Genomic DNA, 144,179 nt, shown 5'->3' with positions numbered 1-144,179 from the left:
CATCGTTATACCGTAGCATCTGTAATTGCTGTTCGTAGCCCCTATTCGAATCCCTGACCGCGTCTCTGGGGCTCGAGGCGGTCACGATTATTTTGTTGGCCGTGCTTGACTGCCACTACCTCCGTAATTACTTAGTGTCTGCGTGTGCCACTCTCGGGGCTGACTCTATTGTTGCTGCCGCTGAAAATTATTGTTTCAAAACTGGCTAGTTGACGGTTGCTGGTTATTAGATTGGGCTGGATTGTACCACCGATCGCCTCCGTTAAATTTGTTTCTGGCCGGTTGGAAGCCACTACCATTTCTACTGTTGTACTTCCAACTATTGTTTGGATTACCGTTTGGTACATTGCTTGGATTTTCTTTATTCATTAGGTTGGTTCTTTGTGCATTACCACCATTCCCACGGCCACTTAGTGAGTGATAAATACTAGTGTTAGTACTATTATACTCGTTATTTGATCATGACTTTGAGTACAGCTCTCCGTGAATCATATCGATTGAATCTAACACACATAAAAATTCCTCCAAATTTTCTTCTGACACATCAACTAGCTGATTTCTGACACTGACGGGTAATCTAGCTTTTAATATTCTCAACACATCCTGTTGTGATGACGGATCGTCCCAGTGGCGACATTTGTTGACATATTTTTCGAAATAGTTTAGTAACGTCGCTTGCTTGAATGAGAATTTTCAGGGTAAAATACTTCTTGGCGCAACCTTTGCTGAACTCCACGTGACCAGTATTTTGCCAAGAACGCTTGTTCAAATACATCATAAGTCCTACAATATTCGCATGCGTCGGTTGCCCATAGTGCACCTTCTCCTCGAATATAACATGATACATAGCTTATCTTCCGTGCATCAATCCAGTTCCTTGCCAGAGCTCCAGGGGCGCCGACTTATAAAAAATATAGGGGGCCCATACTAGGGGTCTTGAATGTCTGCATCCATTTGCCATTTGAGTTTTCTGTCGTAATCTTTTTTTTTCTGATCCTGGGAAAAATTTCTAAATTTTAGATGAAAAATAGTGAGTTACAAAGTTTTTTTAAACATTGAGTCAAATGATCAACATTAGAAGCCCGAAAACTGGAGTCTCGATAACTTGACACTTGGCTTTGAAATAAGAAACAAAACATAACACTCACGGTATTTTCGTAAAAAGCTAATTTAATTTACAGTAATAATCATGCTTATATATAACAGAGCAGTGAATATATAGCTCTGAAAAGACTGAAATTATATTCAAATAAATCCTAAACTATCATTAAAGGAATAAAACATAAAATACGAGGTGCGGCTAGAAAAAAACCGGACTGATGCTGGAAAAAACATTTATTTACAATTATTTACAATTTCATGTTATCTCCTTCAATGTACTCTCCTCCTCGGTCTCTACACCGCTCCATACGAATTTTCCACTGTTCATAGCAATGCTGCAGATCATTTTCGGTAAGTCCATACATTACTTCCGTCGCTTTTTCTTTTACTGCTTCAACAGTCTCAAATCTAGTTCCTTTCAAAACTGACTTGACTTTAGGGAAAAGAAAAAAGTCACAGGGGGCCAAATCAGGTGAGTAGGGTGGATGATCTAAGATGGGAATGTTGTGTTTTGCCAAAAACGTCTTCTTTGACAACGCACTGTGAGCTGGGGCATTGTCTTGGTGAAGGATCCATGACTTTTTTCTCCACAAATCGTTCCGTTTTCTCCGTACTCGCTCACGTAGGGTAACCAGGACGCTAATGTAGCAATGCTGATTCACTGTTTGTCCCTCTGGTACCCAATCAATGTGCACAATCCCTTTGATGTCAAAAACAACAATCATCACTGCCTTGAATTTCGATTTTGACATTCGTGCTTTTTTTGTCGTGGAGAACCAGGAGTTTTCCAATGCATCGATTGGTGTTTGGTTTCGGGATCGTAAGTAAAAAACCACGATTCATCGCAAGTAATAACATTTTGTAAGAAGGTGGGATCACTTTCAATGTTTTCCAGGATGTCAGAACAAATCATTCTTCGGCGTTCCTTCTGTTCAATTGTGAGACACTTTGGAACCATTTTTGAACACACTTTGTTCATGTTGAAACTTTCATGAAGAATCTGCCTAACACTTTCCTTGTCAACTCCAGTTAACTCAGACACTGCTCTGATTGTTAAACGGCGATCTTGTCGAACAAGTTTACCGATTTTTTCAATGTTTGCATCAGTTTTTGCTGACAATGGTCTGCCAGTGCGAGTGTCATCACTGGTGTCTTCGCGGCCATCTTTAAATCGTTTAAACCACTCAAACACTTGTGTTAGCGATAAACAATCATCGCCGTACACTTGTTGTAACATTACAAACGTTTCACTTGCAGATTTTCCTAATTTGAAACAAAATTTGATGTTAACACGCTGTTCTTTCTGTACACTCAACATTTTCCGACGCACAGACAAAACGTCAACTACTTAAAATACACGCCACGGGCAGACTGAGTGCAGGAGGCAGATGAAACTCGAGCAGTAGGCGGAGCGAGAGTCACGTGACAGGCCACGCGACTTTCAGCCTTATTGCATTCGTTTTATTGTTTCACCAGTACTAGTCCGGTTTTTTTCTAGCCACACCTCGTATTGCTGTCGCACAGCACTTTGATTAATAAGTGAAATAGCTGATTTAAGCTTACTTTGAATAAAGCTCAGGGTTCATTAAATAAAAACAGTATCTCAAAGTTAATGCTTTAATACAGTTAATACAGTATGCCTAATAGTTTCAGTCAAAAAGTATGTAAATAGCGGATTTTAATTGGGTCTTACACCCTAAAAATATTTAAATACTTGAAAATAACTAATACAGTTCTATAGTAATATAGTAATACAGTACTAAACTAGTACTAACATTTCGAAACTGAAAATTTAACATTATGTAAGATTTTTAATATTTCTCTAAATGCCATTATTAGGGCTAGATTGTCTTTAGAAAGGTGCAGATGTCGACCGTCTGATTGGATACTGGATATGAAGTCGTTGACGACTGGTCGGATATACAATTCATCCAAAACATCTCGGTGGGCATGAAGAACAGCCAAGTTGTTCAATCGCTTCTGTCCCATTGTTGATCGAAGATATGACTTTAGACGTCTAAGGGCGCTAAATGACCGTTCTGCTGTTGCTGTCGTGATTGGAACTAGTTGGAGAAGCTTAATCCACTTCACTACTTCACATAACATTTCTCCAACTGCAGGCTCCTGTGTAATGTACTTTCATACATCACACATGTTTTTTAAGACCAATTGTTTTTTATTAGCGATATCGGCTAACATATTCAAGTGTAAGCGCAGTCTCTCAATGTCTGGCTCATTTTTGAAAAACTCAGTTGCTTTTTCCAGATTTTTTTCAGCTCTGTTTACTAAAAGCATGCAGTCTTCTTCAACTACAATGACCTGTGTGAGTCCAGTTGAAGCAAACCGCTCAGTAATGCAAGAAGGATCATCAGCTTGTAAAGGTTTATCTTTTAAACACAATTCCCAAAAGTGTTCAAAACTATCATGCTTTCCATTCAATATACAAATTAAGCCTCATATATTTTTTTTCCAGATCAGCAACACCTAAATGAGGGCATTGAATTTTTTCACTGACATCCTCTACTGGGTTCATTGCCTGGCAATAAAGACATAAAAAGAAATACATCTTGAATTGTACATTTTAACATTGACTCAAGGTAGCCTGTAAATTTGTAATCTTCCTCTAAAAATGTTTAAATGTGTGTCAGTTCCTAAGGGACTAAACTGCTGAGGTCATCGGTCCTTAGACTTACACACTACTTAAACTACCTTATGCTAAGAACAGCACACACACCCATGCCCGAGGGTGGACTCGAACCTCCGGTGGGAGGGGCCACGCAGTCCGTGCCGGCCGCTGTGACCGAGCGGTTCTAGGAGCTTCAATCCGGAACCGCGCTGTTGCTACGGTCGCAGGTTCGAACCCTGCCTCGGGCATGGATGTGTGTGATATCCTTAGGTTTAAATAGTTCTAAGTCTAGGCGACTGATGACCTCAGATGTTAAGTCCCTTAGTGATTAGGGCACCATCATAGCACTGTCCTCTTAAGTTGTCCATTGACAAATCAAGACAAACAAAAAAGAGTTTGTGATTGTGTTGAGGGTCCCGTATAAGCCAGTTAAGTCTTCGTTAATGTTTAAGGAATGATCAACAGTATGAATACAAAATGACACTTGTTCGTGAATCGAAGAGTCACTTGTTTCGTCAACCATAATTGGAAAAATGTTCAGTCTTCTTGATTGAAGCCAATATATTTCTCAACACAGACTTTCCTAGCAGATAAATGATCTCGTTTTGAATATCGTGGAACGTCCACTTATACCCCGAATGCCCTAACCAATCTTTAAACTCAGGTATGTCATTCTTTCAGAGTTCCAACAGTTGAAATAAATTTGAGTTTATATCTTCGTGCCCTCTAATTGCTAGTCCTTGCCGGCACAGAAACTGCACAGTAGTAAAAATTGTCTCAAGAGCTAAACGGCCTTTGGCTCTGAGCACTATGGGACTTAACATATATGGTCATCAGTCCCCTAGAACTTAGAACTACTTAAACCTAAGTAACCTAAGGACATCACACAACACCCAGTCATCACGAGGCAGAGAAAATCCCTGACCCTGCCGGGAATGGAACCCGGGAACCCGGGCGCGGGAAGCGAGAACGCTACCGCACGACCACGAGCTGCGGACTAAACGGCCTTTCTTTATATCAGTATCTAACTGTTCATTCAATTGGGAGGCCACACTTCCGTTAGTGATAGTATTTAGTTTCAGAACAACTTCTTTATGTGTAAACGGATTTTCATGAAGACGGAATTTTTCCAAAGCCTTTTGCAGTTAGAAAACCCTACGGATGCAAATGCATCTTCTTGATTTGAAGAAAATTGTAACCGATTTTTAGCATCTACCTCTTTGCAGGTTTTGCAAAAAAACTTTTTTGGTAGATGCTTCATATTCTAGCCATGTATATTTGATCAACCAAGACTTCTGAAATGATCTTCCCTTACCGGATTGCCCAGGTTTCAGCTGTGAACGGTTCTCGCCTGAAGACGACGAAGCAATTGACGACACAATAATTGTTGGAGGTTGACTTGCAGTTCAACTTCCAAGCGCGCCTTTTTGGTAAGAAATTTATCCATTGCAAACTTAATTCACAATTCACTAAAAGACTAAAGTAAACAAATAAAATATAATCATATAAAATAGTCCACTAGACACTAAATTCGGAACACTAAACACGTCTGCAGCACGCATTGAACGAGATTATCCACACAATGACTGCGAAAGCAGGGTGGGCTTTATATAGCCGCGGCGTCGTAATGCCTCGAAGCGTCAAGGCGACGTGAGGCGGGGGGTTCCAGGCGCTTCTGCTCCAGTCCTTTTGATGTTGCTGCGGCCGCAGCGCTGGCCCACCGGAGCCAGACTTTATCCGACCGTTCACTCACCGGAACAAATTTTAAGTGTGCCTGCAGTACCGTAAAACCGTCATGATTGAAACCACTGGTTTTCAGTTAACCTGTTTACTACTGTATTATTTGTTTTGACTCCCGCAAGACTGCTACTGTCGCAGGTTCGAATCCTGCCTCTGGCGTGGATGTGTGTGATGTACTTAGGTTTAAGTAGTTCTCTAAGTTCTAGGGGACTGATGACCTCAGAAGTTGAGTCCCATAGTGCTCAGAGCCATTTGAACAATTTTTTTGTTTTAACTCATTACTGAATGTATTTTAAAAGGTAACTATCGTCAAATAAGGATTTTGTGACTTTACAAAGCATAATATAACTAATAATTTTCTTAAATTAATGGGGAGGGGGTTCCGTCCTCTTATATGGAATGAAATATCTGAAATTGCCGATACTTGAGCATTTTCTCTTCGATACTACGTGTAGAATACATGTACTGGCACGTAGCGGCTTCTTGTGGACTATATGGGGCACTAGTGTGTGGCGAATACACATTTGGATTTCTGTAACTTGTGGTCGAGGAGCTTGGTGTACCTCGCTACCAGCGTTGACCGCCCCTCGAAACTTTTCTAGCTTTCCTTTCGCCATCTTAATAGATACCCCGACTTACTCTTTCCATTTCACAAAATCGGAGCCTAGCTGAGTCTTAACTACTACTAATCCTTTCTTAAAGAAATTTTCCTCTGGCAGTTCATGCGGCGATAAGGATGAGACAGCAGATTTTACACCACTGTTCCTTCGCCTTTGCCCAGTTGTCGAGCTCCTCCGAAAAGTAACTCTTATGTACCTCAAAATTTCCTTTGGTTTTAGCTTCCTGCCCTGAGGAAACATCTTGCACTGTTTTTATGAGGCCAGCAACAGTTCTTCTACCTGATTCTGTCGATTCATAATTTCATTTACATTATCCACTTTTTCTTCAATCTCTATTGGAAATTTGCCTTGAGCCAGTTGCTTCTTGTAACTTATTCGACATGGTCTCTTCCTTACTCTTGCATTTCGTTTTGATTTTGCACGATCAGCGGGATTAAGTAGTCCGCACCCAATGTTGTAGCAGCAGTAAATTACTATGACTACGAAGTCTTTCGCGATGGTAACCTTGCATAAGAAGTTTTCGGTTTATTAGTCGCATCAAATTTGGATAAAATCCCGAGCTTTCGATGACTACCTCTGCCATCTTCGTCGGGGGTAAAACTGATAGTCATGGACCTTTTTTTCTTTCTTTATTTTTATTTCATTCCCCAGCCCCATATGGACAGGGGAGGGCTGTCAGCGGCACAATCCGCCGCTCATCAGCCGAGTGACATGACAGCTAACACAAGAAGAAAATGTTATATATAAGGTGACAAAAAAGGGGGACATAAAACAGAGTAAGGGGAGATAATGGAGGTAAAAATTCACTGACGTGGAGACGTTCATAGGGGGGTGGGGACAATTAAAAAGTCGACATAAAGTTAAAAAACACAGTTGGCGATTCATAGAACACAAAAGAGACACTGAAGTCACACACACAGGTTAAAAGTTGGCCACAATACTAAAGACACTCCAGAACAATACAGTTTAAACCCACTTGGAGCACACACGATGAAGAATAAAACTGCTAGGCGGGACCTGCCGAGGTAGAGGCCTGAGAGGATTGAAAAGGAGGGGAGAGCAGGGTGCAACAAGGGAGGGGGCGGGATGAAAAGAGTACGTCAGTGGATGCACCAAGAGGTGGGAGACAGGTGGGGCAGGAGATGAAGAGGGAAGACAAGGCAGGAGGGAGTGCAGAGACACTGAAGGGGAGCACAGGAGAGGGAGGGGGTATAGGAGGGGAAAGCCGCTCAGGAGAAGGGAGGGGGAGGAGAGGGAGCCCTTAGTAGGAGGCAGGAGGAAGGTGGGGTTAGGGTTGGTAGGAAGGGTAGATTTCAGGGTGAAGCTCATCATCCGAAGGGGTAAATGTTGGAAGTTGCGTTGGGAAAGGAGGCAGAGGGTGTGGAGATGGAGAGAAGGTGGGACACAACGGTAAAGGCGTGGCAATGTGCTGGGGGTGGAGAGGAAGGGAGACACCAGGGGGTGAGGAGGATCAAGGCAGCGAACACTATATAGGATGCAGATGTGTTCAAGGAAAAGGAAAAGGTGGGGAAAGGGGATGAGGTCTTAGAGGAAGCGTGTGGGGGACGGAAGGCAGATGCGGAAGGCAAGGCAGAGTGCATGGCGTTCGAGGATTTATAGAACCTGGGAGGGGCGGAAATAGAAGCAATGCTGGCATAACAAAGGATGGGGCAGATCAAGGATTTGTAGGTGTGAAGGATGGTGGAAGGATGCAGATCCCATATCCGGCCGGACAGGAGTTTCAGGAGGCGGAGTCTGTTGTGAGCTTTGTGTTGGATGGGAAGGAGATGGGGAGTCCAGGTGAATTGGCGGTCGAGGGTGCGGCCAAGGTATTTGAGGGTGATCATGGACCGGTGAGGCTTCCACTTTCATAAGCAGCGGACAGCTTCTAAAAAAAAATGGTTTAAATGGCTCTGAGCACTATAGGACTTAACATCTTAGGTCATCAGTCCCCTAGAACGTAGAACTACTTAAACCTAACTAACCTAAGGACATCACACACATCCATGCCCGAGGCAGGATTCGAACCTGTGTCCATAGCAGTCCAATGGTTCCGGACTGAAGCGCCTAGAACCGCACGGCCACCGCAGCTGGTGGACAGCTTCTTATTGGCTGGATGACGTCATGGTGGAAAAGGCGTGTACAGAGGTGGCGGACTCTATGTCCACAGATTTTGTTTGCGTGCTTTATGCAGCGTTGCTTGCAGCGCCATCCATCGCAACAGGTGGAGAACTGCAAGGAATGTAAGAAGTCTCCCTCTGCGCTCTTTCTTTATCAACTGTGCGCTTCCATGCATTACTGAGTGCATATCCGGAGTCTCTGTTGAAATCATTTTCACATAGTCTAATTTCAACTGCTTCCATGATGACAGAGCCACAATAATTTGAAGCGTGAGCAAGTATTCTTGTTTCATCGAATAAAATCTTATGTTTATTTAACAAACTGTGCTCAGCCAACGCTGATTTTCCTAGATACATGTATTTCAGGTGACACTGATGTTCCACAAAGCGATCGGCAACAGTTCTTATAGACTGGCCCAAAAAATTTTTGCCACACTCGCAAGGAATGCTGTAAATTCCTGGTCCACTCAGGCTGAGATTATCTTTCACGGGTCTTCCCGGGTGGCCGGAAGACTGGTCTGATTGCCTGCTAACTCAGGAGTCTACCGATCTTGCTGGTCGTTGCACCACAGAATGGTAGCCGCGTGATGTGTTGGTCATCTTGATCTTTTCGAACAGCATTCTTCCCAGGTTTCTTCACCAGAGTAGATCTGATATCGCGATCAGAATATCAATTTTTTCTGAATACCGTCGTCAGATGGTTAATCTCGGAGCCGAGATGATCCTTGTCCGAAACAGTCCTTGCTCTGTGTACCAAGGTATTCAGCTTAGCTCTCTTCTGAGCTGCGTGGTGAATGCTTATAAAAGCAGGAGCCTCGCTGGTCCACGACATCTTCGCCGGAACTCGTTTCGAGTGCCACCCTTCGAGGACTGCATTCACAATTGTCAGAGCGTTAGGTGTTTCAGCAGCAGCTGACGCAGCAGCAGCAGCAGCCGCAGTCCCGGCGACTGCAGCAGCGTCGGCAGCTTCCAGCATCGCCAGCTGGTCTCTAGCGACGTCAGCCGGTCGCAGCGACACCCACCAGACACCACAGCAGCCCAGCAGCCCTGCGACAGCAGCGAATGCAGTCAGCCCATCGCCGCCCCTGAAAGCGGCCCTCCCCCACCCGCTGCAGTCACCCTTCTGTCAGCGGCATTGAAGTGGGGCCTCGGCCCCAGTGGGAGTCTTTGTCTCCATCTCTGTCTTCAGCTTTGTCTCTGTCTTCATCTATGTCTTCATCTTCATGTGTGCTCCATCGCTGTCTTCATCCCTTGTTTGTCCTGTGTCTCCTGTCCTGTTTTTCCCCTCACCCTCATCACCTTTACCATGACTACCCCCCCCCCCCACACCACCACCACCACTGCAACCACCATGACCATCGTCTACACTTTCCCCCCCGCCACCACTACCATGATTACGTGGAGCGCCCAGTCGCCCCCCCCATCTATCCCCCTGCTTCTAACCCTTTCCACTTCTGCGCCCTTTTTTCACCCAGTCCCCTGCTCCTTTCCCCCAAGCCACCTCCTCCGATCCCTTCCCTCCAGTCCCCCACTCCGTTTCGACTGCTTCTGCGGAGCCTGCCAGGGTGGTAGCCACACCATCATGATCACCGTCACTATCACCAGCACCGACACCAGCCCCAAATGCTGGAACCTGCCTCCTCCCACCATCTCCTGGTTGCTCCCATACCCCACGCTTCTTCCCACCCTTTCGCTGCTGTGAAGTGCCCCAGTGGCACCCCTGCCTCCTCACTGTATCAGATGGTTGTCGCCACCATCCTGACCCTTGCCTCGACCCTCCCCCGAAATATGTCCATGACTATTCCTGTGCCAACTGGAATGCCTACCGGGATACCCTCATTACCCAGATCAATAGCCACCCCCTCGCCTACCACCATCCTGATGAAATTACCCATGCTGCTTCCTTTCTCCAGCAGACCTTGTCTGAGGCCATGGAGGAGGCCGTGGAGGCCCACATCCCTACTGTCGCCATCCACCCGCACCTCCCCACTTTACCCCCCATAGGCCACCCTCCTCCTTTGTAAATCTCACCATCTATAGCGTGCCTTTCTTAACACATCGGACCAGGACACACTATGACACGATCGGCAACTCCAACAACACATCCGAATCTTGCTTGCGACCAAGAAAAGCCAAGACTGGCGACAGACGTGCCTATTAACTCGTCTAAGTACTGGTCAGCATTCCGCTGCCTTACCGTATCCAACCCCCCCCCCCCCATACTACCCTCTCCTTTATGATGACCACCCCTTTCCTGTTACCCTTAGTAAGGCCAACTATTTTGCTTCTTACCTCTTTGATATCCCTGATGATCCCCAGTTCAATTACTCCCTTTTCCTTGATGTCCACGATCGAACTGACGCCTCTGCCCCTCCCCTCGCTCCTTGGTTCCAGTGCTTGGACAACATAGCACACACGGAACTCAACAGCCCGATCACCACTCAAGATATCATCGCTACACTACACACTAAAGGCAACACCGCTCCCAGTCACGACCGTGTTCCTTACTGTCACCTCCATGAAGCTCCTGCCTCCTTCCTCACCACCCTGGTCAGGGTATGTAATGTGGTTTTGTCTGTCGACTTCTACCCTGACCTGTGGAAAACCTCCCAGATTCTGATGTTCCTCAAACCAGACAAGCCACCTTCTGCAGTCACCTCCTACCATCCCATCAGCCTTACATCAGTCTTCGGCTAGCTCCTGGAATCCATCCTCAGCCAATGCATCCACCAACATCTCCACCAGCACTACCTCCTTCCCTCTACCCATTGTGGCTTTCGGCCATCCTTCTCTGCTGATGACCCTCTCCTTCACCTCACTGACCTTCTCTCCAAACAACTCAACTCCTGTCACTCTGCCATCTTCCTCTGCCTCGACATTGAAGGTGCCTACGACCATGTATGGCATTCTGGTCTCCTCTTCAAGCTCCATACCTTCGTCCTTCCTATTAACTACGTCTGTCTGATCACGTGTTTCCTTTCCCACCATTCTTCCTATGTCACCATAAACAACACAAATTCCTACACCTTCTACCCCTCTGCCAGTGTGCCCCAAGGTTCCATCCTCTCCCCTTTTCTCTACCTTCTTTACACAACGGACATGCCTCCGCCTTCACCCCCTTACACCTTCTCCAGTACGCTGATGAGCTGCCTTCCTGGCCCTCGCCCCCACCCTGCAACACTTCCAGCACTTTCTGCAATCCCATATTGACCAGTTCACCACTTGGTGTAACCAGTGGCTGCTCGGGGTCAATCCTTCCAAGACCCAGGTGATCATTGTAGGCAACACCACCCCTTCCTTCCATCTACTCGATTTCTATCTTACTATCACCCTTGCCCCCACCCTCAAGTATCTTAGGGTCACCCTTGACCGTGGCCTCTCCTGGACCACCCATCTCTGGACGATCCATCCAAGGCACGCTCCCGACTCCGCTTCCTCAAGCTCCTTTCTGGCCACACATGGGGTCTGGACCCCCCCCCCCCCCCAGCATCCTCCGCACCTACAAATCCCTCATCTGCCCTATCCTCTGCTATGCCCATCCCACCTGGATCTCCACCCCTCCTTTCTTCTACAAAGCCCTTCAAATCCTGGAATGCCATGCACTTCGCCTCACCTATCGCATATGCCTCCCTCCTCCCACATGGATCCAGTATGAGTTAATTCCTTTCCCGCACCTCCTCCTTTTCCTTTCCTTTACACCTCCCGCAAACTTGATCCCCCTCACCTGCTTGTCTCTCCCATCCTTTCCCACCCCTGTCCACTGCCGCACCTGTACTCCTGAATCCCACCCACTCTCCATCTTGCCACCCTCCATACCCTTGCGGAAGGTGGCTTCCACCAACTCCCCCTCCCTGATGATGACCTCATCCCCTCCATCTACACCTCCTACCAACCTTGATCCTCCCCTTACTCCTCCTGTGTTTTCATCAAGGGCACCCTCTTTCCCTTCTCTCCCTCCTACTTCCTCCCTCCCTCCCCTCTACCCTCACTGGGCTTCCCTTAGTCTCTCCGTTCCCTTCTTCTCTCCCACTGGCATCCACCCCCTCTCCCTCCTACACTCACCTCTTCCCTCTGGCAGGCCCCCGGCTTTTTTGTGTGAACAGTGCGTCTTCGTGCGCCACAGATCGTTGCTGCAGTGCTCGTGCTCATCGTCCCGTCAGTGCATCAGTGTCTCTCCGTCTGAGCTCCTCCGTTCACGTGTGGCATTCTGTATTCTCCGTTGTGTGCACGTCTTTTTTTTTTATCCGAGCAGTGCATCAATGAACGACATAGGTTATTTTACTATGTTTGTCTGCGGTTTTTGTCCTCCATGTATGTTTGTTTTTCTGTACTCCTGTTGTACTGTATGTCTTTTCGATGGCCGAAGAGCGGCATAAATAGGCCGCTGCCGGCATATCTTGTTTGTAAGATATAAAAATGACAATAAAGAAAAAAAACGGCCTACGACAGTCAATTTTACTCCCGACGAAGACGACGGAGGTAGTCATCGAAAGCTCGGGATTTTATCCACATTTGACGCGGCAAGTAAACCGAGAAATTTGTAAGTAAATTATTATCACTGAATAATGTCTAGTTACTTGAATGCAAACTTTTGGGCGAGGTAAGTCGCTTCCCCAATATTTTTACACAATTATCTCCCATTCTTCCGTTTATACAGTTAACTACCTCACCTGGAATAATACGTCTGTGGCCGTGCAGAATTCCGGCGATCGTCGACTCTGAAAATTCTTAAAATAATTAGAGGCACAATCGTACTCCGTGAGGAAGCCGTCTTGCGTGCTATGACGTACTCTCTCCGCAGCGTGGGAATCAGTGCCCAAGCTGTGTATCAGTTTCAATAAAGTCCAGAATTTAATCTCCTAAAATAGAGCATAAACGACTGTAGTGTAGGCTCTACTGATTTTGTTGATACTAAGTTCCCTAAGGGTTACGACACACCAAATAACGTTCCGATCCACAACCAGCAGAGAACATAAAATAACAAAAGAACTGAACGTATCTTTTCTATTCATGGAATTATAATTTCCATAAACGATTTTCCTAGGTACGTTTCAGCATATATGTATGAGATGAAATGCTATCATAATTAATGAAATTCCATTCCGTATTCAAGATGGCAGCTTACAACAACGCCACTAACTCAGTTCCACTGCGATCCTACTCTCCGCAATTCTCAATCAGAAGAAGTTAGTCCACTGTACACGTGATACTCCAATTATATCCACAGAGTCCTTATATCGCGAGTCAGAGATAATCTGTCTCTCGCAGTCCTAGTTAGTCTTTCAGTCATACGAATCATTTGCTCCGTTCTCCGTTAACGTTAATGATATATGGGTAAATCATAGTACGGAAATTAACAGACGTGCTCTTTGTGCTTGAGTTCACTAAACGTGTGGAACACGGGGATCGTGTTGAGCTATCATCGCAATAGCGGCTGTTGTGTCGCAGCATTCTTCGTTCGACATTTTATATTGTTTGTACGGTTTGGAGATTATCAGTCTTTTCGCTGTTGTGTAGGTATTTGCAGAAAACCAACAGTATATGAGGCAACAAACCGAATGGATTATAATTACATTGTGATAATGTAACGAGCCGATGGAGACCATACGTTCCTCGGAACAAAATAATCAGAAAAATCTCTTAACATCCTCCGAAATTTTGTCGATGGAATTCGGGTCCATACTATATAGCCTTGCCACAGCGAAAGTCGAAATCTTTGATCGCCGTGCACTTCGGCTGGGCTTCCCTATACGTCTTCACTCTCCCACTCTTATCCTCCAACAGCTTGTTAAAAATGCAGGCAGGTAGCAAAGCACGGTTAGAATCTAACCTAAAATCATTTTTCTTGGGAAGTCCTTCTATTCCAAGGATGTATTTTATTATTAAATTATACAATGAAGCGCAAAAGAAACTGGTACAGGCATGTGTATTCAAATACAGAGATGTAAACAAGCATAACACGTCGCTGCGGTCGGCAACGCCTATATAAGACAACAAGTGTCTGGTAGAGTTGTTATATCGGTTACTGCTGCTACAATAGCAGGTTATCAAGGTTCAGATGAGTTTGAACGTGGTGTTAAGCCGGCACATGAGCGATGGGACACGTATCTCCGAGGTAGCGATGAAGTGGGGATCTTCCCGTACGACCATTTCACAACTGTACCGTTAATATCAGCAGTCCGGTAAAACATCAAATCTACGACATCGCTGCGGCCGGGAAAAGATCCTGCAAGAACGGGACCAACGACGACTGAAGAGAATAGTTCAACGTAACAGAAGTGCAACCCATCCGCAAATTGCTGCAGATTTCAGTGATGGGCCTTCAACAAGTGTCAGCGTGCGAACCATTGAATGAAACATCATCGATATGGGCTTTCTGAGCCGAAGACCCACTCGTGTACCCTTGATGACTGCACGACACAAAGTTTCGCGCGTCGCCTGGGCTCTTCAACACCGACACTGGACTGTTCATGAGTGGAAACATGTTGCCTTGACGGACGAGTCTCGTTCTAATTGTATGGAGCTTATGGACGTATACGGGTATGGAGGCAATCTCATGAATACATGGACCCTGCATGTCAGCAGGGGACTGTTTAAGACGGTGGAGGCCCTTTAATGGTGTGGGACGTTTACAGTTCGGTTAATATGGGACTCCTGATATGTCTAGATACGACTCTGACAGGTGACACGTATGTAAGCATTCTGTCTGATCACCTGCACCCATTCATGTCCTTTGTACATTCCGACGGCAATTCCAGCAGGACAATGCGACACCTCAACCGTCCAGAATAGCTACAGAGTGACTCTTCTGAATTTAAACAATTTCGCTGTCCACAAAACTCCCCAGACAAGAATATTAGGGAGCATATTCGAGATACCTTGCAGCGTGCTGTTCAGAAGAGATCTCCACCCCCTCGTAGTCTAACTAACCTATTCTATCTTTCGTTTTACGCTCATTCTTGAGTCCGTATTTGCTTGCATAATTTTGTTTTAGTATAAGTTCCGCCTCGAGCAAACACACTTTTTTTCTTGCTTTTACCCGGATACAATTCACTGAAGCTACAGCTTCATCAGTTTCTTTTTTTTTTTGTTTCTATTAAATAACAGGAAATTGCTGTTACTATTTGTACATATGGAAATTTTATTTTTAAAAACGTATTTACCAATTTGATAACATGCAGTTTGCTTATAAATGCCTTCTTATCACATTCTGTAGTTTTTGTGGTTTTCAATTTTTATCGTTGCAGCTGTTTTTCTTTCACAGTTCGTCAGTTGCAACCAAAGAGAACGTAGAAAATTATTTACGTTGAAAATCTGCTACTGGAAATGTTGTGGTTAGGTTTCCTCTCGGTCTGAAGTCTTTCAAATGGTTCAAATGGCTCTGAGCACTATGCGACTTTACTTCTGAGGTCATCAGTCGCCTAGAACTTAGAACTAATTAAACCTAACTAACCTAAGGACATCACACACATCCATGCCCGAGGCAGGATTCGAACCTGCGACCGGAGCGGTCGCTCGGCTCCAGACTGTAGCGCCTAGAACCGCACGGCCACTCCGGCCGGCCTGAAGTCTTTGAACACCTTCGCAATTTCTTATACACAACTCTAACTGGACGAATAAAAGCCCCACTGGCTCCTCTTCCACATCCAATCCCAGGTTATTACCAAGCCTATGCCAACTTATCACCCACTCGTCTACCTTTACATCTTCTGTTCCTTATCGCAAGGAACCTTCAGCAGGCTCCTTATTCCTTACCCATAGTGCAGTGCTGACATCTACCCATGCACCAGCCATAACGCTAGTCCTCATGCCCTACCCAAAGATGAATGGTCCAAAGTCTCAATCCAGCCTCTGTACACCTTTCTCGATGACACTTCTCAGTCCCCACCTACTACCTTCGAGACATTGCAGTCCTTAAGCATCACTTCAAGCTTCTGCCCTTTGCTCACAATCCAGCATTTATCTTGCAGGTGATCTCCACGGACTTGCCAGAAGCAACATTTGTAACACCAAGAATCAGCTACCCACACGGTCGCCGTGTTTTTATAGAAATATCTTGAAACGGATGATCCTTTATTGCTTTTGAACCTTTCCCTTCATTATTCTTACACTATGGTTGATGCGCTTGACTATTGTTATTATTAGTCTAAAGACCAGTAATACGGCTGACGTAACCAGCTCCTTCACTCCCGGTTGGTGGAATAAAATGAATAGAAAAGCTCACTCGAGGGTATTCTCTGTCGTTCTGACTGCTTTGCTCCAACTAAAATACAACACAAAATGTGAAGCACTACCTTCCATTTGCCTTACTGCCTGCTATTTGCAAATTGTACACTGTTCAACATATATATTTGAAACTCTGGTTGTAGTTCGTTAATCATATAGTGAAAGATTGAGTGAAGTCAGAGCCTCATGGTTTTCTACGTTAAGAGCTACGTTCCAGTATTTGTATCAGGTTGTATTTCGTCCAACTCGGTAGTTTTAGAACTTTTATCGGATAATTTTTTAAGTTGTAGATTTAAAAAACCTTGAGAGTCAAGATCGCAAACAAACTTTTATCGATTACTGGTTTTGGCTTATCTTCAAGCCAAGTCTTTTTTTCCTTCATCCATAGCTTTAACACAACAGATTACTTATCTCCAAATTTGACCTTGTCAAATAATGCGATACGTTTCCTCGTAGATGAGCGCGTAATCTCTCGGAATGTTCGCTAAGGAATTAATACGTCATAGATACTCACTTCCTTGTGGCACGTTCGATATCACCTCCGTATCAGATGGTTATTTTCCATTCTAGAGATAAAATCTAAATGCACTCCGTTGTATATATTTCTTCAACCTAATGTACCTTTTTTCCGTTTCTTTATTTTTGTGTTTCATAATGATTTCTATTCTTCAATAATAATGCAACAACATTGGCGACGGCTCTGGTTTTTAAGCACCGCACTATAAACTTCCACTTGCCTATCTCACAACGCGACTGTAGTATAAACACTTCTGCAAGTAGTACTGAAAGCAAGTTCCTGAAATTAACTTGCTCCAACTGCTTCAAGAAGTAAACCTGAATAAGTTCCTGTTCTAATGTAAACACCAATGCATACGCTTGCAGAAGTTATTTGCGAATGGACACAAGCCTTTCAGTATCTACAGTTAATACTACGCTTCTAGGGGCGGCTTAACGTTGGCAGCGGTCGGAGGCAATTGACCATCTTTCAATTAGTGCCAATTTGTTCCGCTTCCGGCAGCACCAGCAAAATCGTGGACAAATAGTACTCTCGGTGACGCTATGGGGTTACAACTGTTATTTTCTTGTGTGTAATGGCGGAAGAAAATTGCAGAGTTAAGACACTGGATTCATGAATGTTTCACGGAGTTCATAGAGCTGTACCAAAGTTTTCGTTGCATCTGGCAAGTAAAATCTGAGGATTACAGCAACCGAGACAAGAAAAACTATGCATACACTACTCTGGATCGGGAAGCAACAAAAGAATTGATTACCAGGAAGATCAACTCATTTCGAACAGTTTACCGCAAGGAGTGTGCGAAAGTAAAGGCATCTGTGAGATCTAGAGCTGGAACGAAAGAAATTTATAAATCTTCTTTGTGGAACTTCGATTTACTTTCCTTCTTGGACGTCGCAGACCAACACCTCAGAAGGTCACGTTCAAACATAGAAGATTAGGGAAAGGAGGTAAGTAATAAAAATAATTTTTAATTTTCGTCACCTGTGGAAAATAAGGCAGTCTGATTTTTTATAAGTACTATTACAAGCATTATGTCCACTCTCTCCTGTATCTTCCACAAAAGAAAATAATGTTCAGAGTAGTTAGTAACACAACACAGACAAAATTAATCTCTGTAGCGTTTTTTTCTAATTAGAGTCTAGATGTTTAAAGCATAATGTGTACTTTTTACGATGCGACATGTAAACACCCGTTTGAAGAGTACCGTTTCATGTACATTTTAAACTACACGATGTTTTTTTTCTTGCCAGGGTACTGATCCTTCATTGTTGAAGTATATTTTAAAATTGTCCCTATCAGACCGTGTCTTTCAACTTGTGTAGATCATGCATACTTTCGGGGTTACATTTCGCTCCTAATATTCTGCATGGAGTATCTCAGGTAATAAATAATTTTGAGAACGTAGTCTTCTTAAAAATTATGGAATACACAGCAAGACATCACTACGATTTCAGTATTAGTTACTTTCAAATTAATGTCGGTATGCAAAATTCGAAAACGAAATGCCATTATTCCAAATGTGTTTTCAACGACACGTCGGGCTCTTGACAAACGAGAATTAAAATCTCGGGTGTCACAGTTGAAGCTGCTTCTAGGATATAGTTTAAGAAAAATCAGACCGCGCTCCAAAGGTTTCATCACCGACAAACACGTAGGGAAGTACTTGATTACTATTTGAAACTCTCTCTACTTTCGGAATCATAAAACTTTGTGTTTGCAATGAGCCCTCCATCCGAAATCCGGCCATTTGTCCCAACATCACAGAAGATAAATTCGCAATTAGTGTTCGCAATTACCATAAGTACAATGCTGTACGTGTTTTTGTAATCAGAATAATACGATCCACTATGCCTTGGTGGTACGTGATGGTACGCATTTCTCCTCCTTATACGAGGCATCACAACAACGTTTCACGAGGCAACGCCGGTCAACTGCTGTTTGTGTATGAAAAATCGGTTGGAAACCTTCCTCACATGTCAGCACGTTGTAGTTGTCCCACCCGCGCCAACCTTGTGTGAATGCTCTGAAAAGCTAATCATTTGCATATCACAGCATCTTCTTCCTGTCGGTTAAATTTCGCGTCTGCAGCACGTCATCTTCGTGATGTGGCAATTTTAATGATTACTATTTTCTGCTTACCTAGGCACCATCTTCAGAACATAACAGAGGGCGTGCTGACAATTTAGTACGTGTAAACTCTGAAGTCGTTTCAAATAAAACTAACATTATTAACATCCTACCTTCTTGACCTTCAGTACTACGTATTTGCCGTCCTCCACCACTTTGGAGGGAGGGAGGGAGGGGGGGGGGGCGCTCCGAATTGTAGCGTTTAACCCGGTGGCTTATAACGTAAGTAACGTAATTATGTCGGTGCGTGAGAAACAGCGTAGTGTAACCGCGTCTCAAATTCAAAGAGTTCGTCCACACATACAGCATCCTCCCCTCAGCATGACAATGCAAGATCATACGAGCGCTGCAACATCTGCATTAAGCAGACGTCTCTAGTTCACTGTCTTCGATAACCCTCTGATTTTATTTTTATTTTTATTTTTGAGTCATCGGTCTGCAGATCGCCACGAATTCCTCACCTGTGCCAATCTCTTCATCTCAAAGTATCACTTGCAACATGCATGGACGTATTCCAGTCACTGTGTTCCACTACAGTGTTTACCCTGCACAACTCCCTCTCGTACCATGGAATTATTCCCTAATATCTTAACAGACATCCTGTCCTCCTGTCCCTTCTTCTTATCAGTGTTTTCCATATATTCCTTTCCTCTCCGAATCTGCGCAGAACCCCGTCATTCCGTACCTTATTAGTCCACCTAATTTTCAACGTCCTTTTCTAGGACCACATCTCAAATACTACTATCAATGCTGTTCTCCAAACGTACATTCTCAGAAATTTCTTCCTCAAATTAAAGCCTATGTTTGATACTAGTAGACTTCTCTTGTCCAGGAAAGCTCTTTTTGTCAGTGCTTGTCTGCATTTGCTGTTCAAATGGCTCTAAGCACTTGGGCCTTAACATCTGAGGTCATCAGTCCCCTAGACTTAGAATAACTTAAACCTAACTAACCTAAGGACATCACACACATCCATCCCCGAGGCAGGATTTGAACCTGCGGCCGTAGCAGCAGCGCGGCTCCGGACTGAAGCGCCTAGAACCGCTCGGCCATACTAGCCGGCGCATTTGATGTCCTCTTTCCTCTGTCTGTCATCGGTTATTTTGCTGCCTAGGTGTGTTCGACCATCAATCCTGATAATACGTTTCTCGCTGTTCCCATTTATGCTACTTCTCAATACTTTCATCTTTCCTCATTAACTCTCAGTCCGTATCCTGTACTCATCAGACCGTTCGTTACATTCAACAGATCATGTAATTCTTCTTCACTTTTACTGAGGATAGCAATGTCATCAACGAATTGTATCATTGATATCCCCTCACCCTGAATTTCAATTCCACTTCTGAACATTTCTTTTATTTCCATTATTGCTTCCTCGATGTACGGATTGAACTGTGGGGGCGACTGACTAGATCCCTGTCTTACACCACATTTTTAATACGAGCACTTCATTCTAGCTCTTCCACTCATTATTCCGTTTATTTCTACTACATGTTGTATGTTACCCACCTATTCCCACAGCTTACCCCTATTTTCCTCAGAATATCCAACATTTTGCAGTAATTGACACTGTCGAACACTTTTCCAGGTCGATAAATCCGATGTATGTGTCCTGACTTTTCTGTAGTCTCGCTTCCATTATCAACAGCAACGTCAGAACTGCCTCTCTGGAGCCTATACCTTCCCTAAGGTCAAACTGACCGTCGTCTAAGACATACTATACTTTCTTTTCCATTCTTCTGTATATACTTCTAGTCATCAACTTGGATGTGTGAGCTGTTAAGCCGATTGTGCGGTAATTCTCGCAGTTGACAGCTCTTGCAGTCTTCAGAATTGTGTGGATTATATTTCTCCGAAAGTCAGATGGTGCGTCGCCAGACTTATACAACGTGAATAGCCATTTTGTTGTCACCTTCCCCCATGACTTTAGAAATTCCGATGGGTTGTTATCTATCCTCACTCCCCTATACGATCTTAAGTCTTCCGAAGCTCTTCTAAGTTTTGATTTTAATACTTGATCCCCTATCCCTTCTATAGTGGCTCCTGTTTCCTCTTCTATCACATCACCACATAAGTCTTCGCCCTCACCGAGGCCTTCAGTGTACTCTTTCCACCTACCGGCTTTCACCTCTACGTTTCCACCCGTGCTTTAAATTTCACCGAAGGCTGTTTTGACTTTTATATAAGCTGTGTCAGGCCTTCCGACAACTATTTCGTGTTCGATTATTCCACATTTTCCACGCAGCCATTTCGTCTTAGCTTCCCTGCACTTCCCTTTTATTTCATTCCTCGGCGTCTTATGTTTCTGTATTCCCGAATTTCCGTAACATTTTTGTTTCCTTTTTCATGGATCATCTGTTACCTATTGTTTCTTCGCAGTTACATTCTTTGTACCCATGTTTTTCTTTCTAAGTGATTGACCTTTCTAGAGATATCCATTCCTTTTCAACTGTACTATCTACTGAGCTATTCCTTATTGCAAAATCTACAGCCTTAGATAACTTCAAGCGCATCTCTTCGTTTCTTAGCATTTCAGTATTGCAGTTCAGTATTGATTCATCCTAACTAATTTCTTAAATTTCAGCTTACTAACTTGTGATCTGAGTCTACATCTGTTCCTCGGTAGGCCTTACAATCGATCAGCTGATTTCCGAATCTTTGTCTGACCATAATGTAATCTAACTGAAACCTTCACATACCTCCCGGCATTTTCAAAGTACACCTTGTCCTCTTGTGATTCTTGAAGAGTATTTGTGACTGGTTTGATGCGGCCCGCCACGAATTCTTGTCCTGTGCTAACCTCTTCATCTCAGAGTAGCACTTGCAACCCACGTCCTCAATTATTTGCTTGACGTATTCCAATCTCTGTCTTCCTCTACAGTTTTTGCCCTCTACAGCTCCCTCTAGTACCGTGGAAGGCATTCCCTCATGTCTTAGCAGATGTCCTATCATCCTGTCCCTTCTCCTTATCAGTGTTTTCCACACATTCCTTTCCTCTCCGATTCTGCGTAGAACTTCCTCATTCCTTACCTTACCAGTCCACCTAAATTTCAACATTCGTCTATAGCACCACATCTCAAATGCTTCGATTCTCTTCGGTTCAGGTTTTCCCACAGTCCATGTTTCACTACCATACAATGCTGTACTCCAGACGTACATCCTCAGAAATTTCTTCCTCAAATTAAGGCCGGTATTTGATATTAGTAGATTTCTCTTGGCCAGAAATGCCTTTTTTGCCATAGCGAGTCTGCTTTTGATGTCCTCCTTGCTCCGTCCGTCATTGGTTATTTTACTGCCTAGGTAGCAGAATTCTTTAACTTCATCCTGATGTTAAGTTTCTCGCTGTTCTCATTTCTTCTACTTTTCATTACCTTCGTCTTTCTCCGATTTACTCTCAAACCATACTGTGTACTCATTAGACTGTTCATTCTGTTCAGCAGATCATTTAATTCTTCTTCGATTTCACTCAGGATAGCAATGTCATCAGCGAATAGTATCACTGATATCCTTTCACCTTGTATTTTAATTCCACTCCTAAACCTTTCTTTTATTTCCATATTTGCTTCCTCGATGTACAGATTGAAGAGTAGGGGCGAAAGGCTAAGGACTTGTCTTACACCCTTCTTAATACGAGCACTTCGTTCTTGATCGTCCACTCTTATTATTCCCTCTTGGTTATGTATATATTGTATATGACCCGTCTCTCCCTATAGCTTACCCCTACTCTTTTCAGAATCTCGAACAGCTTGCACCATTTTATATTGTCGAACGCTTTTTCCAGGTCGACAAATCCTATGAAAGTGTCTTGATTTTTCTTTAGCCTTGCTTCCATTATTAGCCGTAACGTCAGAATTGCCTCTCTCGTCCCTTTACTTTTCCTAAAGCCAAACTGATCGTCACCTAGCGCATTCTCAATTTTCTTTTCCATTCTTCTGTATATTATTCTAGTAAGCAGCTTCGATGTATGAGCTGTTCAGCTGATTGTGCGATAATTCTCGCACTTGTCAGCTATTGCCGTCTTCGGAATTGTGTGGATAATGCTTTTCCGAAAGTCAGATGGTATATCGCCAGACTCATATATTCTACACACCAACGTGAATAGTCGTTTTGTTGCCACTTCCCCCAATGATTTTAGAAACTCTGATGGAATGTTATCTATCCCTTCTGCCTTATTTGACCGTAAGTCCTCCAAAGCTCTTTTAAATTCCGATTCTAATACTGGATCCCCTATCTCTTCTAAATCGACTCCTGTTTCTTCTTCTATCACATCAGACTAATCTTCACCCTCATAGAGGCTTTCAATGTATTTTTTCCACCTATCTGCTCTCTCCTCTGCATTTAACAGTGGAATTCCCGTTGCACTCTTAATGTTACCACCGTTGATTTTAATGTCACCAAAGGTTGTTTTGACCTTCCTGTATGCTGAGTCTGTCCTTCCGACAGTCATATCTTTTTCGATGTCTTCACATTTTTCCTGCAGCCATTCCGTCTTAGCTTCCCTGCACTTCCTATTTATTTCATTCCTCAGCGACTCGTATTTCTGTATTCCTGATTTTCCCGCAACATGTTTGTACTTCCACCTTTCATCAGTCAACTGAAGTATTTCTTATGTTACCCATGGTTTCTTCGCAGCTACCTTCTTTGTACCTATGTTTTCCTTCCCAACTTCTGTGATGGCCCTTTTTAGAGATGTTCATTCCTCTTCAACTGTACTGCCTACTGCGCTATTCCTTATTGCTGTATCTATAGCGTTAGAGAACTTCAAACGTATCTCGCCATTCCTTAGTACTTCCGTATCCCACTTCTTTGCGTATTGATTCTTCCTGACTAATGTCTTGAACTTCAGCCTACTCTTCATCACTACTATATTGTGATCTGAGTCTATATCTGCTCCTGGGTACGCCTTACAATCCAGTATCTGATTTCGGAATCTCTGTCTGACCATGATGTAATCCAATTGAAATCTTCCCGTATCTCCCGGCCTTTTCCAAGTATACCTCCTCCTCTTGCAATTCTTGAACAGGGTATTCACTATTACTAGCTGAAACTTGTTACAGAACTCAATTAGTCTTTCTCCTCTTTCATTCCTTGTCCCAAGCCCATATTCTCCTGTAACCTTTTCTTCTACTCCTTCCCCTACAACTGCATTCCAGTCGCCCATAACTATTAGATTTTCGTCCCCCTTTACATATGTATACCTGAACTATCGTTGTCGGTGTTGGTCTGCTGTCGATTCTGATTAGAACAACCCGGTCTCTGAACTGTTTACAGTAACACATCCTCTGCCGTACCTTCCTATTCATAACGAATCCTACACCTGTTGTACCAATTTCTGCTGCTGTTGATATTACCCGATACTCATCTGACCAGAAATCCTTGTCTTCCTTCCACTTCACTTCACTGACCCTACTATGTCTAGATTGAGCCTTTGCATTTCCCTTTTCAGATTTTCTAGTTTCCCTACCACGTTCAAGCTTCTGACATTCCACGCCCCGACTCGTAGAACGTTATCCTTTCGTTGATTATTCAATCTTTTTCTCATGGTAACCTCCCCCTTGGCAGTCCCCTCCCGGAGATCCGAATGGAGGACTATTCCGGAATCTTTTGCCAATGGAGAGATCATCACGACACTTCTTCAAATACAGGCCACATATCCTGTGGGCACACGTTACGTGTCTTTAATGCAGTGGTTTCCATTGCCTTCTGCATCCTCATGTCGTTGATGATTGCTGATATTCCGCCTTTAGGGGCAATTTCCCACCCCTAGGACAAGAGAGTGCCCTGAACCTCTATCCGCTCCTCCGCCCTCTTTGACAAGGCCGTTGGCAGAATGAGGCTGACTTCTTATGCCGGAAGTCTTCGGCTGCCAATACTGACTATTTATCAAAATTTAGGCAGTGGCGGTGATCGAACCCGGGACCTAAGACATTTTGATTATGTATCAAAGATGCTACCCCTAGACCACGGGTACTCCTTGCTATTACTAGCGGGAATTTATTACAGAATTACTGTTTCTCCACTCACATTCCTAGTACCAAGCCTATATTCTCCCGTAACTCTTTCTTCTGCTCCTTTCTTTACCATCGCATTCCAGTCCTCCCATGATTATTAAATTTTCATCTTCCTTTACGTACTGCATTACCTGTTCTGTATCATATACTTCCTCCGTCTCTTCAGCTTCCTGCGTCGGTATGTATAGCTGAACTATCGTTATCGCTGTTGGTTTGCTGTCGATTCTGATGAGAACAACCCTACCACAGAGCTGTTCATAGCCACTCACTGTCTGTCCTACCTTCCTGTTTATAATTAATCCTACTCCCGTTGTACCATTTTCTGGTGCTGTTGATATTACCCTATACTCACCTGACCAGAAGTCTTTGTCTTCTTTCCATTTCACTTCATTGATCTCCACTATATGTAGATTTAGCATTAGCATTTCCCTCTTCAGATTTTCTAGCTTCCCTACCATGTTCAAGCTTCTGACATTCCACTTTCCGACTCGTAGAACGTTATCCTTCCATTGATTATTCAATCTTTTTCTCATGGTAACCTCCCGCTTGGCAGTCGTGGAGATCTGAATGGTGGACTATTCCGGAATCTTTTGCCAATGGAGAGATTATCATGACACTTCTTCAATCACAGGCTGTCCTGTGGATATCCGTTACGTGTCTTTAATGCATGGAATGAAATGCCCCGACTCGTAGAACGTTATCCTTTCGTTGGTTACTCATTCTTTTTCTCTTGGTCGCTCCCTAGGAAATCCCCTCCCGGAAATCCGAATAGGGGACTATTCCGGAATCTTTTGCCAATGGAGAGATTGTCATGACACGTTTTCAATTACAGGCCACATGTCCTGTGGATACACGTTACGTGTCTCTAATTCAGTGGTTTCCGCTGCCTTCCGTATCTTCATGCCGTTGATAACTGCTGATTCATCCGTTTTTACGGGCAGTTTCCGATCCCAAAGACAAGAGAGTACCGCGAATCTCTGTCTGCCCCTGTCCTTTTCACCAAGCCGCTTAGCATAATGAGGGTGACAACTTATAACGGAAATCTTCGATCACCAATGCTTTTTATCATTCAGAATTTAGTCTGAGTTCCGTACCCGGATCCGATGACGTTTTGATTACGAATCACGACGCCAGCTTCTGTAAAGTTTGGAAGGTGGGAGACGAGGTACTGGCAGAAGTAAAGCTGTGAGTACCGGGCGTGAGTCGTGCTTCGGTAGATCACTTGGTAGAGCACTTGCCCGCGAAAGGCAAAGGTCCCGAGTTCGAGTCTCGGTCGGGCACACAGTTTTAATCTGCCAGGAAGTTTCATATCAGCGCACACTCCGCTGCAGAGTGAAAATCTCATTCTGGAAGCAGAGACTACTGTTTGCTCAGTGGGCGTAGGATAGGGAAGAAACTCTCAGCAACGTTTGGTTTTCAGACGAGGCGCATTTTCATTTAGACGGTGTGGTTAACAAACAAAATGTACGCTTTTGGGCCACTAAAACCCACAAGTGCTTCATGAACGACAACATTATGTTCCGAGGATCACAGTGTTGGCAGCAATTTCCAGTAACGGGCTTATTGGGCCCTTTTTCTTTGAAGAAACTGTGAACAGCGAGCTTTATTTGAGCATGCTTCGCAATAGCTTCATTCCGCAGCTTCTTGCTACTGCCTTGACCTTCAACACGCAGTGATTCATGCAAGATAGAGCAAGGCCACATACTGCAAACACTGTGTTGGAGTTTTTACACGAGCATTTCGACATGTGGATCATTTCACTCAGGTTTCCAGGCCACTTCAATGACGAACAAAATTGCCCCCCCCCCCCCCCCCCCCATAGGCCAGACCTCAATCCATGTGACTTTTTCCTTTGGGGGTGCCTAAAGGAAAAAATTTTCCCGAAACGTCCATGTGCTTTAATGGAGCTCAGAAGACTTATTCTTCAAGCTTGCAGTGAAATTACGGAAGACATGTGCCGTAGGGTAATCACTAACTTCAGTATTCGTTTGAGGGGAGTTAGGAAACGAAATGGTGGACATATTGAGCATGTGCTGAGTTAGAACAGATCTCTATGGACGGCTCTTCATTGTAGTATATGTTCCTTTCAGATGCTATTGACAATAAAGTTTATATTCAAAAACAAAATGGTAACACATTTCGTGCGCCACCCTGTAGTCATATATTGTGTAAGGAGGATCATTTGTTATACAGTCCGTAAGCAGTTTTCTGTAGTATCCATTCGCCTTACTTGGACCGTTTATCGCCTTATTTTACGCGGTCAATTTTGAAGACAGGTGATCTGTTGTGATAAAGCTGTGGGTCAAAAGGAAAGCGTTGACAGCCAAGACAGAAAATATAATTTTATCGATCACTAGTTTCGGCTTATCTGCGAGTCAAGAATTTATTTCTTAATCCACAGCTTTAACCCAACAGTTAACTTATCTACAAATATGACCTTGTGTAATAAAACGGTACCATTTCCTCGTAGATGAGAGCGTAATCTCCTGGAAAGTTCGATAAGTTATACATTCTCACTTCCTTGTGGCACGTTCGATATCTCCTCCGCATCAAATGGTTATTTTCCATTCAGAACAGCGCATTGCGTCCTGCTAGTCAACAATTTTCAATTTTTTTAAAAAAAGTTTATTTATCTTTTCATTTGCAACCTATTATATGGGCCATATACCCAAATACTTGTGAACAATAAAAGGCGTATATAATTATTATTATTAGTTTTCTACTTACAAACACTACAAAGAATAACTAATGCTACAAGATAGGAACAGCAAAAGAAAAAAAATAGTATTGACTCCCACTTACTGTTAATACTATTAGTACTAACGCTTCTGCCATTTCAGGTTCGGTATACATTTAGTGTGTTCATTTCGGACAATCGTTTCCTTGCGGGACTAATACTTCTGAAATATAGAAGACCGTTTCCGCTACATGATCAGCCCTCAAACTACTTCGGTCACCAGTCAAAGGTGTGAGAGATTCTTGAGCGTAATCCAACACGTCAGCCGCGGGGGATTAGCCGAGCGGTCTAGAGCGCAGCAGTCATGAACTGTGCGGCGGAGGTTCGAGTCCTCCCTCGGGCATGGGTGTGTGTGTGTTTGTCCTTAGGATAAATTAGGTTAGGTAGTGTGTAAGCTTAGGGACTGATGACCTTAGCAGTTAAGTCCCATAAGATGATTTCACACACACCAACACGTCAGTCATTTCCCCAATTCTCTGTTAACTTCTGGGGCACCATGTATCCGTAGTCACCTGCACTAACGCGACAGTCAGTGTCGAAGACCGATTCCTGCTGCAGCCGCCGACCGCATATGGCTCATCTCCATTTGTACCGAATGCTGACTTGAAGCAGTGGTACAGTGCTGACGCGTAGTGGCGTGTAGTCCAGCGCCACATGTAAATGAAAATGCAGAAATCTTCCTTGACCTTTCTGAATAGTACGACTGCGTTGTTGTCCGAGATGCATCAAGCCAACTCCCTCCTCACTGCTGCTTTGGAATCCAGCTGTCCTTAAAGCTAGACTACCATTATCTCTGCATCTTCGTTCTTCTCCTGTGTGCACTCACACTTCCGCAGCAGCAACTATCATTCATATGTTTTGATATCGTACACATACGTAGCCCGTACACGATGGCCGGTCAGTACTGCATCAATCCGCTCTTCATGTTAAGAAATTTCATTCTTAGTCTTTATTCACCGCATCTTCGTCCTTCTCCGGAGTGCATCCACACTTCTGCAGGAGCAACTGTCTTTCATCTGTGTTCTGATGGTTTTGAGATATGTAGCTCATATACAGTGAACAGACAGGTACTGCATCAATATGTCCTTCATGTTAAGGGATCTCATTCTTAGTCTATCTATGATATCAAAGATTCATATGTCTTCCCGTTTGTGACGGAAGTGTCCCATTTATTTTGCCACTGTTGTTAAATGCGATCTTATATTATTTTTTTCATAGTGGCCTCAATTCCAAGAATATCATGTACTTCTACTGTGGTCGCCTTATTTCTAGGTCGTTCGGGAATGTTCCCACAATTACACACATTACATCGCTCGGGGTCTACAGCAGATGTCTCTTAATCTCAGCGGTACATTACGTTCACTATTCTGACAAGTGAGGCAGGCCTCACCAGCTGTAATCTATGGGCCCATACCTTGCTGGCCAACGTAGAATTTGGTTCAAAATGGTTCAAATGGCTCTGAGCACTACGGGACTTAACATCTGAGGTCATCACTCCCCTAGAACTTAGAACTACTTAAACCTAACTAACCTAAGGACATCACACACATCCATGCCCGAGGCAGGATTCGAACCTGCGGTCGTAGCGGTCGCGCGACTGTAGCGCCTAGAACCGCTCGGCCACCCCGGCCGGCGTAGGATTTGGCAAACACGAAGACACACAGTAGAAACTGTCGTCGTGTGAGAGCGGGAATTATTTTGCTGAAATGTAATCCCAGGTTGGCTTGCGATGGAGGGCCTCAAAAAGGAATATCTTCGACGTGCCTCTGTGTTGCAAGGGCGCCGCGGACGACAGCCAGTGGTCCTGCTGTGAAATGAAATGGCACCCTAGGCCATCACGTCTGATGGTGGGCGACCCTCAGGTTGATATCCCACCGTCGTCCAGGAAGTGGTTCAAAATGGTTCAAATGGCTCTGAGCACTATGTGACTTAACATCTGAGGTCATCAGTCCACTAAGAACTACTTAAACCTAACTAACCTAAGGACATCACACACATGCATGTCCGAGGCAGGATTCTAACCTGCGACCGTAGCGGTAACGCGGTTCCAGACTGAAGCGCCTAGAACCACTCGGTCACACCGGCCGGCGTCCAGTCTGTCTCCAGACACGTCTTCACTGGTTACTGGGGATCAGTTCGAAGTGTGGGACTCATCAAGGAAGACCTACTCCAGTTAACGACATTTCAGGGTTTTCGTTTTTCAGCAAGATAATTCCCCCCCTCCACATGGCGAGAGTTTCTGCTCTTTGTCTTCCTGCTCGTCAGAGCCCGCCTTGACCAGCAAGGTCGCCGGATCTCCCCCAACTGAGAAAATTTGGGTCATTAAGTGCAGGACCCTCGAACTATATAGAAATTTTGATGATCTAATTGGCACTATATCCCAAAGGGGAACATCCACCAATTCTCTGAATCAGTGCTATGCTGAATAAGTGATTGCATAAGGAGCGGAGGTGGACCAACGCGTTAATGACTTGCTCAGTTTGTGAATTTGATTATCTTGAGCAAATCATCCATTTTTTCTGAAATTGTACTCATTTGTTTGTCTATCCAAGTACATCACATATGCCGTTTTATGGCCCTTTGGGATAATCCCTTCGTGGTGGTTTTTTTTTTTTTTGCTTCTTTAGTGTGTATCTCGTTACTACGTTCCTTCTAATCGTTATACGTTTAACTTTTTTTGAGGATACTTCTGGGCAGAAGCTGTGCATTTTTGTGAGGTGCTAGTGGAAACGCAGCAGTCACCTCATTACCTCTGTGCATGACAAGACACTGAACAGATGAGTATATAAACATTAGTATTTTACGGTTTGAAAATGAACGAATACGTTCGAAAATAGTAATCATTAATTAAAATGTAAATAAGACAAAGACAAAAAGCTAAGAAATAATTAATTTTTATGTTATTGCTGGAGGGATATATTATTTCTTGAAAATGCCCTGATGATTTTTGTTAGAATTTCACAATACACTTCATATAATTGTTTACCTCTAGCACCATTCATAAAACTCTATGCTTAAGTTGCTTATGTTCTGATTCTACTTCTGTATAACTCCCACGGCTAATGTTTAGGACAATATTTTTCTATGTATCCTATGGCTTTGTTACAGGAAACGCTCTCCTTTTCCTTAATGCCAGGTTAGTTCTGTGATTTCCAGTCTGTCTTTCGTATACACATAGTGAGATGCTGAATTTGTTTTTCATTTTTTAATCTTGTAGTTTAAGTACAAATGTTTTCACAGTGGTTTTGTGGTCTCGATGCATATAAAATGCTGTTAATAGCAGCACAGCTAGTTCTCAGCAACTCTAGTCATAAATTGTGAGAGGAAGAATTAGATTATAATTATGAAATGCGGACGGTCTTCAGTATAGTCCTAGAATAAACACATTCAAAAACATTTAAAGTAATATCTCCTCGTATTATCGCGTCATTCTGTTTAGAAGTTAAAAAGTTTAATACTATGCCAAGTTGTTTCATGAATAACTCTGGAATCGCATATGGAGTCCGGTGTATCGTGTTTATTACTGTGAAATTTTCATGAGTTTCTGCTCCTGGAACACAAGCTACAAAATCTACGAATACTGATTTCTTTTTGTAATACTTCTTAATATAAATGTCAATTCCTCCTTCAACTTCACTTTTCAGAGCGGTTTGAACTTCCTGAAGAACCCTACAAATTCTAACGTAAACTCCTTACTCCACGTGGGCATAGTGAAATGAAATTACACAACCACGCTAAACACCTAAACAAACAGGCCACAGACTGCTGACGCAGTCCTATTGCACAGTGATTCTCCAAATCGATTCGGCAGTACAAGTGATCAATGATCCGTCGCTGCGATTTGCAAATACACGTGCGACCTACGAATAGATCACGCGATCTGGCGACAGATCGCGTGATTGTGGGTGTTTCGAGGGTGGGGCACTGAACCTACACGGCCTTCTATCCAGGAATTTAAGAATATCGTGTATGATGACTACGAATTGTATTGCATTAGGTCGGTGAATTTCAAATAGGCGTTGGCTTTATTGATCCAGTGAGCGTCGTGTCGAACGACAGACAGTGTCACGTGCTCTAGTAAGTACTAGAGCAGCACTGCGGAAGGCAAGTATTGCGTCATTCAGGGACTGACTCATAGCAATCAAGTGCATCTCCCGTGACTAGCTAGCGCCAAGGGCAGGCATATGTCAGTGCTGCAAACATACGCAGCAGCTGCGCGTGTCGACAAAACACTGTCGCGGACGAAATGAAAGCACAGCTCAATAGTCACGAGACAACCGGCGGCGTCGCTTATTCTGCTTCTGACGGCCGCTGTTTGTTTATCTGCATACTATTTCAGACGCTGGAGCCAAAACAAGTTCACAATATCACCAAATAACCAGTACGTGTTGTGAGGAGTGGCTGCCCTGCAACCGGGAGAGTCTCGTTGCTGTCTACGTACTTGTATTAGATAAACGGGGGAATGCCGTGTTTACGTCAGTGAGTTGAAGTGACTATATAACTGTGTCCTACATTGTGGTCTACGAATGTGTTAATTTACAAGGGAGGAGTGCTGTTGATACAGAACCGCATAAGCTGTTCCACGATTAGTGTTCTTCTGCAACTGAGAGTAACGGCATACAGTTTCGCTCCGCGGAAGTGCTGTTACGTATTCTGGAAGATCTTGAGAGTGTCGTAGCGTCTAATACAGGTAATAATAAAAGTGCTACAGGTCGGCATGTTCAAAAAGTGTGCGAAAACTGTGCTGTTATGACTATGATTACTGTTAATGCCTGAATTTGACGATGCTTGTTGCCTCCTTCTTTGTTTCCAAGCCGTCAGCCTTGGCGACAACTGTTATTACCTCTATGACTTCCTATTTTGTGCTAATAATTCTTATCTGTGTACATAATACATACAACATACTTCTAATGTACCTTCACAAACTTCACTCTGTCTATGCCACTACGAATTTTCTTCTTACTTTTTCCTCGCAGTGTAATATTCATTTCTGAAAATATCCTGACCAAAGTCTAACTGAAATGCCTCATCTTTCGGTAATATTTTTTCCATATTGCTTTACACTGCTGTTGTTTTCCGTGTCTGTTGGTTCTGTATTTTATCTTTCTAGTGCAGAATGTTTTATCTATTAATTTCTAAAGCAACAAAAAAATTTTAAAATTTTTTATGTGTCATAATACGTTACTCTGGTTCTTTAACCTTTCCTCTGTGTAGCACGTTTTTATTTCAGGCTTCTGGATGCCTTTGCAGATGTGCCAGTAACTTGTCACTTTTTCCGATAATCTGTTTTCGTATAATTATTTCCTCACACGTCCATTCTACCACATTTGCCCCCTTGTTACCTCGTAATCTTTTCATCTTTAGAAGTCTTTTACATCAGTATAAGTGAAATTCAGCATTTTATATACTGTTAGTTTTGTCTGCTACCGCATTTCTTTGCACCAGCCATTTATTGTAATGTTGGTCTTACCAGTGGTTGTTTAAGCATATAGCTCATTAACTTCTTCCATGATATGATTAAAATTCAGCACTAGCTTCTAATCATCGCTATTATTTTTGATGCCTCTTAATTTTGTTTTATCTTACTGTATAATACATAACATTCTGCAGCGCCAACTTTCGAATAATTAATTCTGCAGAACCAAATTTCGAATAATTTGACTGGCTTTCCCTGCAATCGATCCTTCACTTGTTTAAAACGCTATGTTCTACTTGTACGGTCTCCCCATTAGGCCCCCTTTGTTCCATGTAAATACTTGATGACAACGCTCATTATTTGAAGAAAGCTTTGTCCAAACTCAGTCTTCATATATTCTGTGCATAAACTTTGTGATGTAGACTTGCTTCTTAGAAAGTCATTCCACTCTTCTGTTTCGTCTTCACACATGTCGCATGCTGTTTTCTATTCTTCGTTGTTTTATCCTCAATAATTTTTCGTTAATTTTCTTATCTGTAGACTCAAATTAAAATTTCCACGTTTATTTAGAGTGTTATTTTTTTTGGGCAAAAAGTGCTATGTATTCTGTGCTCCTTTAGTTGGCATCTGTTTCCCTTCTACTTTATCCCTATTCTAATACTTTTAGTACATCATATTCTTCTCAACAGCGTTATTCATATGTTAAAGAGCAGTAGTGGCTGACTGGGATACTGTCTTAATCCTTTTTCAACAACGAATTTGCCTTTAATGATTACCTGCTTCACCGTTGGCGTCCGCAAAGTGTTGTGGGGGCAGTGCCAAGAGGGGGCACTTTCGCCTCCCTCTTGGAATCTGGAGTACAGAGTTTTCATTTATTAAAGAATTATCACATTCTTGTAGAAGTGAGTGGATAACAATAACTGAGGTATAATAAGTTTGTGTGTTACCTATACAGTTTATTCCTTGTGGCATAACACGTCTTGAAGATGACAACTGACCGACTCATTTATGTAAAAAAAATTACAATGTTACAATGTGTCCTTCTCCCCTCACCACCCCTGCATAAATTTTTGCAAATGTCTGTGCACTTCACAAGCAAGTTAGGGGGGATTTTCTCGATGTAAATATTAATTTGAGTAGTACAGTCCTTAATACGCACGTCTTGTTAAAAGTAATATGGCCTACCCTTGCTCTCATGAGTGAGTCGAGTAGTATACATGTGAATAATTATGGAAAGAGACACGCATTTTAGCATGGTATTTTAGCCACTTGAAAATTTTCATTATGCGATGAGAAATAGGGCGCGAGAGTCTTATTAATGTTAGTACAAACAACTGTGAATCTTTGGATACAGACAGAATTTAACAAGTTAAATAAATACAGGAAGCGAGAAACGTTGTTGTACTCGGGTGCTTTAGGATTTGAGAAGTTGTTGACATCAGAAAGCAATCTTTCATTAGAGTACAGGTAAGAAACTTGCTGCCAAGTATTTCTAAACTGTATAGTTCTCAGACTCCTCAGGAAATGAAATGTGTGTTGTGCAATGTGAAACTGTAATATTTTGGAGGTAAATTTTCAGCAGGTGACAGCTTGTGGATAAGTCTAGAATAGGGCGAGTGGCTTATGCGTTTCGTGGAGGAATGTTGTCAACACTTCCCTTAAGGTATGTTGGGAGCAAAAGGTGTCAGCTGTTTGTGTTAAGCAGCCAATGACAAAGCAGCAGGCAGACGACCAGTTTAGAAGTAATACATACGGGAGAAAGGGTGAAGCATTGCTAAAAACAAGGATTATAAATTAAATTGCTCCTTGTTTGAATCGCAGCTATTTGAACTGCGCTAATATCTGCAAACCAAGGACAGCATCGCAACACTTGATGTATTCGAAAAAGCTGTGAAATGGTTGGTTGGTTGGTTGTTTTGGGGAAGGAGACCAGACAGCGTGGTCATCGGTCTCATCGGATTAGGGAAGGATGGGGAAGGAAGACGGCTGTGCCCTTTCAGAGGAACCATCCCGGCATTTGCCTGGAATGATTTAGGGAAATCACGGAAAACCTAAATCAGGATGGCCGGACGCGGAATTGAACCGTCGTCCTCCCGAATGCGAGTCCAGTGTCTAACCACTGCGCCACCTCGCTCGTGTGAAATAGTTCTCTGCTATGTGTTGGTATGGAATCGATCTGTGCGAGCACACTTAGAAAGTGGATCAATGTCTTTTAATTAAATTAAATGGAAGGTGGTAGGTGGATCAATGTTTCTAATTAAATCGTGGGAGGAGGTGCGTGGAGCAATGTTCATTAATATACCGAAAGTGCGACTCTGTTATGAATAAACATGGATCTTCTTGCCTTCCCTCACGATTTAATTAAAAAACATTCATCTGCTTGCCAAGTATGCTCGCGCAGTTCGATTGAGTATCCATTTCACTACCACATTCGGTACATTTTCATGTCCCTGCAATTAATCCGAGATATATACTAACGTCAGCCCACTTTAGATTAGTCCATAATCACAAAATGTCTCGTTGTTTGCGTGGACATTCTTCGCAGCAGCTGTTAAAAATCTGTTACTGTTGGTTAACCGTCTTTATCTGACTTCAACACCAATAACCACAGACGATGCTTTATAAATAAAAGCGACTGGGCTAATTCCTTATAATTAAACTGCAGTCACCACAAGACGTATAAACAATAGTAACAAAATATTTCTCTCGAAAGTCACTAGGAAACAACACAATGATTTAAATTTCGGCGCCACAGATGCACTGCCTCTGTTATTGCCTACGCGAAACTGACGCGTTGCCAACCTATGAGCAATAGATAAGCACCACCATGGCTGCCGCTTAACCTGACCTTGTAGCCCAGCGTCAACGAACAAAGACATCTCTTACGTCGCCTCGGAGATAACATTACATTGTCAAAGGTCTTCGACAGATCTTTGATAAATACTGTTACCAAGCTCTAAGTTTTATATAAAAAAAATAGCTGTGAAACTCGGCATTACTCGGGTATTTATTCATTCCAGAAGAACTTTGACAATGTAATGTTATCTACGAGGCTACGTAAGAGAAGTCTTTCTTCGTTGATGCTGGGCTAAAGATAAGGGCAAGCGGCAGCCACTGTGGTGCTTATCTATTGCTCATAGGTTGGCAACGCGTTTGTTTCGCGTAGCCACTAAGAGAGGCAATGTATTTGTAGCGCCAAAATTTAAATCATTGTGTTGTTTCCTAGTGAGCTTCGAGAGAAATATTTTCACTAATCCATCTCCTCCTTCGCCCCTCATTCCGTCCATCTCCTCATTACCCCTCTCTCTGTCTACCTCCACCCTCCCGTTCTCTATTCCTCACCCCCTTTCCACTATCACTCCTGTGGGAGGTAGGTCGTCTTTACCTGCACAGTATTCCTTTCTAGACTTTAAGCAATATTTGTACCACAATTGGTTGAAATAGATACAGGTGCTTACAAGGGAACCTCCCCATCGCACCCCCCTCAGATTTAGTTATAAGTTGGCATAGTGGATAGGCCTTGAAAAACGGAACACAGATCAATCGAGAAAACAGGAAGAAGTTGCGTGAAAGTATGAAAAAAAATAAGCAAAATATACAAACTGAGTAGTCCATGCGCAAGATAGGCAACATCAAGGACAGTGTGAGCTAAGGAGCACCGTGGTCCCGTGGTTAGCGTGAGCGGCTGCGGAACGAGAGGTCCGTGGTTCAAGTCCTCCCTCGAGTGAAAAGTTTACTTTTTTTATCTTCGCAAAGTTATGATCTGTCCGTTCGTTCATTGACGTCTCTATTCACTGTAATAAGTTTAGTGTCTGTGTTTTGCGACCGCACCGCAAACCCGTGCGATTAGTAGACGAAAGGACGTGCCTCTCCAATGGCAACTGAAAAAATTTGATCGCAACCGATTCCTCCACAACAAAACACGTCTGATATATTCTATACGACAGTGGTGACGGCATGTGCGTCACATGACAGGAATATGTTGTTAACCCACCTAACTTGTACACTTGGCGAATGGGTAAAAAGATTCTTCTACCTTGCCCGATTTAGGTTTTCTTGTGGATGTGATAATCACTCCCAAAAAAGTGATGAAAACATAACGGACGGACAGATAATAATTGTCTGAAAATAAAAAATTAAACTTTTCACTCAAGGGAAGACTTGAACCAAGGACCTGTCGTTCCGCAGCTGCTCACGCTAACCACAGGACCACGGCTCTCCTGAGCTCACACACTCCTTGATGTTGCTTATCTTGCGCATGGACTACTCAGTTTGTATATTTTGCTTATTTTTTTCATAGTTCCATACAACTTCTTCCTGTTTTCTCGATTGATTTGTGTTCCGTTTTTCAAGGCCTCTCGACTGTGCCAACTTATAACTAAATCTGAGGGGGGTGCGATGGGGAGGTTCCCTTGTTAGTAGATGTTGAACACATGTTTATATGACGTGTACCGCACGCATGTGTGTGTTTCTCTGCTGTATTAAACCATATGACTCTAGAGGGGGATGTTAAATTTGTCTGTGGTATTCCGCTGTGTGGTCTGATCTTAGGTCCCAAAATAGATTGATAAAATTATTGGCTCTCTAAAGTACTCATTCCGTACTGGTATCTGGTTGACAGGCGGAAATGCGCAAGACAAATTGTACTTGATACTTTTAAAAGTATTCCATGTCAATCAAATAAAAGAAATAAAATCAAAGCTCGTTTTTGAACATTTTTACGTCAACCCTTCACGTACACAGCCTCGTTCCTAGCAGCAGTAGGGAATCTTATTCCCACAATGTCCTTATATAAATGATAATAGATAATGTACCTAACAAATTTGGTTGAAATTGCTGAAGTGCTTTTGAGTTATGCTTCAATGTCACCGGTGGTCGTAAAACCCACTGTGCTTCTTTCCATATATTTAGTAACCATAAACCCCCGATTTTTTAGAGGATCGACCTTCCCTGTATAAACCAAGTTTCGAGCTTGTAATTACTTTACAAATGAGTTAACGTGTCAAGTAATTTTTGTGAAGCATGTAAGCGAGAAAAAATTTAGAAATGGTTATCACTTTAATCAAAGATTGTGGAAGTCGTTAAGTGCTCTCCTCATCAAATGCTGGATAAATATATCCATGGTTTATTTTCGAGCGAATCGTTACGTTTCGTTTTCACCGCCACAACCCCTTCGAGAGTAGATGATTCTTTCCGGATCGCAAGTGATCAGTTCGGTTTAAAGCGGTTCAGTAGTTGAGATGTTGAACATAGATACATACATACATTTTTATAAGATGCAGAGATATCATAAAAATACTATAGTACACGGCCAAAGATTTTTTATAACGCCTTCGTTAAAATGTTTGACAAAGAGCTTTTACAATAAATACGGACCAAAGGGTTACTGATAAAATTGATCAGTCAGATAACGGTGTGGAATGCAGCACAGACGATGTGCAAACAGTGAACTTTAAGCGGGCCTGGTATCTGTGTAAGATTCAGACATATATTAAAACTCTGTCACTCCACTATTTCTATTAGCAACATGTGCTGTATTTTCACATAACAAGCAAGCAGGACTGCAGTGAATAACACAGCATTCGCTGAATAAATAGAAAGTGTGATGGATAGTTTGTTTAGTAAGATAACGAGACCGTATTTTCTGAAATAACATTTCACTAGCCGGCCGGTGTGGCCGTGCGGTTCTAAGCGCTTCAGTGTGGAACCGCGTGACCGCTACGGTCGCAGGTTCGAATCCTGCCTCGGGCATGGATGTGTGTGATGTCCTTAGGTTAGTTAGGTTTAAGTAGTTCTAAGTTCTAGGGGACTAATGACGACAGATGTTAAGTCCCATAGTGCTCAGAGCCATTTGAACCATTATAGTGTCTTCAATCTTCGATTACAATAATTGTTCTTGAATACAGGAGTAACACTTGAATTAAATACCTGTGATATCCCTTCTGCTTGATTGGCGCTTTCAAACTCTCTTGTATGTTACCAACGACTTTTGCGGTGAACTCACCCTCTGTTGGTTCGTATCCTTTCATTAACTTCTTTTACAGGTATTCTTTCGAGCTGGTTAAAGCTATAACTTGTTACCAAGATCGTCCCATGAGATCTATTGATTAAAGACTGCCGATTGAGATGATGTCTCCGTAATGGAGACAAAAGCTACTAATTTACAAGAAATTGTTTGTTTCATGTTGCTGTCTTTGACAAATTTGTATGTAGATCTAATTCCCAACTTTTCTACACTCCTGTGCATATTTGGCGTCAGTATGTTGTGACAAAGCTCTCCTTGTTTGATGCGCCGTTAATAAAACAATCTCTCACGCACCACACGATGAAATACTGTTCTGTATCCCAATGCTTGATTGCAAATGTGTATCTTGGTTCTCGGAACGTGGCTATAGTCACACCATAGTTCTCCTGTCTTTAAGGAAAGTTTGCATTTGCTCTCATCAGCAAATATTAACAACACCCCTGTGCTCCTGCCTTGGTTGACATGGCTCCTTCTGAACAGGAGCCCTTTGCCTGGTTATCTTAGCTCACGTATGACTTTTTCTTGGCACTCTTACGTCACGACGTTCTTCTTTGATAACCCTTCATACAGGTGATTAACTTGCTTATCACATGTTTGCAACCGCTGCTTTTTAGTTTTATTTGCTCTTAACGAGAATTACGATTAATCCTTCCTTGGATTCCTTTTTGAAGGCCGTATTTTACATTACCATCCGCCTGCGACCTCCTTGTGTTACACCCAAACTTACTTTCTGGGATATTCAGCAACTAGCAATATCTCTGTCTGTGATCCTACCCACTGCGGCCTTGTAGACCACGCGGCGAGACGAGGGAAAAAAATGAGAAGACTAGGAGAAACAGGCCGTATTATTACGCACACAACCCGTGCTTCTACCAGAGAACTCACATGATGCTCATACTTGTCCAAATAATTAAGAATGAAGTTTCATTGCCCCAGTGCTCGAATTATTTTCACAATATTTGTTTATTAACATCTGACAATCACATACGGACGCATACCTGTCTAAGAGCTGTCTTTATACTGAACCGCACGATTTTGTGTACTTTCGACGCGTAATCACTCAACTAACACCGAAAATTATTAAAAAGATTGTCGGGATTAATACTGACAGCCTCCGTATGTATGATACGAGACGAAATTGAAAGATGCCTACAGATTTTTTGGATACAGCACGTTGCAAATGTACCAACTACACAATTACTTACGGAAGCTTAGAAAGAAAATATCGGAAAGTCGAGATTCAGAAACATCGATAAAAGCTTTATTGAACGAAGTAACTGGTTTAGGTATTTGTCAGGTCAGAAATAAAACACAATGTAGTTTTCTTCTGTATTTTCACAATGGAAATATTTTGGCGCTATAAGAACACGAACACAGTGTGCTTACCAACAGCCGCAACAATTTAGCAAATCCTAGTGGAATGTGCGCTGATCTGAAAATTGCTGGCAGGTTACAACTGTGTTCCACACCGAGACGGGAACCTGGGACCTTTGCCTTTCAGGGCTAAGTGCAAAGGTTTGGTGCACAGTTTTCATCTTCCAGTAAGTTTCAAGTCAACACATCGACTTTAATGCGCTCAACAGATGATTCCACGTATGGAGAACTTGTAAATACAGTCAATATATGTTTATCATTAAAACTGGCAGCTTTGAATTTTAAACGGTTACCCTTCTTATTTTAGCTACAAGACACAAAGTTCTAGAAACTATCAACAACATAACAGAAAATAGTGCGCCCTGTACAACACTTTTTCTGTAGTTTTCTTAGCGCTAAATGCTGCGTCAACTCGCTGATACTGATTAATCAGGTATTCGTGTTCACGAAATTCACGTTCGCTCAACGCTCCTAGAACAATTTAGGATTCTTGGCTCCTATGAAAGATATTACAAAAGGGTGAAAGAATTGGACGGTCATACATGAGTGTGTTGTCCGTGTTGATTTGAAAAACGCAATGGAGACAAGAACGCCTGTCTCCATTGATGGTGGGACAATTGGGGGTACGTGAAACATCACTTTTCTGATATTTCACAAAAAGACATTGAAAGAATTGCCTGCTTCCAAGTTTTAATATGGCGCGATAAAGCAAGTTGAACGTGAAGTCTACGAAGAGGTCGAAATTTAGAACGGTACCAAAACGAACATATTCCCCCACGTATCCGATTTTCGCATCTAGAGATTTAAGTTACAGGAAATATTCAGGATGTTTTTACTTTTATTTCTGTAGATGTGTACGACGTGGGCGCTGAATTGCAATTCATACTAATTGAGTCATAGGTGGTACGAAGCTGAGAGATCAATTTTGTTATAAAAAAGTAATCATCCCTTTTTGTATCACAAGTTTAAAGTAACCATTATGCATATATTTGGTTCAGTAGAAATATCTACGCAGCTTTTCCGTGCACTGAAGGGAAAGATACCTGCGAAGAAAAGATCGTTGACAGTCTTCCGTGTGACTTTACGTTTCCAAATCGCCGGTGGTGTACAAAACGTGTTACCAGTCAATGATTCTTAGACGAAAGAAAGAGAAATGTCAATAACAGTGCTTGTTCATGAGTTCCGTATACAGATGCAGCAGCCACTGTTTGATGTCACCAGTAAAGGCGTGGTTAATGTTACAGTCCGGAGTCGCAAGGACTAAAAGTAGGAATAACATCCCACAACGTGAAATCCGCTACCAGTATCGCTAGACTCATTCATAGTCGGCCCCAGCTAGCTGATTTATTCGACCTTGCCCTTGCCCTTCCCCTTCCCCCTCCCCCTGCCTCTCCACAGTGCCCTCCCCACTTCCCGACTCCGATGTGGGCCGGACGCCAACTTTGCCACTGCAGCGATCGCGCTAACTATTTATGGTTAGCTCGCACCAGTGATCTGTGCTCTACCGAGTGGATGCACGCCCGGGGGTAAAAGGAAATTTTGTGAGAACTAAAAATAGAAATTTATTCAGATTACGCTTTAGTCATGTCTGTAACTATTTGTGAAATGTAACATCTGCAATCACTATTTCTTTAGTCCGATATTTATAATTTCGTCATCGTTGTCAGACGTTAGACATTAGCAGCCGGAAGAAAGTTAGTTTTGGAGTTTACCATGAATTTAATGCTTTAGCGATGTGCATCCACAAAGTTTCTGCGTATTTCTCATTTCGTCCGCAGCTCGTGGTCGTGCGGTAGCGTTCTCGCTTCCCACGCCCGGGTTCCCGGGTTCGATTCCCGGCGGAGTCAGGGATTTTCTCTGCCTCGTGATGACTGGGTGTTGTGTGATGTCCTTAGGTTAGTTAGGTTTAAGTAGTTCTAAGTTCTAGGGGACTGATGACCATAGATGTTAAGTCCGATAGGGCTCAGAGCCATTTGAACCATTTCTCATTTCGTCTACACACTTTCTATTACATCGATGTCTCGTGCTTTTGTTGCTATTATTATTGTTGTTGTTGTCGTCGTCGTCGTTGTTGTTGTTGTTGTTGTTGTTGTTGTTGTTGTTGTTTCCGTCGCCTTCTGCCCGGAGACTAACCTGATGGAGTTTTCCACATTAGTCTATTCCAGAGATCGGCAACAGGCGGACCGTGGAAGGTCGAACCTCGGACCGCCAAATCTTCTTAAATACAGTCCGACGTCCAACTAAGTATCCTGGCGCCTCGTTCGCACTAGGCTAGTAATTTAGTAGAGTACTGAGTAACTGAACGTGTCTTAAAAACAAAAATTTTGTCGAGTAGATGAACAAATCATTTAGTCGAGTCGATCCATTTCATTCTATTTTTCTCGGCGAGTAGCGCCTCCCACCACGCGTCTCTGCTCACTCGTTCATTTGTTAAACAAGTCCGAACCTGTCGTTTTAGTCAAAGAGACCGCAGTGGGCGGTCGGTCTCTACTTCGTTTCGTCAATCGCACGCAGGCCGCAGAGCAATTATTCATTTGTTTTACAATGTGTGCTGGACACTTAGTAAACACCAAAAACCATTTTCAGATTCTGAAATAATGAAAGAATGTATGTTGGAAGTAGCCTCGGCACTTTTCCAAGAAAAAAAGGATGTTGTCGCTGCAATTCAAAGTATTCCAATGTCGGCAAGAAGTAATACAAGAACAACGGAAATTTTAGCTACTGATATTAAAAGCACTCTGCTTGAACTTTTGGAAAACCCTCTATGCTACTCTATTGCACTTGACGAATCATGTGACATTGTTGATGATAAACAAATATCTATTTTCGTGAGATTTTTCGACATTGAAAATAAGATATTCAGGGAAGAATTGCTCGCAACATTGGTTTGAAAGGTAACACTCGAGGAGAAGATTTAGTCAAAGCTATTGACGAATTTATTAATAATTCCAACATTCGTTATGATAAAATAGTGTCGCTTTCAACTGACGGCGCCCCAGCGATGATTGGCAAAGAAAAAGGTGTAGTAAAGAAAACCAGGGATCAGAATCCAGGACTTATATCGTATCAGTGTATAATTCATCAGGCTGCCCTTTGTGGAAAAGTCAGTGCTACACTGAAAGAAGTAATGGACAGCTTGGTGCAGTTGATTAATTTTATGGGATCTCATTCTTCTCTTCAACACCGAAAGTTCAAGAAGTTTCTTTCAGAATGTGATGCAGCGTATTCTGACTTATTGCAATAGAACAATGTTCGTTGGTTAAGTAAAGCTCAAGTTGTTGAACGTTTCTGGGTAACAAAGGAGGAAGTAACCTCCTTCTTGCAAATCTTGGATCGCAGGAAGCAAAGAAACGCCGAGAGTTCATAACGAACGAGCGCAATATGCTTGCTGTGGCTTATCTGAAGGATATTCTGAAATATTTAAATGCGCTCAACATAGAGTTACAAGGGAATGGGAAATTAATATGTGATATGATACAAAGCGTGTCTGCTTTTCGTCGTAAGCTGGATATTTTTGAAAAAGATATTGCAAGGCACGAATTTTATTCATTTCCTAACAGTTGTTGAGTATAAAAAAGAGAACTCTGAAGAAGACATTGCAGTATTTGTAAGATTTCTGCACGATCTAAGGGACTAATTTGCTACAAGATTTCAAAACTCTGCAGAAATTGGAAAGCTGTCTCAGTTCCTAAAATTTCCTTATGAAGTTTATGCATCGGCAGAATGGACTGACGTGGCAGCTAAGTTGGTTCAAATGGCTTTGAGCGCTATGGGACTCAACTGCTGAGGTCATTAGTCCCCTAGAACTTAGAACTAGTTAAACCTAACTAACCTAAGGACATCACAAACATCCATGCCCGAGGCAGGATTCGAACCTGCGACCGTAGCGGTCTTGCGGTTCCAGACTGCAGCGCCTTTAACCGCACGGCCACTTCGGCCGGCGCAGCTAAGTTGTTCAGCGTTTCAAAGTCTTCACTTCAAGTGGAGATAATCGACTTGCAAGAATATATTTCTTTCCAAATGTATAAAACTGTATCCACTGAAGAATTTTTGGGTAAACATGTTTCAGAAAAATATGAAAATTGTAAGAAAGTAGCCATCAATCTGGCCACTATGTTTGGTTCGACACATATATGCGAATCGTCGTTCTCGAAAATCAATTTTTCGAAGAACACATATACCTCGAAGACATACTTCGCATTTGCTGCACCCCTCGTACACTGAACTTTAAGAAACTGGCTCAAGACCGTCGATGTAATTTCTCACATTGAATATATTACAATATTATCTGAGAACTACTTGTTTTACTTGGTTTACCCTTTTTTGGAAACTAACTCGACTTGAAAACAAAATAAAAAAACAGTACCTTTTAATTATTAGTTTTTTTTCTGGACTGCCATAACAATTTTACATCGAATCCGGACCCCACTACTTGCCGACCCCTGGTCTATCCTGTAGAAACGTCATCTCCGAATATCTACAACAGTACACTTAACGTATTCATTCTTTGGTTCATTTTTTTACCTCCACGTTTCTCTCTGTCACCAAATTAACGATTCCTTGATGCCCTAGAATGGATCCTATCAACCGTTCTCTTCTTCTAGTCAAGCTCTGCTATAAATATCTTTTTTTCCCGATTAGATTCAGTACCTCCACACTAGTTAATCTACCAACCCATCTAATCTCCAGCGTTGTTCTGTAGCGCCACACTTCAAAATCTTGTTCTGTTCTTCTTTTGATTGTTTATACCCCACGTTTCACTTCAGTACAAGACCTCGAATCAGGCAAACAAATGGTGACAATTATTGAACTATACGAAAAAAAGTAAATTAGTTACAAACTACGGCGTGCACTCACTTTATTCAACATGTAAACGTCACCACATATATTCGAATTCAGGTAATGACATGTTCTATATGCCTGCCATCATTGACGATGATGTGGCGCAGATGAACAGCGAAATTCTGTATGACCCGCTGAAGTGTCGGAACATCGATGTTGTCGATGACCACCTGAATGGCCGTTTTCAGCTCAGCAACGGTTTTGGGGTTATTGCTGTGCACCTTGTCCTTAATGTAGCCGCAGAAAAATGAGCCGTATGTGTTCAGATCCGGAGAATATGGCGACCAATCGAGGCCCATGCCAATGGCCTCTGGGGACCTCAGAGCCAGAATGGGGTCCCCAAAGTGCCCCTCAAGGACATCAAACACTGTCCTGCTTCGATGGGGTCAAGCTCCGTCTTGCATGGACCACATCTTGTCGAAATCAGTATCACTTTGGATAATGGGGATGAAATCATCTTCCAGAATCTTCAAATGGCTCTAAGCACTATGGGACTTAAAATCTGAGGTCATCAGTTCCCTAGACTTAGAACTACTTAAACCTAACTAACCTAAGGACAGCACACACACACCGATGCCCGAGGCACGATTCGAACCTGCGACCGTAGCAGCAGTGCGGTTCCGGACTGAAGCGCCTAAACCCGCTCGGTCACAGCGGCCGGCCCAAAATCTTCATGTACCGTTCGGCAGTCACAGCGCCATCAAGGAATATTGCACCGATTATTCCCCGATTATTCCGTGACTGGACCTTGCACACCACACACTCACCCAATGAGGGTCAAGAGACTTCTCCATCGCGAAATGGGGATTCCCAGTCTCCCAAATGTACCAGTTTTGTTTATTGAAGAACATATGCAAATGAAAGTGGGCTTCGTCGCTAAAATGGTTCAAATGGCTCTGAGCACTATGGGACTTAACAGCTATGGTCATCAGTCCCCTAGAACTTAGAACTACTTAAACGTAACTAACCTAAGGACATCACACAACACCTAGTCATCACGAGGCGCTTCGTCGCTAAACCAAATACTAATTCCCATCATGCTCCGCGGCCAGCAGTGCTGTTTGAACGTCCTAAGGCAAACCGTTCAGAAGTTATGACGATTTTATTTCATATAGTTCAATAATTGTCACCTTCTGTCAGAAAATTCTTTCTTTACTATATTTTTGTAATTGTCTAGACTGCAAATGACATACAATCTTAAAATTTGATAACTACTTTTCGGATGTTCATACAACCATCTCCAGATCAGATCAGACATGATAAACTATTACGTCAGCGTACAGAATATGGATGGATGGCATCGTCTGCATAAACTGATACCAGCTCACATAAAAGACTTCAGTAAAATTTTGGCTATACCAACATGGTAAAAGGCTGGTACTAAACCATGCTTAATAAAATTTCAGTCAAGTATAAAATATTTGAACATTACCGTTACAAAACGTAACTTATTAAAATCAAGCAAGTAAGCTACCATGTTGGTCAAGCTTGTCTGACCTTTTAGAAGCTATAACAAGACTACCAACTGACTGTAAACTTGCTGTTTGAAACGCACGAAATTTGTTTTGAATATTATTTTGCTTACCAAAAGACCTACTAGAACATTTGTTCTTCTGTTCATGTCCTTAGGAAGAGCTTGTCATTAACAACTTCTACTGTCATTTATTTTCCTGATTTTGGGAATCGAGAATTAAATGCCTGCATTTTTCGCCAACACTCAGACACCAAAATTCGAGGAAAATTGCATTTTCGTAAACTCTATAAAGACACCACAGTGAAGATCGATTTCGTTAAAACCCAGAAGACGAGATTTGGGCGAAACGTTGGTCCCGAGTTTTCATTATCAGAAGATGTCTGAAAAATAGCGATTCATTTGCAACGATTTAAATCTGTCAGTAAACCTTCTGCTGTGGTAACACAAAGACATGAGCGAGGATCTGGCTGAAATTGAATCTTGACGTATTGTAATATACATTGGTCAACACCAAACCGAATCTGAAAAGGATTCTCAGAAACAAGCAGAATCAACCGTCTCATTGACCAATTATTAATTGATCAACAACGACTTAGCAACACGTAAGCTGTTTTTTTTATAACATTAACTGATATTATCTTCTTTTTTTTAAGTAGGAGAAATTAATTTGTACGCTAGCATAAGAAGGCGATCGTTTGCAACTTTTGAATACGCTGCCTAGCAAAAATGGTTGAAGCACACAGATGACATGATAGGATATCAGTGTAACTTAGAACATGTACATACCGTCGATGGTTATGTAAATGATTATAGAGTTGCAATTCACTACCGTAACAGATACAACGGCCACCAGAGTGGATTAGCGTCGTTTCTGTCTAGCGTTACCAACCCTGGTTTGCGATATAAGGCGGTGTAACGGCGTCAGACGTTGAGCGGTGATTGTGAAGGACACGGAGGTACCGCATATTCGTGCGACACCATTATCGGCAGCTGTCAGTGTTTGAGTGGAGGCTCATCGTGGAACTTCATTTGAGCGACTGGTCGAATTGTGCAGTATGCTATTATGGCAGTAGCCCGATGTTGGCCTGCAAACTTTGGCGTGTGTGTGTGTGTGGGGGGGGGGGGGGGGGGAATGCTTATTTTTCAAGATTCCAGTCGACCTAGTTTGACCATATGAATGGAGGATCGCGGTGTTGTGCATCAGACACATCGTAGCCCCTTTCACATCTGCGGGTGCCATCAGAGAGCAAGTAATGGTCTCCCTGCAACTTTCTGTGTCGTCAGCGCCTTTCCAGGAAGACTGTCAGGAGCCGAACTAGAAAATTACCGTCCCATATTAAGGCGACGTCTGGAGGGGTGCGGTGGGCGGGAACCATGGAGTGCTGGTGAATGGCGTCGCATTGTGTTCAGCGAATAATTGCGATCCATCGTAAGCAAATCAGTGCAAGCATCCAGGCCAGAGAGCGTGCAAGTCACACTGATAAGTGTGCTGACGCTGCCAAGTTTTTCGTAAATTTCTCTCTCTTTTGGAATCGCAGAACAATGTCACATACTCTTTAACCCTTCACGTGCAATTTCATTTCTTTTTCTCCTTTCAGATGCTTCGCTTTTTTTTGTCAGGCAGCGTATTTCTTTTGTAAAATAATAGTCACAGTAGCTGTAGGTTTGGTCAGACAACGAAACCGTCAAAGGTGCGAGAATTGGAAGCTTTTCTGCAATTTATGGTTTTCATGCACTTGATTTTTAGCGCTGATCTAGATACAAGTCGTCACGATTTGGCACATGTATTTCAGATGATGTAATTTTACAACTGAGACTTCTATTGTCCGCCCGAAAGTGGTTGTTTCTGGTGAACTGACATACTGCTATTGTGCAAATAGTGATCTTTTCAAAAAGTTATTTTTTCCGGTCTACAGTCAGTTAGGTGGTAAGCTATGTTTGAATCTTAGCTTCATCTATTCTTGTCTTCCGGCAGTGTTGTGTGAAGATTGAGAAGCGATTTTCTTAACCTGAATCCACAATTGCAGCTCCAATGCCTTGTCGGTCACAGATCCTAGAAATATGCGGTCCCTAAGCAGCCGGACAAAACACGAGTTTTGCCACGAGCTCACTGGCGCCACCGAAACACAAGATAAAATACTTTCCGATACTTCCCATATGCATCTGTTACTCCGGATGTTCCAGATCGCTTAAGGGGATCAAAGCAAAATGAACGGTTTCAAAACAAATCTAAAAACTAATACTTTAAAAAGCTTGAGTACTTAACGTAATCAGCATATCGAGGGGTGCTGAGAACGTTGAATTCTGCTTGAATTTCGGTTAAGGTTCACTCACACGTTGTGTTCTGCAAAATACTCCGTTGACATTCAGCAGGTCAATAAATACCCACTCTCATATCCGAAGATTGCGCACTAATGACGTCGATGTCGTCGGGATGTTAAACCCTAAGTTTCTTCGTATCAAGAGCTTTGTCAGCATGCACTAAGGCATCGCTTTGTTTGTCCCTCTTTCTGTCCCTCGCTATCTGTACCATTTAGTTGTAGCTGCTTTATTTCATTCCATGGATAAAACTTTGTGCTCGTAATTGGATATTTTGGATCTCTCTTAAATTTTTTCCCAGAAAGTTCTTTTTAAGAGGTTATGTCTAATTAGGTAACCAGTTAATATAGTTCTTCTTCTCTGTGTCATATTAACAAAAGCCGATTTAATTTGATTTCCTGTAGTATTTATTCATTGGCTTTTCTTTCAGTCCCGGATACATTTGTGGCTACTACTCAGATCCACATCTTTAATGCTTCAGATTTTTCCTTTCCTGTTTTCGCGGAGTCCATACTTCACACTTACTGCTTAAAATGCTCCAAATAAATATCGTGATAAATTCATTTCTTGTTTCTGTAGTGTTCTCGATATCTTGGGACTGGATGGTTAGATTATTAAGCGTCCAGCCTGGAATGGAATCAATGTTTTTAATTTCTGTAAATGGTTTCCAACAATTAAAATCAAGCCCTCCCGGATCTTCAACACCTGTCGCCGCTGTATGATGACAGGAAGCGAACGCCGTCTCGGATCTGATGGAGCTCTGGATCTTGGCTAACCCTCAGGAAGACCTCCCTCAAAATCGGGTGATGAGACTTGTATCGAGGCCAAACGTGTAAAACACTGCGGCAGGTACCCTGAAACTTAGACCACAATTAGTACTTTCGTCCAGGAAGTGACAATGGGTTTTTTAAGCTTCAAATCAGCAGTTAAATTTTTTTATTGGCCCATTTTAGCTCTCATGGGCGTGGCCCATGCCTGAAGATCAACTACTTAGTCCCACGATGAATATAAATATCGCAGAACAACCATCAAATCCATAAACGCAGGCAAAACAGTCAAGCGTTAGCATCAAGCTTCTTATAACTTAAACCTAAGACTGATCAAGCGCACGATTACTATATTCAAACAGAATAAGGTAACAGGGGTTAGCAACAAGACTTTTAAAACTTACTGCCTTAAATTTAATACTGGCCAAGCTCAACGACTACTACATTCAAGCAATAAGCTACTTCACCCAGACGCGCCATATTCCCACAGGCTCACAACCGCAATCCAATAGCGTAACCTTAACGGGGCGTAGCTAAGCAAGCGAGGCCGAACACTGGCCAGGCTGTAACCGTGCGGACATTTTAAGGCGCTGCGCAGAATGATGTTAAATAAGCCCGCGCGACCGCACCCAGCTCATCAGTTGCGGTCAAGCACTGTTACTTAAAATTTACTAACTGCGATGGCGCACCTCTTTACTAATATACAAAAGCGAAGCGCGCCATTTCAAGAACACACTCCGTAATATAACCACTCCCAAAGGCGACGTACACACTTTATAAAAAAAGTCTGGAGCCAATTCAAAAAAACAATACGATGAAGGCCCTTACCATACAACGCTCTGCAATGCCAGGACACTGTAACCACGCAACGCAGCACACGGACCTCTCAACTTTCCACAGTTCACGCTTCAGTTTTTTTGAAAACACACTGTACCTACGCGACAGACCGCATGTACCTCCCCCTCCTGGGTTACAACAATAGAAACAACCAGATACGGACCATCCAGAATCGCCATACCCAAGAATAGTGTCACCGCTGAGTAACGATTCTTTCCGTCAGCCTACTACGACTGTCCATGAGCTAACACTCCGTTGCAAGTAATGAAACGTTTGCTATCGATGTTGCCGCCGGAGGCAATCTGTACAACATTTCACAACGGCCTCTCCGCACGACAACAGGGCAAGGAGAATCGAACGCATCACCTAGGAACGGTAGCAGCTACTCGGTAACTTTCGTTTCCACCACTTGACTAAGGTGGATAGGCTTTTGTAGTTCTCCTTAGCAACAAGAAGGTTATCAAACACAGCGAGCGAGGTGGCGCAATGGTTAGCACACTGGACTCGCATTCTGGAGGACGACAGTTCAATCCCGTGTCCGGCCATCCTGATTTAGGTTTTCTGTTTTTTCCCTAAATTGCTTCCGGCAAATGACGGGATGGTTCCTTTTAAAGGGCACAGCCGACTTCCTTCCCCAATCCTATGAGACAGATGACCTCGCAGTTTGGTCTCCTCCCCCAAATCAGCCAAACCCTTATCAAGCACAGCTGTTGTCGGAACCATTCCCAGCAATAACTCAGAACAGCCCCACTACAAACCAAGACAAGAAAATCAAGACGTCATACACAGTTGAGGACTAACGCTAACAATTCGGTCGTTAACGGAACTTTAATATGATAGAAGACACCAGCAAGAAGCTAAAGAACCAACGTTGCTGTCTTAGCCAGTTCTCGCAATTAACCATCGTGGGGATACCACGCAGCTTGTTATCGTCAGCGTGGTCTACAGGCGTTGTCTTCTTAAGGTAGAAATTGACCTTCGTCTGTGCGAATGCTCACAGTTTGCCCGAACTCTTATGGGAATCATCACCTTAGCGTGCGCGGGTAGTGACTGGATGGGCAAATGCCTATTAGGTACATTACGTATTTATATTGTGGACAGTTGGGAATGTGGGTCTCACGGGAAGCGTGCAAGGGATAACTCCCTGTGTCCTCGGTGGCTCAGATGGATAGAGCGTCTGCCGTCCCAAAAAAGTGGTTCAAAAAAAGCACTATGGGACTTAACATCTGAGGTCATCAGTCCCCTAGAACTTGGAACAACTTAAACCTAACTAACCTAAGGACATCACACACATCCATGATCAAGGCAGGATTCGAACCTGCTACCGTAGCGGTCGCGCGGTACCAGACTGAAGCGCCTAGAACCGCTCGGCCCGTCCCGAGTTCAAGTCCGGGCGGGGGCACACATTTTCATCTGTCCCCGTCGAGGTATATCAACAACATCTGTTGGCAGATGAGGGTTTCAATTAATTATCATTTATTCTAGGGAAGCTGCACGGTCATCAATGGTATCTGTTCTTTCGAGAACAGTTACTATCTTCATACACTCCTGGAAATGGAAAAAAGAACACATTGACACCGGTGTGTCAGACCCACCATACTTGCTCCGGACACTGCGAGAGGGCTGTACAAGCAATGATCACACGCACGGCACAGCGGACACACCAGGAACCGCGGTGTTGGCCGTCGAATGGCGCTAGCTGCGCAGCATTTGTACACCGCCGCCGTCAGTGTCAGCCAGTTTGCCGTGGCATTCGGAGCTCCATCGCAGACTTTAACACTGGTAGCATGCCGCGACAGCGTGGACGTGAACCGTATGTGCAGTTGACGGACTTTGAGCGAGGGCGTATAGTGGGCATGCGGGAGGCCGGGTGGACGTACCGCCGAATTGCTCAACACGTGGGGCGTGAGGTCTCCACAGTACATCGATGTTGTCGCCAGTGGTCGGTGGAAGGTGCACGTGCCCGTCGACCTGGGACCGGACCGCAGCGACGCACGGATGCACGCCAAGACCGTAGGATCCTACGCAGTGCCGTAGGGGACCGCACCGCCACTTCCCAGCAAATTAGGGACACTGTTGCTCCTGGGGTATCGGCGAGGACCATTCGCAACCGTCTCCATGAAGCTGGGCTACGGTCCCGCACACCGTTAGGCCGTCTTCCGCTCACGCCCCAACATCGTGCAGCCCGCCTCCAGTGGTGTCGCGACAGGCGTGAATGGAGGAACGAATGGAGATGTGTCGTCTTCAGCGATGAGAGTCGCTTCTGCCTTGGTGCCAATGATGGTCGTATGCGTGTTTGGCGCCGTGCAGGTGAGCGCCACAATCAGGACTGCATACGACCGAGGCACACAGGGCCAACACCCGGCATCATGGTGTGGGGAGCGATCTCCTACACTGGCTGTACACCACTGGTGATCGTCGAGGGGACACTGAATAGTGCACGGTACATCCAAACCGTCATCGAACCCATCGTTCTACCATTCCTAGACCTGCAAGGGAACTTGCTCTTCCAACTGGACAATGCACGTCCGCATGTATCCCGTGCCACCCAACGTGCTCTAGAAGGTGTAAGTCAACTACCCTGGCCAGCAAGAGCTCCGGATCTGTCCCCCATTGAGCATGTTTGGGACTGGATGAAGCGTCGTCTCACGCGGTCTGCACGTCCAGCACGAACGCTGGTCCAACTGAGGCGCCAGGTGGAAATGGCATGGCAAGCCGTTCCACAGGACTACATCCAGCATCTCTACGATCGTCTCCATGGGAGAATAGCAGCCTGCATTGCTGCGAAAGGTGGATATACACTGTACTAGTGCCGACATTGTGCATGCTCTGTTGCCTGTGTCTGTGTGTCTGTGGTTCTGTCAGTGTGATCATGTGATGTATCTGACCCCAGGAATGTGTCAATAAAGTTTCCCCTTCCTTGGACAATGAATTCACGGTGTTCTTATTTCAATTTCCAGGAGTGTATATGTAGAAATAAACGTTACAACGACGCTATTCACCACTTGACCCAACCTGGCCAGCAATGTTGAAGAAAGACAAGGGGAACGGTCAGCCTAGCCTAACCAAAATCGTGGCTACGAATTACTTTCTACAGTATACTGACTGAATCCAACTAATAACCAATACGATGAACAGAAGCATTTCAACACTTTCGCAGAGCTTAACGACAACGGACACACTTGCTATAGGCAGTCACTACCCTTGCCAACAAAACTCTGGCTCGTCTCTGCGGTGCCCCTATGGAACGATGCGGCCGTCAACACCGGCAGTGTTGGCCCGGCCTATCTTGCCCTACTCCATACTGTCACCTTTGACGCCGCTAGCGCTGCTGTAGCGTCACTCGCGCACCTAGGCGCAAACAGTATTCAGCGGAATACAAAGTAACTGTGGTAGAATCGCAGCGGCACGAAATACAAATTGTCGGAAGAGGAAAAATGGTTCAAATGGCTCTGTGCACTATGGGCCTTAACATCTGAGGTCATAAGTCCCCTAGACTTAGAACTACGTAAACCTAACTAACCTAAGGACATCACACACACCCATGCCCGAGGCAGGATTCGAACCTGCGACCTTAGTAGCAGCGCCGTTCCGTATTGAAGCGCCTAGAAACGCTCGGCCACAGCGGTCGGCTACTGCTTCTTTAATGCCCATTTTACTTCTGTTGTCATTTGTCATAGAATTTAGCAAGGAGCATTAGTATTGTATTTATTATCCCAATGTTTGCCCTTAATTGCCTTTTCGATTTATCTATCACCATCATTTTAGTTTTGTTTTTATCTTCAGTTTTTGGTTTTTGAAAACACAGTTCATATTCTTTAAACATCTGCTAAGACTACTATGTCATCAGAAAATCGAATACAATGTAGACGTTAAACATTAACGTTGATCACTTTACTCCAAGGGGGCTCACGCGCCTTTTCTGAGTTCCCGCGTGTTTCACACGGGTACTCGAAGTAATACGGCCTATTCTTCCCTCCAAGGCTGCAGTTTATTACCTGTACCCTTTCCTCCCTGTCTTTGTTCATTCCCTCCGTAGCCTCCTACCCTTCTCTCGCTGTTCTTACTTACGTCGACCGGGCTATCCACCTGGTTTCTAGTAGTTTGTTCCCCTTGCCTCTTCCCTTTCATCCTTCCTTTTTGGTCCCCGTATGGGGATGACTCTCACTTCTAACTTTTCTTTCTTAGAGGAGCCGTTTGAGGAGAAACTCCCTCCCTAGCACCTACGCCCCCTTCTTCCCCTCTAACTTCCAAACCATAGCCCCACCCCCTGCTAGGTCTGCAGCATGTATAACCAGTGCATGTGGTGGCGTTGTTATGTGCCCATTTTGCTGAGCCCCCTAATAACACAGGGGCCACTCTTACGATATCTGAGCTGCTACCTTCCCATGTATACCTAGTATTGGATTCTTGTCATTCTGGGGCAGCAGAGCTCCCAGCAATGGCCGCCATGCCAGATGGCCCTTGCTGTGGCAGAGTGGCGCCCATGGGGATAGCCCTAGACTGGAGTGGATGGTGTCAGGACAGATGCTTTGTGTATGAAATGTATTAAGCTCCAGAAGACTGTCCGTTCATCGAAGGCGGTCTCTTTGGTTGGTGATGGGTTATTTAATGCTGCTTCTTACGATATTCTGATCTTCCATTCCCTGACTACATTCTGGGAAGGATGTCTTGGGGAGAAACACTTTCCCCGCTACCTGGTCTCCTTTAGGACTGATGGGGGTATGTTCATCGCCAACAAGTCATTATTGTTTGTGGAGAATATCTAAGACAAGTTTGGCGAAGTGGAATCCCTCACAAGGGAAACTCCCCATCGCACCCCTTTCAGATTCAGTGGTAAGATGACCCAGTGGATAGCCCATCAAAAACTGAATACAGATCAAGCATGAAAATAGGAAGGTGTACTGACCTGCGAAAAAAGAAGCAAAATAGAAACAGTGAATGGTCCAAACTGATGATGTGCAACAATGACCGAATGGCAAGAAACGTGGGGTTCTGCTTATGTGGTCAATATGCTGGTCTCCAAGGAGGGAGGTCGGTGTTAAAATCTCCCTCGTGTCCCATTTTTTTTTCTTCACAAAATTATGAAGTTTCCGTCTGATCATTGACATGTCTGTTCTCCTTCAGTTGTCTTGGCTGTTGTCATAGCATACATTGGTTATGAATTAGTGTTGTGGTAAGAATATATTACAATCGCAAGTAACTGACGAAAAGTGAGAGCAGGCGAGGTGACACACAGACTTCTTACAGAAACGAAAACATCTAATAGATGGGTATGAACTATTTTACAACAAAGGAATTCAAGAGGCAAACTTCCAAAACGTAACGCAAGATTCATAACATGTTGTACTTGCGTAGAACAAATAGGATGTACGTAAATCTCGCACCTCGCTGTTGTAATCGGACATTACACAACGACACAGACAAATCTGAATACTGCGAACAGACTCGTCAGTGACCGGACAGAGAGTTCATAATTTTGTTGAAAAAATTGCATGAGGGAGATTTGAACATGGAAGCTTTGTAGTCCAACACTGTGACTGCATAACCACGACGCCGCAGGTATTTGAATTAGATCGATATTGCCAAATTGCACGTGGACCGTTCACTGTTTCTAATTTGGTTGTTTTTTCACAGGTCAGTCCACTTTCTTCTTGTTTTCAAGCCTATTCTGAGTTCCGCTTTTGGCGGGCTATCCACTGGGTCATCTTACCACTAAATCTGAGGGAGTTGACAGTAATATGCGGTCAGGTTAGCTATTGATCAAAACTTCTTCTGCCGCCCTTGGTGCTAGTGATCGTCTTGGCGACTTCGTGGTGTCCACTACGTCTCACCAGTCTTTGAGTATTGTTCAGGACTAATTTTTCATAGGCACTTCATCCTTCAAGCTGATGAGGAACCCCAGGCCACTCTGAAACAACACGCTGTTTATTCTGTTCCGTGTGTTCATAAAGGTAGTAAGGGCAATTGCACCAATACCGACGCCTTATTCAGGCGTCTGCAGGAGATACCCTCTTGGAGGCAGTCAAAGTTACTTGTTATTAGTGTGACTTGAAGCTTTATGTCCCACCACCCAAGAGATGTTTTCGTTGTTTGTGTTTCAGGCACAAGTCTTCTTGCCATACAGTGGACCCTCTGTACGGTAGATATGTACACCCACTCCACGAGGGGAGCCCTTTGTTCCGCCACCCTTGAGTGTCCACAAATGTCTGTTAATTGTCGTGACAATCACCCTCCATGGTCGCCAGATTGGTTCATAAGAAGGAAAAGAATATACAGTAGCACAAGTCCCTTGATTGTTTATCCTACACTGAGCCTCATCAGATGTATGATTGAGTTCACCCTTTGTTCATGACATCTAACTCCACCTGTTACATCGTTCCCTCCCCTCCCCCCTCCTTCTTACCCCTGTCTCACCCCGCTCTCCCCTCCCCCTCCCCCTCCTCTTCTCAAAGCCTCCCTTTCAGGCGCCACTCCCCCCCCCCCCCCTGCAGATACGTGATCCCCTTCTTTGGCACCCGCCACTGATGGGGTTCCCTCATCGTGCCCCTCCCTGCAGCGTCTCCCAGGTCATAGGTCTGCTGCAATAACTCAGCTGTGGGACCCATAGTCTGTTCGCCCCAAGTTTTCCCACTATCTTTCAGTTCCAGATCTTGCAGAAACCTGTTTCCCCTCCATGCTCTGGCCCCCCTGGTCCTATGAAAGAGAGAAGAAGAAACGTAAGCCACAGGACAAGGCCCCCATGGTGCCCCTGGGGATGCTTCCAACCTAAGTCTGATCTCTTGTTTATGGATGCCACCCAAATAATGGTGAGTGTGGCATGATTGTCTCCAGTCTGTTTGTCTCTTATTTGGATCCCCATTCCATACTTATTCACTGGAACTGTGATGGATATTACCGTCATCTCCTAGAGTTGCAATCCTTTTTCCTTTTACTCAAGATCTTGTGTCAATCTCTAGGAATCTCATTTCACTGATGCTCACTCACCAAAAATTCATGGATTCTGTGGTTTCCATTGTAACCTCCTCGGCACTTTGAGGGCTTCCAGTGTCATTTGCACTTCTGTCTATACAGTCTTTGTTAGTGCATGAACGCCCTCATACATAGTGGAAGCATTGAGTACGTTGAAGACGGGCCATATTCAATACGTACAACAGCCAAGAGGGAATAATAAGAGTGGTCGACAAGAACGAAGTGCTCGTATTAAAAAGGGTGTAAGACAGGACTGTAGCCTTTCGCCCCTACTGTTCAAACTGTACATCGAAGAAGCAATGATGGAAATAAAAGAAAGGTCCAGAAATGGAATTAAAATTCAAGCCGAAAGGATATCAATGATATGATTCGCTGATGACATTGCTATCTCAAGTGAAAGTGAAGAACAGTTACACGATCTGCTGAACGGAATGAACAGTCCGAGTACAGAGTATGAATTGAGAGTAAATCGAAGAAAAACGAAGGTAATGAGAAGTAGAATAAACGACAACAGCGAGAAACTGAACATCAGGGTAGTCAGGAAGTGATGAAGTTAAGGAATTCTGCCTCTTAGGCAGTAAAATAACCAATGACGGAGAGAGCAAGGAGGACATCAAAAGCAGACTAGCAATGCCAAAAACGGCATTCCTGGCCAAGAGAAGTCTACTAATATCAAATATCGGCTTTAATTTGAGGAAGAAATTTCTGAGAATGTACGTCTGGAGTACAGCGTTGTATAGTAGTGAAACATGGACTACAGACGAGTGTTGAAAATTAGGTGGACTGTTTAGGTAAGAAATGAGGAGGTTCTGCGCAGAATCAGAGAGGAAAAGAACATGTGTAAAACACTGATACGGAAAAGGGACAGGATCATAGGACATCTGTTAAGACATGAGGGAATGACTTCCAAGGTGCTAGAGGGAGCTGTAGAGGGCAAAAACTGTAGAGGAAGTCAGAGACAAGAATGCACCCAGCAAATAATTGAGGACGTAGGTTGCAACTCCAACTCTGAGATGAAGAGGTTAGCACAGGAGAGCATTTCGTGGCGGGCCGCACAAACCAGTCAGAAGACTGAGGACAAAAAAAGTCGCGGGTGATGCATGTGATGGATTTCTTTCTCAGTACTGCGGTCCATCCTGAAACAAAGGTCTACCGTGGCCCTTAGTTCTGTTCCTTGGGTCTTCATTTTGACAAAAATCTTAATTGGTTTCCCCATATCTGCCTTCTGAAGGTTGGCTGTTTTCATGAAATCAATGTCTGCTGCCTTTCCCGCACCTCCTGGGGTGTGGATCATTCTAGCCTTCTCCATCTTTTATCAAGCATTATATCTGTCTCGTCTGGACTGTGGCTTGCCGCTTGCAAACTGTTTCTCTTGGCCGTGGATCATCATCATGGTATCTGTTTAGCCACTGGTCCCTTTTGCACTAGCTCTGTCGATAGTCTTCTGGATAATGCTGGGATCTATTCCCTTTTGGATAGATGGTCCCAGCTCTTGATTTCTTATGCCATCTCTGTCCACTCTACCTCTGCTCACCCCTCCTATTCTTTTTGGAGCTTCAGGTCGTCACTCACCCTCTGCTCCCTCTTGGGTAGGTTTACTGGGTGTGCTGTGCCTCGATTCTCTCCACCACGATTTCCATCGCCCCTCCTTGCCTCTGTTGTTTGTTCATCACCTAGGTAACTAAGTGGACAATTTCTTTTCATTATAGTTTTACGATCTGTGCTAAACACGTTTTTGTTATATCCTATTGTACAGGGTGAATCGCTGCGCGGGATTAGCCGACCGGTCTAGGGCGCTGCAGTCATGGACTGTGCAGCTGGTCCCGGCGGAGGTTCGAGTCCTCCCTCGGGCATGGGTGTGTGTGTTTGTCCTTAGGATAACTTAAGTTAAATAGTGTGTAAGCTTAGGGACTGATGACCTTAGCAATTAAGTCCCATAAGATTTCGCACACATTTTTGAACAGGGTGAATCACCAAGATGTGCGCCGCAAATACTGCGGAAATGGAAAGTGCTAGTGATGTGCGGTTTTTACAGAATGGATGGGTACTCACGGGCTCGTATTGTTAGCCATAAACAGATTGTATTAATACATACATGTGCATAAAGCACCTTTTTTAAAGGGAAAAATGCCTGTTGGTATTGACAGACTAAAAACAGAGTAAATTAGAACGTCAGTGGTGTTTGTTGCAGGATTCTAGAGCGAGACTTTTACGAGATATAATATTGTGAAAACTTTCCACACCAACACTTGTTTGTGCTATTCAACCTTCGTCGTTGCTGTTGATAAGTTACAGTATGCTTGTGTGTTCCTTGAGTGCATTGTGACCTGATAGTGGGATAGTCCAAGAAGTAGGTCGTGAGTGGACAACGGGATTTATCAATGTAAAGAGAGTGTAGGAAGAATGCAGTAAGTTTGTGTACGATGTATGTTACAAGATATCTCAATAGACGTCAACGTTCTCGGCAATTATTTATTAACTTCTTCAAATAGTTACGTGCAAGTGGTAGTGTAACACCTAGAGAACGTAATTGAAGGAAACAAGTGATGACATAAGAAGGAGAAATTAATTTTCTTGCTGTTGTTGTAGTTGATCCGAACTTTATCTCCCGCGCGAGCGCGAGGAAACGACATGAGTCAGGCAAGTGTCCTAATTATTCTTCTTCAGTTCAGGTGCCACCCATATCACATCTCTCGCCATCAAAAGCTGCTTGGAAACGATTATGACAATCGTGTTAACTTCTGTACATGGGCATTAAGGCAGATGTATCATGTATCTTGTTTAGTGTTGACGCTACATTTACCAATCATGGCGAGGTAAAACGCCGAAATACGCGCTATTGGTCTGTTCATAATCCTCGTTGGCTTCGTCAAGTGGAACGTCAGAGTCCATAGAATGTAAAAATGGGGTGTGGGATAATGAACCATAAGCTCATAGGCTCGTGTTTCATAGACGGAACTCTAAACGAGGAAAAGTATCTCAGCCTCCTAACAGACCATCTTCCACGGATGCTACAAGACATTTATGTACCAACATGATGGTTCTCCATCCCAAAGTGAACGAAATACTACAGCATTTCTTCGCGAATTATTTCCAAATCATTGGACTGGACGCAGAGGACCTGTACCGTGGCCGGCCCGTACCCTATATATGATGCCTGTAGACTTTTTTCTGTGGGGAAAGCTGAAAGACGCTCTCTAAAAGGACATACCAACAACACCCAGTGCAAGGCAACTACGTATTACTGCAGCATGGTTGGACATCTGCGCTGAAATGCTAGCAGGTGTGCAGCAGTCGTGCCATACCAGACTGAAAGCGTGTATTGCCGCTGCCGGTGGTCATTTTGAACACGAGCTGTGGTGGTCAATTGTCTCGTTACTGGTCGGAATTCAAGTAAGTAGTGTGTGCACTTTCGTTGTTCTTTACTGTGTGCTACCATAGGTATTGTACATGTGTCGGTGTGAGAACTTCTCAGAGCATGTCGTCTCGTAAAAACTCGCATTAGAATCTTGCAAAACAAAATCACAGCTGACATTCTAGTTTACTCTAGTTTTAGTTTGAGAATATCAATAAACATTGTTCCATTTAAAAAAGTGTATATCTGGACAAAAAATACACTTTATAATATTTTTGTAATAATCTGTTTATTGGTTAACAATACGAGACCCTGACTATCATTCGCTTCTGTGAAAACCGAACATAATAGCACTTTAAGTTTTCGCAATATTTGCTGTGCAAGTTTGAGGTGATTCATCCTGTGTAGTTAAGATTTTACCATTAAATAAAAACTTGAAAATAATTTTAGACTGAAAATAAGATGAATTTAGCTAAAGATTATTTGATTAGGAATGGAAAAAAGGAAATGGAATATAATGTGAGGATTCCCGAGAACAAGTGCCATTATAAATGCGAGAACGTCAGTAGTAAATTTCGAACCAGTCGCCTCTGCGTGGCATACTGATTTCTAACCGTAGTGACTGACTGTAGGGAGGTATTTCCGAAAGAAAATTGAATTGCTGCCTTTTGTCTTTCTTCTGTGCTATTCTGTTCTAATTACTGTTCAAATTTGCTCTAAATCCTTGTATCATGCGACTGCATGCATACCAACATGATCCAAAACGCCGCGCATACAAACGGGATTTTCCGGTGCTCATACCTCTGGTTCTATCTAGGGTCAAGTTTTTTGCATAGCCCTTCGGCGAATATGTTTCTCTTTACTAAAGACTGTGACTGAAAAGTGGGGTACCATCTGCCTCATTCTACCTTCCTCAGCACCTTTAAAAATTTTCGCAAGAATTTATGCATGTGAACATATGCTTTTTATGTTGAGAGAGAAGGAGACAGCGCCAGCAGGTAAGAGACAGAGAAGTAATCAATACTGGAAGGTAGCAGAAACTGGTTGTGGTATAGAAAGAGCGAAGGAGACGATGGCAAGCAAGGAGAAAAGTAGGCATAGAGAGAGTAAGTGCTAGGAAATTAGTGAAGGAGACAGTGCCAGTGAAAGAGGAATAAAGAAAAGTAGTAAGTGGAAGTGGGTGCGAGCCAGTGATAACGACAGTCTATGAGAATGACAACATTAAAGAGTGAGATAATGACAGTGAGAAGATTATAAAAGACATCATATTTACGCCAGTGACTGTAACACTTTAATTATTTCACGATTGCAATTTCGACCTTAGGCCATTATCAAGTGAAGATGTTATGGCTATCAGGCCATGTCAACATCTTCACTTGATAATGGCCTAAGGCCGAAATTGCAATCGTTAAATAAATAAAGTGTTACAGTCACTGGCGTAAATATGATGTATTTTGTAAAGTCCTACATGACTGTGGATTCCAGATATAAAAAGTTAACTAACAGTGAGAAGAGAGAGCAGCAGTGGGAAGGAATGAATGAGATAGTAGCAGTAAGAGAGAACAACACGGAGACACCGACAAATGTTTCAAATTGCTCTAAGCACTATGAGACTTAACATCTGAGGTCATCAGTCCCCTAGACTACTTAAAGCTAACTAACCTTAGGACATCACACACATCCATGCCCGAGACAAGATTCGAACCTGCGACCGTTGCAGTTGCGCTGTTCCGGACTGAAGCGCCTAGAACCGCTGAAGACACTGACAGTGAGGAAACAGTAGTAGTCGGACAGAACGAAGCAGACAGTGACAGCTGGACAGCCACAAAGAGAGAATGACAGTGAGTTGGGCCGAATTATTGAGTGATTAACGGGCAATTTGGGGTGCATGGTCGTGAGAGACTTGCAGCTATGGACTAGATAATGTTAGGGAGTTACAGTTAGGGCAGATTGTAGGTATGACAGGTGAATTGCATGTTAAAAAGAGTGCGAATATGTTGGCATGCCAATATTTCTGCGAAAATTTTTAAGGGTGTTGAGCAAGTTAGAACGAGGCAGCTGGGACCACACTTTTCAATCAGTGTTTTAATAAAAAGAAGCGTATTCCCCTTTTTTGTGCTCCGATAGGAGCATTTTTCCGCTAGTGGTCTAGATGTGTTATTTCTTGGAATCTCCTGAGCCGGCAGCTCTCTGTTAGTTGTCAATTTGTCGGTATTGTGTGCGCCATTTTGCTTCCACTGTATCTCTCATTAATTATAAACTGTCATTGTCAGCGTCATTGTTTTCATTCTGTTCAGTGTCGGATACTTCCAATGGTCAGGTTCATCTCTCGTGTAATTGCCTTTCTGGTTCCGCTGTACGGTCTGGCTTCTATGTTTCTGCATACAGTGCACGTGTTGTAATGTCAGTGGCTCTCTTCAGGTCTTGGCATTTGTGTGGGTCTCTTTGTAGGTATGGCGTGAAATTACTTTGTCAACTCTGCAGGTGTAGTGTACAGTGTAGAACTTATGCACAGACGTTCTTGGTCCTTCACAAGAACACTCTGTATACTGACCGAGGCGCATTCGATAAATCTGATTTAGGTAGTGGCTAGGGCCTATTGGAAAGTTCAACATGTCTCGGCTGGGGTCTGCAGTGTGCATATTCAACCACTCCCGGATATCTGCAAAAAGCTCCACAGCCTTTGACACAGGTTGTCCACTAATGATAAGTCGCATTTAATTGGCGTTCGTTGCTAAAATCATGCCCCTTAAACCACGCGGTCTTAGGCGCCTTGCCATGCATGGATGCCTCCCCATGCCTCGCCCCCCCCCCCCCCCCCCCCCCGCCTTCGCTCCACACCGGTCGGAGTTTCGAGTCCTCCCGGGTATGAATCCGTGTGTTGTCCTTAGCGTAAGTTAGTTTTTAGATTAAGTAGTGTGTAAGCCTAGGGACCGATAGGCTCGGTAGTTTGATCCCATAGGAACTTACCACCACCACCACCACCACCACCACCACCACCATGCCCCGTAATTTCCATTACTTTATCTGGTCCACCCCTCTGCAGCCAGTATGTCACAGCTCGTTGACGGATTGTTAGGTGTGCCCGATATTTTCCGTGCACAACGAACATCGCTTCTACTGATGTGGTGATGTCTCAGCTGAACACTTCCTTGACATCGCCTAACGACAATAGTGATCTTTGAGGCTGCGATACCGGCCGGAGTGGCCGAACGGTTCTAGGCGCTACAGTTTGGAACCGCGTGACCGCTACGGTCGTAGGTTCGAATCCTGCCTCGGGCATGGATGTGTGTGATGTCCTTAGGTTAGTTAGGTTTAAGTAGTTGTAAGTTCTAGGGGACTGACGACCTTCGAAGTTAAGTCCCATAGTGCTCAGAGCCATTTGAACCATTTTTTATGTCAGGGCGCATTGTCATCCCGACTGTCTCCGTCTCCGAATTGTTCCCCTTCTGCATCTAACACACAGTGGTGTAAAATTTGATCATATAATTTCGCATTTAGTGTATTCTTAAAAGCAATAAGGGGATCATACACTAATCACGAGAAACACCGCACACCGAAACACCACCACCGCTGTACTTCATTGTTCGCTTTCAGTTGGAGGCTGTTAAGCTTCTGCCAACATTTGCTAAACCTAAACCCTTGCAGTCGACTACCACAGGGTACAGTGCGATTCATTATTCCAAATTACTCGTTTCCAGTTATCAACTGTCCAGTGGCGTAGGTCTTTACACCACCTCAGTCGTCGGTTGGCATTTTCTACTCAACAATGTGGCATATGAGGAGTTACTCAGCTTCTTTTGAACTGCCTACGCAGAGGCATGGCGCTGGCTGGACTACTGGTAGAACTTCGAAACTTAAAGGGTAATTTCGTTTGCTGATTTCATGCGATTTTTACCACCACTCTCCGCGATGCTCGACGGTGCCTCTCCGTCGGTAAATGAGGTGTGCCTGGTCTCCGTTTAGATGTGGCTGTTCCTTCGCTTTTTTACTTCACTCACATCACAGACAGTCAAATTGTGTATTTATAGAAGAGTTGAAATGTCCCTGGTGGATTTGTTACTCAGGGGACGTACAATGACTAGTTCACTTTCGAAGTTATTGACGTCTTCTGTCTGACGTATCGTCGGCTGAAGTGGCCGAGCGGCTCTAGGCGCTTCAGTCTGGAACCGCGCGACTGCTACGGTCGCAGGTTCGAATCCTGCCTCGGGCATGGATGTGTGTGATGTCCTTAGGTTAGTTAGGTTTAAGTTGTTCCAAGTTCTAGGGGACTGATGACCTCAGCTGTTAAGTCCCATAGTGCTCAGAGCCTTTTTTTTCTGACATATCCTGCTACTTCACTTCTGACAATTCTCCCCGCCTTCTTTCTACTGGCGATATCGACACTCCTGACACTTGGTGCTCGAACATTATGAATTACCTCGAAGAAAACGGTCTATTGATGCACAATCAACATGGATTTAGAAAACATCGTTCTTGTGAAATACAACTAGCTCTTTACTCGCTTGAAGTGTCGAATGCTACTGACAGGGGATTTCAGACTGATTCCGTATTTCTGGATTACCTCAAGGCTTTTGACACTGTACCACACAAACGGCTTGTAGGTGGAATTGCGTGCTTATGCGATATCATCTCAGTTATGTGACTGGACTCGTGATTGCCGCGCGGGATTAGCCGAGCGGTCTTGGGCACTGCAGTCATGGTCTGTGCGGCTGGTCCCGGCGGAGGTTCGAGTCCTCCCTCGGGCATGGTTGTGTGCGCTTGTCCTTAGGATAATTTAGGTTCAGTAGTGTGTAAGCTTAGGGACTGATGACCTTCGCAGTTAAATCCCATAAGATTACACACACATTTGTACATTTTCCGTGATTTCCTGTCAGAGGGATCACAGTTCGTAGTAACTGGCGGAAAGTCATCGAATAAAACAGAAGCGATTTCTGGCGTTCCCCAAGGTAGTGTTATAGGCCCTTCGCTGTTCCTTATCTATATAAACGATTTGGGAAACAATATGGTCAGGTTGAAAATGGTTCAAATGGCTCTGAGCACTATGGGATTTAACATCTGTGGTCATCAGTCCCCTAGAACTTAGAACTACTTAAACCTAACTAACCTAAGGAAATCACACACATCCATGCCGGAGGCAGGATTCGAACCTGCGACCGTAGCGGTCGCGCGCTTCCGGACTGAAGCGCCTAGAACCGCTCGGCCGCAACGGTCGGTAATATGGGCAGGCATCGAAGGCTGTTTGCAGATGACGCTGTCGTTTATCGACTAATAAAGTCGTCAGAAGATCAAAATAAATTGCGAAACGATTTAGAAAAGAAATCTGCATGGTGTGAAAATTAGCCGTTGACCCTAAATAAAGGAAAGTGTGAAGTTATCCACATGAGAGCTAAAAGTAATCTGTTAAACTTCAGTAACGCGATAAATCAGTCAAATCGAAAGGCCTTATATTCAACTAAATATCTAGGAGCTGGCCTTGGTGACCGAGCGGTTCTAGACGCTTCAGTCCGAAACCGCGCCACTGCTACGGTCGCATATTCGAATCCTGCCTTCGGCATGGATGTGTGTGATGCCCTTACGTTAGTTAGGTTTAAGTAGTTCCAAGTTCTAGGGGACTGACCACCTCAGATGTTAAGCCCCATAGTGCTGAGAGCCATTTGAACCAATACCTAGGAATTAAAAGTTGGGGTTGGGTTGTTGTGGGAAGAGACCAAACTGCGAGGTCATCGGTCTCGTCGGATCAGGGAAGGCCGGGGAAGGAAGTCGGCCGTGCCCTTTCAGAAGAACCATCCCGGAATTTGCCTGGAGCGATTTAGGGAAATCACGGAAAACCTACATCAGGTTGGCCGGATGCAGGATTGAACCATCGTCCTCCCCAATGCGAGTCCAGTGTGCTAACCACTGCGCCACCTCGCTCGGTGAATTACAAATACTAACAACTTAAGTTGGAAAGAACACATTGTAAATATTGTGGGGAAGGCTAACCATTGACTACGTTTTATTGGCAGGACGCTTAGAAAAGTAACAGATCTACTAAAGAGACTGCCTACACTAGGCCTGTCCGTGCTCTTTGAGAATACTGTTGCGCGGAGTGGGATCCTTACCAGACAGGATTGACGGAGTACACAGAAAATTTCAAAGAAGGGCAGCACGTTTTGTATTACCGCGAAAGAGGGGATAGAGTGTCGCTAAAGCGATACAGGATTATGGGTGGACATCATTAAAACAAAGGCGTTTTCGGTGCGGCGAAATCTTCTCACGAAATTCCAAACACTAGCTTTCTCCTCCGAATGTGAAAATATTTTGTTGATGACGACCTACACAGAGAGAAACGATCACCATTATAAAATAGGGGAAACAGAGCTCGTACGGAAAGATATAGGTGTTCGTCCTTTCCGTACGCTATATGAGATGGGAATAATAGAGAAATGTGGAGGTGGTTCGATGAACCCTCTTGCAGGCACTTAAATGTGATTTGCAAAGTATCCATGTAGATGTACATGTCGGTGGTGAATTCCGGATAATTTTAATCAGGTTGCGTGTAATGACTGGTCGACGTGTGTGGTAATTATGAGATTTTATTAGTTTATCAAAGAGACCTTTGGAGAAAAGAGAACCACTTGTATGAATATCAAGAGCTCAGATGGGAAGCCAGTTCTAAGCAAAGAAGGGAAAGCAGAAAGGTGGAAGGAGTATATAGAGGGTCTATATAGGGGCGATGTACTTACGGACAATATTATGGAAATGGAAGAGGATGTAGATGAAGATGAAATGGGAGATATGATACTGCGTGAAGAGTTAGACAGAGCACTGAAAGACCTGAGTCGAAACAAAGCTCCGGGAGTAGACAACATTCCATTAGAACTACTGACAGCCTTGGGAGAGCCAGTCCTGACAAGACTCAACCATCTGGTGAGCAAGATGTATGAGACAGGCGAAATACCCTCAGACTTCAAGAAGAATATAATAATTCCAATCCCAAAGAAAGCAGGTGTTGACAGATGTGAAAATTACCGAACTATCAATGTAAAAGGTCACAGCTGCAAAATACTAACGCGAATTCTTTACAGACGAATGGAAAAACTGGTAGAAGCCGACCTCGGGGAAGATCAGTTTGGATTCTGCAGAAATGTTGGAACACGTGAGGCAATACTGACCCTACGACTTATCTTAGAAGCTAGATTAAGGAAAGGCAAACCTACGTTTCTAGTATTTGTAGACGTAGAGAAATCTTTTGACAATGTTGACTGGAATACTCTCTTTCAAATCCTAAAGGTGGCAGGGGTAAAATACAGGGAGCGAAAGGCTATTTACAATTTGTACAGAAACCAGATGGCAGTTATAAGAGTCGAGGGACATGAAAGGGAAGCAGTGGTTGGGAAGGGAGTAAGACAGGGTTGTAGCCTGTCCCCGATGTTGTTCAATCTGAATATTGAGCAAGCAGTAAAGGAAACAAAAGAAAAGTTCGGAGTAGGTATTAAAACCCATGGAGAAAAAATAAAAACTTTGAGGTTCGCCGATGACATTGTAATTCTGTCAGACAGCAAAGGACTTGGAAGAGCAGTTGAACGGAATGGATAGTGTCTTGAAAGGAGGATATAAGATGAACATCAACAAAAGCAAAACAAGGATAATGGAATGCAGTCGAATTAAGCCGGGTGATGCAGTTCTGAAAGTATTTGTATGGAGTGTAGCCATGTATGGAAGTGAAACATGGACGATAAATAGTTTAGACAAGAAGAGAATAGAAGCTTTCGGAATGTGGTGCTACAGAAGAATGCTGAAGATTAGATGGGTAGATCACATAACTAATGAGGAAGTATTGAATAGGATTGGGGAGAAGTTTTTGGCACAACTTGACTAGAAGAAGGGATCGGTTGGCAGGACATGTTCTGAGGCATCAAGGAATCACCAGTTTAGTATTGGAGGGCAGCGTGGAGGGTAAAAATCGTAAAGGGAGACCAACAGACGAATTCACTAAGCAAATTCAGAAGGTACTGGGAGATGAAGAAGCTTCCACAGGATAGAGTAGCATGGAGAGCTGCATCAAACCAGTGTCAGGACTGAAGACCACAGCAACAACAACATCAATAGGAACTATAGTAGACAGACTGGGATTCTCGGCGAGTGCAGCGCCAAGTGCGAGTGTGTCGGCTTCCATCGCTATCTCTTCTCCAGGCCCCGCTGACGCCGCTGGCGTGAGCAGTCTGGATTATCGCACTAGCCTTGAAAACAGCTGCAGGCGTAACCTCCTTCCGGCGCTGCCATACGGAAAATTTCCTGCAGTGCGGCGCTCCTAATGAAAGCTGTGGCCCCACTAAGACACTGCTGGTATTTTCGTTCCAAAAAATTGGTTTTAAATTGTACATACCAAAAAAAGAAACTATTTTAGCTTTCGTCAATTTTTATCACTATACAATAACCAAATTACACTGCTATTATTTACTCTTTCAGGTTCATAGAAGTACTAAAAATATCGTCTTCTTCTTAGAGAAGGTTTATTTGCCTAGATCGCAGAAATTAGACGACTACCTTCAACAAATTTTAATTGCCATTTGCAGATCATCTGCACTACTGGTCATTAATATTGCTACACCATGAAGATGACGTGCTACAGACGTGAAATTTGACCAACAGGAAGAAGATGCTGTCATACGCAAATTATTAGCTTTATCAGAGCATTCATACAAGGCTGGCGCCGGTGGCGACACCTACAAAGTTTCCAACCGATTTCTCATACACAAACAGCAGTTGACAGGCGTTGCCTGGTGAAACGTTGTTGTGATTCCTCTTGTAAGGAGGAGAAATGCGTACCATCACGTTTCCGACTTTGATAAAGGTCGGATTGTGGCCTATCGCGATTGTGGTTTATCGTATCGCGACATTGATGCTCGCGTTGGTCGAGATCCAACATGGAATCGGTGGGTTCAGGAGGGTTATACGGAACGGCGGGGATTAATACACTGCCCGCTATTGTGATGGGAAGGCACGCGTGGGCGAAATGCGGTTGGAGACGAAAATGTTGCCACTGGCTAAAGTCCAAGTGTTGGATCATCTGGTTGTGGATGAAATCTAGGCCTGGGGCTGTGCCGTGTGAAGAAATAAGGGACTGCAAGAACGCCCATTCAGTGATGTGTTCATTATAGCGTTCAGCGTGGTGGGGGTTGAAATAGAGGGGGGTCTGTTCAACTCTGCGTTTTTATCAGAGAAAGGCAGCAGGATAGGAAAAGGACACCGATTATGTAACAAAGTGTGTAACGAGGTGGTCTGCAAGGACCAGTGCTTCAGTGCACAGAGTACCCTGGACAGTTGATTGTCGCTGGCGGCCCACAAGGCTACGTAGCTTGGACCAAACCCGCGAGGAAGGGCCATACATCCCCAGGGAGGAAACACAGCGCGCCCCAGCATTCCTTTTTTTTTTTTTTTTTTTTTTTTTTTGGTCATTAGTCTACTGACTGGTTTGATGCGGCCCGCCACGAATTCCTTTTATGTGCTAACCTCTTCATCTCAGAGTAGCACTTGCAACCTACGTCCTCAATTATTTGCTTGACGTATTCCAGTCTCTGTCTTCCTCTACAGTTTTTGCCCTCTACAGCTCCCTCTAGTACCATGGAAGTCATTCCCTCATGTCTTAGCAGATGTCGTAACATCCTGTCCGTTCTCCTTATCAGTGTTTTCCACATATTCCTTTCCTCTCCGATTCTGCATAGAACTTCCTCATTCCTTATCTTATCAGTCCACCTAATTTTCAATATTCGTCTATAGCACCACATCTCAAATGCTTCGATTCTCTTCTGTTCCGGTTTTCCCACAGTCCATGTTTCACTACCATACAATGCTGTACTCCAGACGTACATCCTCAGAAATTTCTTCCTCAAATTAAGGCCGGTATTTGATATTAGTAGACTTCTCTTGGCCAGAAATGCCTTTTTTGCCATAGCGAGTCTGCTTTTGATGTCCTTCTTGCTCCGTCCGTCATTGGTTATTTTACTGCCTAGGTAGCAGAATTCCTTACCTTCACTGACTTCGTGACCATCAATCCTGATGTTACTACTTTTCATTACCTTCGTCTTTCTCCGATTTACTCTCAAACTATACTGTGTACTCATTAGACTGTTCATTCCGTTCAGCAGATCATTTAATTCTTCTTCACTTTCATTCAGGATAGCAATGTCATCAGCGAATAGTATCATTGATATCCTGTCACCTTGTATTTTAATTCCACTCCTGAACCTTTCTTTTATTTCCATCATTGCTTCCTCGATGTACAGATTGAAGAGTAGGGGCGAAAGGTTACAGCCTTGTCTTACACCCTTCTTAATACGAGCACTTCGTTCTTGATCGTCCACTCGTATTATTCCCTCTTGGTTGTTGTACATATTGTATATGACCCGTCTCTCCCTATAGCTTACCCCTACTTTTTTCAGAATCTCGAACAGCTTGCACCATTTTATATTGTCGAACGCTTTTTCCAGGTCGACAAATTCTACGAAAGTGTCTTGATTTTTCTTTAGCCTTGCTTCCATTATTAGCCGTAACGTCAGAATTGCCTCTCTCTTCCCTTTCTTTTCCTAAAGCCAAACTGATCGTCACCTAGCGCATTCTCGATTTTCTTTTCCATTCTTCTGTATATTATTCTTGTAAGCAGCTTCGATGCATGAGCTGTTAAGCTGATTGTGCGATAATTCTCGCACTTGTCAGCTCTTGCCGTCTTTGGATTTGTGTGGATGATGCTTTTCCGAAAGTCAGATGGTAAATCGCCAGACTCACATATTCTACACACCAACGTGAATAGTCGTTTTGTTGCCACTTCCCCCAATAATTTTAGAAATTCTGGTGGAATGTTATCTATCCCTTCTGCCTTATTTGACCGTAAGTCCTCCAAAGCTCTTTGAAATTCCGATTCTAATGCTGGATCCCCTATCTCTTCTAAATCGACTTCTGTTTCTTCTTCTATCACATCAGACAAATCTTCACCCTCATAGAGGCTTTCAATGTATTCTTTCCACCTATCTGCTCTCTCCTCTGCATTCCCGTTGCACTCTTAATGTTACCACCGTTGCTTTTAATGTCACCAAAGGTTGTTTTGACTTTCCTGTATGCTGAGTCTGTCCTTCCGACAATCATATCTTTTTCGATGTCTTCACATTTTTCCTGCATCCATTTCGTCTTAACTTCCCTGCACTTCCTATTTATTTCATTCCTCATCGACTTGTATTTCTGTATTCCTGATTTTCCCGGAACATGTTTGTGCTTCCTCCTTTCATCAATCAACTGAAGTATTTCTTCTTTTACCAATGGTTTCTTCGCAGCTACCTTCTTTGTACCTATATTTTCCTTCCCAACTTCTGTGATGGCCCTTTTTAGAGATGTCCATTCCTCTTCAACTTTACTGCCTACTGCGCCATTCCTTATTGCTGTATCTATAGCGTTATAGAACTTCAAACGTATCTCGTCAGTCTTTAGTACTTCCGTATCCCACTTCTTTGCGTATTGGTTCTTCCTGACTAATGTCTTGAACTTCAGCCTACTCTTCATCACTACTATATTGTGATCTGAGTCTATATCTGCTCCTGGGTACGCCTTACAATCCAGTATCTGATTTCGGAATCTCTGTCTGACCATGATGTAATCTAATTGAAATCTTCCCGTATCTCCCGGCCTTTTCCAAGTATACCTCCTCCTCTTGTGATTCTTGAACAGGGTATTCGCTATTACTAGCTGAAACTTGTTACAGAACTCAATTAGTCTTTCTCCTCTTTCATTCCTTGTCCCAAGCCCATATTCTCCTGTAACCTTTTCTTCTACTCCTTCCCCTACAACTGCATTCCAGTGGCCCATGACTATTAGATTTTTTTCCCCCTTTACATACTGCATTACCCTTTCAATATCCTCATACACTTTCTCTATCTGTTCATCTTCAGCTTGCGACGTCGGCATGTATACCTGAACTATCGTTGTCGGTGTTGGTCTGCTGTCGATTGTGTTTAGAACAACCCGGTCACTGCCCTACCTTCCTATTCATAACGAATCCTACACCTGTTATACCATTTTCTGCTGCTGTTGATATTACCCGATTCTCATCTGACCAGAAATCCTTGTCTTCCTTCCACTTCACTTCACTGACCCCTACTATATCTAGATTGAGCCTTTGCATTTCCCTTTTCAGATTTTCTAGTTTCCCTACCACGTTCAAGCTTCTGACATTCCACGCCCCGACTCGTAGAACGTTATCCTTTTGTTGATTATTCAATCTTTTTCTCATGGTAACCTCCCCCTTGACAGTCCCCTCCCGGAGATCCGAATGGGGGACTATTCCGGAATCTTTTGCCAATGGAGAGATCGTCATGACACTTCTTCAAATACAGGCCACATGTCCTGTGGATACACGTTACGTGTCTTCAATGCAGTGGTTTCCATTGCCTTCTGCATCCTCATGTCGTTGATGATTGCTGATTCTTCCGCCTTTAGGGGCATTTTCCCACCCCTAGGACAAGAGAGTGCCCTGAACCTCTATCCGCTCCTCCGCCCTCTTTGACAAGACCGTTAGCAGAATGAATCTGATTTATTATGCCGGAAGTGTTCGGCCGCCAATGCTGATTATTTATCAAAATTTAGGCAGTGGCGGTGATCGAACCCGGGACCGAAGACTTTTTAATTATGAATCAAAGACGCTGCCCCTAGACCACGGGTACATTCCCCTATACTATGCTTAAAAGCGAGGAGGGTGGTCTGTGAAAGGTGTCGGTTAAATCAAATGGGTCTAAGCACTATGGAACTTAACATCTGAGGTCATCAGTCCCCTACACTTAGAACTACTTAAACGTAACTAACCTAAGGACAGGATTCGAACCTGCGACCGTAGCAGTCCTGCGGTTCCGGGCTGAAGCGCCTAGAACCGCTCGGTCACAACGGCCTGCTCGTTTAAATCGCTGCAGCGCCCATCGGCGGTCCTGGACAGAGATTGCTGCATTCTTTGTACACCACGATACCGGTCGACGACATGAGACAAGTGGATAGGGGGATAGCAGTGCCAGCAGCATGAAAAATTGTGGCAGAGACACCCTGCATGACTGCAATTCGAGAGAGCGGTGTCAAAGTGTACAGCAGATGTATACAAGCATCAAGGGGCCCTGCTGAATGCCCAACGTGCGGGCAGGGGAACAATAGAATCACCGGTAAGTGGTTACTGTCACAAAGATCATGGGATGACCAACGTAGGGAAGCCACAAGAGCAGACAGGTGGTCCTGAGATTGATAACAGTAACGGTGCCATGGGCAGCACTGAAGTGGATAGGGGAACTGTCACTGAGAAGACACAAATCAAAGTCTGTAATGAGTTGGCCAATTAGAAGACCCCTACCCATCGAAGCAAATCCACCGACTAAATAAAGGACATACAATGGATTTTCTTGAACTGGAGATATATTTACATTACAGAAAATATGAAGATAAAATATTAAATGAAAAACTGGAAAGCGAATCAGTGAATTTCGTCAGATGTTTCGATAATATACTTAAATAAAAATAGTAAAACATAGGAATAAGCACAATTGTAAAATCAATATAAGTAATTCATGAGCCAAATTGTTAAGATAAATAACCTCTGTACAAAAACATATCATAATCTGTGGAAGACCTATAATGTTACCTCTGTGAACTATCTGTAAGAAGATCTTTGTAACTGTTTTGTTTATATAGCTATTTTCGATGTGTAAAGTGTACAACAAGTTGTGTGTGTTGTTAGGTGTGTGTGAGACTCTACACAAATGGACCATTAGAAAACTGTATGTACAAATTGTTCTAAATTTTAGCCACTAACCTCACAAAAAGAATTGATACCCAACTAAAAATCGCTAAAATGAAGCAGACTCACACACACTGACAACATCAAAAGAAATGGCTTCATACACACCAAAAAAGCGCACTTGAAAATGGGAATTATTTCGCGAAACGCGTCGTGCGAATAGTAAAATAAAGAAAAATCGTGACTGGTAGCAGAAGATTTATTTATTTATAAACAAACCTATTGTATCTACAGTCGCAGGCTTTCAAAAACCATTTATAGTAGATCAAATCAGATCTTTGATTGTGTTTTAATTTTCAGTTTAATACCGGGTCCAACTATGTTCCTACGAATATTGCCTTCCTTAGGGTCCTAGAAGTGCTCCGAAATCTCTTCCCAATGACCCTCAGTTCAGTGCCCTAAATTTCGAATCCGGTGGTGGTTTACATAAATGTTAGTACAACTGATGCGGATCTCTTTAAATTAATTATCATGGCTCTTAGTTGCGAATGTCCTACGTACCAAATTCGTAAGAATCGCGTGCATGTAACTACGCTGATACAGATCTCCTACGGTACTCAAAACAGGTCAGAACACTGTTGCAGAACGAACAAAGACAAGCATATCATATTTAAAAGAAAGCAAAATCAGCAAGACTCGTGATATTTTACAGAAGTTGGAAATTTAGCGCGGACTTTAGTAGGAATGCTTTTAACACTAATAGTTTGAACAAGTAAGCTCTGTCTAGAAAATCTGCAGAAAATCGAAAGAGATTCTGGTCGTATGTGAAGTACACCAGCGGCAATACGCGATCACTATTTTCACAGTGCGATAGCAGTGGTTACGCTTGCAATGTCAGTCCCTATACAGCGGAGTTACTGCACCGTTTTCCGAAAGTCCTTCACCAATGAAGACGAAGTAAATATTGCAGAATTCGAATTCAGAATAGCTGCTAGCATAAGAAACTGGGAAGTCGATGTCTGGGTGTAGCGAAGCAACTAAAATCGCCTAATATAGGCAAGTCTTCCAGTCCATACTATGCAACAACTAGGTTCATTTCGGAGTATACTGATATAACAGCCCCAAACTTAGCAAATACAACCGCTCGCTCGAATAAAGATCCCTACGTAAAAACTGAAAGGGTGCATAGGTCAGTCCAATACTCAGGAAACAGGAGAAATCCGTTGAATTACAGACCAATATCAGTGACGTCGATTTGCAGTAGAATTTTGGAACGTATACGTTGATCAAACGTTACGAATTACCTCGATGAAGACGATCTATTGAGACATAGTAGGCACGGATTCAGAAAACACGTTTCTTGCACAGCACAATTAGTGACTGCCGCGATTTTAAATAGACATCATCTATCAGATGTAGAAACACGCCTACAAACTCCATCCTCTTGAAATAATGAGTGCCATCGACAGATGATCTCAAATTATTTCTGTATTTCCAGAAGGTATTTGATGTCGTTCCTGACAAGCGCCTTCTAATCGAACCGCGTGCTTATGCAGTACCATCTCAGATGTGCGACTGAAAGGTACAGTTCGTAGCATTGGCGTAAAGTCACCGAGTAAAACTAAAGTAATACGTGGCATCTGCAGGCAGTTTTATAGATCCTCTGCTGTTCATATGTATAAGTGATTTAGTCGCAATCTGCACAGCCCTTTTAGATTGTCTGCAGATGATGCTACGGTTTACCTTCCATTAAAGTCGTCAGAAAATGAAGGTTAACTGAAAAATGATTTAGGCGTGATATTTGTATGGTGCGAAAAATGGCAGTTCGCTCTAAATAATGAAAAGTATCGAGTAATCCACATGGGCAACAAGATGAATCTAGTAAATTTCGGTTACACGATAAATCACAGAAATCTAACGACTGTCGATGCAGGTAAATACCCGGGGACAACTATTACAAACACTTTAAACTGCAACAGTCGCACAGAAGATGTTGTGGGGAAGACAAAACAAAGACTGCGGTTTATTGGCATAACAATTAGATGCTACCAGATCTAGTGAACAGACTACCTACAATAAGCTCGTCAGTTCTCTCCTGGAATTGCTGCGCGGTATGGGAATCTTGCCTGGTAGGACTGACGGAGGACATCTAAAAGTTCAAGGAAGGGCAGCTGGTATTGTATTATCACTAAATAGGGAAGAGTGTGTGGCGGATATGATACACGAGTTGAAATGACAATCATTAAAACAAAGGCGTTTTTCGTTGCGGCGAGATCTCTTCAGTCATCAGCTTTCTCCTCAGACTGCGAAAATATTATGTTCACGCCCTCTTACGCAGTTACTTCCGTGTGTTGCTTCTCCATAGCACCTGATCAGTACGGGTGGGGTGGGGGGGTAGAAGTTGGTAACTTTGTGAGAGACAGAGGAAAACTTTTCTCATGTGTGTATGTCTACTTCCATTTACCTGTGTTAACAGCTACGTACACTCGATATTATTTTTGTACACTTTACGGCAAAGTACCTTTCGAATTACCAGTATATAAGTTTCATTGGTCTCCTTGTATCAGTAGTATCAAAAATCGGTGTTTCAATTTTCGTTGTTAACTTATTAATATTATGACGTGAGATTACACCGGATGGTTTGAGGATATGGTCACTTTGTAAGATACGAACCAAATTTTCCTCCACCGTGTGTGAGTGATGCACATTACGTTGTATTTATTCGAGATGAATTTCCATAACGTTTTGTTTCCAACTAGAGGAGGAAGATTCACCAGGAGTGTTTCCTATCCCATTTCAAATATTAATATTCGTGATCACTTGAACAAAAGATATTCTCTTTGCTGAACAGGAAGAGGAGTTTCTGTTCCTTGGCTAGTGCAGTGTAGTTAATATACGTCATTGCTGAAAAGGAACTGGTTGACAGGGTCCTAAGTACTTTTTTCCTTATTAACAGTTAAACATGGATACTTGAGAGAGTGAAGATGTTTCATCTGTCGAATCGAAGTGCGCACACTGACGTTCGACACATCGAACATTTGCTATGAGTCTAAGATGTTGCTCTGTGTTGTAAGATGTTAATCTAGATAACAAAATTAAATATTTATTTCCAGCAGTGGGCTTCCGTGTGTCCAAATACTCAGTTTGGGATTCTCCGTAACATCTCTAGTTTCGATCCTCTGAGTTTGAGATATCCTGTGTAGCCTGTGCTGTCCAGCCTTACCCTAGTTCGAAGGATTATCCGGAGACGTTTGGCCACATAGAATACATATAAAATTTACAAAAATTTCGAGACTTATCTTTGCACTAATATTAACAAATTAATTTTCTCTTTGCAGGAGATAGAAAATCGTCCCAATATTGCTGAAAAACTCTTGCCAATAACGAGAGAAGAATGGGCATTTCTGGACTCTTCGGCTTCGTCGTAAAAGGTAAATTCTATAAGGTCGTGGATCTACAAAAAATCGCTGAAGAATTTAAGAAGAAAAGCGGAGAAGATCCTGTGATCGCCGTCGATGGATCTGCATGCATGTGGCATATATACGAGCCGCTAGATTTTCTTCGTGGAGGCCAGTACAAGAAATTTCGAGACTATTGCGCGAATTTTGTGCAACGGTTCCGTGACAACGGCATTCATCTCGTGTTTTTCTTTCACGGCGTCCCAGTAGAAGATGAGATACACACATGGACGGACAAAAAGAAAGATAAGACGATGTTTGTCAGCAACCTGTTCGGCAGTCTGCGTTTAGGAATTATGCGAACTGACAGCAATCTGAGAACGTTACCGGAAGCAGTCATCCCGGCCGCCAGAGTCATATTCAAGGATCTCGGCTGCAGAGTCTATCTGTCCAAGGGCAACTGTAAGCATGACATTGCCAAATATGTATCGGGCACTAAACACTGCATCGGAGTGCTCACAAACGACTCGGACTTCTTTGCAATGAAGGGTGTATCGAGTGTGCTAACCTTCAGGAATCTCGAGAAAGATGGTAAGCTGAAGACGTACCAGTTTCGACCAGTTGACATCGCAACTCACCTAGGCATAGAGCAAGAGCACATGCCAACATTCGCAACTTTCGTCGGTAATGACTTTGTCAGGGCGGACCTTCTATTCACGGCACATGGCAATCTGAAGAAGCGCTACCCTGAAAAGACTACTAATATCGAGCAAGTGGCAGAAATGATGAAAGACGAGGACCCATGCGATGTCGTGAACATGTGTAAAATTGTCTTCCACGGCAAATGGAGGGACGCCCTGCCCATGGTGGAGGCGGGCATTCGCAGCTACAGTTACGAACCGACCAGCTGGGAAAAGCTGGTCGCGCATGTTGAAGACAAGCACAGCTCGGGCGAAATTCCGGGGACGCTGCTGTCCGTGATGAAGCGCCAGGTGTTCCGGATCGGTGAAGTGCTGGAGGACTTGTCAGAGACCAAACAGGACTTCCCACCTACGGGCCTCGTCCTGCGACCAATGCGGGCCAGGATGTACACAGTTCTACTGTGGGAGAGCGACTGTGGCCTGTGCCGCGTGACCGAGTATCTTCTCACCGAAACGGGGAAGGTTTGTACCTTGCTGTGTGTTTGCAAAATATTTCTAACCAAAACGAAGGCTATACTTCGATTAAAGTAACTTCGTGACTGACAGATGCCGGTGGTTTGGAGTGGGGTTGCAGGCTCGTACACAATATGCAATGTTCTCACGCTGTCGACAGTTCCGCCCAAAACAAATATCACAAAAAAGAGAGGAAGAGAGTACCACTTGATGTCTGCGTCGCCTGGTCCCCTCCTGCCGCTTGAATTTTGCGTCACCAGACAAGGCACTGCAGCGAAGTATAGCTCAAACAATTTATTTTCATGACCTGTTTCGGTCAAACCAGTCCATCTTCAGGACCAACAATGCCCCTTCCAGACTAGCCCTCTTCATACTTTATACGATTTTAAGGTCAGTACTTGGACATCAGTTTTCTGAAGCAGAAATGCAACAAGCTTATTTTACTCAGGTTGTGATACAAGGCACCTTTCTCTCCAAATCATTTCAATCTCTCTTGATAAGTTACCTGATCCACCTGATCCTCAGCAATCATCTGTCTACTACTTGTCCACGTTCGTTTCCCCTGAAGCTCTGTTCCAATCTGCGTTTTATGTTCTCTTTACTTCGGCCGTGGTGAGCTATTTTGCTGCCCAGATAGCAAACACATCTACTACTTTTACTGTATAGTTTTCTAATTTAATTCCCTCTAAATCGCCTGCTTTAATTGAGTTACCCGCCACTGCCACTGTTCCACTTTTGTTTTCATTCATCTGACAGACACTTTTGAAGACATTGTCCATTCCCTCAACTGATATTCCAATGTCTTTATTATCTGTGGCCTCATCTAAATGGCATCGTCGAATCCCAATATTGTTATTTCAAGTCCATGAACATTAATTACCTTCCCAAGTTCTCTCATTAGTATCCTTACTGCTTTCTCGATCAACAAATTGGTTAATGTGGTTGGGGGGGGGGGGGGGGGGGGCTAGGCAGTAGTGCTGTCTCACTCATTTCTCAACTACTGCCTACCTTTAACGACCGTTATAATTACCGTCTTGTTTCTGTTTAAGTTACCGGTTCGCACCCTGTATTTTTTTTCTGCCAGCTTCATGAATACAGGGTTCGCTGTTTGAGAAATCCTCTATAACACGAATGATCGTTGTAGTTGTTGTGGTCTTCAGTCCAGAGACTGGTTTGATGCAGTTCTCCATGCTACTCTATCCTGAGTAAGCTTTTTCATCTCCGAGTAACTACCAACTACCGCAACCTACATCCTTATGAATCTGTTTAGTGTATTAATGCCTTGGTCTCCTTCCACGATTTTTACCCTCCGCACTTCCCTCCAATATTAAATTTGTGTTCCCTTGATGCCTCAGAACGTGTCCTACCAACCGATTCCTTCTTCTAATGAAGTTGCGCCACAAATTCCTCTTCTCCCCATTTCTGTTCAGTTCTTCCTCATTAGTTACGTGATCTACCCATCTAATCTTCAGCAATCTTCTGTAGTACCACATTTCGAAAGCTTCGATTTTCTTCTTGTCTAAATTACTTATTGTCCATGTTTCACTTCCATACATGGCTACGCACCATACAAATACTTTCTCCTCTTCAGAAACACTTTTATTGCCATTGGCAGTCTGCACTTCATATCCCCTCTACTTCGACCATTCTCCCCCCCCCCCCCCCCCCCCCCCCCCATTAACCATAGACCTTGCCGTTGGTGGGGAGGCTTGCGTGCCTCAGCGATACAGATAGCCGTACCGTAGGTGCAACCACAACGGAGGGGTATCTGTTGAGAGGCCAGACAAACGTGTGGTTCCTGAAGAGGGGCAGCAGCCTTTTCAGTAGTTGCAGGGGCAACAGTCTGCATGATTGACTGATATGGCCTTGTAACACTAACCAAAGCGGCCTTGCTGTGCTGGTACTGCGAACGGCTGAAAGCAAGGGGAAACTATGGCCGTAATTTTTCCCGAGGGCATGCAACTCTACTGCATGGATAAATGATGATGGCGTCCTCTTGGGTAAAATGTTCCGGAGGTAAAATAGTCCCCTATTCGTATCTCCGGGCGGGGACTACTCAGGAGGACGTCGTTATCAGGAGAAAAAAAACTGGCATTCTACGGATCGGAGCGTGGAATGTCAGATCCCTTAATCGAGCATGTAGGTTAGAAAATTTAAAAAGGGAAATGGATAGGTTAAAGTTGGATATAGTGGGAATTAGTGAAGTTCGGTGGCAGGAGGAACAAGACTTTTGGTCAGGTGAATACAGGGTTATAAATACAAAATCAAATAGGGTAATGCAGGAGTAGGTTTAAAAATGAATAAAAAAAATAGGAGTGCGGGTAAGCTACTACAAACAGCATAGTGAACGCATTATTGTGGCCAAGGTAGACACGAAGCCCACGCCTACTACAGTAGTAAAAATTTATATGCCAACTAGCTCTGCAGATGATGAAGTTGATGAAATGTATGATGAGATAAAATAAATTATTCAGGTAGTGAAGGGAGACGAAAATTTAATAGTCATGGGTGACTGGAATTCAAGAGTAGGAAAAGGGAGAGAAGGAAACATAGTAGGTGAGTATGGATTGGGGCTAAGAAATGAAAGAGGAAGCCGCCTGGTAGAATTTTGCGCAGAGTATAACTTAATCATAGCTAACACTTGGTTTAAGAATCATGAAAGAAGGTTGTATACATGGAAGAACCCTGGAGATACTCTAAGGTTTCAGATAGATTGTATAATGGTAAGACAGAAATTTAGGAGCCAGGTGTTAAATTGTAAGACATTTCCAGGGACAGATGTGGACTCCGACCACAATCTACTGGTTATGAACTGTAGATTAAAACTGAAGAAACTGCAAAAAGGTGGGATTTTAAGGAGATGGGACCTGGATAAACTGAAAGAACCAAAGGTTGTAGAGAGTTTCAGGGAGAGCATAGGGGAACAATTGACAGTAATGGGGGAAAGAAATACAGTAGAAGAAGAATGGGTAGCTTTGAGGAATGAAATAGTGAAGGCAGCAGAGGCTCAAGTAGGTAAAAAGACGAGGGCTAGCATAAATCCTTGGATGACAGAAGAAATATTGACTTTAATTGATGAAAGGAGAAAATATAAAAATGCAGTAAATGAAGCAGGCAAATAGGAATACAAACGTCTCAAAAATGAGATCGACAGGAAGTGCAAAATGGCTAAGCAGGGATGGCTTATCTCACTAGGGGTAAAATAGATGTTGCCTATAGGAAAATTAAAGAGACCTTTGGAGAAAAGGGAACCACTTGTATGAATATCGAGATCTCGGATGGAAATCCAGTTCTAAGCAACGAAGGGAAAGCAGAAAGGGGGAAGGAATATATAGAGGGTCTATACACCGGCGATTTACTTGAGGGCAATGTTATAGAAATGGAAGAGGATGTAGATGAAGATGAAATGAGAGATATGATACTGCGTGAAGAGTTTGATAGAGCACTGAAAGACCTAAGTCGAAACAAAGCCCCGGGAGTAGACAACATTCCATTAGAACTACTGACGGCCTTGGGAGAGCCAGTTCTGACAAAAATCTACCATCTGGTGAGCAAGATGTATGAGACAGGCGAAATACCCTCAGACTTCAAGAAGAATATAATAATTCCAATCCCAAAGAAAGCAGGCAGTGACAGATGTGAAAATTACCGAACTATCAGTTTCATAAGTCACGGCTGCAAAATACTAACGCGAATTCTGTACAGACGAATGGAAAAGCTGGTAGAAGCTGACCTCGGGGAAGATCAGTTTGGATTCCGTAGAAATATGGGAACACGTGAGGCAATACTGACTCTACGACTTATTTTAGAAGCTAGATTAAGAAAAGGCAAACGTACGTTTCTAGCATTTGTAGACTTTAGAGAAAGCTTTTAACAATGTTGACTGGAATACTCTCTTTAAAACTCTGAAGGTGACAGGGGTAAAATACAAAGAGCGAATGGCTATTTACAATTTGTACAGAAACCAGATGGCAGTTACAAGAGTCGAGGGACATGAAAGGGAAGCAGTGGTTGGGAAGGGAGTGAGACAGGGTTGTACCCTTTCCCCGATGTTGTTCAATCTGTATATTGAGCAAGCAGTAAAGGAAACAAAAGAAAAGTTCGGAGTAGGTATTAAAATCCATGGAGAAAAAATAAAAACTTTAAGGTTCGCCGATGACATTGTAATTCTGTCGGAGACAGCAAAGGACTTTGAAGAGCAGTTGAACGGAGTGGACAGTGTCTTGAAAGGAGGATATAAGATGAACATCAACAAAAGCAAAACGAGGATAACGGAATGTAGTCAAAATAAATCGGGTGATGCTGAGGGAATTAGATTAGGAAATGAGACACTTGAAGTAGTAAAGGAGTTTTCCAATTTGGGGAGCAAAATAACTGATGAGGTCGAAGTAGAGAGGATATAAAATGTAGACTGGAAATGGCAAGGAAAGCGTTTCTGAAAAGAGAAATTTGTTAACATCGGACAGGAAGTCGTTTCTGAAAGTTTTTCTATGGAGTGTGGCCTTGTATGGAAGTGAAACACGTACGATAAATAGTTTGGACTCGAAGAGAATAGAAGCTTCCAAATGTGGTGCTACAGAAGAATGCTGAAGATTATATGGGTAGCACACATAACTAATGAGGAGGTACTGAATAGGATTGTGGAGAAGAGGAGGTTGTGGCACAAATTGACTAGAAGAAGGAATCGGTTGGTAGGACATGTTCTGAGGCATCAAGGGGTCACCAATTTAGTATTGGAGGGCAGTGCGGGGGGTAAAAATCGTAGAGGGAGACGAAGAGATGAATACACTAAGCAGGTTCAGAAGGATGTAGGGTGCAGTAGGTACTGATAGATGAATAAGCCTGCACAGGATAGAGTAGCATGGAGAGCTGCATCAAACCAGTCTCAGGAATGAAGACCACAACAACTACTACTTCGACCATCATCAGTTATTTTGCTCCCCAGACAGCAAAACTCATCTACTACGTTAAGTGTCCCATTTCCGAATCTTATTAATCTTATTCCCTCCGCATCACCTGATTTAATTCAACTGCAGTCCATTATCCGCTCTTGTTGATCTTAATCTTATATCTTCCTTTCAAGACACTGTCCATTCTGTTCAACTGCTCTTCCACATCCTTTGCTGTAAAATTTTTTTGGTTATTTATAAACGCAATCACATTCTTATGAGACAGTCATATAGCTAGTTTGACAATGCATGAAACTGTGTTCAGTGTTTGCCGCCTTTAGAATCTGAAGATGATCATTGTATGGCTGAAACCGGTTATCACTTTTCGCGGCGTAATGAATAGTCCATTAAATTTCGGGCATGCGGCCGAAATATCAATGGAATAAATTTTATTTGCGTGGCTGCATGCCCAATGTTTAATGGAGTATAATATGTCTCCCTGTGCGGGAACCACGAATTGTGCGAGCATAAAGTTTAAGTTTGGATCAGTCCTGGAAAAGTGTAGGATAGTCGAAGTGGTGAAGGCGACTGCTCCCGATAAGCAGGAAATCCGGTTCGAGCCCTGCTCCGGAACAATATTTTGTGTGTTTCTAGTAAATAGTACGGCTGATGTATAACAGTATTCGCAAAGTTCGAATACATTTCATATATTTAATACTATAGATCTTCAGCAGTGTCTGTTCCTTCAGACGTAAAAGTTTGCTTCAAACTACAAAGACACTGTGAAATACATACACTGCATTAACTGTAATCTTGGTGTACTCAGTTTCATTCTTCCCTCCTTCGCGTGCGTTCGGCATTGAACGAACAGTCTACAGTAATTGTAATAGAGTACAAACGTAAGGATGCAGAGTGTTAAAACTGTAACGTTGAATAAAATGTTCTCAGGCTTCCAGCTGTGTCAAGCGCTTAAAATGCCAACGAGCTTTCGACCAAGTGCCCCTTGGCTATTGTCAAGTGGAGTAACTGCTGGCAGATTGCTGGTACCCCGCTGTATACTCCAGTAGCCACGAGTGCGACGTAGTTCACGACACTCTACAGCTCAACGTGGCATGGGATCCAGCTATCGCGAGTTTTAAGGGGCAGCACAGAATGCGAAATCAACGTACGCCCGTATATGGCGAACCTGCCAGTACCAGAGACGTCACTTCCGGTGGTCAGAATGTATCAGGGCTTATCATTGAATCAGCACTCATTCCACTTGTAAATGGTCAAAGAGTGCGTGATCGAAACCTCGGGGAATTTAACCATTTGGTGAAGGTGGAGGCCCCGACCACTTTATTCCAAATGTGACGTGACTATGTTGTGGCTTCAGGTCTGTCTATAATCATTCTGCAGAATATCACTGCATCGTTAGCACAGACACTCCCCGTTCAAAACTACAGTATATATGATCCGTTCGTGTCAGAACTTTTTGGGACGTGTCCATAGAAATTATTTTCAGGATCATTCATGGACATGATTTCCTTTTCCTAGGCGGATCACTCCTTGTCTTTTAGTCTCTCGTCGATTGCGTATCTTTGTGACATTGTTTTAAATGGCATTGGAGAACAGACGGCCCTCCAACTGCTGTGCACGACCGTGTCGCAAGGTAAATGTCGCTTGGTTTTGGTCACCGCTTATCTGATCTCCACTGTGACGTATTTTAAATACACTATCTGATCAAAAGGATCTAGGCACCTTCGTCTTCTCGAAGGTTTGAACGCTGCTGGGAGCCCTTGCAGTGAGGTGTCTCAATGTCTATGGAGGCGTGGTGGTCAGTTTTTCCTCAACAGCCGAAACTGGAGAATGTACTGATGCTGGACGCTGTGGTCTGGAGTCTGGAGCGAAGTCGACGTTCTAGCTCATCCCAAACATTTTCCATTTGCTTTCGATAGGGTCTCTGGGCTGTCCAGTCCAATTCACGAATATTACTGTCCACAAGCTATGACCACACAGAACCTGCATTAATACAGATTGCATTATCATGCTTATGAAATCATCGCCTCCGAACTGTACCTCTACGGGAAGCACTGCAAAATTCTGCAAAATGTGTTGAAATCCTTCCTCATTTAGCATTTTCTTAAGCGAAAAAGGGAATCACATCAAAACTACGAAAAACACCTCCATATCATAAAACCACCTGTCGTGTACTGACACAGGTTAGAGGGAAAGTAGGGAGGTTTAAAGTCAGTCTATAATTTCCGAGCGATGAGGAGCAAATGCAGAAAGACAAATTCCAAGTGAAGGCAACTTGATGACTTGGATCAGCGCGAGACACTCTCACAGGGCATCTAAGAGAGATGTAGATTTTGAGATTCGACAGAGTTCTTGCAGCAGGAGACTCATGGAATCCAGAGGTCTGACTAACACTATTTACACTACAGGCCATTAAAATCGCTACACCAAGGAGAAATGCAGATGATAAACGGGTATTCATTGGACAAATATATTATATTAGAACTGGCATGTGATTACATTTTCACGCAATTTGGGTGCATAGATCCTGAGAAATCAGTACCCAGAACAACCACTTCTTGCCGTAATAACGGCCTCGATACGCTTGGGCATTGATTCAAACAGAGCTTGGATGGCGTGTGCCGGTACAGCTGCCCATGCAGCTTCAACACGAACCACTGTTCATCAATAGTAGTGACTGGCGGATTGTGACGAGCCAGTTGCTCGGCCACCAATGACCAGACGTATTCAGTTGGTGATAGATCTGGAGAATGTGCTGGCCAGGGCAGCAGTCGAACATTTTCTGTATCCAGAAAGGCCCATACAGGACATGTAACATGGGGTCGTGCTTTATCCTGCTGAAATGTAGGGTTTCGCAGGGATCCAATGAAGGTTAGAGCCACGGGTCGTAACACATCTGAAATGTAAAGTCCACTGTTGAGAGCGCCGTCAATGCGAACAAGAGGTGACCGAGACGTGTAACCAATGGCACCCCATACCATCACGCCGGGTGATACGCCAGTATGGCGATGACGAATACTCGCTTCCAATGGGCGTTCACCGCGATGTCGCCAAACACGGATGGGACCATCATGATGCTGTAAACAGAACATGGATTCATCCGAAAAAACGACGTTTTGTCAGTCGTGCACCCAGGTTCGTCGTTGAGTAAATCATCGCAGGCTCTCCTGTCTGTGATGCAGCGTCAAGGGTAACCGCAGCCATGGTCTCTGAGCTGATAGTCCATGCTGCTGCAAACGTCGTCGAACTGTTGGTGCAGATGGTTGTTGTCTTGCAAACGTCCCCATCTGTTGATTCAGGGATCGAGACGTGGGTGCACGATCCGTTACAGGCATGCGGATAAGATTTAAGCTGTGAGGACGGGTCGTGAGTCGTGCTTGGGTAGCTCAGTTGGTAGAGCAATTGCCCGCGAAAGGCAAATGTCTCGAGTCTCAGTTTTAATCTGCCAGGAAGTTACGAGTCTTTATGTCGTGGATACATGACACACCACCTCTTCACTTAGCTGTTGGTCTACACATGACAGGTAAAAAAAAAAACACAGACCTTTGCCAAACCCAAACCTTTGCCGCAGGGTATATCGTGATTCATAATCCCGAATCGTTTCCAATTTTCCACTATTCAGTTGTGACGGTCTTCACACCACCTTAAGTGTAACTTAACATTACCTAAAGAAATGTGTGGCTCATGAGGGGCTGCTCGACCATTTTAAGCCATTCCCTTTAGTTCCCTACACAGTCATTCCGCTAGCTTGATTTCTGGTAGAACTTTATAACTCGCGTATGATTTCTTCCGCCAACTTCATGTGATCTCTGCAATGCTTGATGGTCCAAGTCTGCCGCGTCCCGGTTTAGCTTTGATTGTTCCTTAGCGTTTCCACTACACAGCCACATCAATAACAGTTCGCCTTGGGCAGCTGTAGGAGAATTGAAATGATCGATTTGTTTCTCGGGTGAAATCCAGTGACTAGTACATATTCGACGACACTGACCTCTTCTGACCGACCCATTCTGAAGTTACTGACAATACAGTACTCCCCACCTCCATTTTATAATGCTGGCTCCTCCTCAAGTGACTACTAATGGTCAGTCCTTCGCTACATATGGGTGTCTCGTTATTTCTGTTCGCCAGGTATCGGATCTACTCATATTCTCAGATTAAGAGTTGGCGGGAGGCAGCTCGTTAGGCGCATACGGTGAGCAACTCGCTGTTTAACAGGATCTACCGACCAGCTTCTTCTTTCTCTTCTTCTTTTTTTTTCCTTCTGACTTGTCTGATGCTTCTTCCCACGACTTCCTCTCCTGTACCTGTGATACCTTCATCTCAGAGTCGCACTTACACCCAACGTCTTCGATTATATATTGGGTAGATACCAGATCATGGTCAGACAGAGATTCCGAAATCAGATACTGGATTGTGAGGCGTACCCAGGAGCAGATATAGACTCAGATCACAATATAATAGTGATGAAGAGTAGGCTGAATTTCAAGACATTAGTCAGGAAGAATCAACACGCAAAGAAGTGGGATACGGAAGTACTAAGGAATGACGAGATACGTTTGAAGTTCTCTAACGCTATAGATACAGCAATAAGGAATAGCGCAGTAGGCAGTACAGTTGAAGAGGAATGGACACTCTAAAAAGGGCCATCACAGAAGTTGGTAAGGAAAACATTGGTACAAAGAAGGTAGCTGCGAAGAAACCATGGGTAACAGAAGAAATACTTCAGTTGATTGATGAAAGGAGGAAGTACAATACAGAAACACAAGTCGCTGAGGAATGAAATAAATAGGAAGTGCAGGGAAGCTAAGACGAAATGGCTACAGGAAAAATGTGAAGACATCGAAAAAGATATGATTGTCAGAAGGACAGACTCAGCATACAGGAAAGTCAAAACAACCTTTGGTGACATTTAAAGCAACGGTGGTAACATGAAGAGAGCAACGGGGATTCTACTGTTAAATGCAGAGGAGAGAGCAGATAGGTGGAAAGAATACATTGAAAGCCTCTATGAGGGTGAAGATTTGTCTGATGTGATAGAAGAAGAAACAGGAGTCGATTTAGAAGAGATAAGGGATCCAGTGTTAGAATCGGAATTTAAAAGAGCTTTGGAGGACTTACGGTCAAATAAGGCAGAAGGGATAGATAACATTCCATCAGAATTTCTAAAATTATTGGGGAAGTGGCAACAAAACGACTATTCACGTTGGTGTGTGGAATATATGAGTCTGGCGACATACCATCTGACTTTCGGAAAAGCGTCATCCACACAATTCCGAAGACGGCAAGAGCTGACAAGTGCGAGAATTATCGCACAATCACCTTAACAGCTCATGCATCGAAGCTTACAAGAATAATATGCAGAAGAATGGAAAAGAAAATTGAGAATGCGCTAGGTGACGATCAGTTTGGCTTTAGGAAAAGTAAAGGGAAGAGAGAGGCAATTCTGACGTTACGCCTAATAATGGAAGCAAGGCTAAAGAAAAATCAAGACACTTTCATAGGATTTGTCGACCTGGAAAAAGCATTCGACAATATAAAATGGTGCAAGCTGTTCGAGATTCTGAAAAAAGTAGGGGTAAGCTATAGGGAGAGACGGGTCATATACAATATGTACAACAACCAAGAGGGAATAATACGAGTGGACGATCAAGAACGAAGTGCTCGTATTAAGAAGGGTGTGAGACAAGGCTGTAGCCTTTCGCCCCTACTCTTCAATCTGTACATCGAAGAAGCAATGATGGAAATAAAAGAAAGGTTCAGGAGTGGAATTAAAATACAAGGTGAAAGGGTATCAATGATACTATTCGCTGATGACATTGCTATCCTGAGTGAAAGTGAAGAAGAATAAAATGATCTGCCGAACGGAATGAACAGTCTAATGAGTACACAGTATGGTTTGAGAGTAAATCGGAGAAAGACGAAGGTAATGAGAAGTAGTAGAAATGAGAACAGCGAGAAACTTAACATCAGGATTGATGGTCACGAAGTCAGTGAAGGTAAGGAATTCTGCTACCTAGGCAGTAAAATAACCAATGACGGACGGAGCAAGGAGGACATCAAAAGCAGACTCGCTATGGCAAAAAAGGCATTTCTGGCCAAGAGAAGTCTGCTAATATCAAATACCGGCCTTAATTTGAGGAAGAAATTTCTGAGGATGTACGTCTGGAGTACAGCATTGTATGGTAGTGAAAAATGGACTGTGGGAAAACCGGAACAGAAGAGAATCGAAGCATTTGAGATGTGGTGCTATAGACGAATATTGAAAATTAGGTGGACTGATAAGATAAGGAATGAGGAGGCTCTGTGCAGAATCGGAGAGGAAAGGAATGTGTGGAAAACACTGATAAGGAGAACGGACAGGATGTTACGACATCTGCTAAGACATGAGGGAATGACTTCCATGGAACTAGAGGGAGCTGTAGAGGGCAAAAACTGTAGAGGAAGACAGAGATTGGAATACGTCAAGCAAATAATTGAGGACGTAGGTTGCAAGTGCTACTCTGAGATGAAAAGGTTAGCACAGGAAAGGAATTCGTGTCGGGCTATATCAAACCAGTCAGTAGACTGTTGACCAAAAAAAAAAGGGGACTGACGACCTTAAATGTTAAGACTCATAGTGCTCAGAGCCATTTGAACCATTTTGAGCAGAGGTCTACTGTCAATAGCGAAATATAGGAGATATAAAGGCTAAGCGATGCCCACTATTCCTCAAGTGGAACGTTATTTAGTAAGACGGATCAATTACAAATGAGAGTAAAGCAGCATATAGAAAAGTTTTATAGTCAAACCCAATTGAGACTGTTTTCTTACAAACAATGGCACTTCGTTAAGAGTCGGGATTAGATTGTTTTCTTCCGCAGAATGGGTGATAACCCACTTCTTTCAACCTTTGGGCTGACTCGAGGCTTCTATGCAGTACACGAAGACTTGCAAGTCGTAAGACTCCTGACATGTCTGTTTAACTTTTCGGCCTGTCAGTAGAACGTTCTCACCACTGTGCATCGGAAAGCTCATTTCTGACCAAAAACTGACTCACGCTTTTGTCCCTCTTGCTCTTCACTTGTCGTCACTTCGCTGCCTGACCTTCCCCGTAACTGTCACCTTTTGTGGGCATAAAAGAGTGGGCGCTGTTCCAGCTTACAAGGACACAGTATCTAAATTGTGTATATCTCGCAAAACTTCCTGGCAGATTAAAACTGTGTGCCCGACCGAGACTCGAACTCGGGACCTTTGCCTTTCGCGGGCAAGTGCCTGCTTCCTGAGAGTTAATATTCTTTAAATACATTAATTAAAATATATTAGAATATGCACTGAAGAGCCAAAGAAACTGGTACACCTGACAAATATCTTGTGGGGCCCCCGCGTGAACACACAAGTGTAGCAGCACGACGTGGAATGGACTTGACTAATATTTACTTGACTAATATTTAAAGTAGCGCTCGAGGGAACTGACACCATGAATGTTGCTGGGCTCTCAATAAATCCGTAAGAGTACGAGCGGGTGGAGATCCCATCCGAACAACTTGTTGCGAGGCATCCCAGATTGCTCAATGATGTTCATGTCTGGTGAGTTTGGTGGCCAGCGAAAGGCTATAAACGCAGAGGAGTGTTCCTCGAGCCACTCTGTAACAATTCTGGATGTGTTGGGTGTCGCATTGTCTTACTAGAATTGCCCAAGTCCATCGGAATGCGCAATGCACATGAATGGATGCAGGTGAGAATACAGGATGCTTATGAAGAGCGGCTGAACGGAATGGACAGTGTCTTGAAGGGAGGATATAAGAAGAACATCAACAAAAGCAAAACGAGGATAATGGAAGGTAGTCGAATTAAATAGGATGATGCTGAGGGAATTAGATTAGGAAATGAGACACTTAAAGTAGTAAAGGAGTTTTACTATTTGGGGAGCAAAATAACTGATGATAAAGTAGAGAGGATAAAATGTAGACTGGAAATGGCAAGGAAAGCGTTTCTGAAGAAGAGAAATTTGTTAACATTGAGTATAGGTTTAAGTGTCAGGAAGTCATTTCTGAAAGTATTTGTATGGAGTGTAGCCATGCATGGAAGCGAAACATGGACGATAAATAGTTTGGACAAGAAGAGAATAGAAGCTTTCGGAATGTGGTGCTACAGAAGAATACTGAAGATTAGATGGGTAGATCACATAACTAATGAGGAGGTATAGAATAGGATTGGGGAGAAGAGGAGTTTGTGGCACAACTTGACTAGAAGAAGGGATCGGTTGGTAGGACATGTTCTGAGGCATCAAGGGATCACCAATTTAGTATTGGGGGGCAGCGTGGAGGGTAAAAATCGTAGAGGGAGACCAAGAGATGAATGCAATAAGCAGATTCAGAAGGATGTAGGCTGCAGTACGTACTGGGAGATGACGAAGCTTGCACAGGATAGAGTAGTAATGACAGCTGCATCAAACCAGTTTCAGGACTGAAGACAACAACAACAACAACAACAACATGTACGTGTCACCTGTCAGAGTCGTATCTAGACGTATCAGGGGTCCCATATCACTCAAAGTGCACAATCCCCACATCATTGCAGAGCCTCCACAGGCTTGAACAGTCCACTGCTGACATTCAGGTCCATGGATTCATGGGGTTGTCTCCAAATCCATTAAAGTCCATCCGCTCGATACATTTTGAAACTCGTCCGACCGGGCAACATTTTTCCAGTCATCAACAGTCCAATGTCGATGTTGATGGACTCAGGCGAGGCGTAAAGCTTTGCGTCGTGCAGTCATCAAGGATATACGAGTGGGCCTTTGGCTCTGAAAGCCCGTGTCTATGATGTTTTATTGAATGGTTCACATGCTGACACTTGTTCACGACCCAGCATTTAAATCTGAAGCAATTTGCAGAAGGATTGCACTTCTGTCCCATTGAACGATTCTCTTTAGTCGTCGTTGATCCCGTTCTTGCAGGATCTTTTTCCGGCTGCAGCGATGTCAGAGATTTCGTGTTTTCCCGGATTCCTGATATTCACGGTACATCCGTGAAAATGATCGTAAGGGAATATCCGCACTTCATTACTACCCCGGAGATGCTGTCCCATCGCTCGGGCGCCGATCGTAACACCACGTTCACTCACTTAAATGTTGATAACCTGCCATTGTAGCAGCAGTAACCGATCTAACTACTGCGCCAAACGCTTGTCGTCTCATGTAGGGGTTGCCGACCGCAGCGCCATATTCTGCGTATTTACATATCTCTGTATTCGAACACGCATGCTTGTACCAGTTTCTTTGGAGTTTCAGTGTATCGTTTGGAGCGGCTCCGCTAGCAGAACTGGTCACGATTCATTTAGGGCGACTTCACGATGACTGATCGAACTACCCCATCCGCCGAATACTGAAACCAGTTCTACTTTCTGCAATAGCGAATAAGATTCACACCCAGGTGCAGCCAATAAATGGTGTATTGTATATTGTCTGCTGACTGAAGTTGGTAGCAACTGGGAAAGAGTCAGTTCCGGTCCAAGGCATTTGATTTCTATCAATTCAGTCATTCTCATCAGTCGCCCTACCCGAGCCCTTCTTAATCGAGAACAGAATGAAAGCTAGTAGTCTGCATTCTGACTCAAAGTGCAAAAACAAGTGTAGGCACCTATAGATGCACACAGAGAATGCTAGATAACCCACCAGTTGGTTTGTTTGTTAGTTAGTTAGTTAGTTAGTTTGTTTGTTTGTTGGTTGGTATAAAAGAGTGGGGAAGGGACCAAACTACGAGGTCATCGGTCCTAACCCACCAATCGTGGTGTAGCAGTACCAGAACGAGTTGAAAGTAATGTGTGCACCCGAGCTGCTATGCAACGTTTTCTCAATGCATTAAAGAAACTATTTGGAAAAATGATAAAGAACATTATCCTGCAGTTACAGCCTCTAATTCCAGCTTCATGGTGGACAGTATTTTTTCTTACTAGCTGCAGTTACTGTGATATTTCGAAATTACTGTATGCAGAGTATAACTTGACACTATGTGTGGGAGATTCTGGGAGGAGCGGAACAGGCAAAATCCCTTATAGTCACCCACAACACCCCTGTGCGGAGCTATACTGCATGTTTAGTGGTTAACCCACCTCACCAAATTCGAATAGGTGACAATGGGAAATAAGTCTCATGAGTTTATTTTTTGTTCCTTTATATTATACACCAATGCTTATGAAATGTAGCCAACGTAATGAATTTAGCTGCTTGGGAGGAGATCTATATGTGCCTCCAACCTCAAGAAAACAAATTGTATGTAGCAAACCCACCTCCACCTTAAAGCGCCACAATACAAGGATAAGAACATAGAGACAGTACGAATATCCTTTGAATATTTTCCGTATTTCTTAGGTCATTGAAGGATAACAAGAGCATCATTTGGTAGGTCTGCATTCCAGCTGTTCATTATTGAAAAGAGTATGGGGTTATTGGAGTCCTCCGAAGTTATTTATGAAAAAGTGCATCGTGAGTATAAAAATAAAGATGTTATTTCTTCACTGATGTTGGTTTGTAACAACAAAAGTTTCTCTTCTCGCCAAGTATCTTCGACCATTAAGCATTTCATTGAAAAACCTGTGGATATTTCTATAGGGTGTTCAGAAAGTTGCTGTGCAATTGCAGCTTATGTCCGAAACGATACCCATGGGCTGTTATACAAGCATGAACTTTTTTAATTTCATTAGAAAATACTTTCTGTGGATCTGATTGTGATACGCTTCTCAAGTATTGCTATTTCAGCTTTAATTCACAAAGCGTGCGTGGGCGATTGTGATACGCTAAACAATTTGCGTTCCCCAAAGAAAAAGGTTTGGTGGAATAAGATCCAACGATCAACGGGGCCACAGGTCATTTGAGTGACCCATTTGCCAGAAACATTTCCTGATGACGGTTAGTGGTATTAACTGTGTTTACAGAAGCGGCAACGTGTTGAATGTATGGGTAGTTGATTTTGTCTTCCTTTAACTGGTCAGTGAAATTGTGGATCATTAAACAATAACATTCGCATTTCACGGGTTTTTTTTTTCCAAAAATGAAGGTCCAATAATGCGCCGTCTTGTACTGCTACCAACATTTCAGTTTTCTGACTATCCAGTGGCATTTCAAGCACAACACGAGGGTTTTCTGTTGACCATAATCATATGTTTTGTGTGTTAACATGACCAGAGAGGCGGAACCAGAGCTCGCTAGCTCAGCGTGTTCGGTCAGAGGGCTGCTTGCCCTGTGTAATACAAAAACTGAGTAAATGAATCAACGATCAACTTGAACGGATGTCTTCTGACATCCGTCCAGGCCAAACACTAAGATCAGTACGGAACAAAATGAAAAAAGAAAAGGAAAAAAAAAGTGGCTAGCATTGCTGCCTCTGGATCACGGGGTCCCGGTTCGATTCCCAGCCGGGTTGGGGATTTTCTCTGCCCGGGGACTTTGTTTTTGTGTTGTCCTCATCGTTTCATCATCATCATCATCATCATCATTTGTGGCAGTGGCTAGAGTGTACTGTGAAAAAATTGTACAGTGTAACAATTGGGACTTGTACGGGTGCTGATGACCCCGCAGTTGAGCACCGCACAAACCAAAAATCATAATCAGACCTCACCAAAATAGATACACTGCATTTGCAGTACTTAACAGATTCGCTTTTCATACTCCGCATCTTTCAGTTGTTGCTGTGTTGTTATTTTGTAAGGGATCAATTTTATTGTTTCACTAACTGCTTTATGCACGGCTTGTAACTTCCGCGATGATTTTACTGGTGTCTGCTGCTTATAGTCAGAAATTTACATCTACGTCTTTCCGTTCAGTTTGGATGGTTTTGTATACCATTCGGCATCTAACATTTAGCCTATCTCGAAATTTCTCAGGAAATCGATGAACTGCATTGCCATGAGGTGCAACCGGGAATTTTTCAGCAAATGCCTTCTGCACTAAATCTGTGTATTTATCGGCTTGTCGGAGCTCAAGTTCAACAAGAAAGTTATTTTCCTCAGATGAAAGCGCTGTAATTTAAAGCCGGCCGGGGTGGCCGAGCGGTTCTAGGCGCTACAGTTTGGATCTGCGCGATCGCTATGGTCGCAGGTTCGAATCTTGCCTCTGGCATGGATGTGTGCGAGTTTCTTAAGTTAGTTAGTTTTAAGTAGTTCTAAGTTCTAGGGCACTGAAGACCTCAGAAGTTAAGTCCCATAGTGCTCAGAGCCATTTGAATTTTGTAATTTAATAACAAAAGTGAACATCTAATACTCATCGCATTCAAGATGGACAGCGCTGCAATATTTTTAAAAAAGTGAACATACAATATCATCACATTCAAGAGTTTTCATCAGTTGAACCAAACAGTTAAATGTTACGCAGTAGTGTTGCACAGCAACTTTCCAAATACAGTGTGTATCGTGACAGGTAAGCGAGATTCTAGCTATAGATGAGAAAATACTCCTCTCTATGCGTGCTATCATTTGTTACAATATGGTGAAATAAGATGAATGTTATGAGTAGCTCACTCCTGCTGTATTTTGGTGCACGTGGATGGAAATGACAGCGCTATATACATTTCGCTTCATCGAGACTGGAAATAGACATAGATCTCCTCCCAAGTTAATAAAAAGATAAACTTAAAGTGGTAGTGTCATTGTAAACTATTTGTATTTCATGCGGTGTGTTACTTAATTTCGAAATATCAGAATAATTACACTGGTCGAAATAAATGTTGTATATTGCTGAAACTTTAAAACTGAACGTTGTGATCCAGACACACATTATGATACCAATACACCGGTCTGTTTGTAATGTAGTTGGGCAGTGTCTGTGCCTATAGCAACTGAGTCACCTGTAGACATTGCAGTACTTATGCTTTGCATCATCAGGAGAATTGTGTTGCTTAGAGATGGTTTCGACAGCAATAACGTACGATCAGAGGCACCGTATTGTTACTTCAATGGGGCAGAGAATGAGACAGGTGGACGTCGTGATGAATGTCGCTGCGAGCCATGTAATGTCTCAAGAATCTGGAGCAAGTTTCTAGCGACAGGATCAACTGAGGATCGCCACAGTCGCGGCCGCGGAAGAAAAACGTGTGCGGGACCGATATCTGCGTCTAACAGCAAGCAGACACCCTCTAGAAAACGCGATACGTTCACGGCGGCAGTTCCAGACAGCTAAAGGAGTGCAGGTGTCAACACAAACGGTACGAAATATGCTCCATAAGCAGGGATTACGTGTCAAAAATCTTCTCAAGGCTCCTCCTCTAAATCGGCTTCGGAGAGGGACTCATGTCGCATGGGCGCAAAACCATTTCTTATGGGCTAGGCAGCAATGGGACACAACGGTCTTTTCTCATGACACCCCTATCAATCTCCATCCTGTCAGTACTAATATTCATGTGAGGAGGCAACGAGGACAAATTTACTGCCCAACTATATCGTAGACCGCCTCCCTTGTTAAGGCGGTTCAGTCACGTTTTGGAGTGGAATTGTGCGTGGAGGCAGGACATGGCTTGTGCCAATACATTGGAACATGACTGGTGTGAGTATCAGGACCACACCTTTGCATGTATTGTGGCTCCGTTTCGTGAACATACTGAACGTAAATGATGGACGGCAATGCACGCCCCTTCGACGCAGTCTTGCGACCCCCGTATTCTCCAAATATCAGCTGAACTGAAAATTCATGGGCTATGCTAAAACGAGCGGTTGACAATCGTTCTGTTCCACCAGAGACCACATCGACGCCGCTGTGGAGAAATGAAGCAATGTCCTATAGTCTTATCTGGAAAATTCGGTAAGGAGTTTGTCTAACCGCATTCAAAAGTGTATACAGTTACGAAGAGGGCCAATTGGATCATAAAGAATGCATTATGGTTCAAATGGCTCTGAGCACTATGGGATTTAACATCCGAGGTCATCAGTCCCCTAGAACTTAGAACTACTTAAATCTAACTAACCTAAGGACACCACACACATCCATGCCCGAGGCAGGAGTCGAACCTGTGACCGTAGCGGTCGCACGGTTCCAGACTGAAAAGCGCCTAGAACCGCTCGGCCACAAGGCTGACATGCATTATGGAAGACGACTGTTAGAAGAAACTGTAGTGTCTGCAATTGAACCTTTTTTAAGGACTTTTTATGTATTTTTGTTTGTGTTTAACAAGCAAAAATATGTTTATCTTCTTTATTTTCGTTTTATTGCGACTGTAACTGATGGCACTAAGCCATTTTGTTTCGTATTGTGTACAGTACTGACAATAAAGCATACGCCACATTTATTTTGACCACTGTATGACTGGACTCGCATTCGGGAGGACGACGGTTCAATCCCGCGTCCGGCCATCCCGATTTAGGTTTTCCGTGATTTCCCTACGTCGCTCCAGGCAAATGCTGGGATGGTTCCTTTGAAAGGGCACGGCCGACTTCCTTCCCAAATCCGATGAGACCGATGACCTCGCTGCTTGATTTCTTCCCCCCAAAAACCCAACCCAACCACTGTATGATCATTGACAAAATATTAATCAGTTCACCATGAGGTTGACATATGAGGCTATGAGATGGGAAATAATAAATTTTTCTTATCGAATATCTTCTTTCAAGACATCGGATAAAGAATGCAGTTACCTCCCTACGCGCACCTCGCTGCGCGTAACGGGCAAGGAATGTTGTCTTCATTCGTGCTGGCCAGCCGGTGTATGATGGTGCCAGTGCTGCCTTGCATCTGCCCCATTTCCCCGTTATATAACACACGAACATTCTTCGCGTGACTTCAGGTTGACTCATGCTGGCAACCCGGGACTGGAGCTATCCATTCATCATAACATCATGAAGCTACAGAGTCTAGTTGAACTCCTTAGTTGGCGAGTAATTCAACACTGCTTCAGTGCTAGTGGTGTTGATACACAGCAGAGCAATGGCAACGATAAACAAAGCAAAGATTGCACTATTTCTTCAACAGTTGCCGAAGTTGACATTTCGTCAGAAAGGAACCTAAGGAGTTTCGCACGCTGGACTGTGCGGGCAATGTACATCAGCAGAACAAAGATCACGATCCGTGCGTCGAAAGTGAAAGTGATATTGAAACAGATGTCAAGCCATGTAGTTCATCTTCTTTGTCGGACAGGGAGCCACAAATCCCATCTCCAGCTAAACATAGTAAAGGACACAAGAACGTAGGCTTCCGCGGCCGGTGTCTAGTGATTAAAATTCTTCTGGGTATTATGCCGCGTCATTGCTAAAAACTAACAATAATAAACTAAAACCGACGTTTCAGCCGAATTGCAACGGCCTTCCTCAGGGCACGACTGGTTTTGCATAGGGATAGGTGCTTCTATTTATTACAGACTATCGATGTCTGACGTCACTGTGGTAAAACTTTTAATTGGCCCTCTGTGATTGGTTAGTCATGACGTAAGGGAAGACGGAAGGAAAGAGGCTATTCGTGGAGCCGGCCGAAGTGGCCGCGCGGTTCTGGCGCTGCATTCCGGAACCGCGAGACCGCTACGGTCGCAGGTTCGAATCCTGCCTCGGACATGGATGTTTGTGATGTCCTTAGGTTAGTTAGGTTTAACTAGTTGTAAGTTCTAGGGGACTAATGACCTCAGCAGTTGAGTCCCATAGTGCTCAGAGCCATTTGAACCATTTTTGAACCAGCTATTCGTGGATGTTCATGTCGTCAACAATTGGTAGCTGTCCGCCAACCAGCGTTCGGCTTCTGGTCGGCAAGTTTTCCTCCTGGTGTGCGCGGAAGTGCGCTGACAGTTGCTCTACAGCTGTTTGTGCAGATACGTCCGAGTCTCGTGTAGCTTCTGCCCCGCGACCGCTCGCGGCCCGTTGGACTGCGATGGCCGGCAGCCAGGACGCCGGGAGTTTGTAGCCATCTTCTCTCTTGATGTAGTCAGGCTGCTTAATAATTACGATCGCCTCCCGTAATTTGCGTTCTCGCATCCAAGATTCTTTCGCCATTACTCGGGCTTCGTGCAACCTGATAAGTTGTCCACAGACGAGGTTTCAAACCGATTTTTCGAAGCAGTCACAGGATCCACGATATTATAGGTTCCACCAAGGATGTAGACAACAATCTTAACACTGCAGGTGTTTACGAACTACGATGTGAGTGCAGAGCTGCCTACATAGGAGAAACAGATAGACCTGTCAGCTTACGAGTAGCAGAACACGAACGCTATGTACGATTACAACATAACAAAACGGCGATAGCGGAACACCACCGTGACTGTGGACAACCAGTCAGGTTCCAGGAGGCCCAAGCACTGGCGAAAGAATCGTGGATGCGAGAACGCAAATACAGGAGCCGATCGAAATTATTAACCAACCTGACAACATCAACAGAGAAACTGGCTACAAACTCCCGGCGTCCTGGCTGCCGGCCGTCCCAGTCCAACGGGCCGCGAGCGGTCGCGGGGCAGAAGCTACGCGGGACTCGGACGTATCTGCACAAACAGCTGTAGAGCAACTGTCAGTCCACTTCCGCGCACACCAGGAGGAAAACTTGCCGACCAGGAGCCGAACGCTGATTGGCGGACAGCTACCAATCGTTGACGACATGGACATCCACGAATAGCCTCTTTCCTTCCATCTTCCCTTACGTCATGACTAGCCAATCATATTACAGGGCCGATTAAAAGTTTTACAACAGTGACGTCAGACATCGATAGTCTGTAATAAATAGAAGCACCCATCCCCATGCAAAACCAGTCGTGCCCTGAGGAAGGCCGTTGCAATTCGGCTGAAACGTCGGTTTTAGTTTATTATTGTTGTTAGTTTTTAGCAATAACGCGGCATAATACCCAGAAAAATCTTAATCACTATAGTAAAGGACATTCGTTGTCCAAGGAGCGCTTAATAAACAGAATTGCCTATACGGAACATCATTCGCAACATGGTAAAAAAATAATTATGAACAGATTTCGAATAAGTCGACAACAATATGACGATTAGTGCGTAAGAAAAACTACGGATTTTCAAGGGAGACAAGCGCACTTGTTACAAAAATTGGTCTTCGCATGATTCAAGGATGCTCGATAGAATTTTCAGGATTACATGATAGTGACCTACTAAGTTACGTACATCAAATTGCGAGCGACATAGATTACAGTGATTTCAGGGGAAGCGGTGGGTGATTGGGAAATTTCAAACAGTGCTACAGAATTGGAAGACATAAGATAGCCGGCCGGTGTGGCCGTGCGGTTCTAGGCGCTTCACTCTGGAACCGCGTGACCGCTACGGTCACAGGTTCGAATCCTGCCTCGGGCATGGAAGTGTGTGATGTCCCCTAGAACTTAGAACTACTTAAACCTAACTAACCTAAGAACATCACACATGTCCATGCCCGAGGCAGGATACGAACCTGCGGCCGTAGCGGTCGCGCGGTTCCAGGCTTTAGCACCTAGAACCGCTCGGCCAATCCGGCCGGCGGTTGATTTTCCCGTGCCTACAAAACATACTATCATGCTATCTGGAGTTACCCTTACAGGACAGCCAGTTTCACAAGCTCCATGACAGACTGTTTTGCATTCGGTTGCATGCCATCACGTTCTCGTCACCCCGTTACACCAATATGATTCTATATGCATTCCTAACCGAATGTCCTGCACTGTTTTTAACTCCCAAGGTGTTCACCTTCGATAATTATGGTCCAAACTTTTGTGATCACTGTGGCGTGCCATTTTTCATTCTCTGTTCATGGTGCAAAGTAATGGTTTGTTTTGAAAATTTCTTCAATGTCGGCGATTTCCATTTTGTGAAGTGTAATACATACACCCGTAGAAGGTTCATGTCTGCATCTTTTTCGCCCTCCTGATGCACATGGTCAGTCATTAGCAGCTAATATTTTTCCTGCCATAATAGTTAACACAACACTTTCAAATGAGCTTTAATAAAGATTGAACTTGCGACCTCGCACTCAAGGGATTCCTAGAATAGGATTCCTAGAATAGGATTCTGGAAACATCCCCCAGGCTGTGACTAAGCCATGTCTCCGTAATAGCCTTTCTTCCAGGAGTGCTAGTTCTGCAGGGTTCGCAGAAGAACTTCTGTGAAGTTTGGAAGGTAGGAGACGAGGTACTGCCGGATTGAAGCTGTGGGGACGGATCGTGAGTCGTGCTTGGGTAGCTTAGATGGTAGAGCACTTGCCCGAGAAAGGCAAAGGTCCCGAGTTCGAGTCTCGGTCCGGCACACAGTTTTAATCTGCCAGGACGTTTCAAGGGATTCCTAGTTAGAATGGGTGTATAGTATATTGAATCTGTCCATAAGGGCTCAACTTGATGAGACAGGTCTAATTTTAAACTTAGTTCTACTGTATACAGGGTGTTACAAAAATGTACGGCCAAAATTTCAGGAAACATTCCTCACACACAAATAAAGAAAAGATGTTATGTGGACATGTGTCCGGAAACGCTTAATTTCCATGTTACAGCTCATTTTAGTTTCGTCAGTATGTACTGTACTTCCTCGATTCACCGCCAGTTGGCCCAATTGAAAGAAGGTAATGTTGACTTCGGTGCTTGTGTTGACATGAGACTCATTTCTGTGAACGTTTGGGCAGGCATTGTTGGTGATGTCTTGATTGGGCCCCATGTTCTTCCACCTACGCTCAATGGAGCAATCATGGCCTCCACGCTCTCCTGACCTCAAGCCTCTTCACTTTCATTTATGGGGGCATTTGAAAGCTCTTGTCTGCGCAACCCCGGGACCAAATGTAGAGACTTCATGCTTGTATTGTGGACGGATGTGATACAATACGCCATTCTCCAGGGCTGCATCGGCGCATCAAGGATTCCATGCGACGGAGGGTGGATGCATGTATCTTCGCTAACGGAGGACATTTTGAACATTTCCTGCAACAAAGTGTTTGAAGTCACGCTGGTACGTTCTGTTGCTGTGCGTTTCCATTCCATGATTAATGTGATTTGAAGAGAAGTAATAAAATGTGCTCTAACATGGAAAGTAAGCGTTTCCGGACGCATGTCCACATAACATATTTTCTTTCTTTGTGTGTGAGGAATGTTTCCTGGAAGTCCGCAGCTCGTGGTCGTGCGGTAGCGTTCTCGCTTCCCACGCCAGGGTTCCCGGGTTCGATTCCCGGCGGGGTCAGGGATTTTCTCTGCCTCGTGATGACTGGATGTTGTGTGATGTCCTTAAGTTAGTTAGGTTTAAGTAGTTCTAAGTTCCAGGGGACTGATGACCATAAATGTTAAGTCCCATAGTGCTCAGAGCCATTTGAACCATTTTTGTTTCCTGAAAGTTTGGACGTACCTTTTTGTAACACCCTGTATATGCAGACTGAAGCAAAAAATCAAAGTTTGTACCTAAGCCAGGATTCGAACCCGAGCCTCTTCTGCTCACTAGGCAGACGAGCTAACCCTGAGACTGTGACTTTGCACAGCCGCACGGACTACACTAGCGGCCAGTGGGCTGAGGAGTGAAGGGGAATCTGGATTGAGAAGGGAGTGAAGGGAAATTCGGATTGTGGAGGGAGGCGTGCTAGGGAAGTCTGTGCATTTGTGCAGTCACAGTGCTGGGGTGGAGTAGTGGTTAGTGCAACTGCTTAGTGAGCAGCAGAACAGGGTTGGAATCGCTCCCTTGGTACAGATTTTCATTTGTCGCTTCAGATTGCATGTGTACACCATAGATGTTTTGACACTTGAGAAGGCCGTTGTAACCACATATTTTCATTTGATTAGTTGTCTCGTGTTGTTTGAGTCAGAGTATGATGTTACATATCTCATCTCATTGCCGTCAAGGTGAGGAAAGAGGAGGTGGAGCTGGAGAAGCGGCTACCCGACGGCTTAGAGCACCCGGGGCTGCAGCAGCTGTGGATCAGCGATGACGCTCACCGCCGCTGGTGCTTCTTCACCTGGCTGGTGGCCCCCTACGCAAAGCCGTCTCTTCTGGAGGAGCTCGACCCACAGTTCCTGGTGGTACCTGCGGCGGCACTGCTGTTCCTTAAGCACGAGGCACGCGTCCTGCACGACCACGAGGTGTGACAGCTACCTATGTTTTGTTCTAAATAGAATTTGGTGTCCCTCACTGATCGCCAGTTCTGTTCTCTTGGAAATCATGTTTGTAATGTATTCATCAGATCGGGTTGACATGGGGACGGAAGGGCCAAAAACCAACAGCAATGAAAACCATTACAAAAAATGTCAAATCAAAATTAAACAGAATGTGGTTCATACAGGATGTCCCAGGAGGACACCATTCCGAGCAAAAAAAGTCTAGTAAACGTGGGCTCTAAACTGCATACCCTATTGTATGTTAACCGGGGACCTAGAAACGACGGAGAGGCTCCGTCCCCGCCGCAGCCGCAGTGGTCCACAACCCCACGACGACTACCGCAGTCCACTTCGCCCCTCCGCCGCCACACACCGAACCCAGGGTTATTGTGCGGATCGGTCGCCGGTGGACCCCCCAGGGAACGTCTCACACCAGACGAGTGTAACCCCTATGTTGGCGTGGTAGAGTAATGGTGGTGTACGTGTACGTGGAGAACTTGTTTGCGCAGCAACAGTCGACATAGTGTAACTGAGGTGGAATAAGGGGAACCAGCCCGCATTCGCCGAGTCAGATGGAAAACCGCCAAAAAATCATCCACAGTCTGGCCGATTCACCGGACCTCGACACAAATCCGCCGGGCGGATTCGTGCCGGGACCAGGCGCTCCTTCCCGCCCGGAAAGCCCTGCGTTCGACCGCAGGGCCAACCGGGCGGACTGCATACCCTAAGAGACAGAGCATTTCGTATCTCCGCTACTGTGAAACATCTCTTCTACTGAAGATTTGCTCATAGCTCTTAAGGTTTACTGAACTTTTTGCTTCGTATCAAGATCCCTATCATTTCCGAATACTGACCATTCTTCCTGGGACACCCTGCATGAACCACTTTTTATCTAATTTTCATTTTGGCATTTTTCGTAGTGATTTTTGTTTTTGTTGGTGATTCAGCTTGCCCTACCGATGTTTTTATCTAGCGTGATTTTCATATTCTCTCGCTTGCTACCGCAAACTATTTGTCCTACAGGAAAAAAAAGGACCCCTTTGTAGGATATTTAATGCAGTTTGATTTTATAGTGCGAATGTTGTCGCTAGAGGCAGTAATTTTCATGTTGTTCATGAAAAATGTACAAAAGTGACCTGTAGACGCATCCCCACGCCCACTTTCAGCCCCCACCGTCAAATTTCTAGTATAGTTATGAAGTCCACCCGGCTGACCGTGCGGTCTAACGCACGGGCCGGCCACGGTGGCCGAGCGGTTCTAGGCGCTCAGTCCGGAACTGCGCGACTGCTATGGTCGCAGGTTCGAATCGTGCCTCGGTCATGGATGTGTGTGATGTCCTTAGGTTAGTTAGGTTTAAGTAGTTCTAAGTTCTAGGTGACTGATGACCACAGATGTTAAGTCCCATAGTGCTCAGAGCCATTTGAGCCATTTCTAACGCACGGCTTTCCGGGCGGTAAGGAGCGTCGGTCCCTGGCACGAATCCGCCCTGCGAACTGGGGACTGAACCGCACTGTAACCCTGGGTTCGCTGTGGGGCGGCGGAGGGGTGAAGTGGACTGCGGTAGTCGGTCGTGGGGTTGCGGACCACTGCGGCTGCGGCGGAGACGGAGCCTCTCCGTAGTTTCTATGTCTCCGGTTAACATAACAGTTATGAAATTCGAAAATAATGGAGGGTAGAACCAGCAACTCGAGTTTGAAATATTTTTATTTTCTTCCGTTATCCCTCACAGTTGTGACAATAGTCATCTCTTTGTGTCGACTAGTTTTGGACTATCACATCCATTTTCAAAGCGTAGCCTTAAACGAAAGTGTAGTCATACAATCCACCAATTTATGTAAGAGTAACAAATATTAATGTTCATCGTTAGAAAGCATTACATGAATATAACATGTATATACTTCATACGAGTATATACACTCCTGGAAATGGAAAAAAGAACACATTGACACCTGTGTGTCAGACCCACCATACTTGCTCCGGACACTGCGAGAGGGCTGTACAAGCAATGATCACACGCACGGCACAGCGGACACACCAGGAACCGCGGTGTTGGCCGTCGAACGGCGCTAGCTGCGCAGCATTTGTGCACCGCCGCCGTCAGTGTCAGCCAGTTTGCCGTGGCATACGGAGCTCCATCGCAGTCTTTAACACTGGTAGCATGCCGCGACAGCGTGGACGTGAACCGTATGTGCAGTTGACGGACTTTGAGCGAGGGCGTATAGTGGGCATGCGGGAGGCCGGGTGGACGTACCGCCGAATTGCTCAACACGTGGGGCGTGAGGTCTCCACAGTACATCGATGTTGTCGCCAGTGGTCGGCGGAAGGTGCACGTGCCCGTCGACCTGGGACCGGACCGCAGCGACGCACGGATGCACGCCAAGACCGTAGGATCCTACGCAGTGCCGTAGGGGACCGCACCGCCACTTCCCAGCAAATTAGGGACACTGTTGCTCCTGGGGTATCGGCGAGGACCATTCGCAACCGTCTCCATGACGCTGGGCTACGGTCCCGCACACCGTTAGGCCGTCTTCCGCTCACGCCCCAACATCGTGCAGCCCGCCTCCAGTGGTGTCGCGACAGGCGTGAATGGAGGGACGAATGGAGACGTGTCGTCTTCAGCGATGAGAGTCGCTTCTGCCTTGGTGCCAATGATGGTCGTATGCGTGTTTGGCGCCGTGCAGGTGAGCGCCACAATCAGGACTGCATACGACCGAGGCACACAGGGCCAACACCCGGCATCATGGTGTGGGGAGCGATCTCCTACACTGGCCGTACACCACTGGTGATCGTCGAGGGGACACTGAATAGTGCACGGTACATCCAAACCGTCATCGAACCCATCGTTCTACCATTCCAGGACCGGCAAGGGAACTTGCTGTTCCAACAGGACAATGCACGTCCGCATGTATCCCGTGCCACCCAACGTGCTCTAGAAGGTGTAAGTCAACTACCCTGGCCAGCAAGAGCTCCGGATCTGTCCCCCATTGAGCATGTTTGGGACTGGATGAAGCGTCGTCTCACGCGGTCTGCACGTCCAGCACGAACGCTGGTCCAACTGAGGCGCCAGGTGGAAATGGCATGGCAAGCCGTTCCACAGGACTACATCCAGCATCTCTACGATCGTCTCCATGGGAGAATAGCAGCCTGCATTGCTGCGAAAGGTGGATATACACTGTACTAGTGCCGACATTGTGCATGCTCTGTTGCCTGTGTATATGTGGTTCTGTCAGTGTGATCATGTGACGTATCTGACCCCAGGAATGTGTCAATAAAGTTTCCCCTTCCTGGGACAATGAATTCACGGTGTTCTTATTTCAATTTCCAGGAGTGTATTTTGGCTTCCTTCCAGTCGAACACAGCAAATAACGTTATTCATGACACTCACTCCCACCACTTTACAAACGTTTGGGGCTGCGCGAATTATTTCTCACATTAGACCTTCTTTGGTCTTCATTTACTGGCCTTATTACGCCACCGGCTTAGTCGAGCACTGAAAAATTGTAAAATTGACAGTTGTGTAAATTTTGCCTAACAATTTTATGAATTTTAACAGCATAAGATAGACAATAACAACGTTATATTTGTCAGAGCTTCTCATTTCGAAACCACTGTGCTTGTAGCGCTTAAGTTTGGATCGAATTGTCAACGTAAATATTTTTAACGTAACGTTTACAAAAGTCGGTTATCTTTCATTAGTCTCAAGGGCATGTTTGAGTCAACAATGTTAACGAAATAGCCGACTATACTGGTGCCATAATAGTTCAATCAATAGAGACCAAGCAATGTCGAATATCGGGAATAATTCGTGTAGTCGGAAAATGTTGTACAGTTGTAGGAGGGAGTGGCACGAACAACTAGACGTCCTGACTGATGAGGGATGAGTGTGGAGGTGGAGGTGCGTTTGGAAGTCTTCTTGGATAAGTCGAAAACTGTTCCCCACAGCAATGTTCAAGTACAAAATTTAACTACATTAAATTTCCTTCAAAAGTGTTTTTCTATAAGAATAACAGTTTACGCGCGCAAGCCAGAGAATATGCAAATCTCGCACGTGTTTGAATGGCCTGAAATAACATTCCGGGTTGCATAAAACGACTTCGGCAGAGGTAGCTGAATCGTAGAAGACGAAAACTCCTCTTATTTCATAAACGGTTCAGGATTGCGAATAGTACGTAGAGGGGCCGTAATTTGTTGGCTGGTTTAGCCTCTTAACGCTTTTACTAACCGAGATATTCAATCGCATTTTTAATATTATTTCTAGCTTTTATATTTTAACTTTGCTATTGCACAATTTTAACGGCATTCGAAAGCTGTTTAAACGACAAGAACAGTCATAGAACGCTTGTTAATGTTGGCATTGGTACTTGGGTCGTTGTATTCCTCTTCAAGCTCTTCGACTGTTCACTTGTTTCCACAGAAGCTTTTTACGTAAACAGCGGTAGGCCAATACGCTTCAGTCTGGAACCGCGTGACCGCTACGGTCGCAGGTTCGAATCCTGCCTCGGGCATGGATGTGTGTGATGTCTTTAGGTTAGTTAGGTTTAATTAGTTCTAAGTTCTAGGCGACTGATGACTTCAGAAGTTAAGTCGCATAGTGCTCAGAGCCAACCAGCCGGTAGGCCAATACACACACATTTGAGCTAGTTTCGCCGTGTTGCTTCTGATGCATATAGTTCCATTTACAACAACTATAGATGACCCTGGTATACGTCGTGACAGGTAGGGCTCAGAGGAAATATGTTTCTTGCAGCATATAACAGCAGAATCTGGCATGAGAGCCCCTCTTCGAGATGTTTATATGACAGTTGACTTGTTTCTGAGTTTCCACATTTCTCAATAGGCCTACCTCTGCGAAAAGTCTCATAGTCAACATTTACGTGTCTGTACTCGTCTTTAAAAAAAAAGCCTTCGAATACCGCTAAAAACGTAGAATGTCCTATTAAAAAAATTTAAAAAGACACTTGCTTCAGTATCTCGAGTGTTACTAGATTTAGGAAGATTGACTAGGAAACAAAGTTATGTGCCGCTCTGCATACTATCATTTGCTGAAAGCCTTGTTTTGAGATCTAGAACTGTTCACGCAAGAGAAATGTTATGTCTTATATGACTCACCTATACAGGGTGGCCCATTGACAGTGACCGGGCCAAATATCTCACGAAATAAGCGTCAAACGAAAAAACTACAAAGAACGAAACTCGTCTGGCTTGAAGGGGGAAACCAGATGGCGCTATGGTTGGCCCGCTAGATCGCACTGGTATAGGTCGAACGGATATCAACTGCGTTTTTTAAATAGGAACCCCCATTTTTTATTACATATTCGTGTAGTACGTAAAGAAATATGAATGTTTTAATTGGGCCACTTCTTCACTTTGTAATACATGGCGTTGTAATAGTCACAAACATATGGCTCACAATTTTAGACGAACAGTTGGTAACAGGTAGGTTTTTTAAATTAAAATACAAAACGTAGGAACGTTTGAACATTTAATTTCGGTTATTAGTGTGATACATGTACCTTTGTGAACTTATCATTTCTGAGAACGCATGCTGTTACAGCGTGATTGCCTGTAAATGCCACATTAATGCAATAAATGCTCAAAATGGTGTCCGTAAACCTCAATGCATTTGGCAATACGTGTAACGACATTCCTCTCAACAGCGAGTAGTTCGTCTTCCCTTCCGTAATGTTCGCACATGCGTTGACAATGAGCATGTTGTCAGGCGTTGTCGGTGGATCACGATAGCAAATATCCTTCAACTTACCCTACAGAAAGAGATCCGGGGACGTCAGATCCGGTGAACGTGCGGGCCATGGTACGGTGCTTCGACGATCAATCCACCTGTAATGAAATATGCTATTCAATACCGCTTCAACTGCACGCGAGCTATGTGCCGGACATCCACCATGTTGGAAGTACATCGCCATTCTGTCATGCAGTGAAACATCTTGTAGTAAAATCGGTAGAACATTACGTAGGAAATCGGCGTACATTGCACCATTTAGAATGCCATCGATAAAATGGGGGCCAATTATCCTTCCTCCCATAATGCCGAACCATACATTAACCCGCCAAGGTCGCTGATGTTCCACTTGTCGCAGCCATCGTGGATTTTCCGTTGCCCAATACTGTATATTATGCCGGTTTACGTTACCGCTGTTGGTGAATGACGCTTCGTCGCGAAATAGAACGCGTGCAAAAAAATCTATCATCGTACCGTAATTTCTCTTGTGCCCAGTGGCAGAACTGTACACGACGTTCAAAGTCGTCGCCATGCAATTCCTGGTGCATAGAAATATGGTACGGGTGCAATCGATGTTGATGTAGCATTCTCAACACCGACGTTTTTGAGATTCCCGATTCTCGCGCAATTTGTCTGCTACTGATGTGCGGATTAGCCGCGACAGCAGCTAAAACACCTACTTGGGCATCATCATTTGTTGCAGGTCGTGGTTGACGTTCCACATGTGGCTGAACACTTCCTGTTTCCTTACATAACGTAACTATCCGGCAAACGTTCCGAACACTAGGATGATGTCGTCCAGTATACCGAGCAGCATACATAGCGCACGCCCGATGGGCATTTTGATCACAATAGCCGTACATCAACACGATATCGACCTTTCCAGCAATTGGTAAACGGTCCATTTTAACACGGGTAATGTATCACGAAGCAAATACCGTCCGCACTGGCGGAATGTTACGTGATACCACGTACTTATACGTTTGTGACTATTACAGCGCCATCTATCACAAAGCGAAAAAGTGGTCCAACTAAAACAGTCATATTTCTTTAAATACTACACGAATATGTAATAAAAAATGGGGGTTCCTATTTTTAAAAAAACGCAGTTGATATCCGTTCGACCTAGCGGGCCAACCATAGCGCCATTTGGTTTCCCCCTTCAAGCCAGACGAGTTTCGTTCTTTGTAGTTTTTTCGTTTGACGCTTATTTAGTGAGATATTTGGCCCGGTCACTATCAATGGACCACCCTGTATATCGAAAGATTGCGTTTCAATCATAAGGTTACAAATCTGGATATGGGTTTTTCCAGGTCAAAGTACTTCGTAAGTTATCAGTGCATGTGTGCGGATGTTTTAATTAACTAATATTAATTAAAACTTCGTCTAGTTGTAACAAAACTACCTGTATCGTGGTATTTCGAACTTCTGTGTAGAGTGCAATATTTCAAATGCTTCATATAGTTTTTCAAAGAAACTTTCGGAAATTAGGGTGGACGGCGCTTTCATGTCAGGCTTTGCGTGATTAGTCCTTCGAAGCTACCACACAAAAAACTTAATGTATCACTGCAAATGAGAGGTGGTTCTGACTCTCAATACGAAGGCGTTCAATAAGTAATGCAACACATTTTTTTTCTCATACAGTTTCAGTTGAAGAATTCGTTGTGGGACATCTTGGAACATTTCCGCTTCAGCCCCTATTGTTTCATGAAGTTCCAATAGGTGGATGCGCTATACGTAGCCTCAAAATCGCGTCTTTAAGGAGATTCATTCCGACTAGGGAGCTCTCACTGAGTTTCTTTTGGAGGAAAACCAGAGTTTTACAGATATTCATAGACGCTTGCAGAATGTCTACAGAGACTTAGCAGTGAGCAAAAGCACGGCGAGTCGTTGTGCGAGGCGTCTGTCATCATGGCAACAAGGTCGCGCAAATGTGTTCGATCCCCCGCGTGCGGGCCGGACGCACATATCTGTGACTCCTGTAATATATTCGTCGCCTGAAAAATGACAACGAACTTCTCCTTCTCCGTGACAACGCAATCGCCACACAAGTCTGCGCGTCTGAGAGAGGCTCACTAAACTTCATTGGACTGTTCTTGCTCATTCGCCCTCCAACCCGGATCTCGCACCATCAGATTTCCATCTGTATGTCCCAATGAAGGATCCACTCCTTAGAAAGCAGTACATGGATAGTGGGATGGTTAATGATGCAGCAAGACGTTCGCTCCGACCGACCTTCGTGGAGTGGTACTATGCAAGGTGCCGTGAGGCCATCTAATTGAACGCAGATTATGTTTAAATATAGGGTAATAATATGGTGTATTGGAATCCCGAGTAAGACCAACCTGCTTTCAGAATAAAATGTTGCAACACTTATTGAACGTAACTTCAAATACGGAAAGCAAATGTGAAAACTTCTATCATACAAAAAAGCTGTTAAATTAAGTGTAAGTAATATTTTTGATACCTCTGTAACGAGATGGCTGTATCAAAGCAATCTAATGTACATTGACAGAAATGGAAAATGTTACACCATGAAGAACTAGGCCCACCCTTACCGAACTGATACTAAAGTATAAGGTTGTTATAAATGACTGAAATGATTTCATAAATTCACTGTTGTCACATTGGCATACTGTCACAAAACGCAACACTCACATAGCAAAACTCAAAAAGTTTGGTATTGTTGCAGTCACACTTCAGATTTCTGCCATGGGATTCAGCAGTCTGCAGTTAGGCAAGATAGTCACAAGCACAGAGAAAGCATATAATGCGCATGAAATGCATTCACATCGGTCTGCCATAACAGTGCAATGATACTTCAGAACGAAATTCAACAAAGATCCACCAACTGCCAACTCCATTCCGCAATGGTGTGGGTAGTCTAAAGCTTCAGAATGCCTCTGCAATGGTAAATCAATGGGTCGGCTTGTAGTGAGTGAAGAAACAGTCAACAGTGTACGGGCGAGTTTCACACGTAGCCAACAGAAGTCGACGGACAGAGCAAGCAGAGCTGAACGAACCATAACCGATCTTGTGGAAGACCTTACGGAAATGACTAAAGCTGAACCGTTACCACTTGCAATTGTTTCAAGCCCTGTTGAGGTCAGATGCTTTGAAATTTTGGCACCGTTGCAACAGCCTATGGAAGAGGATGGGTTTAGTGAGGAACTCATCTTTAGTGATGAAACTCTGATGGTACAGGACTGCACCAGTGTCACACTGGGACACGTCGCAGGGCAGGTTTTATGATTTACCTGGCGTTAAAGAAGCCACATAGGAAGCAGTACAGAGACACTGCTTGAGAGACTGAAAAGCCCATGGCAGTCGGCAGACCAGCCAAACGTAACGTCCTTCTGGTGAATTCGGTTAAGAGGATGACATATGTGCATTGCCTAGGGAATGTACTAAGCATTATATGAAATCTTACCCAGGAAATACTGGAACTCCTTCAGATTTTTGGGCAGATTGACGATGGCTTTGATGTGGTTGCCCATCAGGACAAGGCCATCTGTGCTAATTGTAAGTCCCAAATAATACGCTTCTGAGGAGAGGAAAGTGTAGTTTTTTCAGTTTGTAACAGAAGCCTTTCTGCGGGAGGCACTGGAAACCGACTGAAGAACTCTAAAAATGTTTCTGTCGTGTAGGGTCCATCACCCATAGACAGTCTGCATAAAATTGCTGCATATACACACAGCACTATTGGCCCTCTTAATTACCACCAAAGGGGTGGCCCACTAACTCAATGAAATGGGAGAAATGACACCTTAAACTGCCAACACTGCAGATTGGCCTGTACCTTGCCACACATGGAAAAGGAATGGGGCAGAGTCCTAACCACAATAAGGAATCCAGACCATGATAACAAATGGATTGACACCCTGTCAATTATCGGAAAGCCAAAAACAGAAAACAGAAAAAAATGATTCCTAAAAATATTTTAAATCAACAGTAAAGTGACCTCCAAAAATTGCCATTTCACATAAGATGGAGAGTCGCACTTGCAAAACAATGCACTGTTTACTGTAAGACACAACCTGATGTAGCGCATGTTGCAGCTCCATGCCACCCAAGAGCCTGTAGGTTGTCAATCAATGAGGCTGACTGTTGCTCCTGTGTCGACATGAAATTTGACTGGTCGCCCATCCACAACCATTGTCAGCAAAATATACCAGGGCGACCCACAAAGGGCATCATGGACATCTCCAGAGCCCAGCAAAAACTGTAGGGACTCTGGTGACTCACTTGTGGCTCACCAGCTGTCACAATGTTACCAAATGGCCTATATGATGGCATACTACATACATGACTTCCATGTGAAGGCAAGACTGGCGAACATGCAACATGTGACAATCGAGACAAGACCTGTGGCTCACCCATGAAGCAGAGGAAGAAACAAAGGTGGACCTGAAAACAGCTGCAGCCAGGACTTATAACACTGACACACATGAGCTCACTGCGCTCAGCACAGGCAGAGACTGTGATGCCAATGCATCAGAATCGTGAATGGTGTCAACACAGTGTGACATGGCAGGAGGTGAGTCCATGTGGAGTACCCCATGGAGCACTGAGCTCTGTTTACCATGCACACCTAAATGAGTCATCTGCCAGCTATCAGAAAGTGTGTCCTTTGCCACACTCTTCAGCTCATGCAGGTCTGCAATCTAGACAACAATGGCTAAAAAAAAGGGTCAGGTGAGGTTAACACCCAAGTCTGAACCTCAGATTCAGACACTAACTGGACAATCATGCCCCAAATTAGCTAGTCTACATAAGAGGGAGAACATTTAGGACACTCAAGACAACACATGTACAAGAGACTCTGCAAATCGGCAGAAGTGCTGGGTCCGTAGTGGTTCAAAATAAACATGAGGAAAGTGGAAACGAAAAATAATGGTATCACATGCATAAGAACATCCTTCATCACCACCTTAATACCTGTACAGGTGTGACAACACAACACCACTACAGTGCACTATCGGTGTGGGTACTTCGCAGACTGATGCTAGCTTGATAGTAACTGGTTAACAGAACCTCATGAAAGGAAACAAAAACTCACCTTGCAAGTAAATCTGTGGGAAGCAGGAAGTCCTTGTCGAGACACCGCAAGGGGCTAAAGTTAGCATATGGCTGGTATGGGCGGCGGTTGAACACTCGGCATCAATACTTGACACAAGGTGCAAGGTACAAGGTGACATTTGCAGCAGTTGAACTCTGAATAAACACTGGCCTGCTCAGCTGACTACCACCTGCAGGTAAACACCTCTATCAGTGGATCAAACCATACTACATATCACCTGTGCCTTCTGTGGCAGGTTTCCAGACTATTCTGTTGTGCACCCATGCCAGTTCTGCCTCTGTCTCAAAGTCCGCAGGCATGGATACTGAAGTTTGTGACCTCTGTTGTTAAGAAATATGACACCAAGATGTATGCAAGCAGTTAAAAGTTCCTCATATGCTTGAATTACCATATATTGTGGGACTTCCGCAGTTTTACCATCTTACAATTCAATGTGGCACGGCAGGGAGGAAGTGTGCAGTCAGGTGACAGAGAGGTGCATGCAAGCGAGTATTCCAGCCATGTGCAAAGTTCTTGGCTGTCTCTGGAATTGACTGAAGGCAATAGCTGAAATGTTCTATTAGAGGTTACACTAAGAGTATCACCATAATCCATTGGGAACATCTGTGCACTGTTAATACAGACAACAAAGACTTGCATGGTGTAGAGACAGTCAACTTGGAGATTCAGTGGCAATTTGTTGCTTCTATTTGTAGTGGTAACATTGGTACCAATGTGTCAAAAGCTGACCTGGCAAAAATTTTCTGGGATCAGCAATTTTTGAGATGCATACCTCTAAGACTCCTGGAGTAATGGTGTGGGGAATTATTGTGAAAATGACAGGAGGACTGATTTGGAAACTCTTGTGAGGTTGCTGAATGTTCACCAGTATGTGGTAATAACAGTAATGCTAGACCCCATAATGCAGTTCACACCTTGAGGAATACACAGATCCTTGAGTGTTTCACTCAGTCCTCTGACTTGTCACCCATAGAATGGGTCTGGGTTACAATGGGGAGATACCCATTTACATACAGCTCCATGCCAGCAGTCTTCATGACTGACACTGCATGTGGTTCAGACATGACAAGAAATTACTTAAGGTAACATTTGGAGGCTACTCATACCAATAATGATTAACATCAGTTCTGCATGGAATGAAAGTGTAATCATTTAATATTATGTGACTACATGTCCACTGAGTTGGATAAAACAGACTGATGTCTCATGGTGTAACACTTTCCATTGTCATGTGTGGTGTAGTGGCTAAAAGTCTCTTACATTATATCGGAAGTATCTTTTACTAAATGGAAAATTTAGGTTATGGTGGACAAAATGACTAACTTCTGAAGCAAAAAATTACATATAGATCAAGTGGTCACAGCCAGTATTTGATTTACAAAAAGTGGGGAGCATTCAGTATGATTATATTGCAGGTCACTGCCTTCTGTGCCACTGCTGCTGCTGTTGCTGGCCTCCCTGCAACTGGCCAGCCTGCAAACATTGTGAAAACTCCTGATGAACGGGCCGTCTACCTGGCATCACTGTTCATGCGTTGTGTACTGCATGTGCTTGATGCTGCTGCCACCTGTGGGATTGCCTTTCCCAGAGAAATTGACTGTTTGCCAGATGCCTACTTTGATGGGATTGTATTTCACAATATCTGTGTCACCACACGAAATGGAAAAGATCCAAGAACTCTTGACATTTTTAAACCTCAGCATGAAGTGACATTTGAACAGCTCATGCGGGTAATAAAATGGAATCAATCCAAAAACCCTTGATTTAGAAACTGACAATCCACATGTTAAAAAATAAAAATAATATATTACTTCCATATAAAATATTTTCAGCAATTAAGCTTTGTCAAAATGTAATAGGAAACATTTATAACACTCCTCTCATCTCATCTCCTCCCCATTATTCCTAATTTTAAAGCTTCATCTCTATTCTAAAAGTGTGACAGTTTCCAGTTTTCCAAACTACTCATTTCTTGTAAGTTTTCTGTCTTGTATATCAATTACTCAATAAATACTGTATGCTGTACCCAGGTGTGCAATGGATGTGCAACATCTGTTATAAAGTTTATTAAGTTTGCCTTTTGGTCAAATCAATGGCAGTTTATTTAGTTGTTTTGATGGTAACAGTTGTTTCTTTCAACATTCTGCATGTGAAACTGGTGACAGTTTTCTCATTTTTCCCCTCTCTCACACATCAGTTAATGAAAATTAGAAATTTAATCAAACAAATGTTTATATTTCATAGATGCATGCTGTTAATTTATTTGATATAGAGTTTTAACCACTCTTTTTCTCTATAACTTCAGATTTGAGCTGTTACAGTCAGCAAAAAGATATTTATAAAATACAGAGGTAATAATATACAGAGATATTGTTGAGTGAAATGAAACGTTGGTTTATGTTTTTGTATACTTATTGTAATATTATGAATGTACAGAAATGAACTGAATAAAATGAAATAAATTTTAGAACTTTATGAATCCACAATGTTATTAAAAGGGAAGTAATTGTTTTATGTGGCAGAAACAAACCACAAAATTATTTACATAACTGTTACTTCAAAACGGAACCTACATCAATATAATTGAACACCATATTGTGAAAATGACAAGATGAATACAATGAGTTCATGACATTCAAAAAGCTCTCATGCTGAAAGAGAGAGAGAGAGAGAGAGAGATTTTGTTTTCAACTTAACATATTCATATACAGGGGCGGTTCTAGAAGTTGGTCGGGGGGGGGGGGGGGGGGGGATAATTAGTAAAATTTGTTGTTGCTTAAAGTAGTTTTTGGTAACTGTTTTGGAGTTCAGGGAAAGAAACTTATTTTCACATGGGACATTTTATAAATTACATAAACCATTAAAAAGGTCAACTCACAACAAATAAGTTTTCATTAATTTCCTGGATACAGAAGGTGACATGAATGTAAAAACTTGAACTTGATATGAATATTAAAAAAATTCTGTAACAAAATTCACTGTATATTTCCATCTTCTGCCCAATTTGTCATGCTCATTCACCTCTGTTTCTTTTTACTGAATATGTCAATGATATTTTCAATGTCCATATCTCTATCTTTATGGATATTTGCAAGAGCCAATCCATTTAGTCTCACCTGCCCCATTGTGTTACGCAAATAAGTCTTTATTTGTCTCAAAGTGGAGAAGCTTCAGTCAGGAGTGCTTGAGGTGAAAGGAATAGTCCAAAATATTTGAAGTAAAACATATACATTTGGAAAAAACTGATTGTCACAGTTCTTTAATGCCTCAGTTACTGTTTCAGGTCTTTTACTTTCATCAACCCACTTTTTCTTCAATAGTTTCAGCTCTCCTTTCATTAAAAGCGAAGAACTCTCCAAAAACTGTTCATATTTCTTGGACGCCTCACTGTATTTTAAACAGTATGCAGGAGTAAGACCTTCAAGTGGTAATGTGGTAAGAAACTCTTGGGGAAATCTTGTTTCTAGCTCAGTAATAAAATGATCCGCAACAGGTAAAAATACTGTTCACCCAAAGTATTCCTTGGCGTTTGAAGCAGGAATGTTGTCTGTTTTGGTTTGTGTTGAAATAGTTCTTGGCATTGTTGTTACACACCCAATATCTTTTGCCAGTTTATCAGCGTCTTCAAAAATACTTCTGAACTGTATTTCCGAATCCGTCCTTATATTGTTGAACACCTCAAGCACATCATTGATGTGATTTAAGACAGTTGTTAAATCCATTTTAGGACTTTAGAGCTGTTCACTTAGTCTTAAAGTTACAGAGAAGCAATATGCTGCAGTTGCTAAAGCTACTAAAAAGTCTCTTCTTCCGACAGCAGAACTAAACATACAAGCTTTACTAGCCATTTCTGTATTGGTTTCATGACTACTTGAAAGTTCGTCAAGCAAGGTCACGAACGGGACAAATAGCTCCTTGAAAGTAGTAAGGATATCGTGCCTTTCCACCCATCTGGTTGGACACATTGCCTTCAACTTTGTTTTCTTTGACTCTGTGAATGGTAGTCATGATATAGCTTCCTCTATGGAACTTTTTCTGTTTGCAGAGGCAGACAAGAATGCTGAAACTGATCCTACAATTACCATCATATTTCTAACTATTGGAGTATCACAAGACTTAGAAATGCACAGGTTCAAAGAGTGGCTAAAACAATGGGTATAAATAGCCAACGGTTGTTTACTTAAAATAAGAGCTTGAACTCCTTTAAGTCTCTCAGCCACATTTGAGCCACCAACATAGCTCTGTCCACAAAGATATTGATAGCTCAGCCCCAGTCTCTTGAGTTATTCATCGATGGCTTCTGGAATTGAAGCACCAGTAGTTTATTTAAAACCCAGTAAAACCCAGAAAGTCTTTTTTGGTAACAGAGGTCTCTGTCAATGTACCTAATACAAAATATCATCTGTTCCATAGTGGTGACATCGGTTGTTTCATCACACATAATGCTAAAAAATTTAGCCTTTTTCACATCCCTTGATATTGAGGAGTGAATAGCATCACCAGTGCAATGTATGACTTCATTTTGGACTCTGTTACTTATCACAGAACTGTTTCGGCCACATGTACTGAAATGATGTTTTAAATATTCATCTCCAGCATCCACACAAAAAGCCAAAAGACTCCGAAACACTCCGTGTTTTCCCCTCTAGAAGATCATCAGTTTTTTCTTCTTTTAGCTGTGGAATTAAATGATGATCACAATGTCCTTGTAAAGGCAGGTTATTTCTAGCACACAGGACTAAAGTCTTTATGACAGGCCTCAAGCATTTCCAGTTTTCTTCAATAATTCAAGATTTCTTGCTATCGAGGACGATGGCAATACTTTTTTTTTTACTTGATTCCATAGAGCTTGTGACCTCTATAGCCTTCTCCATGGAAAATTTGTGATATTTTGTGTTTTCATGATGATGAAGATCTTCTGTAACCTTTTTGTATTTGACCAATGGTTCTTTTACCAGTGTTTTCAACACCTATAAAAATAAATTAAAAATGTCTTAGATAAAGAATTAAGTAAAGAAAAAATAGTGCAAACACCAAACCTTGTAAGCACTCGAAATGTTAGCAACATAGAAATTTTTGCTGAAAAAAGAAGCCTGAAAACTATTTGAATAATTACGTTTTTGTATCTGAAGTGTTTCCAATTAGCAATGACACTTCCAAGTTATTTCTGTTTTTTACCAAGCCAGTTAAAGGTTTCATTTATTTAGATAAATGGAAAGCTGTAATAAGTACCTGGGAGCTGTAATAAGTAACTGAATGAGAAAACAGAACACATTCAGTACAAAATCCACCATGTAACATTTTACTGTATGAAAGCCACTTGTACTGGCTTGTCCACTCATGCTTAAATCTTCAGTTTTGCTTCCCTTGCAACTTAGTAGGAAAAGAAAAGAAAAGCTTGCAGGAGGCATCCGAGTATTCTTTAAAAACTTAAGCTTCTCATCATCATGTAAGGTGCCTTTAACAGTTCTTCCTGTATTGTATGGGTCATAATATGTTTCAGTCCTTCTGGTCTTTCTCCTGTGAATTAAATATGCTTTGAATGTCAGTATTACACACAAGTGGTTCAACACCAAAGTATATAGCATAATTTACACATTTAAATAATTTTAGTTTATTATGACCACTAAAAAGTCACCATTTGTCTTCCAAAATATTATCATTACCCCATATTCCTTGGTCTTGCCCCCTCCCCCTACAAACATTTGTATGGGCGCTCTCAGTAAACAGTATTGAAATAGTCTTGTGTATTTACATGCTTAATGAAGGTACTGACTGCACCAATTCCATGCAGTAATGACAAGGTAAACAGACTCAGAACAGTGAAGCAGCAAAGAGTAAGAAAGCAGACAACAATAGCTTCTTCGGACAGTGTTTCAGCTACCTAATGTTACTGGCAGCACGGAACAAGTGACAGCCATCACCCGCCTTCTACCAATTCAGGACTGTCAAGATACAGTTTACACACCTGTCTGTTTGTGAAACCAGTCCATGAACGGTGTTTATGAGTCCAAAGATACATAAAATCTAAGTTTCTCTTACTTTAATGGCCTTTGCCTGGAAGTTTTGTTTGCAAATGTTCCTACAGAAAGGCTTCAAAATTCAATATGACATTAGCGATCTATCTCAGTGAAGGTCAATGGTTGGTTCCACCCTGTGCCATCAGTCAGTCGCAGTCAGATTAATAAGAGGAAAACCATGAAAGATTCCGCATCACATTACCTACTGCAGGCCTATAAGCTTTCTTCTAGCAGTCTGAAAAGCTTTTAGAAACTTCTGAAGTGCTCTCACACGTTTATAGACTATTACTAAAAGTTGGTAGATATTGTTGAGAGACAAAGCTTTGAATAATTTGTAAGGTGACAGAATATACGAAGGTCAATTTAGCATCTTACATAAGAGCTTTATATATTGCTACGGGAAGGTGAATATGACACCTATCTTAATTCGGCAGTAATGAGCAAATTTGCCTGAAAGTATGTTATGCAAAAGGGACGACACTCAATCGACAGTATTAACACACTGATCATATAATGCATGTCTATGAGTAGAAGGTGAGACAAGCAGCGAGAGGAAATATTTTGGTTTGGAAGCAATCACGAGGAGAGGCGAAGGCTACACCACAGGGGGTACCACGGAAAGCACTTAAGGCGCGTCCCAAGGTGGGAGTCAATGACTGACCAACCAGGTGACTCAGACCCTGTTGGTCAAAAAAAGCCATGACACAGAGAACGAAAGAACCCAAGTAGGGAGACAGTTCAGTTACGAGAAAGACAAGACAGAAATTTTCGAGGACTCTTCTCTGAACAGGCATCAAGTGCAGAATGAGGCACTTAATGCTCTGTACGACGCAGAGGAGAAATTTGTGTGAACACTGTGTTCACAGCAGCTGACATCCAGCTAGAAATTAGCTGTAGCATCGTTTAGATCCAACAGCAGTGAAATGAACCTGACAGTTAGTTAATTGTTCTTGAGAGAACTGTGAGAGCATTATAATCTGCACGCTGCTCTAGGCATGTGCGTGTATATCATCATATTCGAGGACTAGGGATAAGTACTTGTTTTCTCGCATAATGAGAAACATAGGGAGAGTTTCTGCTGGAAAATTCAGCAAAGGCTCAACAAGATTTTATAGGAATTTCAGAGGAAGAGAGCGGCCATACATACTACAGCTCATCACAGCTAAGGCAAATACCGAATGCAGAGGCGTAAACTTGTTGGGTCAACAGCTTGCATCCACTGTAAACTCGAGTGACTTTGGGTAATCTTTTGCTCAGCTTGTCACAAAACTAACCATCCTCCGTATACTTGACTGTCATCCTAAATAGTACCGAACTTTGAACCGGAATCGGATGATTTATCATAGTACTAACAAACATCATAACGTAATTGTAAGAATAATTTTGTAAAGAAACTTCTAGTTAAAATTTAATATTGGTGTGTTTAGGATTAGTTAAATGTCAGAATACAAGATGCGTCATCTTTACAATTGTCTTAACATTGTCACATAGTAAACTGTGTAAAAGATTGTATATCTGTAAAAAGTTTGCAACATTAAACAAATGTCACTACAGCATACACAGTTGTGTCCTCAGTCATAGAATAAGCAACCACAATCTCACATCTTACAAATTTTGTCAATATTATTAATACCAAAAATACATTTGGCCAGCTTTAGTAAAAAAAAAATACAGCAATCAAGTGTTATTTTTCAGTACAAATTAGTTAAATAATGCCGGTTTGTGCAGAAAATATTTTACCTGCTTATAGACGAATGGCGTCTTTAAAAATTGACCACACTTGTTATGTTTTCAACCAGTTGTATTCTTACCATTACTTATTGAATAACATAATAATGCTAATCTTACTTAATTAAACTAATAACTACTAGTAAAAAATCTCAGTATCTCGAAGGAAGTATTATTTAAAATTAAGAAGATATGTCCCTTACCAATTGTTTTGTGTTGTCAAAATTGTAGACTCTAGATGCTCAAGCCTGTGACGGTTCCAATTATACATTAGCTTGCGATTCATTGCAGCAATGTCTTTAATCACTCACTCCAATCTCTAATACACTACTATTTCAGAAAAAAATTGGCACTTCACGATGCATGATTTGGTCACACTACTCAGTTACGCACTTCAGTAATATCAATAACAATACTCGGAAAACAAGTGTTCACTGACAGCACGTGGAAGAGTTGGAAGGACAACTGACTGTTTTTAACAATCAATTGGTCAGTCGATTGTCTTTTCGTCCATTCAGTATCTTCACTCGGTTGCAGCAGTTATATGAATTTTACACTCAGTTTCCGGGTTTGAGTTATTTATTCACATTCTCTTTCGGACTTTTTGGTCATCATATCAATTTTTGGTTGGTTTTTAAAATTTAATATCATATGCTGCCCTTTAATTCATGTATATATAAATGAACCATCACCTTTTAACACGTTTCTGAAATAACTATGATCAAAGTTGTAAAGATCAATGTGGAACACCCTGTATTTTCCTTACTTCTTTATTGTGCAGTTGACAAGTATTTTGGACAGGCCAGGAAAACTGCTGGTGAATCCTGTGGATTCCTTGGGCAGATTGAGGGAATATTTTGAGGAGTTGCTCAATGTAGGTGAAAATACGATCAGTAATGTTTCAGATTTCGAGGTGCAATGGAATAGGAATGATGATGGAAATAGGATCACATTTGAGGAAGTGGAGAAAATGGTCAATAGATTGCAGTGCAATAAAGCAGCTGGGTGGCTGAAATTAAGTTGGAACTCATCAAATACAGTGGAATGTCAGGTCTTAAATGGCTACACAGGATAATTGAAATGGCCTGGGAGTCGGGACAGGTTCCATCAGATTGGACAAAAGCAGTAATCACACCAATCTTTAAACATGGAAACAGAAAAGATTGTAACTACTACAGAGGTATCTCTTTAATCAGTGTTGTGGGTAAAATCTTCTCAGGTATTGTTGAAAGGAAAGTGCGAGTAGTAGTTGAGGACCAATTGGATGAAAATCAGTGTAGGTTTAGGCCTCTTAGAGATTGTCAGGACCAGATCTTTAGCTTACGGCAAATAATGGAGAAGTGTTATGAGTGGAACAGGGAATTGTATCTATGCTTTATAGATCTAGAAAAGGCATATAACCGGGTTCCTAGGAGGAAGTTATTGTCTGTTCTACGAGATTATGGAATAGGAGGCAAACTTTTGCAAGCAATTAAAGGTTTTTACGTGGGTAGTCAGGCAGCAGTTAGAGTTGATGGTAAATTGAGTTCATGGTTCAGAGTAGTTTCAGGGTTAAGACAAGGCTGCAACCTGTCTCCACTGTTGTTCATATTATTATGGATTATATGTTGAAAACAATAGACTGGCTGGGTGAGATTAAGATATGTGAACACAAAATAAGCAGTCTTGCATATGTGGATGACTTAGTTGTTATGGCAGATTCAATTGAAAGTTTGAAAAGTAATATTTCAGAGCTAGATCAGAAATGTAAGGACAATGGTATGAAGATTAGCATCTCCAAAACGAAAGTAATGTCAGTGGGAAAGAGATATAAATGGATTGAGTGCCAAATAGGAGGAACAAAGTTAGAACAGGTGGACGGTTTCAAGTACTTAGGATGCATATTCTCACAGGATGGCAACATAGTGAAAGAACTGGAAGCGAAGTATAGCAAAGCTAATGCAGTGAGCGTTCAGCTACGATCTACTCTCTTCTGCAAGAAGGAAGTCAGTACCAAGACTAAGTTATCTGTGCACCGTTCAAGCTTTCGACCAATTTGTTGTATGGGAGTGAAAGCTGGGTGGATTCAGGTTACCTTATCAACAAGGTTGAGGTTACGGATATGAAAGTAGCTAGGATGATTGCAGGTACTAATAGATGGGAACAATGGCAGGAGGGTGTCCACAATGAGGAAATCAAAGAAAAACTGGGAATGAACTCTATAGATGTAGCAGTCAGGGCGAACAGGTTTAGATGGTGGGGTCATGTTACACGCATGGGAGAAGCAAGGTTACCCAAGTGACTCATGGGTTCAGCAGTAGAGGGTAGGAGGAGTCAGGGCAGACCAAGGAGAAGGTACCTGGATTCGGTTAAGAATGATTTTGAAGTATTAGGTTTAACATCAGAAGAGGCACCAATGTTAGCACTGAATAGGGGATCACGGAGGAATTTAATAAGGGGGACTATGCTCCAGACTGAACGCTGAAAGGCATAATCAGTCTTAAATGATGATGATGATGATGATGATGATGCGTTATTGAGACAATGAAAAGCTGCCAATAATTGGTGATCATATATACCATGACATTGCCCCACTTGCCAGACAACTGAATATTTTAAATATCATTTGCCTTCTACTCACTAAGCTGTATTAAAATGAACTTAACTTACATTCATATTCCTTAATACAAATGCATACTGCGTTTGAACATGAACGTCTCTATAATGCGCTTTCACAAATTCCTGTAACTCTCATGTGTAGTTTATATCTACTGGTCAGTAGGTGGCACGTGCCAGCTGGCGTTGCCAGCATTGCAACGTGCCTACAGAATGTACATGCCTGGGAAAATAATACGATTTGACCTAGACATCCAGCGATTCCAAGTTTTTGTCTGGGATTAGAAATTTAAGTGTAGGTAGGCATTTCCAGCATATTTAGCTTTCTTGATTATTATAAGTAGTACATTAATTTACATCCAGTGTATATTAATAAATAATAAGATGCCCATTTTAAGTTAAATGATTATTGGTTTAGATAGTGAGCTCTTTGCCGCTCTTATTCTTTTGTTAAAACGTGTTTGAAATGCATTGCAACCCATATTGCTACATAATTATTAAAAAAAAAAGATTGAATCTGTTGAAGTAATATATTTGCTGATTTCTGGAGTCATTTCATCCAGTGTAAAATGGTATTCCATTAAGGGGGGGGGGGGCTATAGCCCCCATAGCCCTCCCCCCTTGCCACCGCCCCTGTTCATATATCAATGCTCTCACCTTGATAAAGAAAAACACAATATTCATGAGATTTTGTTACCAGTTTATCACACTCCTATACCAGTACATTCAGTCCAGTGACTACCCAAATCTTTAGTACCCTCATTAAAGTAACGTATGTCAAACTGTGAGGGAAAAAGGCATCAGTTTCATCTTTGGTCTCACCATTTCGTTGGGATCTACATCAACACAATCTTTTCTTCAGGTATGGAAATGAAAATTAAAATAAGGAAATTTAGCTGTAATGAAAGTGCAACTGAGATGTAATTTTACAGCATTGTTCAGAGATGTGCATAATGACAGTTTAAGATGGAAGGATCAGGGTGGGTGAGTGTAATGGCTTTGGTGAAGGCAGTTTTAAGGTTACCAAAGGCATCAAGCATGGGTTTGGTCCAGTCCAACTTCCGTTTCCTTATGGTGTTTTTGCCAGAGAGGGTGTTGGTGAGGGCCACTTGGATGGAGGCTGCTTGAGGAATATGGTGGCGGTGAAAGTTTGCTTACCCAGGAAACAATGGAGCTGAGCATAATCCTCAGGAAGAGGAAGATCAAGTATGGTTTTGACACAAGAACTCGTTGGTCGGAGGCCATTGGCAGAGACAGTATGGCCTAGGAAGGTAACTGATATGGAACAGAGTTGAAATTTATCAAGATTGATCACCACACTGTTGGCTGCGAGGGCCGAATGGACTACATTGAGGTGAACTGGATAGTCCTCAGCAGAGGAGGAAAATATCAGTATATCATCTAAGTGAGTGTAAGCAAATGGCAGAGGTAGCAAAATGGAATCAATGAACTGCTGCCACATCTGTGCAGCATGTTTCACTCTGTAAGGCATGTAACAGTATTCAAATAGGCTGAAGGGTGTGATGATGGCCGTCTTATCCAGTGGATGCATAGGGATTTGATGGTATGCCTTGGAACAATCTAAAACAGAGAAAAATTGCGAGAATTCCTGAATATGAAGAATTGGGTAGTTATCAATAATGGTGCAAGCATTAAGGGACCTATAGTCCTCACACATGCTTAAGGTGCCATCCTTTTTAGGAACAAGATGAATAGGTGAAGACCAGTTGCTATTGGAGGGGCACAGCATGCCCGAAGCCAACAGATCCCGAACAATTTCCCTGGTGTGCAGAAGTTTGGAAGTGTTAAGGTTCCTGGCTTTATAACATACAGATGGGCCATCTGTGGTGCGAATCCTATGTTAAGTGCCATTACTGATGGCTGACACTTGCGAAGGGAGGTCGGCAAGAGGAGTCAGGAAGGGCTTCCAGGCAATGTCGGTTCACTGACCTTGCTGAACCAGGGTGGCATAGGCAGTGCATCAGCTGTGGTCGGTGATGGAAGATACGGTACAGGAGCACAGCATGGAGATGCATCTTGTAGATTCATCCACAGTGGTGAGGAAACAACAGCAGGTGGAGGAATGCTCAACACAGGAGCAGATTGGGAAGAAGGCACAGTAGAGACGTGTGTTGAGTCACCTCGTTGTGGTTCTGCAGGTAGGCGATATATCTTACTTTGTGCTTCTGACAATTCAGCAGCAACACAGGCAATGCGGGTGCATAATGCATCATTCTGGGTGCGGAGTTCATTGATTTGTGAGTGCTCGTCTGACAGGTCAGAGAGCCGTGTAGTAATGCACTCGAGCAGGGATGCACATGAGGAAAGCATAGCCAAGGAGGCAGAGAGCAAAGTTGTACTGAACTCATTTGAGCACAGAACACTAGAACCAGATGCGTGGCAGAGCATGGCGGCCTGCAGATCTGGTGAAAGTGCGTAATGGTATAGAAAATTTAACCTGATCACAGGTTCATCCACATCGGCAATGTGAAAGTCCAAGGAAAGGTGTGGACCAGTGATAGGCAAAGTGACATCTTGATGGAGCCATGGACTGCAATAGGAGAATGATTGGCAGCGATCAAGGGGAGGTGAGCAGGTGAAAGTGTGGCGCCAGCATGCTTGGCCAAGTTAATGCTAACACCGGCTCTGGTGTCAATGAGAAAGCCTGATTATATATCTGTGGCATACAGGCATCATGTTGCTGAAGTGAGAGGTGCAGCATTGGACAGTAGGCACTGTGAAAGAACATGGGAGGACATGGAGCCTAAACGTGACCATTGGAATCATTTGGGTAGGCACAAGGCGTGCAGCAGTTGTGGGTGGCATGGTAGCGTGGTACCAGCACAGCGGGTAGGCCAGTAGGCTAACAACATCTACCATAGATAAATAAAATTATAATTAAATTATTTATACATCAATTTATAGAAATATATAAAATTTCTGTAGTAGTAATAATATTCCAATTATCTTTCTATTATATGAAGAATATGATGGGTACCTATAAACTAGTATAGTGTCCCTACTCAAGCCCTATTATTTTTACAGCAGCAAAGACTAATTCAACCAATGTTAATTCTTAACTTCACTTGGAATAGTTTATATTTAACTTTTCAAGACAAATTATTCAACAGTGAGTTCAGTTAACTTAAAAAAATCATTCATGATAGTAATCAAGACTAATTTAAGTTTCAAATGAGTTTAACTTATTTGCCTCTTTCATCATCATCTGTGAAGCAGGTATTTCAGACAGTAACATTTACACAATCTAGCACTGTATATTTGCAAAACGATACTTTGCACTAGACTCAGAATATTTTAGCAAAATTCTAACTAACTTCACTTTTGTGTTTTTAACTTCTCTTTTGCTAATCCTTGCACATTTGCCAAAACTAAATAATAACTTTTGAACACTTTAGTTCATTTGAAACAGGATACTTGGTTTCATAAACACTTGGGAGGGAACCCTGCATAGGTTCATGATCAGGATAGAAGATATGGTTCCAAACACAGATATATAGCATTTGGGTTATTATTAAAATTACTCTCACAAATTAACTGGTCCATGCTCTGATACATATCTGTGCGCATGAAGTTAGTTGAGCAGTGGCAAAGTTGTGGTGGCAAGCGACATGATGGCTAACTGTACTTTCGGCTCTTGATGTTTGAATGCTCTATAAAATTTCTTCTTGGCAATGGATTTTTAATGTATTAGAGCCATTCCTTATTTCCAAGAGCACCAAGCAACACCAAATCCACATCTGAGGCAAAATTCCATACAAAGCAGCTTCCAATTGCCTCCCTTGGCACCGTCAATGTGTACCATGCAATGGCTAGCCACTGACTGCGTACCATTTGCACCAAGGAGCCACCCAGTTTGACCGCCAAAACCACCTTTTACAATGCGCCATGCCACTGTTGTGGAGGGACTGCACTACGTCTCTTACATTTTACAATACAATTGCCTGCCCTAAGTATGAACCAGCTTCCAATACACATTGTTTTTCTTGTAAATGTACACATATTATGAAAATTCATAATTTTAAAATCATCATTTAGCTTTCTCCATATACAGGGTGAGTCACCTAACATTACCACTGGATATATTTCGTAAACCACATCAAATACTGACAAATCGATTACACAGACTGAACGTGAGGAGAGGGGCTAGTGTAATTGGTTAATACAAACCGTAAAAAAATGCACGGAAGTATGTTTTTTAACACAAACCTACGTTTTTTTAAATGGAACCCTGTTAGTTTTGTTAGCACATCTGAACATATAAACAAATACATAATCAGTGCCATTTGTTGCATTGTAAAATGTTAATTACATCCGGAGATATTGTAACCCAAAGTTGACGCTTGAAACCTCCGACGTTCAGTTGTGTGTTGTAACAAACACGGGCCACGGTTCGCGAGCAGCATCTGCAGGGACATGTTTATGATGACGACCGTGCTTATGAGTGTGGCTGCAGTGCACTGTTGTGGTTTGGTCTAGCTGTCGCAGTGTCCACATGTAGCGCTTGCTGCTATTGTTATTCTGCATTCGTCTCCAAACGCAGACCAACTGTAGTACGCCATGTTACCAGATGTCTGTGATAGTGTAGTGTTGTAGGAACTGTGACCATGGTATATTCAAACTCTGAAAAGGCGGAGATGATACTCATCTATGGCGAGTGTCAACGAAATGCAGCTGAAGCCTACAGGGTGTATGCAGAATGGTACCCAGACAGAGAGCATCCAACATGCCGCATATTGCAAAACATCTACCGCCAACAGCACTCTAAATTTCCTATCTCAAATCAAGGACTTTAACTAACAAAGAACACACACATCGTAATTACAGATACACAGTTACATAGTATAAACCTACTACTAATCGAAATAAGTGTTACACGTGCCCCATGTTTCATTGAGGTTTCCCTACAGGGAAAAACTGTGTTGGGCAATAGAAAAGAATTTTTTGCAATTACATTACACAACAAATACTCCACATAACTGTTCATATAGTACACTGTTTCATCAAGTATTAAAACAAAAAAATTGAAATTCTGTTGCATTCAGAAAATATATACTATTCTATACATGAGTCCATCTTGTAAAAAATATATATGCAGAGATTTACATATTGTTTAAATACACAGTTTTCATTAGACATGGTTAATCTAAACCAATTTGTCACTGTATGACCATTAAGAAATTATGTTTTGTGTGCTGGAAATACACATGCAGTTCATTAAGAAAACACAATACACTATATAAACTTTTCACCCTTTTTCTGCCTATTTTCATCTTTGGCAGTCGTAAATTATTTTCATCAACAACACTTGTCTGCCTAGTGACAGTTTTGGCAATCCTTTGTTATTTTCAACATCAAAACTTTATCTGCCTATGGACACATTTGGCACTCCTTCTAATCATACTGAAGTATTGCATTACTGCAGTCCTTATATAAGTCATAGCCTGGATTTTACATGTAATGTATATCCCATTAAGTTATACCAAATCTGAAACTTATAGACATGCATCGGTGGCCTGATAACAAGGTTTTTCAAACATAACGACACTTGTCAATACAACATCATGAAGAAGACAATAAGAAAACACATATGCTCTTTTTCACTTTTGCTCCTCATTACTCATTTCTGTGGGCATAAGGTTTTAAATCTACAATGTCATGAACATCCAATGGCTTCTTTGACTTAATGATAAATGAGATAATAGGCATTAGTGTGTGGAATTCATTGCACTTCAGAGGGACCATTATAAATATATTTGAAATTAGAAATTTCCTGGTTTATTTCACTAGGATTTTTTGGGTGTTTTTATGAGAAAAAAATCACCAACTTTGAATTCGGTCACTTTAAGTTCCTTTAGAATGGACTCCCACTGTTTCTTTCATTCTTCTTCAGTCTTTTTTCTCTTTCAAATTGGAGTTCTACATAGGGTAGAAATCATAAGGTTTCTTCAGTTATACTTTTGCTCTTATAATTAAGTTGAATTTCCTCAGGTGTAAATCCTGTAGTTTCATGATGGAGGGTATTCATTACACTTTTGAAGTCTGCAATAAACCTGGCCCATGCCTTATGATTGTGGTGCCAGTAACTGGGTTACTTGCAGGATGGTAGGCCGAAATATATTTCACTATGATTCCATTCTGTTCCATCCCTTCCTTCCATATTTTTGAAATAAACTGAGGTCCATTGTCTGATATTACTGCGTTTGGTTTTCCTATCGTAATGAAATCAACATATCAGTATTCAAAATACTGATTTTGCTGTAGCTTTCCTAATGGGAATGAGTTTGATAAATTTCGAGAATACTTCAAATATCACTACAATTAATGTACAATTTTTGGAAGTTTTGGGAAAGGCCCATATAAATCTACTGACAATAAGTCAAAAGTGTCTTCCAGTACATTTTTCTGCATATAACCTTGGTTGGTTTGATTTGTAACTTTTGCCCTCTGGTAAATATCACATGATTTAATTCGATCTGTTATTTTCTTTGTTGCACTGATATTTATTTCTATTCCACCAGAGAGTTTTTCAATACACTTTTTCGGACCACAGTGTCCTAAGGTGCGGTGGAAATAGTCAATTACTGTGGTCTCAAATTGAGATGGCCAACATACTTCCCACTCCTATCTATTCACACTCCTATGAACTATCTTTAAAGATCTTATAATATTTACCACTTTGAGGATACTTGGTATTATTAAAATTTACTTTAACTACTTCCAGACTTTGTCTTCATTTTGGTAGTATTGCACATTTTTACAAACTCGCTCAATCTTCTTTTTCCCTTTAACCTCTTTGATGAATCTCATATGAAAAGTGCCATCTTCATTATTTTCCTCTGGCACACTGTCTATTCCTTCTGGTAGTCTGGATACAGTATCTGCTACATGGTTGTCGCTTCCTGTAATGCAGAAAATTTCGAAGTCAAACTGCTGGAGGCACAGTGCCCAATGACTTAATCTGCCAGTAAATAAGCGGCAGTCTTTAAGAAATGACAGTGCTTTGTGATCAGTATGTATAATTGTTTTATGTCCCCACAAATAATTTTGAAACTTTTTCAAACCCCATATGATAGCTAGAGATTCCTTTTCTGAATGGTGTAATTTCTTTCATACTCAGTAAGGGTTCAACTAGTGAAAGCTATTGTCCTACATTTTGGTTCTACTGTGTCCATGTTCTCTTGGAAAATTTGTATGCGGATTCCATATCCACTGCTATCAGTACTCACATGAAATGGTTCACTAAAAACAGGGTGATACAAAATATTGTTCCTTATTAATTTATTTTTCAAATTTTTGAAATATCATTGGCATTCCTCTGTCCAAATGAATACACTATTTTTCTTAAGCAACCCATTTAAATGAGGACTATTAAACACTTGCTCCTTCGCAAATTTGCAGTAAAATCCACAGAGACTGAGATACGCTTTTAACTGCTTTCAGTTCTTAGGTGGTGGGCATTTTTCAATAGCATTTGACTTATTTGGGTCCTTTCCAATCCCAGAAGTGGTAATAATATGTCCCAAGAATTTTATTCGCTGTTTTACTAACTCGCCCTTTGTTAGTAGTAATATCATTCCTCATGCCTGAAGAGCAGAAAGGGCTTTGTTTAACAATTTGCAATGTTGTTCCGATTTTCCACGGTGATCAACAAGTCGTCCACATATATTGTCAACCTGGCACTTCGTTCCCTCCATTACATGAAATCTAATGCCCTAATGAAGACTGAGACGGAAGTATTAAGACCAAAAGGAACAACTATATATTAGTAACATTTTCCCGCAAATAGAAATGCAGTACACTTTTGATACTCTTTATGCAATGGGATTTGCCAAAACCCCTCGTAAGGTCCAAGCTAGTCAAATATCGTATGTTGTGGAACTTTTGCAACAGATCATCTAAATTTTCTGGACAATCTACTTTCCGGGATTGGAATGACTCCTTACCCTCTCCCTTAAAACCCACACCCTTTTGTCTTTCCCTCTCCTTCCCTCTGTCCTGATGAAGCAGCCATTGGTTGCGAAAGCTTGAATTTTGTGTGTGTGTTTGTGTTTGTTTGTGTGTCTATCAACGTACCATCACTTTCGTTTGGTAAGTTACGTCATCTTTGTTTTTAAATATATTTTTCCCAAGTGGAATGTTTCCCTCTATTATATTCATATCATTAATTGCATGGTATATTTCATATAAATTAGACAAGCCATCATTTCCTATGTCTAATCCTAATATCAATGAATCAACTTTGGTTCCTGTGAAATTTCGTTTTCCTCATATATACACTCCTGGAAATTGAAATAAGAACACCGTGAATTCATTGTCCCAGGAAGGGGAAACTTTATTGACACATTCCTGGGGTCAGATACATCACATGATCACACTGACAGAACCACAGGCACATAGATACAGGCAACAGAGCATGCACAATGTCGGCACTAGTACAGTGTATATCCACCTTTTGCAGCAATGCAGGCTGCTATTCTCCCATGGAGACGATCATAGAGATGCTGGATGTAGTCCTGTGGAACGGCTTGCCATGCCATTTCCACCTGGCGCCTCAGTTGGACCAGCGTTTGTGCTGGACGTGCAGGCTGCGTGAGACGACGCTTCATCCAGTCCCAAACATGCTCAATGGGGGACAGATCCGGAGATCTTGCTGGCCAGGGTAGTTGACTTACACCTTCTAGAGCACGTTGGGTGGCACGGGATACATGCGGACGTGCATTGTCCTGTTGGAACAGCAAGTTCCCTTGCCGGTCTAGGAATGGTAGAACGATGGGTTCGATGATGGTTTGGATGTACCATGCACTATTCAGTGTCCCCTCGATGATCACCAGTGGTGTACGGCCAGTATAGGAGATCGCTCCCCACACCATGATGCCGGGTGTTGGCCCTGTGTGCCTTGGTCGTATGCAGTCCTGATTGTGGCACTCACCTGCACGGCGCCAAACACGCATACGACCATCATTGGCACCAAGGCAGAAGCGACTCTCATCGCTGAAGACGACACGTCTCCATTCGTCCCTCCATTCACGCCTGTCGCGACACCACTGGAGGCGGGCTGCATGATGTTGGGGCGTGAGCGGAAGACGGCCTAACGGTGTGCGGGACCGTAGCCCAGCTTCATGGAGACGGTTGCGAATGGTCCTCGCCGATACCCCAGGAGCAACAGTGTCCCTAATTTGCTGGGAAGTGGCGGTGCGGTCCCCTACGGCACTGCGTAGGATCCTACGGTCTTGGCGTGCATCCGTGCGTCGCTGCGGTCCGGTCCCAGGTCGACGGGCACGTGCACCTTCCGCCGACCACTGGCGACAACATCGATGTACTGTGGAGACCTCACGCCCCACGTGTTGAGCAATTCGGCGGTACGTCCACCCGGCCTCCCGCATGCCCACTATACGCCCTCGCTCAAAGTCCGTCAACTGCACATACGGTTCACGTCCACGCTGTCGCGGCATGCTACCAGTGTTAAAGACTGCGATGGAGCTCCGTATGCCACGGCAAACTGGCTGACACTGACGGCGGCGGTGCACAAATGCTGCGCAGCTAGCGCCATTCGACGGCCAACACCGCGGTTCCTGGTGTGTCCGCTGTGCCGTGCGTGTGATCATTGCTTGTACAGCCCTCTCGCAGTGTCCGGAGCAAGTATGGTGGGTCTGACACACCGGTGTCAATGTGTTCTTTTTTCCATTTCCAGGAGTGTAACTTCCAAAATACCAGATTTATTATTAATTTTTACAATCATGCTACCACAATCAATGAATACTTTTTCTTTATCTAACTAATCAATTCCTAAAATCGCTTCAGAATTCAATTCAGGCACGACCAGGAAGTCATGTTCAAATTTTCATCCATTAATTTCAAACTTCACCAACACTTGTCTTCAAATAGGCTTGCTGGATTCACCAGTTGCTCCAACAATTTTCACACCATTTACTGACATTATAACTAACCCAGGTTTATTGGAAATGTGTTCAAAGAAAGATTGTGAAATAGCACTAATTTGGGATTAATACGTTAAATTTCAACTGGGATGATAGTTTGTTGATTGTTCTACTTTCTGCATTTTCCTGTTCCTCCTACAAAAAATCTTGTTCGATCATCATATTGCTCCAAGGTATGTTATTTACTGGCAAATCACATTGTCTGGGGGCTTTTTCGATTTTTGGATTTCTACTTCTTTCACAACTCTCATCAATTCTTGCCCCAGTATCGTATTGTCAGATGGCTCTCTCGGTTTTCTGATTTTGAAGTCTTTCATGACTCTAATCAAATTTTGCCACTGTATCGTATCATCAGTTGGCTCTTTCTTTCTCAGTTCAGTATTTACTGTCGGATTATGTTTGGAAAAGACTTCATTCTGCTTTCCAGATACACCTTTTACTATGCTTTGTTCTGCTTCCTCTAATTCTACATTTTCTTTGTCTGAACTATCACTCATTTCACATTCACGGTCTGATTCTAGCGTGAATGCTACTCTAAGACAACAAGCCATTGCAACAGTGGATGGAAGGCAGTCGTGGTGCAACCACAGTGCAATGGTCACAGAAACTGGTTGGATAAGGCCACCGGCATTGCCGAGACTACGTGTGGGGGGGGGGGATTCCTGTGACACTTGGCATAAAAGAATTTGCTACCCCATGCATAGAAGTGTTCAAATCACAGTTCTGGAACGTCGTCTGCAAGTCAAACCAACCCGAAGGTAAATGCGTAGATGACAGATAAACCACAACGTCTTTAACTGGTTGATAGTCCATAATGTCATTAGGCAGCATGCACTGTCCATGTTGTGACCGGTGTTGTGCTGCCACGCTAGATGGTGGCCATGTTGAGCCTGTTAAGGTTATCTGGCCGCCAGCATGGCCAGGCATAAATAATTGTTCAACTTTAACCAAACGCGAATTAGGTACACTTAACCACTCATAGTTGCAAGCACAATTAATAGGGTGCATGGCACTAGCACAGGAAGACACTGGTAGATCCATTGTGGTAAGAACAATGTGGGCTGGCACACGAAGTTTGTTAATGATGAAAACAAGAACAAATAATTCATGATCACACGATGATGATGTTGGGGTCACCACTGTGGTTATCACGTATGGTTAGTCAGTAATAACACACACTAAGTATTGTATATACATTTATTAAACACAGAGACAGAAAGAACAAACATGGCAGAATGCAAGTTGTACTCTGAGAGAAGACATAGGACAAAAGCAGGTCAAAGAAATAAGAGTTAAAGATAGGGCACTCTGTGCCAGAGACACCACACTTTATACAGTGAGATGACTAACTTTTCTGTGGTATGGTATTTTCCTTAAAGAAACCCTATACAGAAACATATGAAATTCTTATCCTGCATCATGCAAAACATATCCATTTTTCCACAAGGAAATATGCTCACACTGAAATCAAGTAGTAAGCCCTGCAACAACACCATATCTAAAATTAAACAAAATAAATTTCATAAGAAGACATTGATATATGATTCATTTTCATGTGTATCTGCATGCTACACTTAAAAATATCAAGTATATTGAGACTTACTTCAATGAACAAATTCTATTTCTCCAATGAACATATTCTACTTAATTGCAAAACTGTGTTGGTACTAGTGACTTGTTTTCCACTAATTATTGTGGTGATCCTCATTACTTTACTCTCTTTTATTACGAAAACAAATGTTCACCACTATCACAAATCATGCATTACTAATTGGAGGCAACTTTTACCTACTGACTATGGGATGTCTATGGCTTGATTGGGGAGGGGCATTACAGACAGACAATCATGCAAAGTACTTTTGAATATGTTTTCTCAAAACCATCCTGAGAAACTAGTGCACCAGCCCACAGGCAATGGAAATATCTTGGACCTTGTAGCTACAAATAGGCCAGACCTTATTGACAACATCAACATAGAAACAGGGATTAGCAATCACGATGTTAGTATAGCAACTATAGTTACAAAAATTAATAAATCAGTCAAGGAGGGTAGAACAGTGCTTCCAATAAAAAGAGGAGATAAGCAGTTGTTAGTATCTCACTTATACAGTGAAATGACATCATTTAGTTCCAGTAAAATGTGCATAGAGGAATTATGGGTGAAGTTTAAGCAGACTGAAAATTGTGGTCTGGAGATTCATATGCCTATAAGTGGATTTGGAATGGAAAAGACCCAACATGGTTTAATAATGAAATTCAGAAAATGCTGAGGAAGCAGAGGCTGTTGCACTCTTGGTTCAAAAGAGAACATACAAATGACCACAAGCAAAAGTTAGTTGAGATTCGTGCATCTGTGAAAAGATCTTTGAATGAAACATACAACAACTGTCACCATCATACCTTAGCAAAATATCTGGTGAAGAACCTGACTGTACTGAACATGTCCACAAGGCAATTGTTCAAGTGTTATCCTATTATGAGAATAAGACATGTAATGACTGGGACTGTCCATACATTTTGTCTGCTTACAATACAGAATCCTTGAGTCAACTGGGCATTCACCTTTCAGAATAGATAAGCTACCCCCGAATGTTGATCTGAAGGAAGTAAAAGGCTTAGCACAATAACTTAAAATGAGCTGGAGGAAAGTTCAGAAAAGTAATTTCAAAGCAATTTAGAGGCAGATGTAGAAAAGAAATAAAGGAGCAGTACTCCCCCCCCCCCCCCCCCATATATTGGTTGGGTGACCGAGTACTGTTGCAAAACCTGACAATTAAAAAGGGAAAGACCAAGAAATTCTCTCCACTCTATGAAGAGCTGTATCAGATTATGTGTTTCACTCCTTCCATCAATGCTGAAATACATATGGCCAATAGTTCAGTGATAGTCCATTTTGACAGATTAAAGTCCTATTGTGGGTGCTGTGCTAATCCCACATGCTGTGTCTGTAGAACTACCAAGGGATAAAATGTGCACCATTAGAGGAGCACCAAAGATGAAGAAACTGCTGCCCATATCAAGACTCAGGTATGCCCTACATTCCAAGCACCCCTATGCACTGAGACTAATTGCCTAGAAGCATTATATTATCTTAACTAGCAGCAATTTAAACCCCCTCCATCAGCAACTTGCACTTAACAGGATGTGGCCATTCACAACAACCACTTATTCCCTGATTCCTGTTGTGACCCTCCCTGATGACAGCAAAACATACTGACATTTTGTCTTCAGAGGGACTGAAATTTGGATGATAATCATTCAAGACTTCTCAGCTCATTCTGTTGTGACCAATTACCATGCTAGATTCTGTATTTGGTGTGCTACAATGAAACTGGCTCCTACCCTCTGTTATTATGCTGCCTGCTGTTGTATCAATCCTGTCAGTTTCCTGGATTTCTCTTTTCAAGGATGAGCAGCTGGCATGCCATTCTATGGCCTGTTTTGCTTCATACGGCTGCACATGCCCGCCAACACTACATTGCTTTCCTGCCGTTCTGTATCAGAATACCTGTGTTCATTGTGTTCTTTTGTTGCAGATACATAGGTGGTGAAGAAAGAGCTTTTCATACATGTCTTGCAGTGGCTTGCATGACTGAAATTCCATGGAGACTGTTATAATTAGAACCACATAATGCTTGAAACTTCCTGGTAGATTACAACTGCATACCAGACAGGGATTCAAAGCTAGAATCTTTGCCTTTCGTAGGCAAGTGAACACAGCTTTAATCTGCCAGGAAGTTTCATATCAGCATACAGTCCACTGCAGAGTAAAAAGTCATTGTTGGAAATAATCCACCAGCCTGTGCCTAAACCATATCTCCACAAAATCCTTTCTTCCAGGAGTGTTAGTCCTGCAAGTTTTGCAGGAGAACTTGTATGCAGTTTTGAAGGTAAGAGATAAGGTACTAGCGAAAACAAAGTTGTGAGGAAGGGGTCATGAATCATGTTTGGGTAGCTCAGTTTACATGCTTGCACACGGCAAAGGTACCAGGTTTGAGTGCCTGTCTGGCACTGTTTTAATCTGTGAGGAAGTTTCATATCAGTACACACTCCACTACAAAGGGAAAATTCATTCTGGGCACAAAATGCTTCTTGTTGCAATCTATTTATATGGTGTGATGCATACCAAGATCGGTTTCCAACCTCCTATAATGTGATGGGTTACAACACTCCCAATAGGACAGAAAGTAGTCCTGATAACAATTGTGCCATTTATGTGAACTAACCTCCTTCACTCCTTATTAATTTGTTGTACTTGCTGTAGTTAGGACACACATGTGTCATGCTCTTACCACCATCTAGTGATGCATATGCCCTTTTAACCAAGATTAACATATTCATGCTGTACCCATTGTTACCCTTGTGGTGATTCACAACAGTTCTCATTGCATTTCTGGGAAGAGGTGTTATGTAAACAAATATAACTCTGTTGTCTGGGAAATTGACGTAAGGTGCCAGGTGCATGAACCATGCTGGGTATTTAATAGCATGTGGAGATAGTGAGGAGGTGGTGATACATTGCTGGTCAAGATGACTGCCAGTGATGTAGCCTCATCTTGTCATGCTGTTACTGTGCACAGCTGACTTTTATCTTAACAACAGCCTGGATGCTGGGCTAGTTCCATGCATCTCACATATGGCTGCACAAGAGGGGGCTAAAGCCAAAGTGGTGTAAGTCATGTTTCATGCATTTTGAGGAACAGAAGGTTTTGTGAGAAGCATTATAATAAATTCTACAAGAAATCAATACCACTTTTTTTGTGTTTTACATCACAGGAAGGTGTCATTGTTTCAATGTGTTCATAACGGTTTAATACAAAATTGTGTGTCTTTTGAAGGGCCCAAATGACTTACACCATCTTGCCTTTAACCAATCTTGTATTTGCAGTAAATTTAAATAAAACCGAAAAGTATTTTTAATGAAAAATGATATATTTCCAAAATAACTAAGAGCAGTAAAACAAAATATCCTTTCTTAGCTATGACAATGTTCAGTCACATTCAGTATCAACAACATCCAGCAGGCCTGCATCATCTACTGTTGCTTCAGCTGTTGTAAGTCCCTGGTAGTAAGCATGGTTGATGGGTGGAATGTATGGTAGAAGATCTAGCATGTCCCTTTTCTTTTCCTTGGTTACAGGTCTTGGTCCATGGTATAGGTTTTCCATAGCAATACACCCAAGTGAAACTGGCCTTCCTGGTTTGGCTGGCTTTAGACATAGAGCAGAGAATGGAAAATCCTGATTAAGAGTCTCCTTGTAATAGAGCATAAAAGGTTCGTTCTTCAGTAAATGAATCCACTGCATATTAAGCCACGACACTGGTTTTTTAGCGACATTTTGTTTACTCCTTGTAATAGCTTGTTCAAGATTCTTTGTAGACTTGAAGTCTTCACGTGACATTTGCATAACAATAAAAGCTTTCTTTCTTCTTGATTTTGTGATTATGGAGCACCAATCAGCAGGAACATAAACTGTTTTACCTCTTGCATAGGATTCTATAGATCCAAAATCTGAATCATTAGGGAGATAGAAGTGGCCACTAACCATAAATTTATGGTCCATAATGTTGATGTTAACACTGGTGTGAAGCTATTTCATGAGACACAATGCAAATTTCAAATTCCTATTTTGCCCCGTACAAGTGTCACTATACATGACAACATGTTTTGAAGCTGAAGCTCTTGTAGTAATGCGGAGTGCGTACTGGAAGACCTTCAGTACACACACCATCAGATTATTTGACTTGTCGCTCTAAAGAAGTAGGCGAGTGTCAGCAATATGTCTCTTGGTCTTATCATGGCGTGTTTATCTTCTGCCATTAGGTCAGACGATAGAAATGCCACTTGCACGCTTAGAGTAGCAGATTGACGGTGACCAACTTTAAACAGAACTTGATTAATTTTCACACACATTTATTAAAATAATAAAAAGCATAGAAATTACTTAATTTGATTCTGGATGCTGTTTACAATTGACAATCTGAAGTTCCTTTGGTCTTGGTACGTTAATCTTATTCTCACATATCTCTGATACTTGACAAAGTGTCTATTCATTTATCTTCATGGCTATGTACAGGAATATGATAATCTTATTAGGCGCAGACTGAAACTTGACTACAGACTAATGCACACTAATGCAGACAGACTGATCGGAGATCTGTACACTTGTTATAATAGCTCGCACGTTCAGGTATCACTGCGCGAGTGTGATCCGCGAGGAGAAAAGGTTCTAGGTTAGCAGCAATCTCATTGGCTGCATTACATATTAATACGTGGAACGGCGGAAGCAGAATTTGGTCCATCTCTAAGACAACGCCATCTCGTAGTGCGGAGACGGATGAGCGCTGCGCCTGCGCTGGTGTGCTTAGCGGGGTGCACTCTAGTGGGAAAGTTGTGTAAGCACTGACTACACAGAACTATGTACACAACAAGTATGTCTTGTAACACAAGAACCCATTTCTTGTGACCCACATGAGGCCATTGTCTCATCCCATGTGTACATAAAGCCAATATCAGTTGACAGCTCATGACAGCCAAGATTGTATAAGTACATGTTTCTTTTATAATAGGCCACAGAAGTGGTCAATTTGGGGAATGGTAGAGCTTTCTGCAAGTCAAAAGTGAAGGCATAATACAATTTATCTTTCTGTGACTTTTCTTTATCTAATATCATGGATGTTCTAGCAGCCTCCGCCTTTCGAATATGAAGTTCGTGTTGTACTTCCATGTTCTTACTTTCTATTGCATCTTCTAAAGTGGACATCTGTATTTTGTACTTGTCACACTTCACACAGGTATCTTTACATGGAGCAAGAAAGTGCAAGTTGAAGTCATGACTGAAACATCTGCGGTAAATGGGCTCTTTAACAGTTAAGATTTTTCTCTCTTTGCAGTATTCTCTGTATAAGCTATACGTAAGACGTACATTAAGGTCAGGGGATAAATATTTTCTGTTTGGATTTTGAGCTCTTGTATAATGAGACTGGTATGAGGGGAATGATGAAATATGCTTCCATTCTTCCATCAGAGATTTTGTTCACGGGTATCCCACTTCCTCGTTTGTCCGATCATGGTTGCTCTCCCATTTTCAACTTTTGTACAGCTCTGGTCATCTGCCCATCTGATATTTGGAATGTTTGAAGGAAATATTTTTTGCATACTTTAACGCTAGTTCCATCAACTTGAATATAAAATTGATTGCTGGTTGACTTTGGCAGTCTTGACCCATCTCTAGGATGCCTGTGTTGAGGACTTATTTGCTTAATTAACCCACATAGAAAAGCACTCTGACAGGAAAAAGAACCTAAATTCCAAAACGTTTCGAATGAACTTCTGTGTGCCACTTCTGATATCTTATCTATACGTTTTAATCTGCAGTTACAATTTATGTTTGAGAACGTCTTTTCAGGAATCTTTCTCCCTTCCTTGGTTTCATATGCCTGACCCAAATTTCTTTTTTTCTTTCTTTCCTGCTTCATACTCCCCCTTTTTTGCCTCTTTCTACTTCGATTTGGTAATTCATGTTGTGTTATTTCCACTTCTTCCTCTGCAACCAAACAGACATGCATAATTATCTTCCGAATCTTATTGTACGATGTTTTGAGGTTGTGTATCAAGACTGTTATTATTTTTATGAATTGTTTTGCAGAAATTATGCTACATCGTTTAGCTCGCGCACCATGTTTGCTATTATTTTCAGTGAAATTACATTTATAGGCCAGTCATTGTTAAACTTCAAAGACATGATAATGTGTTGCTAAAGTAACTGGCCAAATGATAGACTACGTGAGTTAAACTTATCTTAAGAACCAAACATTTCATTCTCTGAAGGATCATAATCATCACTAGATCCTGCATTTTGCAATATACTGGGATCACTATTTGTGTCTTCAACAAATTGAGGATCCATCTCCACCAAAACACGTAAACTACACAGTACAAAAGCACACCTTAGAAGCACTTAGAGGAATAATGTCGTAAGTCAGACTTGCACCTCAATGCCTGTAAACAAAGTGGCCATTTCATTCACAAGTGAAACTGCTAACGCCATCTATGGGGGTAAGAACAAAACTGTGAGTTACACCATTCTTCCATTTAACAGATCTATATTTCAAAATTGTATTTCAGCACTTAAGTCAATAATTTTAAAAACGTGACTCACACCACTTCGCCTTTAACCCCGTCATTATTATCAACATTGATGGACATACCCATGATCTATAGAGAGAAGACACAACTGTCCACCATGCCTATTTTTCCAACTCTTTGCACTGGAATGACTATTACAGTCTTTCATGTTAAACCCTTTTACACATTTCACATTTCAACACCAACTAGTCCTCTGTCTCATCATTGTGCATCCCTTATGTACACAACATACCCTCAGTAAACCTGTGTCTCTAACTTTGACAGTCAGATTCTGATAGTAACCTTGATGGCCCTATATTGAGACTGTATTAGCTACAAGTTTGTTTTGGTTTCAGTTGCCTGAGACTGCAGTCATGTGTGTGAGTTGCATTCTTGTGAGAGTCTTTTTATTGTGCCTATCTGCAAGTCAACATCTCCGCTATATGGTGAATAGCAACTTTCCTTCTCACAATTTTGTTACATTTCATCCTGCATTTTCCAAACTTGTGTTAAGTGTGCTAGCTGTTTA

The 144,179-nt window shown here is 42.9% G+C and overlaps 1 protein-coding gene across 1 annotated transcript; it reads left to right on the top strand.

Moving 5' to 3' along the window:
• The first annotated feature begins 32,032 nt into the window (after positions 1-32,032).
• LOC124802497 lies at positions 32,033-117,593 on the top strand. The gene is made up of 4 exons (XM_047263315.1): positions 32,033-32,512; positions 78,289-79,511; positions 104,149-104,385; positions 116,636-117,593. Exons 2-4 carry the CDS (start codon positions 78,345-78,347, stop codon positions 116,981-116,983), a joined length of 1,752 nt encoding a protein of 583 aa, XP_047119271.1. The 5' UTR covers positions 32,033-32,512; positions 78,289-78,344; the 3' UTR covers positions 116,984-117,593.
• Positions 117,594-144,179: the final 26,586 nt, after the last annotated feature.

This window comes from Schistocerca piceifrons, chromosome 6, assembly GCF_021461385.2.
Source record: "Schistocerca piceifrons isolate TAMUIC-IGC-003096 chromosome 6, iqSchPice1.1, whole genome shotgun sequence".
Classification (NCBI taxonomy): domain Eukaryota; kingdom Metazoa; phylum Arthropoda; class Insecta; order Orthoptera; family Acrididae; genus Schistocerca; species Schistocerca piceifrons.
Note: the sequence above shows the minus strand (reverse complement) of the source record. Positions and strands in the feature narration are given on the sequence as shown.

Bases quoted from the DNA above. Each gene is read 5' to 3' on its own strand.
- LOC124802497 (XM_047263315.1), top strand. From the start codon at position 78,345: ATGGGCATTTCTGGACTCTTCGGCTTCGTCGTAAAAGGTAAATTCTAT. The intron at 79,512-104,148 runs GTTTGTACCTTG...ATTGCCGTCAAG, and splicing joins TTCTCACCGAAACGGGGAAG to GTGAGGAAAGAGGAGGTGGA. The intron at 104,386-116,635 runs GTGTGACAGCTA...ATTATATTGCAG, and splicing joins GCGTCCTGCACGACCACGAG to GTCACTGCCTTCTGTGCCAC.